The sequence below is a fragment of the Indicator indicator genome, chromosome 21 (assembly GCF_027791375.1).
Source record: "Indicator indicator isolate 239-I01 chromosome 21, UM_Iind_1.1, whole genome shotgun sequence".
Taxonomy (NCBI): domain Eukaryota; kingdom Metazoa; phylum Chordata; class Aves; order Piciformes; family Indicatoridae; genus Indicator; species Indicator indicator.
Genome location: NC_072030.1, coordinates 7,362,890 through 7,477,352, shown reverse-complemented (window position 1 = coordinate 7,477,352; position 114,463 = coordinate 7,362,890). Strand labels below are relative to the sequence as shown.

The 114,463-nt window shown below is 39.5% G+C and overlaps 1 protein-coding gene across 1 annotated transcript; it reads right to left on the bottom strand.

The window, feature by feature from the left end:
* Nucleotides 1–52,036: 52,036 nt before the first annotated feature.
* Nucleotides 52,037–101,555, bottom strand: HIPK3 (homeodomain interacting protein kinase 3). Its single transcript, XM_054390292.1, has 15 exons — nt 100,462–101,555; nt 69,292–69,415; nt 66,821–66,940; nt 64,905–64,991; nt 63,903–64,087; nt 62,994–63,153; nt 62,265–62,388; nt 59,080–59,201; nt 58,791–58,915; nt 58,530–58,691; nt 57,319–57,615; nt 56,349–56,489; nt 54,576–54,811; nt 54,182–54,309; nt 52,037–52,560 (listed from the first exon to the last, which is right to left on the bottom strand). The coding sequence occupies exons 1-15, from the start codon at nt 101,553–101,555 to the stop codon at nt 52,084–52,086; spliced, it is 3,582 nt and encodes a 1,193-aa protein (XP_054246267.1). The 3' UTR covers nt 52,037–52,083.
* Between the last annotated feature and the right edge of the window lie 12,908 nt (nt 101,556–114,463).

The following is a 114,463-nucleotide window of genomic DNA, read 5'->3' as shown; positions in this document are numbered from 1 at the left end:
TTACTTGAGAATCGGTAGAGAGATATCAACAGCTACAGATCTGTATCAAATACTGTGCAAAGCAAGAGTGTATCACGGGGAAAGGGCAGACATGGGGAAATTCGTCCTCTATGTATATCAACAGCTGAAAACACCTTATGAAAGAAGATGACCAATTCAAATCAACACGGAAGTTGTAATGACAACTCCACATAGCATGCATTCTGCACTAAGTCATAGGAATGTTTGTGCACCTTCCCCCCTCACAGTACCTTCCCTTTGAGTACCAAGGGAAACACACCAGCATCAAAGCTCTGCATCAAGAACAACCTTTTAGCTATGAATTGAAAAATACAAGGTTGTAATGAAAAAGTAATACTCTTACGTTCATGCCCTGCCTTCATTGCTTAGCCAGCTCAGATGTAAGCATCTGGGTTTCAGGAGAGCAGAGCAGGGCTTGCAAATACTTCACGGCTGTCACCAGTATTGCTTCAAGAGCTGACAGACTGGTGTGACTTGTACCGAGTGCCAGCCTTGCCTGGGGGTGAAACGTGTCTCCTTCCCATGCAGGCAGCTCTGCTGGGATGCTCTAATCGTGTCCAGCAAGTAGGGATGGAGGTGAAGAACATGAAAACTGAATTCTTGTGGTTGTGGGATAAAAGAAAACAAAACCATTTTAAAATCACATGATTTTAAAGCAAATTACCTTTTTGGAGGACTAATTTTTTCTTTTCTCAAGGGGGGGCAAACTGATATGCTTAGACTCTTTGGGAGCTAAGCACAGCAAACATGAACTCAGTTTTCACACTAGCAGTTACAAGCCCACAATAGTACAGCTTTCTTGTTATATGCAAGCTACTCCTACTACAAGCTACTCCTTTAATAAAGCTTTCAGACTTTAAGCTCACCCTGCAAAAATCAAATACAGGGGGAGACTGAAGAGAATCCCTGCTAAAAACAATGTAGATTATTCTACAAGGAAAAAGAAATATAAAAATATTATTTCCAAAACTTTTTAAAAGAAACAACGTGCTTTGAAAAGGTTGAACTGTGCACCAAATTACATATGATATATTTTCACATGGTGGTTGGCTGATTGTGAATGTTCCCTTGAGCCAAAAAGCTTTCTGCTCACCAAACCAAGCACGTCGTCAAGGTAATTTTTTTGCACATAACATTTCAGGCTGTAACCTGCAAGCAGAGAAGACCCTCTGGACTATGCTGTGCTGGCACTAGGACAGCAACTCACTTAAGCCACCACTGTGGCAACAGCTTCTGCCACCTCATTTGAAACTCCATCCCCCCTCAAAGAGAGGACACCTGTATTGGAGCCTCAGCAGAGGTCTGAGCTAGGACACCTAAACACCAGCATGTAGGTGCATGTTCCTTTGGCACAGCTGGTGCTAGAGCCTCCAGCAGAGTGATGGTAACAAGCAGGTTGGTGGCACAAGCACCATTAGTCATTAATACTGCTAATTGAGCACATGGGGGTTACTCCACTGAGTGCTGCTTGTTTTACAGACCAGCAAGTCTGGGAGAAGAGAGGGCTGCATGTTATAGACCAAAACAGTTTCAGAGAAGACAATTAAATCCAGAAACTGGTGATTATCACAGCATCAGCTCCACCTGGTATGTACAAACACTAGAGGCATCAGCTGGGGAAGAGTACTTTATATGGCTGTAGCTCAGCAGTGCACAACCCAAATACCTAACACTGTCCAGACAATCCAAAAACTTCTTAATGTCAACCTTTTTCATCCATTTCAGAGCTTTGCAGTTACAGTTACTAGATGCAACATACATGCAAGTGCCATGGCCTGGGGAGGATGAGCTCTCTGTGCTTCCCAGTGACTATTTCAGGCCAAGACCTGAAGGGCAGACAGGAAGGCTCTGCCCTGGGGCACCCCTTTGCTCACCTCAAGGGGAAATGGGGGACATCATATATTGAATCAATATCTGATTGACTTTTGATTGGAAAAATTTCTGGTCACACTGAAGAGAGTGTTTGAAAACACCACTCAATATTTGAAGTAGAATAAATAATATAGCTGTTATCTAAAATGGAACAAAAAAATAAGTCCAAATTCTATCCTCTCCAAATTTTGCACCAAATAACAAATGTTTATCCATCTTAGTATATAATGCAATTTCTGAACACAATGCACAAAGGTTAAATCAGTGAATGTATAAGATCCACTTCCATGGCACATCTTCCTTTGGAGGATCCTCTTAATGTCAACGAAGGAGACTACAAACATTAGCTCTTGATGAGAAGGAGTCCACACACAATGGATGTTTTTTTCTTACATCAGAAAAACTCTATTCCTGAGCAGGCTTGACAGCACTGAAGGCAGGGCACAGCAGAGACAGCTGCTTTCTAGGGCATTGGTGTTTTGTTGTTGGGTTTTTTCCCTCCTCTCTCCACTTAAACACACAAAAGCTAAGAAGAAAGCTCTATACAAATCATCTTAATTTGCTCTTTCTTAGGTACTAAATTTTCAGAATTTATCATTTTAAATGAAATCCTTTAAAAAAACCCCAACAACTGAATTTTACTTTTTAATTCAACATTGCTCTTTGATCCCTACTTTTTACAAATGGAGGAACATCTCTCAAGTGGAGGGAAATCACTTTCCTATGAAGGAAACTTTCCTTTTCCAGGGAAGTGTAGAAGACCTTCCTGAGGTCAAGTCAGGACAATGGAGCAGCAGCTAGATTCTTCCAAACAACAAATCAGCTTGCAACTTTGCTACAACCTGCATTCACAGGACATTCAACATGAAGTACATTACACATTACAATTAAAAAGTACATCTTAATAAACTGTGCGTATCAACTAGGTAATTAATTCTTACGCTCCTTGTCTGCTCTGCAGTAGATGAGGGCTTGGTGCAGGCTAGAAACTATCATGCAAATGTTTAAAATTTATTTCCATTTTCTATTACTTCCACTGTGCTTTGCACAGCTCATTAGCCTTTATTTTCAGGATCTCTTCTTTGCTGCATAAAAGTGGCAATAGCTCAAGTTAATAGCGATGCGTTGACTCATTTCACTTCGTTACCTCCTGGAAATCACTGCAGGTACTTGTCTGACAGGACTCCAGCCCTACCAGTAATTAAAAAAAAAATATCAGCCATCCCCCCTGACAAAGTACAAGAGGCTAAAATCACAAAGAGGGAGTCCAGTCCCTGTTGGTGAAAAGGTTGAAAACTGCCTAGTTAAATCTAACTTTTCAGTCATTAATTAAAATCCCAAAGAAATGTATTATGAATGCATATGTATGACATCTGCTCCTGAATCTGAAAAACACACAGCAGCATTGGCAGACTGTGGAGTTCCCAAGAATGCTGGAGAAATACCTCAGCTCCCAGCCCAGCTCCATGCTCCCCAGTAGCACACTCAGACCATCACCAGGACACAAGTGCCTGCATCTGCTGCTCACTTATTTCCCTGCAAAATTGATGGGCAACTCTTCCATCATTCAGGAAGCCTCATCCCTCAGATGGCAAGCTCTGTCCCATGCAGGCTGTACTCCTGCACTTCTCTTGATTTGTTTTACATTCTAGACTTGCTCAGTATTTAATTTACAGGCATCAACATACAAGTACAATCATCAAACACAGCAAATCCAAAGCTCACAAAGACTCAAACACAAGGATAGAGCAGGCAGATGTCCTTACAGTCTTCCGTAAGGCATTTGTTGCCTAAACGTGAAAAATGTCACTACTGATCAGTGATGTGTATTTAAAAAGTTAATTCTTTTCCCTAAGATAAAGTTATTAACATTTTCTGTCATGTAATCATACAACACCTTCCTTCTGAAATGACAGGAGAATTAAAAAAATAATAACAATAATAATACCCCCCCAAAAAATAAAGTCGGATCACTGCTACAGGCACAATCGTACTTTTAGTAATAGCTGAAGTCACTTTTAATTGTCAAACCAGTAAATATTTAATGGTTACCAAAGGGAACAGCTGGTTTCTCAAAAACAAGATGCACTGCCTGGAACAAAGGGTGTTACTAGAAAGAAAAGAGGCTATTTCCAGATGGTGCCTGACCAGCACTGCACAAGTTGGTAGATCTCCTAATTTAAATCTCTAAAGTACTACAGAAAGGTTTGGGGCTCGTGATAGAAAACCATTAAAACATTCCCTCTGAAAAGTTTAAAACAAGCCAAACAAGATATATTTTTTTCTTCCATAGCAGTCTGGTTTGCTTGGCTGTCTTCTGCTGTGCTTTAGTTCATGGGTCTCATGTGTTCCATCATTGCACCTTATGGAACGGTAAAAATGGCTCTGGTAGGAAAGTTATTGAAAGTGTTTCCCCTTAGATCCCAAGCTGAAAGTCTTCTTTCCAATTTCTAATTTAACTCAGAACTAAACCACAAAAAAAGCCTGGCTCTGTGACCCACTTTGGGTGCTGCTACAATACTTCTTGTCACTTGATTGCTGCTCTTTCATAAGATTTTGTTCTCTAAAAATTTCTGGAAGCTATTTCCAGAAACAGTCCCTAACCAAACCAGACTCTGATTTCTTTCCAACCACTCAGTTAATCTTTAGAGACATGCATGGTCACTTTTAAGAAAAAGAGAAAGGCAATGCCCTATTTGGACAAGCTTTTTCTTTGTCTGAACATGCAAACATTTGGCATTTCTGCAAGTATAACTGAATAGGTGGATTTTAAAGCTCTCAGGCTAATCAGGGTTTTAGGAGCATTAGTACTACACACTGTCAAACACATGAACTATACAGCATTTAATCTGCTCTCTGCTGGTATTGCTGTTGAAATGAGATCATTCCAGTGAGATGGGGAAATCTGGGGGAACCTAATGAACACAGAGTATTTTTAAAAAAATGAAAGTAAGGTATATGAAAAGGTATGAAGGAAGAAGGTGCTAAAACTGTCAGGATGTGCAGTCATTCATTACTCTCATTATCAATTAAGAGTTGCTATGGTATCAGACTATTGGCATTAAGATCAGAGTACCTCATTCCACAAAACAGAAATCCTGACTCTCTGAGGCTTTGCTCCAGGTAAGATCAGAAGCATGAGGTGAAAGTTTCTTCCCACAACCGTTCTGACAGGTGACTTATTGCACAGATCAGGGCAGCATTTACACAAATTCCTTAAGTCAGATTTATGCCACTTCCAGGGACTTTTTCAACACATGCTCTTCCTCACCATCAAGATTTACTGGCCTGGATGCCATGAAAATGGGGATCTGTGTGCACAAACACAGCTACAGATGGAACATGCCATATTTATCAGAAGTATTTTTCATTCAAAGATAGCTGCTCTTCTTTCATCAATCAGGACATTACAGTAAACTGATGACTTCATGGATGAACCACCATTAAACAGAACTAAAATTGTGCATATAGTAAAGACTTAAAGTGTGATTACTGAACATATGGGGAAAGAAAAGAAAATCAGAAGAAGCTCACACTTGCACAAGTGTATTATTTTTTTATGATGTCCATTTGGCTCAGATATGTGTCCCTTGTGATTTTAAAAATTCACTCCACAAATGCCACTGCTTTGCCACCTTCTCTTCTATTCTCCCCTGCAAGCCCCAAAAGCTACATTAGCACAGGCTGTGAGACCCACCCTGCTCACAAACAGCTCTCAAAACTACACCTACTGCAGCTGTGTCTGCTTTCCTGCCCCTTTGTAACGCTCTAAGAGCCACGAGAAGGAGACTGGCTAACCTGCAAAGCAAAGGCAAGCCAGCATACAGAGTTAATGCAGAATTAGAGCTTCTTTGGGCAAAAGTTTGTCAAGCAAAAAGTCTTTCTGCACAACACCAAACGGGCTACCTTGAAACAGCAAAGGAAAGTAGCTGTAAGGGAAAAATTAAAAAAAAAAAAAAATTCATCACCAGGAGACGTTCTGGCTTCACATTTATTTATGCCCAATGTTAGTTCAGACCCAAGCAGCAGCAACAGATCCCCAATGAATGACCCAAAATGTTCATTTGCATCTGTGTAATGAGAGTATAACAAGAACACCACTCTCAAAGCAGTCCCTCAGCCTGCTGGTGATTCCTTTGGCCCCAGGAGAGGGACATGAGTGACCTTGGTGCCTCAGCTACAAAGCAGGTGCTATTTTGAATTACCTTACACTGAAGGCAGATGCTTCATTTGTAGGAGTGAGCAGAACTGAGATTGTAAATTCCAGTCACAGCCAAAAGGTTTGTCTTGTTGACTTGCACATTAATTTCTTTTTCATGGTTTTACTAAAACTGATTCAAATCTTAAATAAAGACTAAGAATTCATTTCATTCTTCACTGGCTACTGCTTTTTCATTAACAGGTGATGCCTAAAATAGTACAACGGATGTATCCAGAATTCTAATTAAAAAGCTAAACTGTAACAATTTTCTGCACAAATCAAAAACCTGTCATCTCAGAAACTGTAATTTCAAAGTAATAAATAGACTTCAGCCATATTCCCTTTCTGCAAGCCACCAGACAACGTTTCTCATCCAAAAGCTTCTTTTATTGCAGTGATTATTTAAAATTCTGCCTAGACATATTAAAATGTTAACAGCAACAAAAATAAATTTTGACAACAAAACATGGTAGATTGCATGACTTACTAGCATCAATCACAGGATCTCAGTTTGCAGCTATCACAATAAGGCTGCATTGCTATGAAAAATGGATTGTTGGCAGAATGAAATTTAGCTTGAAGCTAAAAAAATTAATACTATGCCTTTATCCCCGCAATAAAGAAACAAGGCTATACCACAGCACTGGATTGAAAGGGAACCTAAACTATAGGTGAGCCAGGATATGTTTAAGCTCTGGCTTCCTGTGCATGAATAGTTGTATTTTGTCATGAAAGCACAATTTTCTTATCACCCGACTACGGTTTTGCACAGCAGGAGAGGAAAAAGAAAAAGACCAGGAGCTTATCCAAGCTGCCAATTCAATTTGTTTATGAGGACTATTTCAATCGAAATATGGCCTTTCTTCCTACTCCACTTTGTTTTTTTAATTATATAAATACATTCCAACCTGTTGTAAACATAGTAAATCTAATCCCCCATGCCCTGAACCTACTGCTGTCACTTGCATTTTTATAAAGCAAGCACAAAGCTCATTTAAACTCAAGTCACTTAATACCCTCTCGTCACAGGAGAGGACAAAGTGCTAGCATTATATTTTGACTCCTGTTTTAAAGCCCATTCTTTCTACAGCAGTTCTATAAATCAGCTTTAATGCAAACAAGAATAAACACTTATCTTCTGATCTGACAGCACTGTGAACTTGCTTTGCACAGCTGCAAACAGCTGCAAGAGCAGCAGGGCAGGGATGCATCAGACCCACTGCAACTGTACGTGCTTCAGCAATTCACTGCATCTCAAACCCACTGAGCGAGGGGGAGGAGCTGCCCTTGAAAATTTGTGGTATTGTTTAAAACCCAAGAAATAATAATGTTAACTTTAAAAAAAAATATTGATTTATCTTAGTCACCAGGCTAATGAGGCACAGGAACTCTAGATGAGAAATCTGAGATCAGCAGTACAAGCAGTCAGGCCAGATGTAAAAGCCATAGAAAGCTGTACATGGATCCAACTACAGGCAAGTTATACATCCTGAATTCCACCAAGAAATATAGTTATTTTTATCTATTTCTTAAGTTCCTGGCTGTAGCTTTTTTTTTTTTCCCCTGTAAGCTACTTTTTAATCGCCTTCACTCTCCAGGTATCATCATCCATCATATAGATCCAAACAACTTAAGAATCAGTAACAAAGTGTAATATATCTATATATGCAAGTAATATAGACAGAAGAAAAACAGCCCATATTTAAAATCCTATACTCAGCAGATCAACACACAGTATCTAGAAAAGGTATTGAGTAGATTACAGACAGCAGATTAAAATAGGAGACTGCTTCCCTGCTTAGGCCAGCTCAGGAAATCTAATTTACCAAGAACAACGTAATGGATACAGTGTAATTACTGTAACTGTCAACATCAAAGTCTTTGAAATCCCTTGGCACTATCATATGTAAAAAGAAATCTTCAGAAACTATTTAATTGTAGATGCACATTAGTCATGCTGTCGCACTGTGCCTAGCATCGCACAACATGCCTAGAGGTATGCATTTTGGATACTCAAGAAATTCCATAGCAATCTAAGTGAAAAACACATTTGGGAGGCAACAAATACCATCCCGTGAATCCCCGCAGTGTGGTGAAGGGCTCTATGATTAAAAATAAATTAACATGTGCAGTCTTCTGTAAGAGTTCAGGCATTCTGCACTGCAATGCTTCAAGCTCTGAGCTGACTTGCAGCCAAATCATGCTTGCTGTGGGAATTTAGAAGAACAGTCACCAGTGATTTAACTGCAACTTCCCTCAGACCACCAAAACTAGTCCTTGTTGGCCTGCAGTTTCTTCAAATGTGGTCTCTCTAACCAAGGCTTGGATGCAGACTAAATTCCAGACCCAGTCACCAAAACAGAGCAACCTGATTTCCTGAGTTGCACAACCCTAGCAACATCTGCTGATGCTGCAATGGTTTGAGGAAGCTCATCACTTGACAGACAAGCCATTCCTACAAAGACTGTGGAACTAGTGTCCCCAAAGTATGATTCCAAATACATGCCTTTCAGCTATTTGGCCTAAAGCATATTAGTTGCTGAACACAGCAATTAATCTCTAAGAAAATAAAGATATAAATGGAGGAGCAAAGAACGAAGACAATTGCACTCCTATGAGATTTCTTCTCACCATCCCTCTACAATGAGGTCACTAAACAGTAATTTAGAATTTTATGCATGTACACAGCATTAAAGATTTATATGGTAGCTTGGTCTCCAGCTTCAGAAATACATAAATATATTAACACAACATGAAGGATTCTCAGAGATTTATCATAGTTGTAGGGGCTTTGAAAGTGGGTTTTTTTTGGATTTTTCCCCCTCTCACAAGCCTCACAATGCCCAGATGAAGAGTTGCAATCCCAGTTACTATCAAGAGGGCTGAATCCCTCTGATACTACAGAGGCAGAGAGCAACCAAACTCGCAAGGAAAATTCCTCCATGCCACGATTTAAGGCCAGGAAAGAAATACTGAAATACACTATCTGTGGAAGAGAGTTGTAATGATGACACCTGGAATGCACCAAGAAGCAAAGCAATGGCATGGGAAAGGGAGCACCCAGCAGCATGAGCAGGGGACGGAGCACCCACCACCCAAAGAAAAGGCAAAGTGTCTGGGGGATTTCTGGCAGCATAAAAGAGGCATGAAACTAGAAAGCTTTGCTAATTGTTTTAGGCTAATGCAACTGACTGAAATCAATTGTGTTTTGAAACATGGCTCACTGATTCGAAAAGTGCAGCAATAGCAGTTATGTGCACATAAATCATATAGTCTTCAAAAGAGAGGCTCAGTTTGCAAGCTACTCATCAGCTGAAGTGCCTGAAAATAATCTTATAAACACCTAAAAAGGACATGGCACTTAGAAGATGTCAGGTACACAACAATCAACATGGTTCATGCAGAACATGGATATTTGTCCTCTGTGATTTCCCCTTTCAAAAATAATAAATTAAAAATATTTTTTCAATAGCATTTTTACATTGTGCTGTTCTTTTCAAAGTTTAATAATTTTTCTCACCCTAAAAAAAAAAAATCCTGAGTACATCCCTATTTTGTGTAGATAATGGAGCATTATTATGTAAGGTGAAATTTAAAACTGAAGTGATACCAGTTTGTGAAAATAAATATATTTGATTTGCAAGCATATGCTGGACTAAAATTGTGCTGAATTTAAAATAAGGCCAGAAAAAAACAGGCTGTGATTCTAAACCAGCTGAAGATAATGGAGAATAATTTTACTCTGTTTTATTTGAAATAGTTCCATAAACAGCAAGTTTTAATTATTCAATCTATTGAAGCCATTTGTTTTTTAAAAAATAATAAATAAATAAAGCACAAGGAAACATTTCCAAAATAAGCATTTTAAATTATAATTTTTAAATAAAACATTCTTTTTGGTTTAGGCAAGCTTAGAGAGTAAGTAATGTTAATATAAATAACATGAAGATTTGGTTAAGCATTTTGTTGCATGTCAATCTGAAACACTTGTGAGAGGGTTGATTATCTCAAAATGGAGATGTTACGGAAGTTCATCTGAAGCAAAATCCTTTTTTTTTTCCCCTTGTTTGGCCAGAGCGAAAACAAGAGGGCCCATTACTCTTCTAAAGCACTTGGATTAGATTGTTTGCTGACTCAAAAAATGCCATATATTCACATTAGGTAAAGACAATTAAAATAATCCATCTCCAAGTGGAGAACCGCATTTTGCTGTAAATAGTATTTATTGAAAGGTTGAATGTTGGACTGTTGTTGCTGTAGGCTCTTATCTGTAGCACCAGGAATATGGAAGTGAAGTATGAGCAGTGGAACAAAAGGCCATACACACCTGTCGTACCTGCAGCCAGTGTCAAACATCCTAGATTAAAAACATTTGGCATTTGTAACCAGAGCCTTGCTCTGCCCTTGCCTCAGACCTCAGCATCATCCCTGTGCTCCAGAGACCTGCACAGCAACATCTCCTGGAAGACTTCTCACTTCTGTTCTCAGCTGACAGGATGCACGGCTGCCCTGAGAGCTTGGCCATTAAAGCACTCTCTGTCCTACAACACCATACAGAGTAGTCCTCCTTAAATATTTGTCTGCCACAGGAAGAGAAGATAAGGGCTTGTGATTGGTGTCTCAAGTCAGGCCATGGACCCAACAGAATTAGAAGAAACCAGACCATGTCCAACATACTGCAGAGCCAGATGTAAAAAACAGCAGTGAAATTGAAACAGTGATAATAAAGAGCATCAGATATTGTTAACAGATAAGAGATAATTAGGTTAACTCCCTATTAAATTTGAAATTTTGAGCATTATCTTAACATACACACACCCCACACCCCCCCAAATTGCATCAGTCCAAGTTTAACAAAGGCACTGCTAACCACAGACACCCAAAAACATGATGTATGTATTGCTATGTAACTACCACATAGGACAGTGCAGCAGGCACAGCTTTGGGACCATCCACTTCAAGTCCCCAAGCCTGCCAGCACTCTTTCATGCCCATGGCTGAGTTCCCTCTAGCAGCTGCCCCCCAGGTTCCGGGCTAGTGAACATGCCCTCCTGCTCCTCGCCTGACTACACTTGACTGTGCCCATTAACTGCAACACAAACAAGCCCAACCTTTGACTCTCTCACAGTGACAGCTTCTAGCAAACAATGTGGAAATCAGCTAATGGTTATAAATTGAGATTTAAAGGCAGCTTGTTGATACCTAAATAGACTCACGGAAGGGCAATACATATTTCTATATATAATCTCTCTGACTCATATGCTCATTTTGGATACAAATCTATTAAGGAACCGTGAACTATCAAAACCAACATGTTTGTACACTGGAAATAAACACAAATCATTCATAGAAAAAGGCTAGGGTGAGAGAAAACAAGTATTTTCTTCTGACAAATGGAATAAAGTTGCTGCATTTCCAATTAAACCAAGAACAACCTTTCCTGCACTCAGAGGGGCAAGATTTTACTAAGTATTCACCCAGAACTAATGTCACAGTGCTAATTCCCAGTGGCTGACCATTAAAATACCATAGCATTAAAAGATAGGCCATAAAAATACATATTTTCATAAATTCTTGAAATAGATGAAGAATTGACTCACAGGATTTCACTCAAGGGAAGAAGAGTTACAAGTAGAAGACTGATAGAACAGGCTTTCTTCTAAAATGGCCAAGTCCATACAAGATTGTATCACTCCTGCTCCTTAGTTTGAATCTGGTGATCACCCCACGTTCCAAACTGGATTAAGCAGCCATGGCCAAGCTTACCATGCAACAGAGCAAGTGGGGTGACAATTCCCCTGCTTCAACTATTCCTGCACTAATTTAACAGGGTAATTATTTTACCTAGAACCACAAGAAGAAAAAAAAAACAGCATATGCTTTACATTACAAGGGGAAAGTCCTTTTGCATACCCAGTCTGAAACATTCTCATGAAAGACCCCGAAGAGACCAGACACTCCTGTTTATAAACCCTCTAGCCATCAGCTCTGTAAATTCTGCCTGGAGTTTAACAGAGTTTATCCAGGTTTTCTGTGGTACACTCTCATTTTTCTGCTCTCCAGTGCAAATCTTGATTAATGTTAAAACCAATACTGTGCCAAGAGTGAAGTCACGGCGAGCTGACTTGCATGACTTTGGAGAGAGATGGTTTGGTATTCTTTTCCTCTGGCTCTACTAAGTAACCCAGCCTCCACAAAGCATCTGCTTCACACTGCAGTGACCATTTTTCTCCTGCTAGTTCATGCTGCAAAACAAATTTCTCCTCTAGGACAGATGCTTCCCCAGCCTGAAATGCTACACATGTTCCCAAAGTACCAGCAGAAGCCCTTTAGCAAGCTGCCACACTGGCCAAAATCTATGGGTCCTGAACCTCCCAGCAGGCATAGATCACCTTAGAGCCTGAAGTGAAAAAAGGGAGGAAAATCACGCCACGTCAATAAAACCAATACTTAGTTTTATTTCAGATCTGATTGACACAAGCTGCTGTCTTGAACCCAGCAGAAAATTCATCCTTTACTAAACCCACATCATTTCTTTCAGGGGTAGAAGAACAGAGTGTGGCACACGGTAAGAACACAGAGATCAGAGCATCACTGCTTCTACAGAACATCTCACATAAGAGTCCTACAGAATGAGTGCACCAAAATGACAGGAAAATGAACTTCAAGAGGCAGGAGCTCAATTTTGGGCTGAATCAAGACAGAGAAAATTTACAGTTCAAGCCTCCAGGCACTTAGAAGGTCAAACACATTCGTATTTATCATCTCCCTGCTTACCCACTGAAAGCTACGTGTTGCTTTTATTGGTGTAAGAGCAAAGTGATACTCTTAAATTTGCTTCTAAATGAAAGTACACATTTTTTTGTAACTTATTTCAAAAGAATATAAAATGCACACATTTCTTCCATGTATTATTACTATGAATCCACAGACAATTGCAGATTGATAGGTCCTGAGAAAAATATCTCAAATTCCTCAAAAAAAAAAAAGTACATAACAACTGAATTTTTATTTTAATTATTAAAATATTGTTCTTTCTTTTCAGTTTACCAAGCATAATGCATGCCAACTCATTAGGTAGAAGTAGGCTTGTTTTCCCATTATCATCAATGGTTCCCCATGATTCCTTAGCAAATTAAAAGTAATTCAAAAATTATCTGCCACTTGTACTGCGAAAACAACACAAGGAAGTAGCAAATACTGTTTTTCTAGAGAGAAGTCATTTCATTTTGGACGCACTGACTGATTGTTGTACACATGCAAATGCCAAAGCACAAATACATCTTAATGATACTTCACATTTTTGGTTTTCTTAAAACCTGAAGAAACTTAAGGACAAAGTAATTCATACAACTCTGAGGAGAAGTGATTATACAAACCTGGACTGTCAGCATCACAAGACCGTTCCCTCTGCCTTTTGCTTCTAGTATCAGTTCATCACTGCAACTCTGCGGTGGGGTGCACTTATTTTTTTACAGTGCCAGGTGGAGTTTTCACTCTACTACCAGTTCAAACAAATAATGGTGAAATTGAATCTTTTATGTCCTCAGACCAAAGACCCAGAGATGCTCAAATGTCATTAAAGTGTAGTAGTACCACCCACATTTCAGTCAGACAACTTGAAACCCTCAGTCATGGTCGTAAACACACCTTGGTGCAGAGATGGTACATTTAATGCTTGATAAATATACAAAAATACATGTTATTCCTTTAAATATTAATTATTTACCTTTTTAATTAGTAGTCATATCAATATATAAAATCTTTAGAAATGGTGATCTGACTTGAGGGACAACCATGCATTCTCTTTTACTCTCTGACTGCAATCACACAGAGCAGGTCTCTTCCCCCTCAGCTAGAGAAGAGAGGATTAAAACTCCTAAGATCTCTATGATGGTAACACCCAGGAGTTTATCCTAATTCTTCTGCCTTCAAGAGAGTAACAAAAGACTTCATGCCACTATCTCTTTGCATGTACTCCAGCCTGCTCCTCCAGCATGACTCTCAGGAGCCTGGAGAAATCAGAGCTTTGTCTTTCAGTAGCTGTATCTCATTGGAAGGAGAATGGAAAGATCACAAAGGGCTTTCTGAGCAGGACAGAGAAACTGAAGCTTTGTGGGGCTAAAAGGTAGTAGATGCCCTTCTCTACCAGGGACGTCCTCACTCCCAAGGCCACTGCTATCCTTTGCATAGCAGCTGTGCTAAATGCCAGGAAAAAAAAAAAGGACCTGTGGTTCCAAAGTGCACATGGGGTTTGTGTCTATTTATCATAGACCAAGAAAGGACACAGCATAAGGAGTAAACGCTAAACACACGGAACATGCTGGAAATGTGACCCACACCCACTGCTGACCTCCTGTCCAAACTTTTAAATATTCTCCCTCCCTTCACAATATCTGGCACACTCCCATTAATTCTTTTCAGATAGCTCTTTCTACAGGGCACAGCATCAAATGTGAAAAGAGCTGAGCTTTATCAGCCATGCTACACTGTCACCTTACAGACCCTGCAAGGTCACAGCACAGCAGATACATTTGCTGTGCTGTGGCCAGTTTAATGCAGCTCAACATGAGGCTTCAGAATGGGATGATTTAAAGATGATTTTATTTTAAAGACAAAACTAGTTTCACTCACTCAGCCCCTCTAAGCCCCACCCCGACACACAAAAGGCTCCACAAGGAGCACCAGCCACAGCAAGACCTGGACCAAATTCCCCACTGCAACACTGGGGAAAAGCCCCATCACATTCCCAACCTCTCCCAGACTTGCAGCCCAGTGCTTGACTTGGGTGTGCTTTTCAGAGCTGGCTCCAGCCTTCTCTTCATCTTTCTGCAATTATGCCTCAAAGAAGAGCTCAGTGTTTCCCTGTTTACCATTCATCCTAGATGTAGGATGTCTAGATGTAGGCTTCTCCTAACCACGGTGTCCTGATGTGTGTTTAGATCTGACATGCTTTCTCTGCCATTTTCTCCATTCCTTCTGTATCCAGACATCCCCACTTGCTCTCTGTGCACACCAATCTCATCATTCCCACCAAACCTCTGTGCAGCAGAGTACCATGAAAAGGTGTTCTCTGTGTTTTAGGATTTTAATTCTGACATCCATTAAACAGCATTCCATAACACATTTTGCTTCAGATCACTTAATACTTTTTCTACCATAAAACCTGAAAAAGCAAGGAGATGCCAAACAAGCAGAAGCTTTCTAGTAGGTGTTCTTATCTACAGCAGTAGTTTCTATATCATCATAAAGAACTCCTTTTTAGCCCTTAAGTGACATGAAAACACACATTATGCAATATTCCATCTTTACTAATGGTATGACATACTTTAGTAATTATCCTGTCACCAAGATCAGCATGAATGAGGACTGACAGCATAACTCAAGTGAACAACCTGTTGGAGAAGGATGAAGTGATAATAGCTTTAGAAATGGATTGCCAATTAGGTCAAAACAAAATGGACTGCAGATTTTCCTCAATTATCACTCATTTAATGGCCTGCTAGAATTACAGGCCATACAAAGGCAGGTTTATTGTGAAAAGATGCTGCCTTGGAGAATGGCGTGAGATTATTCCTGGACATTATAACCTGCCATTTTGAGGAGGCTGCCATCCTGTCTCCCAAGGCTCTACAGCTCAGACAACTTAATAAGACCATTCTCCTCACTGAAAGAAAAAGGATCTTTAATCTTGTCTGGCAGCTTCAAAACAATTATATAGTTTGAAAACAGATACTTTGATTAGAGTAAAATTAATGGCAATATAAAGTAAAATTGTTAGTACATGAGATTAGCTTCTCTCAGAGATGCATCTGATGCTACCTGACAATGATTTTCGTTTATTGGAAGCCTAAAGGAGAGGAAACTGTTCAGTGATAAAACAATCCTCCCAGCTTTAGTGCACAGAAGACTACAAAGCAATAGATTTAGTTTAGGTGTTCCAAAAATACGTTTTTCAAATAAATACAATGAAACCATATTGTCATCTTCATACAGACCCAAACACTGCATAGTTCCATTTAAGGCAGGTGAAAAACTGAGTGACACTTCAATATTGTAATAGAATTTATTCCATAATTAGTACCTAAGTGTTTCTTTACTTTTTACACATCCTGTAATGGCATTTCACAAAGAAAATAGAGAAATGATGAACGCAATATTTATGCTGCATGCAAAATGAAGCAGAGGTTATTTTAATGAAGTATTCATCTATATGCACTCACAAGCTGATCATTTCATACCCTGAATAAACTACCATTACAAAATCCTGTTATTTAATGATGCATTACCTACTCTATTTTATAAAGACACCTGCCTCAGGGAAGCTGAGACACAGCTGGTAAGGTAACATCTCAAGGGTCTCACAACAAGTTAGAGAACACATACAACATCAAAGTCAGAAGCCTTCACTCAAAGTCCTGGATTTGAGAACACCGTGTTCTTCCTTTCTATTATTTTTACTGACATAACACAAAGATTTTGCACAATTGTGCTGAGTATCACATTTAATCAAACACTGAAACGTGATACTATAAATGTTACTCAAACTGGAAAGTCAAGCACTCCGAAATTAGAAACTGTTCCTCCAAAACAGCCTTTGATTGCACCCAGACATGCCTCCCAATCCTTGCCTTATTGAGCAGAGGAACTGGATAGCAACCAGGAATTAAGATGTTTGTTCACTGTCTTTTTAATATCCTCTTCATACCATTTATTTCCCATACTTGCTATGTACACCATTTCTTGTTTCATGTTTATCACTGAGGATGCTGTCCTTAGCAGAAGTCTGTTCCCCAAATAAAAATAAAAGATGAGATTCACTTCTCTGATGAAGATATTCTCTGCAAGATAATGTTTTCTCATTTATCTCTGTCAGAGGTTTTATATATGGAATGTACACCAAACTGTAAGCAGAACACGTACAAACACCAAACCTTAGCAAGATAAGACACATGGACTGGTACCTGAACTCAATCACAATTTATCCAGATCTGTATGTCTGTATGTCAGTAAAGCTTTATCAAAGACTTATCACAGTCCCAACACAAATAATCTTAGGATCTGCATTTTAAAAATAAACAAACAACCCCCCCAAAAAAAAGTCTTAAATGTGTCAGTATGGAGAGCAATGTACTCTACAGCCATTTCCAGTGGAGTTGGTGCTAGGTGGAAAGGTGTAATAATTTCTGCTGAATGAGGAAAAAATCAGCTATTGATTGCAAGGGGTTAAAAAAGTTGAATCAAGTCATTAAAAAATCAGTAGGATTTTTATTTTCTTTTCTTCCTGTTGAATGTAACAAGTATCTCATTTAGCAGAAATATCCATGGTTAAGAGATGATTTCTCTGCAGAAGAAAATCAGACAAAAGTCACATTCTGAACAAATGCTTTTCATTTACAGAAGGGGTTTTGATGTGCCTCTGATTATATATATTTCTGGCTTGACTCTACTTTCAGAGAGATCTGTGCTTTTCTAGAGCTGTCTAACTTGATATGTATGCTTTTTTTTTTTTTTTTTTGGTACCATTCAGCATTAAATCAGGAGGAATGACTGTTATCCTTTTCTTCAAAAGACTGTATAAAGAAAGCAGTACTTTTGTTTAAGTTATACTCCAAAGTGCTTATCAAGTAGTTTGCTTATAATGCAAGCCAATAGCGTATTTGTTACCTTTACATTAAATGTAGAGTTACCTCTGATTCACACACTGAAACCAAGAGAGCCAGGAGCAGGCTCAAAGCTTCAGTGAAATACGTATTAATCACTTACACTAGGTCAAACTGGTCAGATTTTTACCTAAATCAGGGTAATGATGTAACAGTCATATCATGCCAAGGAAAGATCTATCCACTTTAATATTGTTTCCTAATCTCTTAAGCATGTACATATTCTTCATGGAAACAAGTGCATGAAGTTTTCTTGCTATTATTTGCCACATAAATACTTTTGTTGTTTGTGGTCAGCTTGCTTGGAAGGCAGTATTTTAACAAAGAACTTGTGATTGCTCTTTGGAATAAATTTAAATGCTCAGAAAAAGAATAGCAATTCCATTGGAGTAAACCCTGACTGTAGTACTCAAGTGGCACCAGCACCATCCCCAGTGCGTTATGGTCCCTTTCTACTCTCAGAACAGAACAGAAGAACTGCCACCAAAAGCAGGCAGAGGCTGTGCCCAGCTAAAGGAGCTTTCATGAGCCAGCACAGAGGAAATGCGCACAGGACAGGCAGGCCAGAAGGAGATGGGCAGTATGTGGATGGCATGTGCCAGCAGAAGTGTGAGAAAAGAACTGATGTGGTGGGATCATAAAAGTGAAAATTATGCATCCACACATTTTACACAAATTGTTTCCAAGTACAAGTGAAAGCGCTGCCTCATTTATGCAATGTGACAGCAGAGCCCTAAAACCAACTTTACTGGGTGGACAACAATGAAATATAAAGACTGAGACTCAAATTGGCAAGCTGAAAAAGGGCTGCAGTGCTCTCTGACATCAGGCAATAGATTTGTTCTTAAGGAAAAGGATCAAATGAATGCAACTCAAAAAAGAAGTTGACAGAGCATGTGAGAAAGACTAGGTATTTCTTTAAGACTGTCTCAGAGGGAAGTAGACATTTTCACAAAATAGATAAATGTAATACAAAATTATATAAAATAAAAATATTTAAATAGTCGTCATAGAAATAATCACAATGTGCACAGATTCCACATTTCTTCTAAAAACAAGGCTGTTCAAGGCAGTGCCCTGGGTTGCATTTTGACAGAGCAAGAAGATATTCACCTGAATGTTACCACAGTGCATGTGCTCCAATTACATCCCACTTAGAAAGATGGGTTTGAACAGATGTCTTAGAAACTCACTTACCTACATCTAAGTCACAGAATGCTTCAGTACTGCAACAGCCTCTGCCAAAATACCTCACCATGCTGCTAATCAAAATTCATAAATCAAAATTCTGATCTCTTTTTTACTAACAGACTTTAATTAAGCATGTAGTAGTTAAATCAGAGATCAAAGACGCTTTCTTTTTGTGTATCCTGTATATTCAGCACCCAAGGGAATCATGTGAGGGATCTCTGCAACTCTGAAATGGAGTCAGGACGCCGGGGCTCAACTTTTGACAATAATTCATTGTGTGAGCCCCTGGAAGGTATTTAACGTCTCTGTGCTTTTGTGCCCCACTTGCAGTAAGTGTAAAAAGTGATCAGCTGAGGCAGTAGTCTCATTTGAGTTAATTTAACATTTAGAGAAATTCAGTGAAATTCTTGAACAAAGGGATAAAAAGTAGAATAGGAAATGCTGATGCCATTTCCCTTCCTAAGAAGACTGCAAGGGGGTTGGCATACATCATTGTAGAAAAGCTTTACCTCAAAGGGTAGAAGAGTGAGCTATTTCAGATATGGTAAGAGTGGGTTTGTATTACTTTTATGGTGACTCTGCCAGCGAGGCTAACTGCCTTGTGAATCAGAAACCTTTCCATTGAGGGCTGTGACAGTGCAACACACTGAACGAGAAAGAGGTAAAAAAGAAATCCTAAGACTGTAAAATAAGAAAACTCTGGTATGTAAAAATTCACTGACACAGAACTTAGATCATGTTTCCATTACTCTAGAGGGTTTCTGCTCACCAGAATGGCCCAGATGATCAGTTACTACCGCAAATACTTCCATGTAGTTCCCTGGAGAACACCTCATGGTAATAAATAAGGCAAAAAGTCCCAACGTATCGTATATGAAATTCAATCACATCACTCATAGTTTTAGAGCTGCTGCTATAAATCCATTGCTAACAGTCAAAGCTTCCATCAGCCAAAAAGAATCTGCCCAAAGCATCTGGAATTTGCAGAAGGCTACAGGAGGTCTATAGTAATGAGGATAGCAACCTAGGCCTTTTCTCTTGGAGTTGTTGCTCAGAGCACTTGCATCCTCAAAAAAAAAAAAAAAATTTAAACCGCGTCTTTGAAGTGGTCTCACTGAGTCTCAGTCAGCCGTACTGGTTTTTAACCAAAGGGCATAGAAACTGCAACACACAAAAATTTAAAAAACAGTATTTATTTAGACCCTTGATGCTGGGACCAAGGCAACAGCATTCATTGCTGTGGGTGGAACAAAATAATAATTTCACATTGAAAGGCACGGAAAGACTCGTTTTACAGCATGCAAGATCTATGCAAAACCATGATGATTTATTTTATGGCTTTAAATAATTAAATCTTAAATAACTAAATAAACTAACAGATTCTAGATTTCCTTTCCAAAGCAACTCTGAGACGGCTTTGGATTCACTGCAATTGTAATAAGAATTGCTGATGCCACTGACAAGAGATTAGTCAAGATTCCTGTTAAGAAGATGCAGTTCTTCCTGTGTCTCTCCAATTCCATGGCTAAAAAAATGTTTTTATTGAATAAGCTGTTCTGGGCACAGAGGTCTGAGTTTTCTCTTCTTCCAGCACAAGCAAGCCTTACAGAAGGCAATGAAAAAATAATTAATTATGAGTCTTGGCCCCATTAATTGTTGGTGCAGCAGGAGTCTCCTGTTCAGACAGCAAAGGAACCGTAACTTGTATGGATGTACCTTCAACTATTCAGCCATAATGCTTGTAAGACATTATTTCAAAGTGGTAAGGGAGTGAAACCAGTGATCAAGTCTCTTGTAACTTAAAGCTTGTACAGAAGTAGCCCATGAATTAATGGAAGGTTTACAATACCACTGAAGGGTTTTTTTGGCTGCCCTTCTAGGTGTCTCGCTTGGTAAATATTGTCTGGAAATTACTGATTGTACGTACATCATAAAAAAGCTATCTCAGGTAATACATCACATTTATAGTTCTCTATTCTGTGGAGGAAAAAATACTACAGCAATAAAAGACATTAAATACAAAAAGGTTTGCTAACATACCAAGGGTGGCTGGTAAATGGGAGGTTACCCAATAGGCAACAAGCAAGCAGGTTGGTAGATATTTCACTAAAGCTACACAAGCAACTCTATTATGAAAAGATTTCTTCAGTATTTCCCAAAGGACTTATAGCTCCTTTTGTGTCCCCAGGCTAGTACATAATCATCACCCAGTCAGAAAATCTGCATTATATGGTGCACTGGCATGTATCCACAGTGGGATGGATAAACTTGTGTTAGTCATACCACAGAAAATGCACCTGTCAGGGAAAAGTAAGTTGTGAGAGGACTCAGGAGCAATAAATAAAATGATTCATTCTTCTAAACCTCTCTACATTATCAAAATTACTATTACAGGCAACAAATGCAGAGGCAGCATTAGGTAATACCCTTCCAGATACTACAGTACCTTTCTCATCATAAGCTGGCAGCAGAAGAAACTCTGAAGTTTTTTGTCCAGAGCAATGAATTTGTCAGGCTATCCAAACAGAAATATATCAGCAGCTCCATGTCTGTCTTTACAGCTGTGCTTTCTAACACCAGATCTCTTTCCATTTGGTTCCCTTTCCATTACATTCAAATTATTTACACACACACTTACCCCCATCTCTATACTTCCTATGTCATGATGTGTTTACAGGACTGATTCATGGGCTGCGCCTATCACGTGTGCTTGCCACCTAACTCCTGGCTTAGTCTCCAGAAAATGCACTGCTTCTGTCAGTTCATAAAGTATGAGAACAACTAGCCTAGGAGATGGTTCTTCAGATGGCAAATGATTTTTCGTAAAGCTAATCCCCCCAAAAAGCACCAGACAGGACACAATAATATTTTTTGTACCTAGACAAAGCTTAGGGCATGATCACACTGAAAAGAAATACAAATATGTTTACAATAAAATACAGAAAAAGGCCAAGAAATTCAACAGCTAAGCTATTCTGCAGTACAATCAGTATTTAAGTAGAAGCAAAAATCCTGTGCTAAGATTATAGCAGACTATTCTTAAAGGCTGGTGTTCAGCTTAATTGTGAAGGTCCAAGCTGCATATATTTTTCCTGTCCATTTACACCACTGAGTTTTATAAAATTTGCATAAACCATTTAGAACACAGAATTTCTTATGAGTTTCTTGCTCTTCCACAACTACACTATCACTTACATGCCATACTGTTCCATCAGATTGCATCAGATTTTCCTGTTATTTATTTTGCTTATGACACCATCTGAAAACTTTAGCATCTAAGAGTGTAAATGCAAATATACTAACTGGAATTAGCTATGTGCTATGAGTGATGTGAAGTGATCAAATTATTATTTCCTTTGCCAATAAGCATTTTCCCGTAGTACCTGCTACATTCTCTACAATGCTCTGACAGTAACCAAATCTGAATCTGACTACAGTCTTTAGAAAATTTCATAGAAACAAAGTGAGGATCAATTACCACTTTTTGCATACACTAGAGGAGGAAGCTTGAGGTTCTGTACTGATTCACTTCCAGAAAACGTCAACTCAAATTCTCACAACTGCAGGTAAAAAAGGTTTTCCACCGCTAGGGAAGGGCAGACAAGTACATCCAAGCTCTAAGCAAGCTGTCAAATCTATGTCCCTCGTCCCTACCCTCACATTAAATGGCCAGCAAATATTGTGGAAAAGTAAATTACCTGGCAAAAATGTAATTTTGGGTTGAGTGAAACAGTTAACAAGTTCAATCAGTCATTTCAGGGAACATTTTGTTGAGTGTATTGAAAGTTCCAGTGTTTCTCTCTGCCACCACTTTAGCTGAATTTTCCTGCTGCTCCCAGTTCATCTAAGAACACATCTTCTTGGAACAAGCAAATAACAAGTGACAGGCGTGACTCAGCCCACTCTAACTAAAAAACCAGAAGCATTACAGTAGCTATTGACAGATTGAAGGGGGAAATGTGGGAAAATAGAGTTACAGTGATGGTCTCAGCTTAAGAGTCCTAGGGATATTTACTTGGTCAGCAGGTTGACTGATAGTCAGGTCTAATTCACAGTAGGACTATAGCAACAGAGGGGTAAGTTTCTAAGAGACATAGAATGACAAGGCTATGTCAAGAATTTTGCACTGTGCCTGACTGCAGTATAATTAGCCCTGGCCAGCAATAACATCATCAACTGTCACCGGCAAATAGCCCTGTATTACTTCTAATGTGAAACTGGAACCTTTCAGATATACACAATGAAAAACACCTGATGCCTCTTAAGTGTCGATGTTGTCCAAAGTATTATGCTGTCCTTTCAAAATAAGTCCAGCTGGAGGAATTCTTGGTGCGGCTTGAAAAGCATATCCTGACTAGGCTCCAGGATTGCACATGCATGATCAGCATCACCTCACACTTTTCTGTTGTTTACTGGAGTTCTTCTGATAATTCAATTGATTCAAGAATTACAACTGACATATTTTATCTCATCGTTTGCCTTCTGAGGCAAGCCAAAACTGGAAGCAAGGTACCAGGGGGAGATTACTGCGGTGCCCCTGGGCAGAGAAGCCTGCAGGGAGCAAACCCCTCAATACCACTAAGGACAGTATCAGGAGAGAAAGAGCTATGGAAGACAGGAAAAATGAAAATGCAAACCTTTGATCAGGTCAGGTCTGCGGCAGATTTTGACCAAGAGGGCCACTGCTCTGCAGGAGAGGATGGCTAAGCTACCAGAGCAGGCCTAGACAAGCTGTGCAAGATACCTTTCACTGCTGCCACTGGAAACGGCTTCAGAAAACTGCAACACACACACATCCCCCCCCAGGAAAAAAAAAAAATCAACCCCAAAAACCCACAGGTGCTTCACTCACACTATGAAGTCAGTTGTGCGTTGTACATAAAACCAACATTTTGGAGACCTCTTAGTCTGGAAGTGGCTGTGGGCTGAATCCTGTGAGCAGCCGCACAAAACACCGGAGCTGTGCAGAGCCCATTTACTGCAAAGCATTTTGCTGCAAGGCAAGCCACAACCTCTACCTGCTCCTAGAATCAGGCAGTGAAGGAAGGAAAGGTTTCTTCAGCTATCAGGTTAGCTGCAGAACTGGATTTATTGCTCTGGTTTGTTTGTAGCCTCCTCGTTAAAGGATTTCAAACCCACTAAACTGAAATTAAGAACCATGCAAGTAAATCTTAAATTCTCTTCTCTGATGTAGGATTTCAACATTGTCTTCTCAGAATGAAGCAAACCATAAACAGACATATTTGCTAATAATGTCACAAATTGCTAAGGAGAGCTTCTTATCCTTGCAGTGATCTAATGATTTTAAGTTTCATATAATATGTCATCTTACTTTGCAGGTGACCTCCAATTCTACAAAGGCTTTCAGGTGTGTTGTTATAAATTTAAGTCTGAAATGAACTGACCTGCTTAATTAGGATGTCTGCAGAGGTAATGAAAAAAGCAATGCTTCAGGTATTTTCCTGCAAAAGGCCTGTGATTTCTCACAGCTAAAAGAGAGATCTCTAAACTCAAATCACAATTTATAATGCTATTTAAAAATCTTCTGCACCACTTGCCTACCTCTACAGAGCCAGTTTCCCATCCATTTAGTGGAATCCTTGTTGGTTTTTTTTTTTATTTTCTTGCTATCTTTCTCAAAATTCTTCATTCTCTCTCCACACTTTGGAGGACAAAATGTATCTGGCAATCTTAGGTCTTCACAAAATGGTGGATTCAGTTTTGCTGCAGACCAGCACCTGTGGTGGCTGGTGGTTCGACTGGAGAAGGCGTGATGTTCGCTTGAATAGTGCAGGGGCTACCTCCTGGCAGGGGAAGAAGAAATGAGTAGGTGGTCCATATGTTTCTGAGCAATCTTTACTTTAGTTCTTTCTCGCTGGCAGGTGCAATTTTCTGCAGAGGGCACCATCTTGAACAAAAGCTTCTGTTATTAATGTGCTAACTATCTTTTCCACCTCTATTTCCTGCTATCTACTGGTTTACTAAGCCTTTGCAGCTGATAACAGGCTCCAGTACCCTGTAGGGTCTTCTGAGATCATTGATCACATGATAAAGTTTCTCCTTCCTGAAGAGGTTTTGTAAATCATTGCCTCAGACTCTGTGCAATGTTGCAGCAGAGTTACAGTGTAGGTTTGTTACCCTTGCAATGTGGATAAAATAGGAAGGAGTACAGCTGGTTTTCATTCCAGTGCTTTTTAAAAATACTAGTGTTAAAAGGTCATTATTAGCATGGTGAAGGGCTCCTCTGAAGCACGCCACTGTAGATAGAGGAATTGTGAGACTGGGGACACCTGTCTCCACCTGTTAGTCAATAACTGGAATACAGGCCAGGAGCAGTGTTCTACCACTCCAAACCTCAGAACAAACCAGAATGTGTACTATGTAATATCTGCAAATTGCATGTTTCTCCACAGCACGTTCTGCAGGTGAAGAGCTGTCCTCATCAGCACTAGTACCACCGCTGCAAGCACTGTGGGTAACATTCAGGGTCTTGTTTCAGTACTAAACCAAATCAATCTAATCTGAGCATAGCAAACTGCCACTTCAGAATTGTTCACTCTGGACTAGACACTTAAGTGTTATTTAATTTATTTTTTTTTTGCATACCAATAGGCTTTCAGAAATAGCTGACGAAAGCTAGTCATGCACCAGGAAGCTTGATAGGTCAGGGGCAGCCAAAATCACAGCTGCATTTGTGTTGCTAACTCTAGTCACTCAAGCCACAAAACCACAGGAGGCACATCTCCCAAGCAGGGAAGGACAGCGTTTCTGTTCCTCTGTTTATTGCACCAGGGGCTGAGTCATCACAGCCTCAACAAATATTCTGTAATTAGAGTTGTTCATTTTAACAATACTGAAGAGCTTTGGAGAAATAGCTGCAAATATTTATAACCATTTCAAGACTGAAGTACTTCTGCCACACTGCATCCTGCCAGGTAACCTCCTTGGCAACTCATTCACAGGAGTGAAAATTTACCTTTAAAAGGAGAGCCTACACTATTTATCATGATGCAGAACCGAATGAAGGCTTAAAATGAAGGAAAGGCAAGAAATACCCCACCACTGGTATACTGTACTGGAATACACGAGTTCAGCTCCCAGATCTCGTCTACAGCTTTGATCTTGTCAAAGTCAATGTGGTGGGCAGTGCAGCATCAGAGGTGCATTGGTGGGGACTCCAAGAGCTCAAATTGCTGAATTATTTCCATAATGCCCTATTTTCACTTCCTTCTCCATTTGCTAATCTGGGAATACTCAAGAGGAGGCTTTATATATAGATGATTCTTAACTCAAACTTGGAGATACAGGGATGTGGGTTTTCAGTAAAACAGATTATGTTTTCTTAAGAAAACAAAAATAGGCAGGAAATTTGCTTTTTTTCCTCTCCAAAATTACTGTAGCTCTTTCTTTGAGAAAGAGAAGCATTCAGATGCTTTTGTGAAGGGGTGTGAAATACAGAAAAGGAGCTATCTTACTGTTAGAAATGTGTCATTTACTGTCCCTGTGACTATACAGCTAAATCTACTCCTTACAAGCCTTTGAGAAACAACAGTTCACTCATTCTGAAGACCTGTTAGAACCTGGCTATGTTGTCAAAACTCCTCCTTCTCAACACACATTCAAAATTGGGCCCTAGATTTCTCAGGCTAGACATTGAGAGAAAGAGAAACCTGCAAATTCTTTGCATTAGCATCATGAACAAATTCTCTTGTGTTCACTCTTTGCATTCAAAAGCACAAGGCCTGTCTCGCCTGCCTTGTCCCAAGAGATCTTTCTATAGTTCATTGTCCACATCAGAAAACATCTTCCAAATGCTACAGCTGAGGCAGGGGTCTCGCAGATAATGACTGTCATTTCAAAGCCCTATTTCATTCTGAGTGCTTGATCCTTTTTTACTGAAATAGATACAAGTTTTCAAGGGCTTAAGAAACAAGGAAAGAGACTGCACAATTACAGACTGTTCTACAAACATTCAGAAGGCAACCTTACCCTATTTCTAGACTTCTGCACCCTCTTTTGCAACATCATTGCTATGTCAGTCCATTACTCTGGCTATACACTAATGGAACAACAGTGACAGCTATTCATGCCCCCAAATGGTTCTCAAGTCTGCACATTGTACATTAAGGTAATAACATTTGTTCCTTCCAAATACATGATCATAAAGGGGAAGGTGAATCACACAAGGATAGAAATGGGTAATATAGTTATAATGCATTAATACTTCACTTTACAGCCCTAGTGGTCAGGCCACTACAAATTTCATAAGAAACAGACATAATAAGCAATCTACGAAACAAATAAACCTATTTAACTGTAAAACAATTCTAATTTACTTCCACACATAACACATGAAATAAATTACACTAATTTTACATTAAATAAAATAGTAATTTCTAGGAGACAAATAAGGAAAACCTTTAAGACAGAGCTAGTGAAATTGTTTTTCTCCATAATTTTAAATGTTGTCTGGTAATACTATACAAGCAGGAAAAAAAAATAATTATCCAAGTGACTATTAAAAACTCCTTACCTTGGCTATAATTAGTGAAGTTTAGTGTGAGCTGTAAATTGTACTGGTTACATTTGCAATTAATTCCAATCATCCCACCACTTAATTATCAACATATATTGTTTAATAATTGCTTGCTTATTTCATTTCTGTAAAAGGAAATTCTGCTAAAGAAGACAATAGTTAGTAAATGCTGATATGTCATTGGAGCAGATTGGAGGACCAAACTGGAGTGCTGTCAACAGCAATTTGATAAGAACAGTAACATGGAGACTTTTTCTATCTTCATCAGCAATATTTAGCAGTTTACAGTAAATTAACAGCAAACGAATTCTGCTCTTGATACAGAAACTCTTCATGCTAGGCACACTTTAGCTGGTGAGAAGTTGCATGGAAGGTGCTTCCCATGTCTCACCCCACCTGCTCACTCCACCCACCAAACCCATCAAGATAGTGCCATGAGAAACGAGCAGCTGAGTGGTTCAAAGAAACCAGTGCAAAAACGAGTATCGGATGTTAAGACAAAAAATTACCAAACGTGTGTCAAGTTCAGAGTTCCTAATGCAATAAACCATTAAAAATGGTAACATTATCAATGTACACCTTGAGGCATCACTGCAGACTACTCCTATCATAAATGACACTAATAACAGTGTGTAGACTGAAGGTGAGAAAAATCAACAGCACAACAAAATCAGGAAGACATTTCATAGCTGTATTTAGAAATGAACTAATTAAAATGCAAAAATATAACGATCAGTGTTACACTACCCATGATTTTCCATTTTGATATCAATACGAGTTTATTATATGGCACTTATAGTCCAAATATCTGCCATAGTAATTTGATATAATTGGTTTTTTCTGATAATTTCATTAAAGTACTTTCAACACTGTAATAAGATGCTGACTCCATTTCACTGCTAGTCACAATCTTGCTCACTATCAAGATTCAACTATGCTCATGCAGTCTGAAAGCCCTACTGCAGCAGAACTGAATATGTTTCCTGAGGATAAGCAGCAGCCTACCTTCATGTCATGTTTCACAATATCTATTCAGAATTCAGGAGACTCCCAAGAATCAGAAAAAATATTTTATGGAATAAATTTGGAGAGGTTTGATTAAAAAAGTATTAGCTTGGCAGAACAGAGGGCATTTTTAACAAACTTCCCTCTATCATCTCTTCTTGATGTTTGCACAATGATAACTGGAAAATAAACCAAAGCCACTGTGTTTAGTTCCCATGATCTCATAGTACAGTTTCAACATCTATGGAAAAGGTTAATTAAAAAATGTCCCATGCAGTTCCCTAAAATGAAAAGGTGGGAGACAGACGTTTTCTCACTTGCAAATGCTGTCATCACCAAAGAAATCATCACTGGGAAAAGGGAACAAAAACCAGTTTTGTGGTGCCAAGTGTAAGATGTTTGCATTTTACTGCTGAACACCTGATGTAGAAAATCTGTTAGGTGAATGGCACAAAATACCCATAGAGTCATTTGGGAATATGAGCAGAAGAGAAAACTACTCCAAATCAAACTCAAAGAGCGAGAGGGCTTTGCACCACCAACAGACTGAACAGGACACAGAAACATTACAAGCTGTTGGGGAAGGGCTGTCTTTTAATGTGCTGTTTCTACAACGATTAGTGGTAAGAAGCCCACATTTAGAGAGATTTATAAAACATAAATATAAATAAATGAATTGGTCAGTAATGATTCTATAACTACCATGACTGGCTCCGTGCATTCATGATTTCAAGAACCTCCCTTTGCTCACCTTGTGAAGCAAAGGCCATCACCCAAGAATGATGATGGTGGTGGAGACATACAGAAAAAGCTGAGCAGGTGGGAAATGTCTCCTCCAGCAAAATTGTGACTGTTCCCACATTCCTGTTACATCAATTCCATTACTAAGTGTCAAGGAAAGAAGCATTACCAAGCACAGGGAACTACTGGGTAAACATCCACATCCCTTCTGTGGCAGTGCACTAGTTAAAGCACACACGTGTGTGTGACACCTTTGGTATGAAACACTGCAGCATCTGCAGCATACCAGTGCTCGTTGCATGCACAGGAACATCTTAGATCCTCAAAGCAACACCAGTTCTGGCTCTGTGTGTGCATGCTGCATATGCTGCAGCTGGCGTGCAGGGAGCTGTGGCTGGAAGGCTTTCTCAGTTCTTACAAGTTCTGCAAAATAAGTTGGTGAAATGACAAACTGCAGCGATTATTTCCAGGTATTCTGCCCAGTTCTCACTGGTTAAATCCCAATGCCATTGTGTGGAGGAAATAAAAGGCAGTTTGGTTGGAAGACAAAGCCCAGCAAAGCAAAGAGCAGTACAAGGGTGAATATCCTGTTATCATGGAGAAATCCTATAGGCAGTTCAACATAATATCCTGAATCTTGTGGAGGGGTAACCCTTTTGGCATCCACTGGCCAGCCTGGGAGAACAGCCTTGCTTCTCTCTGCAGAATGAAAGGCAGACAGGCATCCATGCAGAGAGAGAGAGGAGGAAACACTGCCATATGCCTAGCTGCTGCACAGTCACCCACAGGGACAAGAGCAATCATGGCATAATTAACCTGTGTGAAGCAGTGTGGGTGACTCTGAAGTCAAATGCACGTCACGAGTGAATAAAAATGTGAGGAAATAGAGACCAGAAAAGCAGTGGTTTCGATTTTTGTCATATATTCTGAAAGAGTGGTGATTATCAATCTATTAACATCTAAGTCGAGGAGCTGGGCACCTTATTTCAGATCAAATATTCATGAAAACCACAATTTTAAAGCTATCACCTTCAGATAAACAGATACTGGCCTTATAGAAACACAGGAAAAAAGGAGTGACATAGAAAAATATATACATTCATACACAAGCAATACATTTACATGCAATTATATGCATTTACTTAATATGCCATTCTGTCAGAGTTACAGAAACATTCACTGCCACATGGAAGAGCAAAAAATACAGGTAGGCCAACGCATGGGGCAAAGCTTGTTCTCATTATAAAAGGCATTTGTGCACCATCTCAAGGGCCCTAGGTCAGAGACAGAGGAGCATCAGTCTTTGCTCACAGGCAGTACTGATTAGCCTGAGCATGTTGTATCAACTCTACTTAACTACTGCAAAAAGATATTTTGTGCCAACTACTTTTCTTTCTTCAGTATTAGCAACAGGAAGGGCTGGTACTTTTGGGATCTGACACTATATGTATGGATGCTTTGGGCTGACCAAAAGCTACTAAAGGAATAACCTGCAATACATAACCTTGTGAACAAGATCAGAGAAGGCAGTGCCTGCACAGATGACAAAACAGACACGAAACTAATACAGTGCTTGGAACAATTCATCACAAGTGCCTCAGGGCAGATTTACAAATGATGCATGGAAGTGCCTGGTAAGACTTGCAGGAGCTGCCAGCTATCAGAGTGCCTAACACTAACTTGAGAAGGCACGGGTCCCTTGAAAAGGCAGAGCAACTTCTGTGCCTGGATCCCTTCAGTGATCTTGCCGGCTCCCACCTGCAGCTGTGGGCACCAAAACGCCTTCACAGCTCTGACCAGTCAGCACTCTGGTACCGACTGTCACACTGAAAATTCCTGGACTCTGCTCCCCAGCCTACCTAGGGCACTTTTAAAACTGAGCCTTAGAGAACCTTGGGTACTTCTGAGTAGTTTTATTCTTTGGCAAAAGAACAAATGTGAGAATAGGATATTGTAAAATCTGAGCTTATTGCCCATGAAAGGTCTGATGTAATTCTTAGCTGCAATGTTATTTCCACTAATGAGCAGTATTACTCCACTATCTGAAACATCTTATAGCAGAACACAGGGAGTAACATATGGGTTGGCACATCAGTTTGTCACATCAAAAGAATTACAGGGACATTTCAGTAAATCTTTTTAGAAGAATGATTTCTTCCTGGCATGCTCCCTTTTCTCTCTTGTAGTCATGGAAGCACCTCCACAAATCCTGACCTAGCTACCAGGCAGGGATGGTAGCCAGGTCTTAATTTCATTCCAGGAGGCAGCACCTGGGATGAATGAGGGATAGAAGCTTCCAAGGGCCTGACTTGCTATTTACTTTGAAGCATTTTGTGCAAGCTCCAAATGGAACATACTGCTATTTTTGCACCACAGTCTATGCTAATTTCATCTTATCATAAAATCTTAAATCACACTTTGTTATAATGTGAATCACTGATCTGAAAACTACACATTGGTATGTGTCTTCTTTTTTCCCCTCTCTCCAAAGAAAAGGCTGAGCATCTGCATCACCATTTGACACTTGATATATTAACTGCAAGATATCTTGGAAGACAGAACATAATTTTTTTTCTTTAAAAATGTGAAGTGGGGCTTCTTCTTTTTGGGTTTGGTTTGGTGGTTTTTTTGTGTTTGTTTTGGGGGGGGGGGCGGTGCTGGTTTGTTGGGGTTTTTTTGTCAACAGCATTGTGGAAAACTGATGAAAAGCTTCAATTACTGCCACAGTGGTAAATAAATGACCTAGAGCTGCAAATGAGTATTCAGCAGGATTATATGTACATGGAATAAAAGAGGACTATTCCATGTATACATGTGTTTGTGTAAACAAGATCGTGTGCTGACAGGAGTTTTGTTTCAAATAAGAAATGCCTGGAGAAATAGGTCAGACCTTTTAAGAGCTAATTTGTATTTCTTGATACCTTTTGTTGGCTGAATGAATCAACAACTGTGCTTATAATGTCTTTCCAGTTGCACTTACAGCAGTTGGTTCCATGGAACTGATGGCAGATGTTGTCCTCACTCTCTGTGCCTAAGCCCAGAAACGGCTCCCAGCTCCCTACACAGCAGCACAGCAAAACTCAGGTTTGCTTACCCTGGTCAGGTCCAGGATCCTCCTGCCACAATAAAGCATGAATTGTTGGGGAAGGTGATCTCCTAGCACAGTAATCCTAGCTCTCCCCCACACCCTCAGAAGTCCCATTTTCTCACCCTGCTCTCCCACTGCCCATGACCCTGAGCCACTCAGCCCCACAGTGTACCCCAGAACCCCCAATCCCTCCCCTGTGTTCAGACGGCAGCTCCCCACCTGCCCCTTGAGACAGCTGGCTCCAACACACACTTCTGCTGATTGGAAGCATTGGGAAACAGCAGATAATGGCAGAGTTTTTTTTATCAGCTTCTCTCCATCTCTGCAGGCAGAGATTCCTACGGAAGCAGGAAGAACCTGAGACAGCAGACAGCTCTGTCTCTGGCAAACCTGATGGAAACTGGCCAGGGGATGCAACAGTTACTGAGGAGGGCTGGATGTTTGTCAGTCTTTCAAATGGACTGACTAAAGAAAGGAAGTTAAAATCCATTGCTTTAGCTTTTGTTTCCCTAGGAAAGTAAGCAAAATATTACAAAGTGTTAGCTAGTTTCTCACATGTTCGTTTCCTGTCATACTGGAAATTGATGCATTTACAAAATGCCACAGAAGTCAGTAAGATTTTTCATTAAAGATTTCTGCTTGCACCATCAATTAGTGAACCGACTAAGGGAAGGTAACACAACACAGTTGTGTTAACATAAAGATAATTGCTTTAGGCAGGCTTCGCAATATATCCCCAGTGGTTTGGGTATGTCAGACTTCAGGGTCAGTGCTCCCACCCCTTTTCGATGGGTTTTGTGACAACAACTAAGCAGCAGAATCCAAATGTAACTCAAGAACAAAACGTTACATTTGTTTTGATCACATTAAAGTCAGAAGGAGCTATTAAAAGAAATTGTAGCAGATGACTGGGTCCCAAAGAACCACAGGCAATAAATTCACGTGGCAGTTTTGTTTCATAACTTAAGTCCTACTTATTCTTTCTTTGTCTATTCTAATTACTCCCTGATACAGAATTAATGTAGAAATCAAATTAAATGCTCAGGAAAGTGTACAAATCAGCTGGCCTGAAAAACAACTATTAAAAACAATTAGGTAAATATGTCAGTTTAGAAAGGCATAACATGTTTCTGCCTGACAGAATGTACAAACACAATGCCAAAATGATGCCAAGAAAGGCACAGCCTGTCGGGGTCTTGTGAATGCATTTGATATTACCATGTTGGTGGCTAGGTCTTGGTGGCCCACTGCCCTCAGGCCCACAGCTGCTTGCAGGTGGCACTGAGGAGAAATACACCCAGATCCACATTGCCTCCATTCTCCAAAAGCTCCCAAAGCAGTGCTATTACACTGAGATGGCTAACACTGTAAACTTGTAGTGGTGACATAGCACTGGGACTACACAGATTGTCTAAAGTGGGTCCACCAAAGTTACTATAAAGTGGAGATGAAAAACAAATGTTTTACACTGAGGCTAAACCAGCAAAATCAGTCATGGGTGGAGAAAAAAGTCACGGTAAAATGGATAGGTGCCTTCTCTCGTGTGGATTTACAAGAGAACTATCCTATAATAACTGTTTCACAATAAATACCTACAGAAAAGAAATTACTTTCAAATCAGCAGGACCTACGAAGGTATTACTAACCTAGCATTGGTGATACTCCTACGATTCATGCCATTTGGGGAGCAAAATGGGCAATAACATGGATTTTAAGGGTTCATTGAATGTAAACACCCCTGACAATGCAGTGAACACAAACACCAGTTGAAGTAAATTAATTCTTTAACGGTGATGATATGAATAAGTGTGTGTAATTTTCTCTCCTAGTAGTCAGGAGAGAACAGAACAAGCAGACAACAGAACCAGTGGCAGAGCACTGAAAGAGGCTGCCCAGAGAGGGTGTGGAGTCTCCTTCCCTGGGGACACTCAAAACCTGCCTGGTTGTGACCTGTGTGATTTACTCTGGGTGATCCTGTGCTAGCAGGGTGGTTGGACTAGATGATCTGCAGAGGTCCCTTCCAACCCCTGCCATTCTGTGATGCTGTGCTTCGATGAACACTGTCAGTATATATCCTAAGATAAAAAAAAAAAAAAACCTGCATTTAATCTAAGTTTTCCAAATCCTATTACCATCTCAGTTATAAGAAACCATTTGTACTAGACATGGAAATTATCAAAGGTACAGTGGTAATATTTGAAAAATACGGTTTCCCTAAGGAGATTGTGGCACCAGCTAAGATGGCAATCCTTCAATTGTTTACAAGAATAAATGCCAATGCTATCATTGAGAGGAGTATTGATATAACAAAAGGCTTGTAAGTGTTACTCTGATGGGAACAGTCTTGCTTCAGACAGTAATAGAGCAATAAAAGAGCATTTCTGTTCATATGTTTAAGTAGCATTGAAGAGAAAGAATACAATATGTCTGATATTAAAAGGACTGTAAAAGAGGAAGGTGCTCTGCAATTTCTAAATATTTTTTCCAAAAGTATACATTCAGTGTACGCTGGAACAGCCAGATATACCCACAGATGCTGAAAAGCTAGGTGCTAATTACTCAAATCTAGGATATTCTGTTTGTCCATAAGGGAACAAAGGAAATGCCAGTCTGAAACAGAGAATCTGTCCTGTCTCCATCAGTCGGTGCAGCCAGTACTACCAGAGAGGGCACCAGACCTACATTTAAAGGGTCCTTAAAGTACCCTATTGTGGCAGTGAGTCCTACAGCGAGAGGGAAGCAGCACTGACTGGGTTTGAATTAGACTTCTTTTTTTTCTCAGTTGCTGATTGTCCCCTTATTCCCAGTGCTAAGAGACAAAGCAAACAAAGAACAGTATTTATCTTTGTTCTGTAATATTGTGGCATTTCAACAGGGTAAATGGGAACTGTCAAATAGGGATTTTGATATTGATGACGATGATGGACTGGGTTAGGAGAGAAAGGATTTGATTAATAACAGACAAAAAGAGGATGGAATAATTAATGCCAAGGAATTAATCTTTATGGACAATGAATCACTTTAATTTTATATTTCTCTTAGGCTACAAATTTGATTTAATATTCTTAGATTTCAATGAGGCATTTGACTTTGTATCTCACATTTCGATGAATAAAATATAAAATTAATGTGGTGCATATGCAATAGTTTTTAAATGATTAAACTGAGCAGCAGTGCTTCTAAGAGACTCCCACAGGGACTGATCCTCAGCCTTGCATTCAACATTTTTTATCAGTAGTCTAGAGGAAGTCAAAACTATTTCTGATAAAAATTCTTAGATGATGATTGGGAAGTTGATGAACAATGAAGCAGGCAGGCAGATGCAGTCCAGTAACAGATTACACACCTGGAAATAAAGACTATAGACCAATTTCACAGGATAAGACTGTCTGTGGAGAGGAGCAATGATGAAGAGTTCTGTCTAGTAAGCAGACTGCAGTTTCCACAAGCAGAAGCAGCATTGTAGCTTCAGGGGCTGTTAATCTTGTTTCTCTCGATTACACCAAAGTCTGAAGAGCAGACTTACTCTAAAAAAAAATAATAAATCTTGGAAGCAGAGGTGAAAAATCAAATCAGTGGAAACTCCTACAGGAGTAATCTTAATTCAGATATTACATATGGAGAGATCAGCACTACAACAAAAAATTATATTACATCTGGCACTGATGCCAATGTCTATTCCCGATGAACCAAGAATACCAGATCAGCTCTCCAGGCTGCAGTTCCAGAGGGACATCAGAGTGGAAAGACATCAAAGAGGACTCACAAGAATGATGAAAGATGGCAAAAACATGCCCTTGATTGAACCACCCAAGAACTCAAAGCAAAAAGCATGACTTGATCACAGTTTACTTGTAGCTATGCATGGAATAAAGATTTTAGAGCTCTTTGGTTTGGTAGACAGCATGCCTAGAAAATGCAATGGGACAAATTCAGTTTTGAAATTACATTCCCAAACATGATAGTAATGCCTTTCCCCAATAATTGTGATGAACTGCCTAAGCCCCTCAAAATTTTCATTTTAGTCTTAATTAATAGTCTTCTAAAGGATACTCAGAACTGACACATTTGTACAAGTCACAAAGAGGAATCTAATTGCACACCTTATGCAGAAGACAAATTCAATGTCAGTGACTACTTTGTGATCTAAATGCCTAAAAATCTTTTACCAGTACAATTTTTCCAGTGGTCTATACTCCTTATGGCCCATCACTATCCTTCTCCAACTTCTGCTACTCATTTGGATGTGAGATGATCAGAGGAAAAGCTCCCATGTGCTCAGGAACAACCCGAGCTGGTCAACAAGATCTTTGTATGTGGCTTCTCAGTACAATGTAAACATGTCTCAGAGCTCTTGACAGACGACAATTTGGTGAAATAACTCCATAGTCTCACATTAATTATATGACAGGACTCCACAAGCATTTTAGAGGTGTTTCACTAGCAAAATAAAGGTAGCTACAGAAAATACTGGTTTCTTTTAAATAACAGTAGACCCATGAACAGCACCCCAGGAAATATTTAATCATCACTCCCACTTATTCACTTAGCAAAAGACCTGTAGGCAAATTAAAGTCCAAGCTCTAATTCTCCAATAAGTCAAACTTTTGTTTTTACATAACAATGAATTTTGGCTACCAAACCTGGTACAAGGGAATAACACTGGTAAATTCAGCAGGATGCAGCTTTGAAAACATCTTTGTCATTGAGCACTCTGAGGAAAAACGTGGCAGTTTCAAGTATGTTCAAGTATGGACTGTCAACAATGGACAATCTTTTTTCACGTCTGCTTTTATCAGACTACCTAATTCAGCAGCTAGATCCAGTGGAAAAAAAAAATTAAAAGGGTTTGAGACCTTTAGAGTGAGCGAGCATCAAGAAATGCAACCAAGCTTAGCTGAAAATACTGAAATGCTACAACACTCAAGCCTGTGTTGGTCATTCAGCCAAGATGTTTTACCACAAGACCAGTGAAGTATTGTTAAAATTACAGTATCATGGAAGGCCAGAACAGACTATACTAAATAAAACAAAAAAGCAAGAGTTTTAAAGATTTCTTAAAATTATCACTAAACATTTCAGCTTGAAGACCTTGCATTGAAGACATTCTACAATGATAGAAAACTGCAAAAGTGCATCCCTTTCTCAACTAGCCATGACCCCTATGAAAAGCCAGTTTTCCTTCACTGATACATTCATCTGCCAAAGCCACTCATCAGATTAAAAGGACACAAAGAGAGAACGAGGCAAGCCTGCAATGGTTACTTCTAAATCATCTCTGCAGAACTTCAGAGAGGAAGGACATCTCATAATTGAAGTACTTTTTGTTGTTTTCAAAACAAAGAACAATTATTTTCGAACAAACTGTTCCCAAGGATAAACTTCCATTTTTCAACTTTTCTCACACCATTTTTATATTGGTTGCCAACATATTTTTCTAGCCTGAGTTATTTCATTGTTTAAGAAATACCACAGAAAATGAATACATCTTTGTTTTCTATCCCTTTGGAATCTGTCTTTTTCAACATTTTAATTTCCATGCATTTTAATGTTTAGCCTTTCTTTTGACTTACTAACACCTAGGAAATCTGCCAGTTAGCACTAGAAGTTACACATATTTATGTAACCATCTTGTGTTATCCTAGCTAGCAACTATATCAGGTTTAATTTACAAAACCCATACCTCTCAAACACAGGGCAACAATTTATTTAAAGGCTTTTTAGTTATTTTCAGCTAAAGACACTGCAGTGAGATCATCATATCACTAAACTGCAGAGTGATGCAGGATAGTTCTGCTGCTTTTTATTACCTGGTATACAAATGGATTTTAATTTATATTGGCTTGCTTCAGGATTTTTTTTATCACCACCTGTCCACATGAGCACTTAGGAAAATACATGATCAGTAGGTACAGTGTGTACAAGGACTTTCCTAGAGAGCAACCAAAACCACTGCATTCAACATATAAAGGCTTTTTAGTCACAATAAGGAAAATGCACACTGAAGGCAATTCAGGAGAAATTTCATAAGAAGAGTTGCTTTACCAACAGATCCATCAAACCTGATAATAATACCTGAAAACTGGAGAACATGCCTGGACACTTTCATTCTCTGGTTACAGTTTTTTTATCTTTTCCTTTAATTTCTTCCATGTACTCCTGTTCAAAGTCAGTAGAGAACAACTAGGGTACTTCCCTTAACATTCCAGCACTAGTATATTGTTAACAGGTGACAAAATGCTATCAGGAAGGCAGTGTCTAACCCATGGCCCACAGAATTAGCAGCAATATGCAGATTAGTTCATAAATGCAGTAGTTCCTTCCTTGGACTCAGTAGAAGGAAGTTCAAACAGTAACTAACCACTGAAATGCTCATTCTTTTAAAATGAAATGTTGATGTGCTTGGACATTGAAGACTAAAATCATATGCAAATATCATCAGTATTTACTTCACCAGAAAAACCATCCCCACATGACTAAGAAAACACCCATAAACAAAAAATTACTCACAATCCCCTTCCTCTCATTCATCAGCCTGACCTCAAGCAAGTGTCAAAGATTTCTGAAAATAGTGTAGTGGAGATTAGGAGGATGCAACATATCCAGTTTCTAGTGGGTAGCTGAGCATGACTGAAAAGAAGCTTTAGGAGTTCCTCCCTGACAACCGGTCTCACAGCCACTTAGCATTCCTGACAGGAAAACATGGAAGCCCTTCAACCTCATCTGAGATACCAGGTGCTTATCTTAACCTACAGAGAATAGTTTCGTTGAAGTTCTTTCAGCACATAAAAATTCAAAGAATCCTGTATCCATATGAATACTAAAAACAGATTATTTATCACCAGCTAATGTAGGGAATAATGAAGATCTAGGAAAGTAGTGAAAGTAAGTAACTCATGACTGGTGGATCTATATCAAGGATATCCATCAAAACATCAAATCCTCCCAAAGAGGCACCTTCTTTGCACGCTCCTGGAGGCCTAAGCTTTCAACCCATGCTGTAGAGTCTTGTTTTGAATAAAACGAGTCAGAACATGAACTCTTCACTATTTTTTCACAGGGTATCAGAGATATCTGCACATATTTTGTTCTGTTGAGATAATCAGACAGAACATCACAAGAGCAGTGTGAACAGCCTGAAACTATTGATTTCCTAAAATACTGGACTTGTAATTCTGGAAGGCAACCACACCACAAGAGCTGTAGAGTGACATTTTCTACATCCTTACCAATTTCCTTGATGTGGAGCTGGATCCCGGGAAGAATTTGCACCTCAATATGCTCACAGCTCGCACATCTGCAGCAGCTCCTCTGGCAGTGGACTTGTACGCCACCCAGAACACTGACCCTGTATGCTTCCAGATGTGTCAGTTCTGCTGCTTTTTATGGATTTTCAGGAGCTCAGAGGTGTTGAGTCAGTGCTCAGGCAGCTGGCATCCATTGGCAGCCACGGTCCACTGGAGGTGGGACTGGCAATTTAGCAGCTGGCTTGCAGCACTCTCCAAGATGTTCAATCAAAGCTCCAGCTGCGAGAAGCAGCCACTGTGCTGGAGGTGTCATTATTGTTTTTAAAATCATTGTTAATTAAGGTGAAATCTCACTGTGCTGCTCTTTAGCAAACACTGGAAGAAATGGACCTTTCCTTGACAAATTTAGCACTCAAACAGGATGCACAAACAAGTATAAAGGATAATGGAAAACGTAAAAGATGTATTTTAACATTTCTTAAAACTTCATTTCAAGGGCCCCCACTGCAGCCCTTCTCATAAGCCAATTAAGTTCATGGGCAACACAACAGTGAGCAATGTGCCTTTCCCACCACTTCATCCAAACAGTAGTGCCCTGTGTATTTACTGGCTGAGAGATGGTCAGCCAGCAGAAACTGCCTCTAACTTCTTCCCCAAAGGAAAATGGTTGTTCATGGTTAATGCCTCTGGTTCATGAGGGAGCTTTAATTGGCTGGAGTCAACCCAAAACCACATGTTCCCTCATCCACTTTCTGGTTCATTACTTTTTCCTCTCTTGACAGAAACATCCAGTTTGACTGAATTTTTGAACTTTTCATCCTGTAATCCATCAGAAGTCACAGTTCTGTACTTCTGACTATGGTGGACCACATAATTTTATTTTCAATCTGAATCCAAGAACTAGTCCTGGGGATGACATGATGTGGAAATTATTAACTCTGCATGTCACTGAGGAGTTTTGTATGCATCCTGCTAAATAAGCATAAAATACTTATTAAATTAAAAATAAAGCTTCTCATCTGCTGTTTGAAACCTAACCATCCTGTACTCAATGGTTAAAGTGTCCCAAGGCACTGAACCCCTAACACAGAGATAACCAATCTCTCTACTCCTAATGCCTGGCTGCCCTACACCTTGTCTTGCCTATATCTCTTTTCAGGGAAATCTTTTCACTTCGGGTTGATTTTTCTTTTTCAGTTGAGGTCAAAGGAACTATTGTAACCACAGTTATTTAAAATCATCTCAGGGATCAGGAAACTCTTGAGTCATCTTCTGAAGTACCAGCACCAGAATAGAACTTCCCTCTTTACCCTCCATGCCCTGAGTTTCCTGGTCCTTTCACAAAGTGGGGTCATATGTTGCACATAAACCCAGCAGAAGAACCCAGCATTTATCTGTGAGTGTGTACAGATGTACAGACATAATTTTCCTTCAGACACAAATACTCTCCAGTGGAGAAAGTTGTCGTAACAACAGTCCATGACAAATGCTCTTCCCAGAGCTGAATGCCTCACACACTGTTACTTGGACTTCATGGCAGCAGACCTGCTCAATGATCCACAGACATTACAGAAATAAGCACAGAAATCATAGAAGCCCATTTGCTTAACAGAAACCTATATGCAAACTGTTCTGTATAAACATATAGAAATTAACCTTCTTAGACACAACAAATTATTGTTTTGATTGAAAATCTGACTATGCTGCATGTTCTGCCCCTGCCTTCAATGGGAGACAGAATTTCATGTGCTCTACCTCCCTTGAAGACAGAGTTTTTGATTTGAGGTTGATATCCAATGTGTGCACCCCAGCGATTGTAACTATCACTAAACACGGCACAGGAGTAATAAAGTTTAATTTTAGCTGTAATGCTCAAAGCTATCAACCCAATCATTTAAAATACCCAGGTAATGCCTATCACTGATGGTACTTCCAACTACCATGTGTGCTATGCACACCATTGCTGTAGACTTTGGCTTGGCACTTCTGTATCTTGTCACCTCTTTTTATTCAAGCTGTAGACTATGAGATAACTACCCAATGTACCTTCTAACTCTGTTAGATTTCCTCACTTAAAAGTGAGATAATGACAGTGTCATAAATACACACAGGAACAAAGAGATTAATACTTTTCATTCTACTCTTGGATGTAGAGATCAAGTGTGAAGAGGTGTCTTGTGGTATTGTCACACATACCTCAGCTTTTAAAATTAATCTGGGAGAGGCTGGCTACCTCCAAGTGAAGATACATGTCACAGTTTAGATGTGGTGCAAAAATTTTTGTGAAATCCAGTCTGAATGGATCCAGTCTGAATGGATCCATTGACTGAATTGACAAGCAGAGGTAAAAAAAAAAAAATCAACCACTCCTCTGATCATGTGTCAGTAAATCAAACCACAGCATTTACATGTTCAGAACAAGTAATGAAGTATGAAGCAGTGTTCCACCAACCTACACCCTGCAAATGAGAAGTCTTACTATACTACAGCTATAAAACTGTCATCAATTGAATACGATTACTGGACACTCACGTTAACAGCTTTGAAACATGGATTCACATCCCTACTCTCTTCTTAAAATCATGGGATTACTCTAGCCATACATCAGTTTTAGCCTCTTTCAATTATTTTAGCATAGCCTTAAAATTATATTTGGCACCTATATCTGGCACATACAATAACTGCCAGCAACAGTAGTAATTTCTGCATTGAGGTCACCGAGTATATTGACTGCACAGAATGCTGTCTGACTCAAAGTCAAGGGAAATAGGAAAATTACAATGCAGAAATTGTTGGGGATCTCGGCTGCCTTTGAGATCCAGCCCTCAGACCTCGGCAGAGCTCGCCCTCTCAATCCCTCCTTGTCCTCACCTCCGCGCCACACACAGAATCATTAGAGATGATCCTTAGGTTTCACAAAAGCCCTGCCTGTCTCTCTGTCTCTGCAAGGAGCAGGACCTGATCCAGCAAGCCTGTCCCACAGGAAAAGCCGCTATCTGTGCGTTCGCCGGGAAGAGCAGGGCGCTGATCGCAGCGCAGGCTGCCTGCAAGGAACGGCAGCACAGCCCAGCACCCGCTGCTCACAGAGCAGCCTCTGTCGAAAGCGCGGGTAAAAAGGGATGCAGGAGACAATGAGGGTGAACCTGGCTCTGTCACCGCTCGCAGCGTCACCCGGCGCAGGGCAGATTTCACGGTGACAATCGCTGGCTTTGGAAAGCAGGGCTGAGGCACACCAAATCCTCTGCCACGGCAGCAGGTGAGGCTGTTGTGCAGGCGGCGGGGAAGCCCGAGCCTTGCCTCACAGCCGCCCCCACCACCCACCCATACGCGCTTTCTGGGCGGGCAGGGCGGTGACAGCCTTACTCCTTCACGGCCCCGCTCCACCACAGCCCCGCTTGACGACAGCCCCACTTCGCGACCGCCCGGCTCCGAGACAGCCCCGCTCCGCGACAGCGGTGCTTGACGAAAGCTTTGCTCCGTGACACCGGCTCTCCCCGCCGCGGGCCCGCCGCAGCCACCCGCCTCCGCGCCCGCTCCACGGTACTTACCCGGCTGAGCCCAGGCGCAGGGCAGTAGGGCCACCATCAGCCCCATCAGAAGGACAGCCCCGGCCAGGCCTGCTCCGCCGCCCGCCGGCTGGGCTCTCCGCGGGGGCGCGGGACTGGGCGCTCCACCGGGCCCTGGAGAGGGTCGCGCCCCGCTCCGTCCGCTGCCCGCCGCCCGCCGCCACATTCCCGCGCCTTGCACGGCCCCGCCGCTGCTCAGCGGGCAGCGCTGTCCATCGCCTCACCGCGCCGGGCTCTAGAGCAGCGGCTATGCAGGGAGGCGGCGACGGCGGCGGCAGAGGAGGAACGGGGGGCACCGCATGCTGCCAGCGGCTTTAGCCGGGTGCCCGCCGCGACCGGAGGACGCGGGGCCGATGCCCCTCAGCGACGGCAGCACGGCCCCTCCGGCTCCGGCGCGGAAAGCGGTGCGGAAGACAGCTTCATCCACAAAGGGCTCACGTCGCAGCCAGTCCCGGCCCCGCTCCCCGCCCTCCGAGTGCGGGGAGGCGGGGAGCGGAGGCGGCGCTGCCGGGGCCGCGGGGACCCCCCTCCGCCGCCCCGCGGGGCGCCCGACCCCCTGCACCCGCCCGCTCCGCTAGGACCGGTACCCGGGAGTGGCCCCGCGACCGCAGAGAGGGGCCCGGTCGGGCCGGGGCGCGCGAGCGCTGTCCAGGGCGGCCCCGGAGAGGGGGACGGGCGCTGGGGTCAGCCACCGCCCTCCGCCTTCGAGGGCGCATTGAACGAGCATGAGCTCTTGGCCTCATCCAGTCCCTCAGTCTCTGAAGCAGTTGTGCCCAGCGCACAAGAATAAAAGTCGTCCTCTGCTCACCTCAGTCACTGCCAGCTGCTGTACCTGTGGGTCTCCAGGCCAGTGTATCTCCACGGATAGCCCTCATTAACTAGGGTACCAGCAAACACCTCTTCTCAGGAAGCAGTCCAAGCCTTGACACAGGACAGAGCACCACCAGCAGCAGTTCTGCTGGTCCAGAAACAGCTCAGAGAATAAACAAACTAGAGCATGCTGCAGGGATTGGCCAAATTGACAGCTACATCCATGGTCCACCAGTGTGTAAACACAGGAAAGGTTGTCTCCAGCCACCGCTCTCCTGCACTTGGTCACTTTCATCCTGCTCTCAACTGTGCTCAGAACTCCAGGTTGGAAGGGGAGCTTCAAAGAACAAAGGTTTGCCTCAGCAGTGCTTAAAGGTACACAAAAAGATTAACCAGCACATAAAATGTCTCATGAACGGCAGAAGGAGTCCTGCAAGAGACAGAAGCCACCTCAGTCACAGTCAGACCAAACATCATGGCAATTCATTTAGTGATTTCTGTAATTAGTACTTTCAGCAGAGGTAATGCGAATTCCTTATTCTAGTATAATCTCTTTCCTGGCACTGCTTCCTCGAGTTCTTTTAGTTCCCAGATCATGGCTGTGGGCCACAGACAGTGAGAGTGGGAGGAGCAAAGTGAAAGTGGGCTCAGGACAGAACATGCTCCAAGGACTCAGAGATGATTCTGTAAGGGTTAAATCACTATGTGCAAGAAAGCTGCCCTGGCTACCCATCAGTTCCAGAAGGAAGAAGTCATCTTTCTGATAAATTCTTAAAAGTCAGGTTTGAGGTAGAACAAACCCATGCTTGAGCTAGCCACAGGTTAACATCCTGCTGCCCAGCTACTCACAGCATCCCCAGAGTCACAATGACCTATAATTACACATTTATCTGACTGGTTTAGCACACACTGAGTGTCACCAACACAATTATTCAGCCACTGATATCCCATTTGTGCCATTTTACTCACATTTCCCCTCAAATCGCTAATTCATTCCATGCAAAATTAGCTTCTATATAATGACTACTAATGATTGCCCACAGAGAAAAGATGGCAGTTGCATGATCACTGTAGTAAAATAGATCGCTTACTCAGCACTTGCTGTATTTAGAGCCGTCAGATCCGGTGCAGGGCCCTCTGCTGGTACCTTGCTACCTTACATGAGTCCTGTGACAAACCCCTTTCAGCATTTTCACACTTGTACACGTTTTATCGTAACACAACCTTTGTAACAGATCCATCAACCTATCATTATTTTGATAGCACTTTTTCTCAACAGAGCACTTAACCATTACAGTCTTAATTTTCCATTATACAGTATATATGTGTGCCCATGCATTATAAAGTACTGTCATCTTTTTTTTTTTTTCCCTAGCAGATTTAGTTATTTCAATATTTGAAATACATGTGTATTGGTTTAAGGTGACTGGCCCCACTAGGAGGGACGGGGCTACCAACCCGCACAGGGGCACAGAGCAACAGAACAAACTGGAACATATATTCTTCACCATGGTTACATCATGCTTACTGTATGACAGGAAAGGAGCTCGCTGGGGTGTATGTAGTATATTGTATAGTTTGTAAAGTTTCCTGTTCTGGGGTTTTTGTGTTTCTTCCCCAGTTTCCAGACTGGGGTTCATCCCTTTCGTTCTGGTTTTGGTTTGCATGTGGTGGCAGTGGTTTTCGTGGGTTTGTCTGCTGTGCACACTGCTACCTTTTCTCCTGTTTTGTTTTCCCTTTGTGTAATCTGACATCCCTGCAACAGAGTAGTAAAATATCCTTATCTCAACTGACATTTCAGCTTTCCTAGGTCCTTTCCTTCTTGCCCACACAAGAAGGGGGGAAATGAGAAACCCCTCTGTTGAAATTGGTCTGCTGGGGCTCAGCTGCTGGCTAAGTCAAAACCAGGACAATACATTTTTTCCAGAATGGAGAAGATCTTTTATAGCAAGTTAAAAATCACTGAAGTTTGGCCAAGTAACTGTAGTTAACAACTTCCTGCACTTACCTTTCCCAATCCTATTTGTTTTCTTTGTCCAGAAAGGTAATTTCAGCCTCTGGGAGGTGTCTGTGCATTTACAATTGGTGCCCAAATTTGTTTTCCTACAAAGTGTTCTCCCTCCCCCAGTGTGCTCTGTACACCTGGCTGAATGTCAGGTACTTTTTTGCCATCACGCTGGTATATTGTCCATGTGTTCCCTTCTGTGATTATACATGTGGAACGAGGAGGTGAAGTGTACCTACTTCCAACCTGTTTTCCTCTCAGCTATGGAATTCTTAGTGCTAGAAAGCAGTCTATCATTAGTCCAGTAGTCATATTCTAGAAAAGATATGTCATTATGTATAAGATATCTAGATGCTATATGCCAGTGAAGATCTACTCTAGCTGGCTAAAGGGATGTATTGAACATCTCTATAGGATCAGTATATATCTAACTAGAGAAGAGCACTACTCTACCATGCTATGTGACAATAAACCATACACAGAGACTGGAATTCATTCACATTTGCATGAATTCTCCTACCTTTGCCCCAGAGCAATAGGTTGTCATTATCTGTATGCCCTTGGCTGAAACTATGAGTAAAACCTAGATCTAAAATTGCCTTGCTTGCAGTAGACATGCCACAGTCAGAGTCTTGCTTGTCTTTATGAAGGAAGTCATAGACGAGAATCTCATCGAGAGATGAGAAGAAATGAGTGTCCATTCATCAACCTCTCCAGCAGGCTGCAGGGCACGGTCTCTACGTGTGACAGACAGCTGGCATTTTTTGATGAATAAACAGGACAAATTTATGAACATCTCCACACAGGAGTGAAGTCCAATCTCCAGGCAACTCTACCAAGAGGATGTAAATGCTGCTGAACTGCTTTGTGAGCAACACCAAACAGGAGCTTCTCTGTTGTTTCCCAGGGACCGATCATCTGACCATCTCTCCAGCTGAAAACCTAAGCTAATTCATTGAGAAAACATCACGTCATCCTGAAGCCATTTGTCTCACTACAGATCTGTAGCATGTGACAGCCCCATTGACTCTGAAAGCTTTTCCCTGAATGAATCTACCACCATAACTGCAGTATAGAAGTGCTCTTTGCATGTAGTGGCAGGGAAAATACTCACCAAACTCTGAACCAGTGTCAGTCATCCCAAAGGCATGAAAGGATGATTACATACTCATGATTGCCAGTCCTAGTCCTGTCCTTCCACAGGATGGGAAAGAGAAGAGGGGACAGTGCAAAAAGGAAGCAGCTTTCACAGAAACAGAGGTGTCTGTAGAATGTGGATGGATGCCTTTTCCTGTGGCCTAAGGTTCAGTGCTGCAGGAAATGCTCTGCAGACAGGAGGACCAACTTGCACCGAAGACTGAGCAGCTGTGAATGATCAGTAACAGCAGCACCTCATACTTCACAAAGTAAAGCTTGCTGTCAATTCTGAAATATTTTGGTATTCAAAATGTATTTTGAAAGACTGAAATAACAGTGCATTTCCTTTATGACAGCACTTGAAACACCGTGTTAAGCACAGAAATCATGCTACATCATAAATGCCCCATAGCCTGCTTCACAAAAGCTTCCAAACCACTAGATTTCAGTGAGCACTAACTCCACGAGCAGAATGAGCACATTTGGCTGACCACAACACTGGCAAATGCGCCTTCCACGGATGTCTAGTCCACAGCAGGCTGGCCATCTGGAGCCACTGACCGTGTGGGGCCATCTGTAGCAGCAGGAGCACCTTCCTGCTGGCCAAGCAGCAGCTGCCACAGGCTTGGTACAAACTTCAGCAGCCCCGATCTATCTTCTGGTATCTAGGCCAGATAACCTTTTTCTAAGGTTGGAAAAAGTAGGACATCCAGAACAAAGAGCCTTCAAGGTTTGGCTACACTAAAGCAGAATCTCAAGATCCTCCTAAGCAAACCTTGAACGTTAATAAAATTTAGACTTTCATAGAATCCTAGAATGGCTCAGGTTGTAAGGGGCCTTAGAGATCATCTACTCCAACCTCCCTGCCATCAGCAGGGATGTCTCTCAACCAGACGCAGCTACTCAAGGCCTCATCCAACTTGGCCTTGAACACCCCCAGTGAGGAGGCATCTGCAACCTCCCTGGGGCAACCTATGCCAGAATCTCGCCACTCTCATACTGATCTTCCTAAGATCCAGTCTAAACCTACTCTTCCTCAGCTTAAAACCATTCTCTCTTGTCCAATTGCTATACACCCTTATGAAAAGTCCCTCTTCAGCCTCCCTGTAGGACCGCTTCAGGTATTTCAGAAAGAAAAGCAGCTTAGGCAAATGATTACACCAGAATTTTAAAGCGGTCCCTGCAAATTTTCATTACCTTCATCCTAATCCAGCCTTGATGTAGCACAGCAAAAAAAAAAAAACACAAAAAAACCCAAAAAAACAAAAGCCACCAAGTCATCTGCTGCAATATATATTTTAATTCAAAGTGAATCTCGACAGTAATACACCATAAATTCTTATTTTGACACTCACCAAAATAGTCACCTGGAAAACCCGCTTTTTGTGACAAAGTACAGAAGGCTTGGTCACATTTAAATCACTGAGAACTAGAAAGAAATACTATCGCAAACTGTAAGAGACATTACATCCATAAAAAATTTTCCCAGTCCTCATATTGTAATATTGCACAGTGCAATTGCTACATGGCCAACTAGTGTAGCAGAGAAATCCAAAGCAAAAAAAAAAAAAAACAACCAACAAACAAACAAACAACAAAACCCCAACCCAAAACCCAACCAAAAACCAACAAAACCAAAAGCCACAAGTCTACAAATTGTTAAACAGTAACAGTTCAAACTCATTAATCAAGTCTGTATCACTGGGTATTTCTAGAACAAGTCTTCCTACAGCTTGCAGTGTGATTTAACTTTTACTTAACACAAACCAAGTTAATTAGCAGTAAAAACTTAAAAATTTAAAAATTAAAACCACCAACAAACAAACAAAAAGTTAATACAGTAGCATATTTGACCAATAAAACACCCTGAAGTAAAGTTAAAAACTGAGCACGAGAAATTCAATATAAAAATCCTGCAAATTAAAGTAATATGCAGATAAACAGTTCCATAGTCATGCAGTGTTTTATTTAAAAAAGGCATTAAAATGGCAAGGTGTATAACTGCTCCTCAGAGGATGACTTTTCTCACACAGAAAAGGCCCTCGCCCTGAAAACATTTTCATTTTCTTCTTTTTATTTTCTTTTCTTTTTTTCCTGCAGATGGGCCCTGGACACTTGCAGTGCCAAGAGTCCCTTTTCTCCAAGTGTATTGCAGGATGGGGGCAACATCACACAGTATATTGAATTTAACCTGTGACAGGATCCCAAATATTTCATTCTTGGAAATGCAGACATTTCTAGAATTACAATAAAGAGCAGCAGATCTAATTTGGGGCACATTTACAGCAACTTTTTCCTGCATAAGGTAAGATATTGTTGTGATATGCAGAGAACCGTGTCAATTTAACAAGCACGTTAGCTTAAAACCTTAAGCACAGTAAAAAGAAAGTACAGTAAATACGTTAGACCAATGAAAATCCCCATGGCCCCAGAAAAAAAATGCAGTATTTTTTGTTATCACAATACAAAATTTATTTACCCCATTTGCATTGGTGATTCTTGGTGTGTCCATTGCCAGCAATGGAGCAAGCACCAAAAAAACCATCACTTCCCAACACAAGGGAGTGAACAGAAAACTATCTGCTGGACCATATAGAACAAGTCTGAAGTGATAAGGTGGATATCCAATTTGAGCATTTTCTTGACTCCCTATATTTAGGCTTTATACACGTGTTGATAAGATCCCAAATTTATCAGGATAGTCCTAGTTCCTAATGCATGCTTTATATACACACATTTGTACAAAATGCATAGAGTTGATTACTAAAAACACTGAAACATTTGGGAAAAGTTAGGTTTCTTAATTTTCAGTGTGATTAAAAATGTACTGCTGGTATTTTTATTATTTTTCCTTTTTTATGATCTAATACTCTTGTATTTTAGTTATTACTTAAAAAATAAATCAAATGTAGGCACATTTATTTCATTCAGACATTCATTAAATAAAACACTGCTTGTGTTAGTGGACTAAAGGAAAAGATTACCAGTTATTAGCTTATTGATAAATTCAAATGCTTTGCACTCTAATTCCAGTCAACATTACAAGGATTGTATTCCAGATTTTGTTTTTAAAAAAAAGTTGTCAAGCCTGCAAGATGCAGCTTCTTACATGTCTATGCAATGCCAATATGAAAACATTAAAAAAAAGAATTAAGTTACATCAATACATCCACTTATATGCGGTGATGAGCTCAAAGTTAATGGAGATAAAATACTGATGCAAATAACACACCCCAAAAAACCCATATGCAATCATCTTCCATCATTTACAGTATAGTAGTTACAACACTTCAAACAAAAACAAAATTAAGAAAAATAAAAACAACCAAAAAAAAAAGCAACCAAAAAAAACCCCCAAAACAAACCCAAAACCCAGCTTCTATGTCACGTAATTAGACTTGTACAGAAATTAGAAGGCTAAGAAAGAACTAGTTAATCACCTAATTTCACAGCTATCTGAAGTGGCAATCATTATATAGCAGCTTATCTATGATACATTCAAGATAAATGGTACAATTTATTACTTGCCCATAAGCTAAAACACAGCCTCAGCTTAATACCTTCTGTAAATCCCATCTCTACACTACAGTATACTTGAGGTCTATGAAGAAGTAGCTACCTTTTATAGGAAATGGATGATTAAGTCTTTGGTGCTGCAAAAGCAACTTCATTTGAACAAAACAAAAAAATTAAAAGACACACTTCCTAAGGAAAAAAGAAAAAAATAATGCCAAAAGCATGTAATTGACGTCCCTGACGGAATGTATTAAATAAGCAAACACCCGCAACAGGCTAAAACAAATACAAGCATGTAAAAGGACTAAAATCTCTCCCATGCATAAATGAAAGATTGCACACAAAGAACTCACATCTCTTCAAGCTTCAATAGTAATTATTATGCTACTAGTTATTAAATACTGCATGGCTTGCTCAAGCTAAGATGAAACCACACCATGGATCAACGAGCACCTGGCTTTTTCTTTCATTAGCTAGTCAGTCATGTCTACCCCACCTCTAAACATTTGATTATATCCAATTAGACAAACACTTTGAAAAATAAACTACTTAGATTGTATTGCAGTTCTGTTTACCAGTATGAAATACTGTGTTGTGTGTCACTACTCAATAGCTACTGCATCAACTTTTCTTAAAACACTACTAAAAGTCTTGTCTTGAAGCTAGATCATTCGGGGGCGAGGGGGATAAAATAAAAGGCAGCAAAATTGGGCTACAGCAAAAACCATGCTGCCTTCAATAAGGAAAACACACCCAATACTAAAATCATACCACACAAAACCCCAAATGAGCATTACACTATCAAAAAAAATCAGCAGATCTGAATTTTTAAGTGCTGCAGTCCTCAACATTTATATATAAGTAATAACATTAACAACCTCAAATATTTAAGGCACTATGTGTGGGAACATACAATGCAGCTGAGATTATTAGGACAACAACATTTAAGAGCAATGTTTAGGCCTTTTTTTTTTCCTCCCATGCAAAAGACACATGCAAAATGTGAAGAACAACAGCTCAACTTTCAGATAAGTGACTCAACATTTAAACACCAAAATACGCAACACAAACAAGTTACTTCTACACTGTACTGCTGACACATGTGCATCTGTTGCTCTAGTTCTGTACACTGAATGGCTTCCCAAATGTGGACGTGTCTTGCACTAGTTAGAAGGCAATTTTATAAAAAATAGCAGGAGCAAAACCAGATTTCTGCTCCCATAAGTCACCTGTCTAAAGTTACTATATAAGAAGACAACATGACCAAAGACAAGTTATACCAAATGTGCAAAACACATTAAAAGTGAGTTTGTTTTTTGTTTGTTTTTTTAAAGCTCAGAGTTGTTTAAATTGCACCCAAGTCTACATGATTCAAAAAAATAATTTTCCTGTTGTGCCATGGCTAATATTTAATAAATACCATGTTTCTTCTTAAATCAAACTTCTGCATCATTGAGCTTCCTCAATATACTGGATTTGAGTTCTCACATAAATGGATACTGGCTGAGTTTTGTCGGACTCAGTGGAAATCCTGTGTAAGCAGGCGATGCTGTGATGTACGAGTGTGGTGGAAAAATTGGTTTGTACTGAGTCTGATGAATGGTTGGGGAAGGTAGGAGACGGGGATTTATGCCAACTGGAACTTGGTGCACTATACCACTGGGATGAGATATACTGTACGTTGGATGCTGCAGCAAGGGTCTTGAGGTACATGGTGAGGCAAGGAGGTGGGCGACAGGTGCAGCAGTACTAAGGGGTGCTGACGTCGGGTAGGGAAGGATAGCAGGTTGCCCTCCAAGGTGGGTACTGCCAGAGAGGTGCGTGTGCACCGTAGTGTGGCTTGGGCTTCCCTGTGGAAGGGAGAAAGCGTGACCAGCCACGCTGGCTGGGATGTAAGCCTGCTGCCTCCGAGGAGCATAGTTTCCGTTCCACTCCTGCGGCCCAGATCCAAAGTGCTGAACCTGTCCACACAGAGAAATTAGCAGGTCTTAATATTTCTGAGTATAAACAGAGTTTGAAAAATGGAATAATGCACTAAAACTAGTCAGCTTAAAACCAAGAGAAATATAAAGACGGGAATAACAAAATGCTTAAACAAAACAAACAAACAAACAAAAAAAAATAGCAATTTTGATAGTAGCACAGACAGGAAATCTGACAGTAAGAGATGGTAAACAGAACACAGCTTACTTTAATGCTCTTGCAAGAAAAAAAATAGAATTAAAAAAAAAAGATCAAATGCCATGCTGGGCTGTTTTAACAGAAATACCATGTATCACATGAGCAAGGTGCTTATTCCACTCTACTCAGCACTGGCTTGGCATCAATTGGAAGTGCTGCATTCAGTTTGGGCACCATAATGAGGCACAAAGAGGACAAATAGGAGAGAAATTTTAGAGGAGAGCAGGAAAAATAATAAACGGATTGAAAATATCTGAGACAACTAGGCAAACAGAAATCTAGGGCTATGATCACAGGCAGATGTGGCAACCACTAACAGTTATAAAGAGAAAGACTAAAAATCAATTACTCCTATTAAATGATGCAGACTTCAAACTACCCAAAGGACATCCACCGAAGGAGGAAGGATCAGTATAAATTTTTATGAGAACAACATTCAAAGCTTTCCGCCAAGAGGCTGAGGAGCTGCAGTCATTGAAGGGATTAAAAATTAATACTATGCTGATCATATTAAGGTTTGCTTAGAATTAATTAAACCAATCCTTTTGCATAATCATGCAGAAGGGGAGATTGTGTCAGCCACCCAAATGCTTTTTTCAATCTATACTATTCAAGTCATTTTTGGTAAAGCCTCTTATCTACATATAGCATGCTTGCGTTTACTCTTTAACTTACAATTTAGTATCCACAGTCACTGTGCAAGACTTACACAAATAGGTACTGCTCTTACATTTCAAACCCTCACAGTGTACCTCCAGATACCTAAGCTCAATGCGGCTACAGCTCAAAATTAATTAATTAGAAGGGGCTTAAACTTGCTACATGCCAACTTCAGTTCTCAGCCACCGCAGACACATTTACTATGTTGCGGGATAACAATAACTGCAGCTTTCAAATTAACTTGGGGTGTCTCCCAACATTAGATTGAACCACAATCTCACCCTCTTCCCCACCCTGCTTCGCAGCAGGGGTAAGAAACAGTTGGGTTTACTAAGCTCTGTCCCATCTCTGGATACTTAAACTACAAGCATTTGCTGAAACACAGCTGTAGTTTTTAACTGCACACTAGGAGCATTTGGATGTAGGGGAAAAAAATATGCTAACAGATTATTCAATTTTGTCTCATGCTTTGATTTTTGTGTAGGCATTGAAAATTTTCCCAGAGTGGCTTCTCTATCATTTTAAAAAATAGTCAGTTGCTTTAAGAAGATGACCAAGTGAAAGATATTTATGACTTGCTCAGTAAGCTGAAATCCACTTTTAAACATTCGAACACCTCTGTAGTCAAGCTGCTGCAAAGCTGCAGTTGCCAGTGACAACAATTGAAATAGTGAGCATTCAGCACATTTGGAAACTCAAGTCAGAAAAAAATACTTCATAGGTGAGAGTAAGCAGACATACCTGACTGAAGTTGATATGCTGCTGATGGAATGCTGATGTCAGTTTTTGCTGACGGTTTCCTACAACAGAAGACTGGTTTATTCTTCCCAGGACAGACCGACCCTTCTTCAGTGGCTGGCTCATAGCATCTTTCAAGATACAAATGAACAATGTTATGTTTTTGTTGTCACTGTTCTAACAGAAGTTAGACAAAATTTCATTTATTTCACCACATAAGGAGAAATAACAAAATAATACACTAATTAGGGTAAAAAAAAAAAAAGTGGAAGTGTTTATTACACATCAGCAGATGTGTGAGCAGGCCAAACCCTTCATATACTTCAACTGAATAAATATTCAAATGTCTATTCTTATCTATTGCTATAGAAAGGAAAAAACACCTGAACTAACTTACCTGTATTCACCATATGTTCATTAAGCTGTAACCTGTTCTCAAGTCTCATCGGTGGCACCACCACTGTGCAAACAGCTGATTTGGTTTCAGGATTAACTGATGCTCCTGCTTCCTTATTATTATTGGTATTAGCTACAAAACCATTTTCCACAAATGGGCTGTCATGTCCTGAAGAGTCTGAAGTTGGGGAACCATCCACTGTATCACATCCACTTTCCTGTTCATCATCTGACATACTATCAAAAAATAAAAATATTGCATTGAAGCAAAAACATTTTCATCCTACAGATGAATTTTATTAAAATACTATGTTAAATTTATAGAGGTGGAACTACTCAAGGGTAGGTAGTAACATTACATTTTAATTACACAAGCACAGACATTCAAATGGCAGGTCAATATTCAAACTCATTCTACTCAAACTGCTAAGTTCAGAGAAAGGACATAGGCATCTAAGCTGAATTAGAAGTTAACTCAACTTGCACTCACTTTTAATTTTTTTTTATATAATCTTGCCTTTATAGTCCACCTTTATAGGGTAAATAAAGGGTTGAAGAAGATTATTTTTCTTCCAGAATGAAAACAAAGCTCTCCTGATGCTGATGACACTAGCCAAGAGAACATACTGATCTAGTTTCCTTCTAGAAATCAGCCAAATACCCAGAGCCTGCAAAAAGCCATCCCTGCGGCCAGCGAGAGTCAGGATGGCATAGAGATTGCTGAGGAAGCAATCTGCACAGTGGCAGGCAGCTCCCTCTCATCTGCATATCAACCACCAGCAGTTATGCTAAACCTTATCTGCTGGAAAAAAAGGTCTCTCTGAAGCTCCTCTGGAGAGCACTACCTGTGTGTGACCGATGGATTCTTCTAAATGCGTTTAGACGAAAGAGGCAAATGTGAGTTTCTCTTTACAGGGTGGCTATGTGGGCACTGGTGGTCTGTGAAATCCCTGCTGGTCAAACGGGGCAAACTCATTCATTCAACCACTCCTTTTAGCAAAGCAGCTGGAAGGGGAAAAGAGTTGGAAGGACCAACTCATAATAATGGCCTTTGCTAACATTTATTGAAGCTCTGTGCTTGTGCCAGAAGAAGGGCTAAGAAGATGATTAAGTGTCAGCTGCCAGGAGTGAGACCAGAGTCCAAGCAGTGGAAATAGAACCAAATACCTTTTAGGCAGCAAGTAGTAAACAGCCTGGGAAAGGACATTAATTTACAATGAGGTATTCTTCCAGAAAAGATATTAACCTCATTTATGTATTATTCATCACACAAGCTAAAGGTACCATCACAGACCCCTCACTAACAGCAACAAAAAAGAAATTAACAGAACACCAAAAGGATGCCAAAGTTGCTCATGCACAGGTCGTTTTTTGGTTTTGGGGCATTTTTACCCTCCTTATTTTTTTGAGGGGAGAGGACTTTGTTTATGGAAACAGGATCATTTATAGATATATAAATTATCATTTGAAAGCATCAAGCCAGGCAGGCCAGAATTTAAAACTGCCTGGCAGTTCTATTTCCTTGTCAATACATGCATATAGAATCTTCAATTAATTTTAACAAATTTATATAGTCTATATAGTGTTCAGAAAATTTCTGATGTTAAGAATAAGAGAAGAACAATCTATGCTAGGCCCATATATTAAAATTTTTAAACACAGCATTTCAGCTCACCAGCTGCCAACATAATGAACCTCCCGTATTTTTTAGTAGAAACAGAATATGCTGGGGACTAGGATCTTTGTTTTTATTGAAAGGAGCACAACTACTTACCTGTTGGATCTCTTGCAAGGAGATGGACTAGACTGTCCTGAGGAGCTAGTACTCAGAGTGCTATCAGGACTGCTAAGAGAACACACACGGTCAATGTTCAGGGTGTTCTGGCAGGCTTCACAGTCAAGGCTACCTTTACACCTGCCACACAAAAAGAAAGTGAGCAAACACCACCTCTAACTTGTTCTTCCCACACACTACTGCCTTAGGTATCATTATGGAATAAAAAGGCCCCTTAAACGTAAATTGATATCCAATTCCTTATTTCATTTACATCCAAAACAGATTTCAAATCTTTTCAGTGTTCCTTTAAAAATTCTAAACATGCGTTTTCTGAAAACTACTAAATAATCTTTCTACTGGACGAATACTAAAACAATCAGATAAAAGGTTTATGCTGCAACAGTTCAGAGCCCTGAAACATTTAACAAAATTCAGATTTAAAATACAAGTTCCTCTTGTTCAGAAACATTACAAGTAAAAAGTGAAATAAACATTACACTTTCAAGGTTTCATTTAAAACGATACCTGCTTCTTTGATAGCTTTGTGAAAGGAAACACCTTTGGGGGACCATACTCTGCACCTGCTCTTATACCCAAACACACTTCATACTGATAGAGAATTTTTTTTTTTACCTGTATGTATGTAATACTATCTACTGGATGCTAGAATTGATTATACACAGAGTCAGATGACTACCCTTCAACAAATAAATAGGGTATGACAGTATGAAGAAATAGACCTTAAGGTATTCTGGTTTGAAAATGTCTCACATACATAGATTAATGACATAAATTTCTGAAATTATTCTTCACTTTCAAATAATAGACTGCTATAGAGTTAACTTCTTAGCAAAATGCAGTTAGAAGAACATTGTCTTTTTTTAACTCAGACTCATTAAATACAGTGGCTATGACAAGACAACTCCAGTTCACTAACACCTTAGTAAGGGGAACCATGGATTCTTACTCTCTGAGTGAATGTGTTCGCCCTACGTCGTCTTCATCCGTGTCACTGCTGATGGTGATCACGCTGACTGCTGGGCTGGGGGAACTGGTGATGAAGATAGCCTGGCGCTGTTTGGTTGAAAGAGATGAATCAGGGTCCAGCCTGACCGATGCTTCACAACAGTTACTTTCCTGTCCTTCTGAGTTATGATTGTCCTGTGCTTCTATACAACTTATTCTCTTTACAGCCTTCAGGTTAAGTATCTTTGGAGATATAAAGGCTGAATTTTGGATATTGGTATTTTGTAACACATTGCTCCTGTGAAGAAAACACACCATTTGACACTGAGTGAATCTCTATAAAGAGACCTGAGAACTACTATTTTCAACAGAAAACAAAGCAAGCAGTGTAGGCTAACCCACCAATTTTCTACACTAATACAGAGACAAACATAAAACCAGTAATCAATCATAAATACCTGGCATAGATGATTTCAGAATTTGTCAAAAAAGCCCAAACTACTTAATAGCCAAGACCAAAATTTGCAACAATGCTGAGAACAATACATTGAAAATGCCATTTTCTTATAAATTAAACAAAATAAATTAAAATACCACTTGGGTGAAAAGTAAGCAAACAAAACCTGTCCAGATTTCTTCCAAAGATTCTTTCTGAAAACAAAAGCTGGTACCTTCCAGGTGAAATCCTGCTTAATGCAAGACTGTTGACATTGTCTTTTGTAACCCACACTTTCTCCTTTACTCAGTATCCCATACCTCTGCAAATACACCATTATGGCAGTGGGGCATATTTCCTTCAGAAAGCAGCTATGCCAGTGAAAGAATAGCCTTAAGATGATTGCAAGGCACACTGCTACCCTGTTATACAGTATCTCTTTGAGTTGTCTAAACCTGGTATGTCCTCAAGCACTTAACCTCAAGGAATGTTTCATTAGGAGCTTCCTCAATATATACTCACACTTTCCCAAAGGCTGTAAAGACAACTTTGATATTGTGATAAGCACATACAAATCAACAGGAACTAAAACCTCTCACTATTGCAAGTCTTTTTTCATCTAGTCTGTAATACCAAAATAACTTTGAAAACTCAGGGCAGAAAGGCAGATTTTCCCAAAGACCATTTAAATATGATTGTTGCTAACAAAAATACCCTTCTTCAGCCTGTTCCTCTGCTCACTGAACAGCAACTACAGTTAGAAATATTCCACCAACCTGTTCTGACACAGTTTGTTCCTCTTGGTAGCTGCAGGCTGAGGCCACACAACATGTGCAATGCCCACACTAATTGGCTGAGGGGCAGACAAGGTTATCTGATGTGTTAAAAGAGGCTGTGGTATCATTGAATTGTAATGGGTGCCCTGGGTAATCATCTTCCTGAGGAGAAATAAAGCAAGTTTAAATTGCAAGTCATTTGCATCAGCATCCATATGAATCAAAGCCGTTAAGGTATTGAACAGAAATATGTGGACTTACCCCCAGTCTCCAAGCCTCTGTGGGCCAGCCACAGGATCAGAGGCCAGAGATGTAGCAGGAGCTGCCACCGGTGCTACTTGCTGCCATGCAGGAACCAGTATCTGATGGGTGGGATTCGACCACGTCTGTCATGAAGCAGAGAAGATTTCATGCCACGGAGAACTAATGAATTTACATTAGCTGCTTGTAGTTCAGCACAAAACAGGAGAGAGACTGCAACAGAGCTCTACAGGACAAAAAATAATTACTCACAATAAACCAAGATTTTTTTATTTTAAAATAAGCCAACCTGAGAAAGGAGTCCTGCTTGGATCTGTAGGGGCTGAATTGCGTGGGCTTGGGTCATCAATGGAACTGCATTGTCCACTCTCAGGGAGAAACTGGTAGGCTTACTATGGTTTGTAGGAATTCCTATAAGGGGAAAAGCACATACCCAAGCTTTAAGCAAAACACTGATCTTGCACATATTTTCTGAGCAAAACACAAACATACAGGATAATTTCATATATTTTACTGTATTTCATTGATGTATTTATGATCTGATTCTGTAATTCAGAATTGCAAGCCAAATCAACATCAAAGGTTTTTCTGCCTTTACTTAGCTGCACAAATATTGATGATATAATTCCCAGAAATAACTGTCAATAGCTACTATTTTGAAACAGACTGCTAGGAAGTGGAATGACTCTGGCAGAACGTTCTGCAAAGCTAAGCATTTACTCTATCGCAAATCACATTAAAAGTATTTGAACGAAGCAGACAAAAGTAAGCAGAATTGAATTTCAAAGCTTCTCACAACAGATTCCTGCACATCTCATACTCTGTGTTTCCAGCTAGCTGAAAGTCATTCCTCTTAGCTTTCATAGCTGGCAATGCCCCATAACTCTATTCCTTTCATCAAAATAATTCCAACAGTGCTATACTTGGCATATTACCACATGAGCATAATAAGAAAAAGATGTGTGACATGCTCTGTATAGATCTTGTTACTGTCAAGGGAAACTAACAGAGCAATGCCACAATGTTTACTACTAATTTTTGACATAATGATGTCCAACTAAAATGAAAGAAGATTGTTTTTTTCAACAGATATTGCAACTGAACAGCTACACCACAAGAAAATACTGAGTAGGGAAATATCCTGATCTTCTGACTGCACTTTGTGTCTTGTTTTAGCCAAAGACTAAGCAACGGGTGCTCATAAGTAGCTACTAAGGAACTACTAAACTAAAGATTAAAAGTGGATTTGTTGTTTGGGGTTTTTTTAATCCTTACAATAAAGGATGAAGGAAAGCCTTCATCTGATGTAATACTGTCATGTCATAACACCATACCATGTTATAACAATGCAGTCCAAAGCTTTTAATTCTGAAATGCTGTTGACTAATTTTTTCCACACAGCCAGCTAGAACAGCAACATTACTCTGCCAGAAGTAGCAAGACTTTACACTTCAAATACTCGACAGAGCAGCCAAGCACAGAAATCTTGAAGCAGTGCCAGATATCATTAATATCCCTTTCCCTCTGTGCCAGCAACTCAACTTGTCACCTATGTGATGAAGACAATATATTCCCTTCATTCAAGCTGCAGCAGAATTTAAATTTGAAACTTTATCATCATACTAAGAACACAGGATACAGATCATAGGTAAAGCACTTGCCTTCACTAATTTCATTTCTACAATCACTTTGTTCATCTGGGTATAGTGAAAAGAGTAGGGTTTTTAATTATAGATATTATACTTAATTGTAAATAAAATATGTCATTACGAATATTTTTAATTGTGTAAAGCACCTACACAATTTAAATAAGAAATTACTTAGCCATACCAAGTGCTCAGAAGGTAACCTCTAAGAAGCTCATACAGCCTCTGTAACTCTGCACAGTGAATACTTGGAGCTTTCATGAGTTTCCAGAACCTAAGATAGATGCAGCAGCCACAAATAACATTGCTGATAAAGTTCATTGTATCTGTCTTTGTCTAAAGAGATAAAGACTTCCTGGACTCTTAAGTTTAGGTTAAAAGTATTTTAGGTGTTGTCTTTTTTCCCCAGAGTAAATCTAGTGTGATTTCTAGAAGGTCAAAATTCAGAGGGAGAACTACGGAGGAGTTTGAAAATCATTCTTAAAAGCCCCTTCCTATAAACTCTGTTATTTCAAGATCTGGTCTCAACATGAAGCTGATTATCACCAAGCCAAGAGAAATTGCCTCTTAGGCAATGAATAATATAATCAAGCTAACATAATAAGTGAACAGTAAAAACCACCTCTCCCTGTCCATAAATGACTATTACCAGGATAAGAAAGGCTGGGTTTCATCAGCTCCTCCCTGATCAGCCCATTATAAACAGAAAAAAGCACACGATTTGCTTGATAGGCTCTGAGATGTAAATGCAGTTTTAAGGACTCCTCAAAAAAAAAAAAACCAACTACATTTCCATGATGTAAATGTATTTGTGTAAGGAAACTGCATTACTCTGGGTTCTTCTAGAGATGCATATGCTTATTTGGTCATTTTCTACACTGCAGAAAGATTTCTCTGCTAGCATTTCCACCTTGCAGCCTTCCAAATGTTTCTGAGAGTGGAACTCCCAGCCAATTAACTCTTTCAATAAATACAAAAATTGTGTGTTTATATCAATCTTATCCTTTGTAATACAGGAGAGTTTAGCCAAGCTGCCCTTTCCTCCTCACATCATAATGCAATTAAAAATAGCAATGTTTTGGTTGTGTGTTTTTCAGCCATCAGAAAGCTGCAGCAGCTCTATCTAGTTTCCTGGCTCATCATAACCATAGGAGAGTAAATGTGATGCTGTTTACATAGGCAGCCACATCCTTAAAAGAAGCCCCAAGTTTCCAATCGTTTTCTTAATCACAGAATGCCAATAAAAAACCCCAGCTGTATTATCCAGATTTATCACAAGGAGTGTTATATTTTCTTATCCTTAATCCTAGGATATCCTAGGGATATCGTTGGGGAAAAATAACAGCAACAACAACAAAAAAATCCCACAACCAAATCAACAAAAGAAAAAACCCAACACACACACAACCACCAAAGGAAGGAATATAAAACCATACCACCAGAAAAATCCACCACAACACTGATATTCCCTTCATCTCCTTTATTTCCTCTCAAACATTATTTCCAAACAGCCTCACTTCATGCTTCAGCTTTCACCTTGTGTCCCTCTATTTTATCCAGTATCTATACATATACAGAGATAACCCTGTGTGGGGTATATGAAGATGGGCTCTAGATAGCTTAAATCATTTTCTGCAGATGCTGATTTGCTACTCCTTTCAGAAAGGTGCAATGTAGCTGCATCTATCCTGTACATGTTATTTTTTAAATGATATAATTAAGTTCTTTTAACTATGCAGCTTAAGTGGATATAATGAAAGACTCACATGCTGCTAACAGACATTAATGCTCACATGTCGGGAACAGTAACGATTAGAGTTAAACATACCTTGAATAGCTGGAGGACATATAATCAATGCCTGTTGGAAAACATCACTGCAACCAAACTGAGCAGTTCCTGCCTGCAGTGGAATCCCTTGGTGCAAAATTGAATGGGCAGATGCAGTTAATGCCTACAGAAACAGATTCAATACAGGCAACATTATAAGTGAATCTAAATCTCTCACACATTTGTGAAACAGCTTGCACATAACAAACAACTAAAACAACGTAGAAAGATCAACATTTCAAATACATGTCAGAGGAAGTGATCCAGTTTGGCCACTGGAGGGCATTACAACACAGCACTGATGTGCTGCAGCCCTCCCAGTGAGTAACTTCATTCTGAAAGTACTGAATTCAATGGTTTAAGAAAACGTGAGGACTAAAATGAGAGTAAAGGCAGAAGATGTTGTCATTTAAGAGATACGCTTTCTTCAACTGTTAAATTAGTGAAACTGCATGACCTGAATTTACAATAATCACAGAATATTAGAGGTTGGAAGGGACCTCCAGAGTCCAACCTCCCTGCCAAACCCAGGATCATCTAGGGTAGTCCACACAGGAATGCACCCAGGACAGTTTTGAAAGTCTCCAGAGAAAGAGAGTTCACAACCTCTGTGGACAAACCTAAATAAAGAAAAAAAAAAAAAAAAACGAAAACAAAACAAACAAAAAAACCCCAAACAAACACCAAAAACCCCACCAACCAAAACCCAACCAACAAACAAAAGTTTACCTGACTTCTTACTGGACCAATTTTGGTAAAGCCTGCAGTCAAATTAGCTGCACTGCCTGAGGCAACAGGTCTCATAAGTGACGTTTTATTGCGATTAGTTAACTCGTAAGAATTTGACCTGCATTTGCAAATATCCATGATATGAAAACAGGACTTCACTCTATCAAAACCAAAGGGAAAAAAAAAAAGTAGTTTTAATTAGAATTTCTTGTTTTCGTAAAACAAATCCCCAGAAAAATGAACAAAAAGCCCACAATTCCCAGTTTCACAGAATGGCATCACCCAGGAAATAGGACAAAAAAGGACTACTGCTATTACTATGTTCACATCAAGCCTTTGCAATGCATATTTTAAAATGAAGAACACTGCTACTTCCTGCTCCTTACAGCTAGCACCATTTTCTAACAACTGTGTACAAGCAGGAAGGATACTAAAGTACATGGATGGAAAGATCTTTCTTTCAGCCTGCACTTCAAGGAATCCACTGTCAAATACACAATGCCAGAACTGCAAGAAAAACTTCAATGTATTCTACATTAACCAACACATGAAAGATGGTATTGGAGATGCTCATCTCTAGAGGAAATGCCTATCTTACTGCTGATAGGAAACTATCATTTTCACCCCCAAAATCAAGCCAAACTTCCTGCAGTGTTGGGAGTTTTAACAACTAGGCATAAAAATGATAGCTTCGAAATCTACTGCTCTAAGTGGTACTTTTCCATCTTTTCAGAAAAAAAAACGTATTCAGGTTCCTTGACCAAGCAAGATGAATCTCATTCTGCAAGCACTCAAAAGAATTCTCTATGACATTACAAAGACTGTTTTCCTTGATAGCAGAAGCAGCAACACTTATATATATCAAACATTACAACAGAGAGATAGAAGTGTTTTGTGTGTGTTACGTACTGGTTGCTATGAGAAAAATCAAGGAGGTGCTTCATGGTGACAAAAGAATGGTTAAGGGTCTCAGCTGGAGTGATTCTTAAATCAGCGTCAATGAGCAACATTTTCTTCAACAGACTGACAAACTCCCTCCTATCTGCTTTCTCTGCCAACAGGTCACTTCCTTCCAAGTCCATCACCATGTTCACCTGGCATTGAACAAAACAGTTGGAAGACATGTGCATTAATTTAGCTCCTTTTATTGCTTTCTACTATCAATAGCCAATGATTTTATCAAGCGGGGCACAGTGAATTTGCTAGTTTATCCCAGTACACTTGGCTTGGAATTAGTGTTATTTTCTGCACGCACACTATTCCCTTGCACTCTCCCTAGCTAAAACCCCTGCAAAGGCTTTATTCCTGTCTGGGACTTGTGATTCAAGACATAAATTTTGGCATAAGGATCTTTATATGGTCTAACTTCAGTTACAGAGACATCTTCAAAGAAACAATTTCAAACGTGTATTAATCCCAATCTTGCATAAAGATTCTTTTTTGAGGTTATGCAAAAGAACAAAAAAATTCCCATTGTTATTGACTAGAGAGTTATAAAGCTAAAGAAAAGTGAGGAAACTCACCTGTGCTTTAAAAAAAAAATACTTGGAATTATATTGTCAAAATAGCAGAATTATACTGGAAATCATATAGTTAAGATAGCAAGATCCACATGTGTTCTTTTTTTACCCAAATGGCAGATAAGGTAGAAGAGAAAGTATACATTATACATAAAATTAAAGAGTTTCCCTCACCACAGGGACAAATACCCTTGTTTAACACAAGCAATGACAGAGAAGATCTTTATACAAAGGGTTGACATAGCCAGACATTGCCCTCAGAGCAACATAGACAGGGAAGAATGCACATGACTGATATACAATAAACAATATTCCAAAAAAGCCAGTAAAATGTTTTAAAATCACCACTCATTCATTCCATTTTGCAAAGGAAGAAAGTTTTAATACTCACATGCACTATATCATCCAAACTGTTGAAAATATACTTTCTGGCCTCTTTAGACTTCATACCTGTCTCTGCCTCATGCTCTTCCAATGTCTCAAAAAAGAAAAGGAAAGTTGAGATTAGAATTTGACAACAAAGATAATTTGTAACAATGAAGGAACTTTACAGATTGATTCACCTACAAAAAAAAAAAAGAAAACTTTGGGGTTGTTTGTTTTTTAATCAATTCAGGTGTATATTTGTGTTCTGATTTACTGACTAATTCCATTTTCTGAATCAAAATCCAAAAAACTACTAAATTTCACGTCTGGCTGATCACAGTACTGGGTTACAGTAAATGGTTTGCAGGCTGAAAGCCTGCAAAAAAATTGTTTAATGAAACTCTCTCATGTGTTTGTGTTTTTACATATCCCAGGTTTTCTATAATTTGTATCTTACTCATTTCCACAAACTCAGACCCTTAACTCCAAACGGAATCATGATCACAATTGTAAAATACATTTTGAACTCCCCTGGCAGACGCTGTTCAATTTCTCTTAGCTTTCTCTTTTATTTTTAAACTTGTATTCCTTCACATACACAACATTTGGTGCAAGTATTTTAAATATTGAAGTACAAAAATAAATCCCAGAGAATGAACACTATCACCCCCATCAGCAACCTATGAGCTGGAATGCCACTTTCTGCTACAATTTTCCTCTTTCAACACAGGTATCACTACTGGGTTGGTGTTGCAAGAGGCAAGGCAGGATTGCAGGTGAGGAAATAAAGTTAACATAGGGATTGCAGAAAAGTTTCCAAAATCAGCTTGGACAAAAACTACGAGTAATGACCAATGGTCCATAGTAAAACTCTTTTCTTCCCCCAAAACAGCATATAGTCTGATACATGAGAATTGACCTCTGCAAGGCAAGCTTCTGAGGGTGGGCTGTTTGCATCAAGAACTTGTGTGTGTTCTCTGATACAGGGAAGTCCGAAGCAAACTGTCACCTACTGATGAGCTGCCTGAAAACCCAGAATACGGGAATATCAGGATGGTGTGATGGGAAAATCCTGACACCACCTGCCCCCACAGCAGCTCCACAGCCCAGCGTGCACTCGGATTTACCAACTCAGTGGGCAGGGTTACGCAACTTGTGCTTTGAGCTCGTCAGCTGTTTGTTACTGCTCAAGTTTTATGTCAACTGTAACTGCTTCCCGACTCCCCAGGGGGGTGAAGCTGCACCATGAAGCAATAGAATTAAAAAAAAAAAAAAAAATGTATACACACACATATTTGCATAGGAAATTAAAGCTCTGTTTATGGCCAGCGTGCAATAACGCATCTTACAGATACAAATTGAGAAGACCATAGAAGTACATCTTCAAAAAAATACTTCATCTGTTTTAATTGTATTGCAGCTTTCAGGGAATGAGCTGTACACAGACATGTTGTTTCATACTCTCTTTCTCTCCTAGGAACTTCTGATGCTGATTCCAGTTTTGAACAAATTTTGACAGAGAAATTTGGGCCTTACAGACAAATTATTTGAAGTGAAAAGTAGTACCTGATAAGAAGGAAAGAAAAAATAAAAGAAACAAACAAAACAAAACCTAAAAACAACCCAACAAAGAAACTCACAATTTATTCTCTGGAGAGAAGAGGCTTAATTGGAGTTCTCCACCTCACAACTGTGCACTGGCCATTGCACAGCCTGGCAGCTGCACCAAACCTGCCTCTGGCCTAGCCAGTGGGAGAAAATGTGGGCATGAGCTTGAAGCACTGCCTTTGGGGGACAGGAGAAACGGGAGGGATACAGAGTGGGAACTGACAAACACAGGAGCAGCAGAAGGGAGATGATGGTATTGCAGTGAATCTTGGCCCCTTTGGTTTCTCTGCTCACAAAATAACATGCTGTTTTCTGCTACGTTTTACTGTTTACCTTTAATCTCCAACTAGAATATGGTGCATCCGTTTCTCTACAGAAAAATCTTGCAGTTTTTGTTCCCATGCTTAATAACTGCTCTCCTGGCAACCCTTGAGTCTGTGAAATGTAACGAATCTGAGAAAGAAAAAAACAAAAACATGGGGAATAATTTATCTCTGATTCTCAAAATCCGAGACAGTTAAAAACTTGCCACTTCATTTGGAATATGGCAAAATCAACCACCGTCAGAGCACTACAGTTTACAAAGGAGAGGAACCAAACCCTGGGTGCTTGACACTGCTCTCTCTCAGAGAAAGCCATACATAAACAAACCTCTGAAGTGACCTATTTAAGCAAGCTCTTAAAGTTGGGTCACAGAAATGAGGAGCTGGGGAGAGCAGCTGTTATTACCTTCTCAATCCATTCCAATCCTAAATGTAATTTCATCCTAAACAGGAAAATTAACAGAAATGCTTGCCTACAGAAGTCAGATTTTTTTTTTGGCATACTCTTACTATACAGCTCTATAAAAATCCTTCCCCTCTGATGGATCTTACTGATGCTTATAAATATTTGAAGGGTGAGTGTCAGGAGAATGGGGCCAGTCTTTTTTTAGTGGTGCCCAGTAACAGGACAAGAGGCAACAGGCGCAAACTTGAACGTTGGAAAGTCAATCCAAGTATCAGGAAGAACTTTACTTTGAGAGTGATGGAACATTGGAACAGGCTGTCCAGAGAGGTGGTGGAGCCTCCAAACCCACCATGAGTGCATCACTCAAAGCCCACCTGGATGCTGTCCTGTGCGATCTGCTCTAGGTGATCCTGCTTTGGCAGGGAGGTTGGACTAGATGATCTCCATCAGCCCGTTCCAACCTCTATCATTCCATGATTCCAGTGTATCAGTTTTTTACATCTGACACACCTGCATTTTCCACTTGGAAAGGGAGTGTGTGTACAATGCTTAGGCTCCCAGCAAAATATGCTGTCCTCATCTGAGAAAATCCACTACTGGCTGTGATGGCAGTGGATTAGATTTATGCCTGAAATGGTCAAATGCTCTTTTTCACTGAAACTATCATCACATATTTGTTTCAGATGATTTACTATATATTTTGCTTTACCTTAAATATAATTGATGATCAAAGTATTAACACAAAATAGTTAAGATTCAAGGCTTCAAGAGGAATCTGTTAAAACCGCACTTTCTGATGTACTTTAACTAACACGGCATGTTAGCTCACTGCACAAGGCAGGAGTTATGTCAGAAGTAACATTTCTTAAAAATTTAAAAATCCTTCCACAAAGATGAGTTGGCATAATAATTAAAACTGAGGTTGTTGCAAGTTAGGATGGAGGGAATAGAGATTCCAGCAGCCAGGGCTGAAGGTCCAAGAGGAGTGAAGGCTGAAGGGAGTTGGGCAGGGTCCCACACCACACATGTCCACACAGGAGCTGCTGGTGTGGGCCAGGCCCTGGAAAAGGTAGAGCAGTTGGGTAATAAGAGAGAATGGAAGAAAGAAAGTAATCAAAAGGAGAGAGAACAGTGAAATAACAGTCAGAAACTGGGAGATGAGCTAAATTCAGTGGAAGACAGAGGACTTGAGAGCTAGAAGCACCTGAGAAGAGAAAAGCTGATGGGCAGTTTTTCTGAGAGGAAATATGCACAGGAGGCTTCTGCTGAAATACCAGTGACGAACTGAAGCAGGGAGGAAATAAACACAATGCTGCCAACTTTTGGTGTAATTCCCTGCATCTGGGAGTAAAGGGAATCCCACTCTGACCAGAACTCTTTCTAGATCTTTTAAATATTTTCTAAATATCCTATATTAGAAGTTAAGGGGGGAAAGGCAATGCATTTCTTTAAAAATTTAGCAGTTAAGCACCTGTGCCTGGTTTTAGTGAGTATTAAAGCTCAGAAGACATGGCTATTTTCCACTGAGAAGTACAGCTGTTGCTGCGTATAATCACAAATGAATAAAACAATTTAAGAGCTTCCTTTCAAGGGCTAGCACGTTGGTTGCCACATGCCAGGGAGACAGAGGGAAATGCAGCACAAAGCCCTTGCCTGTTCGGTTACTCAGTGACACATACCACAGGGCAGGAGGAAAAGAATTTCCTTGGGAACCATCTCCTACAACTGCTGTACTGATGTACACTGATGAAAACCCTGAATCAGACTTCTTTTAAAGTTAAGTTTTGTAGACCTGCTTGAGCACAATGAAAAAGCTGACTGAAGTATTTCCAGCAAATAAGTAAATGGACACGTTGAACTTTAATTCAGAAAAGCAGCATAACACACAGAGTTTGGTCTAGACACAGGATTTATGCTTCTAAGAAAATCAGTAAGACTACATTAAAAGCACTGAACAGACTTGAAGAAATACTACTTAACAGAGGATGCTATTAATATTTGAAATGTGGATTTAACAACCTGAAATTCTTAAGTTGCAGAAAGCGTGCATATGCTCGTGAAATTTATTCTACTACCTGGTCATATTCCAGTGCTCCTGGGTACAGTGGCCATCCAAGAAACAGCTCTGCAATCACACACCCTAACGACCACATGTCTATGGCTTCACAAAACGGCAATCCCAGTATGATCTCTGGTGCTCTGCAAATTAAACATGGTTACTGAATTTTTATCCCCAAGGAAAAAGGTAATACAACAATCCAACATGACAACAACCAACCAAACAAACAAAAAATCCACCCAAATCTGTTATTTGAAAACACAAGCTAATTATTTCAAACATGGGAAATTGTGTTTTGCTTTGTCTAGATAACCCATGGTAATATTATGCAGCATTTTTTGCTGCACATACCAGTTTGCCATGTACACCAAATAACTGATACACCTTAAAACCACAATGTCACCAATTCAACATTTTTGCCTTTCCTACGACATGTCCCGAATGACCAATGTCACATGCCTGTTAATTGTATTCTAAGAACACAACACAGTCATTTATCTCAAAAACAAACAAACAAAAGGTTTCATCTGAAAATATACTTGCACACTTCTTAACTGGACAGTACACTTAAAGCTATTTAAAATAATCAATTTAATTACATAACTACAAATCCCTTAATGCACTCAAATGAGTTGAATGTGATCAATTTTTAAATTACTTCAGTGAAACCATTGCATTTGCTAAAGAGACCAGGTCTTACTTTTCACCTAAACCAAATGTGAATTATTTAACCAACAGCATTTGTGTTTATTTCCTTACTCAAGAACCAGAAAAATTGCTATTGACACAGCTGCTAAAGGGCTTTTAACGTTTCTGTTTGTGTGGAACAATACCCAAGTATTTATTTCACGGATATCCATTTTAATTGCCTTTGTTCTTTTTAAACCTTCCCACCCAGTTCATTCAAGCTATTAACAAAAGGGAAAAGAATTAAAACATATCTGAATGGTATTACAGAAACAAGCATAGAGACATAAGGTATTATTTAAAGCATCACACTATAAAGTGATTTACTATTAAACCAGACAATCTGTTGTTAGCCTAACACACCACAGAACAGTAGGAAGGTGGTTAAAGCTGACAGGGTAACTCCCATTGCAGCTGGGCAGAACAGCAGCATCCAGCCACCCAGGTAACACGCTGATGAGGAAAATTGCAATTTCTCACCTATATAACAGCTTACAAATCCTACACTTTAACACATGCTGGCGGATCATATGGATGGTCTACATAGGAAACAGGATCTCTAATTCCCACGTCTCGTTTATCTTCTCCTTCCACATTTACTTCTATCAAAATATTCTTTAATTCACTAAAATGTAGTGGATTGATAACAAATTCCTACTTTCACGCTACATTGGGACAAGGAAGCTATTTTGTAGTATACAGCAGACCAGGAGCTGAGGCATCTCCATCCCTTTTCACAAGCAGTATTCAGCAGAAGCCATACACAGACATACTGCAAGCTCAAAGAATGCATATTCAGAGCCAGTAAAGGACTCATGCCAAATGCATATTCACTGCCAGTAAAGGACTCACACCACTCTGCCCCATCCCTGACCCCTAAACCACCCTGGCTTCTGCTACAGGCAAAATCTGAGACTTTCCACAGATAAAGTCTATGGGACAGGATATTCTGTTAAACATTTATACACTTTCCATTCATGCCAGCACTTCATTTCTTCCCATCCTTGTCACAAACCGTTTCAGATGCAATGATATAAAAGATAAATCTTGTCACACTGGTTGGTGAAACTAGAGAAGCTCAGTTTTCCACTGCCTTCAAAGATTTTATTACAATAAATTTCTAAGGATCAAACTAAATGTATTTCTGCAATGTGGGATCATGACACTGCAGTAAGTATTAGGTAGTTTTGTTACTTGAGAAATAAATATATTATATCTAGATGCCACAGGACTAGAAATAGCCTTAAGAAACGTCTGCCTTCAGCTGCTGGCTGGGTGCCAGCCTGCATAAAGTTGTTACAGATCTCCGTTAAAACACGCTTCCTTTTGTTGTATTGTGTTACAGCCCTGAATAGTTAATGAATATACACGCAGCCTATGGATAGAGGGGCTTTAACAAATGCTTCTGCTAAAATAAGCTCTTTAAAACCTCTTACATTTACTCAACGGTTAATATGTGCACTGTATAAAAATAGCCACAGTCGGTCAGTCTGTCACTCGTCTCTTTTGAGGGACAGGACTGCCAATGAAAGAAGGATAAGGGTAAACAGGATGACAAAAAAAAACCCTCAGTATTTACTGTATTCCACAATATAGTAATCTGTTGTTTTTTTTTTTTTTTTTTGTGAATACCAAGTAGTTCTATGATGCAAACAAAAGTGCTAATGTCTAAGGAAAAGCGACATATTTAAGGAGAGGCAAGCCTGGTGCTCCTCACTTCCCAGCACCTTCCAGAAAGGAAGAGGAGATAAATGTGTTCCCAAACAGGGCTACCCACACCTCACTACTGTACAGTAAGAAATAATTTTCAGGCTAGTTTGAAGTGAGGAAGATGAAGAGCTGCTACTACACAGAAGTGTCCAATTCACTGTTTCTCATCTCCTACTATGGCCTCATACTGGTCCTTAAAATGGAGCAACTATCCCATGGCAGACAAAGTTGCAGAAGAATTTGTCCTGGCTTTAATTATGTTTAGATTGGGTTTAACCAGCTCAAATATTTTTGATAAAGAGTTTGTTAGTGTATGTTCAAAAACATTTTTATTTTCTTCTGTCTTCCAGTTAAAATCTATATGGATAAGCGAGAGGAAAGTGCTAAAAGGGAGCCATTCTTCAATTTTTATTTTTTTAAGATGATGCATAGGGTTTTTGTGGAAGAAATATTTTCAAATACAGCTTACAAATGAAGATTTTCCCTTTCCTAATTACAACACATAAAATTAAGTTGTAGGAACTCCAGATGTTCCACACAGTCACTTTAACATGAGATTACCCCCCCAAAAATACAACCTAGTACTTCTGTCTCCAAACAACACATACACTACTGCTTGCTATCTACTGCAGATGACAAGATGCTCAGTAAACCAGAAGCTACAGTCCTCCCCAACTTTGTAAGTAGTATCTGTTTTCCCGTCCCAAGACATCCAGAAGTACATCAGAATCTTCTACACTTCTTAAGGATAGCAAATCTTACTTAGATGTACTTAAATGAAATTAAAAGCAAGATTTTTGAGGGACAGTTTCTATTTCCTTCTTATCAATGTTAATTCCTTATCACTATTAATGAAAGATTTAAAAGATGACAGAAATGCAACACTATTACACTGGAAAAATTCACTTTATTAAGTAACAATTCCTATATTAAAACATCTGAAACTCTCCTTTATCATTTGACACAGCACTCTTGAAGCAGATGTTGCAATTCAAAATATCTAAAAAGATGAAAGGAGCAAACGAGTATTTGCTTCAGCAGCTTGCCTGGAGAGTCATATTTCTATTTACTGTATCACATACCTTGGTTATACCATATTATTCTAAAGGGGGTTGTATGCTTATGAGGAAGTAAAGTACAGATTTTGTTGTGTTAACTTGCTTAAAAAGCAGAACATTTCATAGAATACTTTTGCTTCTGCATGTTAGCCTGCTTAGAACAAAGCAATAGAGCAAGCAGACTTGGAGAAAAATTAAATAATTCTTTGAGGAAGGGTTAAAAAACAACCAAACAAGCAAAAACTACAAAAAAAAATCAAAGCTTTAACATAATAACAGGAAAAAGTCTTCCAACTTTTACTCTGGGTATCAATGAATAAAGAGCAAGAATTAAACACACAAAAAAAATGTCATGAGAAAAACTATGGGAAGTCAAACCATTGCAAACGATCACTACCTAGAACTCTTTGATCAGAAATCCAAGTTAGAACAAAAGTTAAATGAAAAGGCTAAGCCCCAACAGTTAATGCCCATAATATCAAATTAAGAATAGCACAGAACAATAAAAACTGTGTCTGCCTGGAACTCCTAACCTCATGAAAAATTCAGCTGAGTGCACAAATAATCTCTCAAATATGTTCCCACTGAAGGTTCTATAGCATTGCACATACCCCCTCACATATAAAGGAAAGGAGATTAAAGACAGCAATTTTTATTTCTATTTCTCTTGTTGGCAGTATGAAAGGGTCAGTGTATCTACAGTCTACCACATGCCATTGTTTTATTTATTGACCACCAGGTTGCCACTCTCCAGATGAGAGAGGAGTATATAAATAGCCATTCTACCCTCATGTCTTTCAACACATCCATGTGATTTCTCTCCAAGACCAAAAACTTTAGCCACCACCTATACCAACTATGTCAGAAGCTGAAGGTAACAGTGCCATATGAGGAACACAGCACTACCTCCTCTCCTCTGGCACTATTGCCTACTCTAAAGATGCTGGATACTGGGAGTGCTGGTATATTCTTGGCAGTGTCACCTCTTCATTGTAGGTTTTGCAGTAAAATTCCTTCTAAACAGGCAGACAAGCCTTATTAACCCATTTTGACTTTGCAGTTTAAAACACATTGAATTAGAATTCTAATACTGTTTCTCCATACTTTTTGGGCTCTATATTCATATAGTTGAAGGTAAACGCTGACAGCATTTCTAATGAGCATGCAACAGAAAATTTACAGTCTTCTCATATAACATTACTACCCCGATTACCACTGTATCTGCTCAGGATAAGGCATGCTGCCATCATTATCCAAAGAAGTCATTAAAAGGGTAGGATGCTTATCTTTTTCTATTAATAATTTGTTCAAGGCCATCCTATGGATCAAAAGCACTCGTAAACTAATCCAATTTGTAAGAGTTATAGTCAGAAGGGATTACAAATCTGAGATTAACACTTCTCCCCCAGAACTATCATTACCAGCATAACACAGGCATGTACTTTATGAAAGAAATAACTAGATATGGCTTGTGAAATGTGCAGTTCTTCTAAAGAAAGTTTTGAGAAAAAGATCAGATGCAGTGAAGAAGTGAATGATTTAATGACAAAATCTGTGGATGATGAAGGATATAAAGAACAGTTGTTTCTGCCATGCATTCGTGATGCATTTGAGAAGGAATTTCAAACATGTAATTAGATCAACACAATGACAGAATATAGAGCATAGATGGGGTATAGCAAACCATAGTACAAATTAATGCATATTATTTATTCATTAATAAATTACCCATAAGAATTAAGAGGTAATAAATTAACCAACTTTCCAATGTGAAAAAAATCTAGACAACTTTACAGATTAGGCAAGAAAAATATTTTACAATTGGGAGCAAAAATAATCAGGGTATCAGTATTTATTTTTAAAGGACAAAGACATATGAAAATTTATTATGCCTTACATAAAACTAGTGATATTCCCTCACCTTGAATAGTGTGTGTTCACTTTTGAATTCTGTGTTCAGTTTTGGTCACCCCCATCTGAAAAAGGATACAGCAAATAGAAAAGACGCAGAGAAGGACAATGTAAGTTAAAGACTTGAAGAGGTTTAGGTACAAGAAGAAACCCTGGTTGGAACTATAAAGCTTCAAGAAAGAATGATCAGAAACATTACTCAAATTATATATGAAATAATAAAGAGATGTAGCCAGGTGTTCCTAATGTCCTGCCTTACTATAGAGGATCAAGGAATTCCCCACCTGCTTTGAGATTAAAGACTGATGTAAATAAAAAAGTGGGGTTTGTCAAAAGCCAGAATTCAGTTAAGTCTTTGAACCATGGGCCTCTGCTGAGGTAAAAAGAATACATTAAGAGTATTTAAGAATGGATCAACAGAAGAAACATCCACAATAGCTCTAGATTAAGCAGTAAGGTTTGTATCAGTGTACAATGAAAACAGGCAGCAACTGTGTAGAGCTGGAAGAAACTTGCATCAGAAGACACAAAAGTGCAGCCTTCTGCTGTGGTAAATTTTCTGTAGCAACACAATACCAGAATAAATGGGGCACAGATCCGGTAAGATCTCCGTCTCATTTCCTATGTATTACAATTACTATTGTTGCACAAAGATAAGAGGTACTCAAGTAAATCCCTTGATCCAAACTAAAAAGTCTCTACAATATTCTCCATGGTCTGAACAATTTTTATTAGTAATATCATTTTGTTAGAGTAAGAATTATGTCAATGAAATATACAGAAGGCCTTAAAAAGTCACATTACAGATAGGAGGTTCACTTGAATGATGTTTTTAAGAACACTTTCATAGTTGATTGTCCCTTGCTTTTAAGACCACTGAGATGTTAGAACATAGATTAGTAGTGTCATGTGTTAGTGTAAATTTAGTCTTTGAAATGTAAGTATGACACACTATGCCAGCCAACAAGCCTTCCTCCCTGTCTTCTGAAAGGCTTGTTGCTGTAAATCAATAATGCAAAACTGCACTAGAGATGTACATTCACAATCCTGGCTTTTCTTGTCCAGTTTTCTAGTAGTCTTTTAACTCTGCTACGATCAGGCATTATGAAGTACAAAACTAGCAAATCCTGATTTTGGATTGTGTTTGTTTTAAACTCTAAGAAGGTCAGAGGATTTACACTGAAAGCAAAACCTAAGTGCTCAGAAACAGCCTCTGGGAATATTAGATAAGCTGGATAGAGGCATCTGTGTCTTTGAGGTGGCAGGAAAGAATCAACAGTGCCACGCTGCGATTTAGAGCTATCTATCCACCATCTATCACAAAATACAGGGAGAACAAATATGTTCAAGAAGATATGAGAAGTTATCCCCATAGTTTCATTCCTCCTTTGAAGGAGTCTGGTGCACTATCAGACCCTCCAGTGGCAAGTGATAGTGAAGACAGGAGCAAGTGAATCACCGTATCTCCTGTAAACTTCTAAGGCCACAGAAGGGCTCTGGTGGTATCCACAGTGCTGCACAAAAGCAGTTCTCATTTCCTGGTAGAAAAAAATTCATTTTATTATAATAAAGCATTTTCATAAACCTATGCAACAGTCAGTGGCTAGAAAAGACTTATTTAACATCACAGCCTTCCACTGCTACAACGAACAAGACTGGCATACAGCTGTCAATTTAACTTTGAACCCTGATCTGACCTCGAGGAAGAGATAGGACCTAAATATAGGGAGTATCCCAAAAATGTAACTACTTACAAAAAAAAAAACCCCAATCACTGTAAAAAGAGTTAATTTGAACACAGGGCTCACAACTGAAAGGGAGAGAAAAGGAAAACAAATCAGACAGATAACAAACCTTAGGTAATCTCATCAAATAAAAGGAAGTTACAAACAAACTATCCTAGTGGTCTTTCCTGATGCTAAAAAAAAAAAAAATATTCTGTTTTGAAAGAGCTACCCCAAATGTTAACCTAATACATCTTCTCTTACCACTGACAAGAAGCATAAAGATAATAAATAGTTATTCCTTCATTTTTTCAGCTGAGAGTAACAACGTAAGAAGTGATTTCAACAGATTCTTTCTGCTTATTCACTGTCTCTTGAGAAATGAAATACTGACTTTACTAAAAACCAGAAGTTCATGCTTCTGCCTTTTTGAATTACTTGAAAATTAAGTAAAGCAGGTACTGATGTCATAATACAATAAGAAAATTGTGTACAAATGCCTTATTGCTAAATACAGTCTGCAATTTATTTACAATTCGGACAGCAAAGTGTCAATATTTGAAGCATCAGATGAGATTACTTACCAATAACTGAATTTTAACGTCCTTTGTGTACCTGTGCTTTGATGTACTACTTTCAACAACCACCTGGCAGTGCTTTACCCTTGAAGGAGCTGAAGTTTCAAGAGCTGGTTGCATGGACATTGCCTCTTTGCTCAGCTGCACACCTGCGGTGGGGAGCACACTCTACCTGACGTCGCCCTGCGCTCTGCTGACAGCATCAAGGTGCAGAACAAGGCACGCCGCTTGGATGGCACACTGCAACCACCTGTGACAAGCAAGTCCTTTCTCAAACAGGGCATTGCCCTCATCTCCTGCCCTCCTAGGGAGTACATAGGTATATGTGTAGCCTCCCAAATCCTGCCTCAGAGTGCAAGGCAGGATCTGGCTGTAACAGGCTGTTAGAGATCCATATGTATGCACACAGGTGTTGAAATGTTTGGTTTGAACATCTCCTACTAGAATGACCTAGACACACTTTCTTCTGCAGCTTTGCGAGCAACTTGCCAAGCTGCAATACTGGCACCTAAAGCATGTAATTTAATGAGATGGTCTTTACTTTACTATACAGCATGTTGTTCCTGTATGCTACAACCACCTCCGTGATTTTTTTCCTCTCTTCTTTTCATTCTTTTTATTGGGGCAGGGGAGAAGGAGGGGTGGGAAAGGAAGAGAAGCAACATCCAGAAAATGAAAACATCCAAACTCTCGTGTCAAAACAAAAACCCACACTGAGCTGGTGAAGTGTGCAGATTGTGTTTTAAGAAAACCTAGTTTGAAATTATCCTGTTTGAAATTCAGACAGAAGATAGGACAAGGACAGGTAACTGTGAAAGCAGTTGGCAACCACAAACTGGCCTCCATCCAAAAAGAATGGGCAACCACGTGCAGTTGAGGAAAGGTTCAAACACTAGCAATAATTTCCAGTTCTGAACAAGCAAGAAGAAAAATAAAAACAGCACAGTGTGGGAGGTTTCAAGGCCTCACAAATCAGAGATGACAAATCCTAATTCCTCCTGTCCCTTGCTTTGTTATCGTTGATTTTGTCGGAATATCAAGTTCTAACCCTTTAAGTGTCTGCACGGACATGTAGCACCCAAACACACCAGCTAAAGGACAAATACAGAGTTCCTACAAAAGGGCAATAAGCATGACAGCATTTGCTTGCAGCATTCTCATGAAGAATAGCAAGACCTCGTAAGTAAGCTTTGTGTGAAGGCTTGTTGTGCTTTCACCCCTGATGATGACACTCCTACTTCTGGACTGAGGCTACAAAGTCATTGTGGTGCTAAAAAAAAAAACAAAACCAAAACAAACAAGTAGCCTGGTCCTAAAAATTCTATCAAGGGTTCATGCCAAACAGAAAGGTATCAGCATGAGGGTCTCTTTCATTTGTTTATATTTAAATGGATTCTCCCTTTGCCATAGTTCAGGTAAAACACCAAAGAGCTCAAGGATATGGTTGTTAGGTCAAGAAAGATGTGAATCATAACTCGGTACTTTATTTTAACTAGCCATTAGCAACATTTATTTTAAAACACTTCTACATTCAATTCTACTGCTAGATTCATAACCAACAGACAGATATCTGGCACAATGTTTTACTGGGATCTGTTACTTCCATACAACAATACAGAAAAATACGTCCAACATACAGTACACAACCTTAATTTTGATTTGCATACTTCTGTAGTAATTTATGATGCACTAGTAAGTGAACTGATTGGCTGACCTGGTGAGTTTTCCCCAGACAAATTTCTATCATCAGACACCTGGTGTAAATACATCACCAGAACAAGTGACACCCTTACCTTCAGTTTAGTGATCCCACTTACATAATCAGGAGGAAATACTGAATAGCCTAAGCCCTGGGGCACTATGGAAAATCATCTGGCAATGTTCACACAAAATATGTTAGAAAATTTAAAAGGTTGTTTTGCTTTTTTCCTCCCTGACAATTAAACCTATGGACTGCTAGCAAAGAAAATTACAGTCTATTTTGGTAGGCTAGACTGTAAGACTTCAGCCTTCCAGTATGTCACATCACCTGCTTGCTACTGCTCTGCAGTCTACTGAAAGAATCCAAATGCAACAGTCCCTTCATGTGTCTCACCCCAGCCTTGAGCCCCACCAGTACTGGTCAGATGGGTTGTCCTCTTTTTGTTCTCCTTAGACACTTTTTCCTCTCTGCTTTTTTTTCCTATTTTTAATTCCTTGGTATCCCTTTTTAATTTATTTGTCCTTTCCTTTTGAAAGGAGAGCCTGTCTATTCTTAGATAAGTTTTAGATCCTAAAATAAACTGTTTAGCTATGTATCTATTACATCCAGACTGATGTCATATCAGACCCTGACAACATGCTGCAACAGGAATGCAACTACAGCAAAGAACCTCAGCATTTCTGCAAGCTCTGCTTTGCAAAGCCTTTTAAAGTAACATTACAGACAAAAAATGGAACACCCTACCCAAATACTCAAACATAAGGTGAGGACTTTTTCCATTTATTCTTCTCATCACATTAAAATGTTGACATCCTTTCTAAAGGAGTTCTTGCCTAATTTTCAATACTAAAAAAAAAAAAAAATTCTCTACTACCAGACTAAAGAGGAAATCAGGGTAACCAGATTACACTGGGAATCCTTTCTAATGTAACAGGATGTTATAATTTTGCTGTCAGAGCAAATAAAAGTTAAGAACAGGTAGTGCAGTTTAAAGAAAAGAGATAATAATGGGATCTAGATAATAACTGGATAATGATGGGAGCCTTTCATCTCAGTAAGCCCTTGGAGTCCAGTCCAGGACACCAACAATGGTGAGCAGCTCATTATTTATGGCTAAAAATCTCATTCTGTTCCTGATGTACACAGACACCCATGTTAGGAAAAGGCACACTTGTTAAGAGTATCAACAGAAGCCGCAAGGATCAAATAGAGAGGGAACTTTCCCCTCATTTACAGAAATGCTGCTCCTCAAACAGGATGATAGCACATCAATTGCTCAGTGACTTGAGCTAGTGCTGTATAACAATTTTTATCACCAGGTGAAAAAAGAAAGGTAAGCTGCCTTTACTGCTTGCTCTTCAAAATGTACACATTAAAACGCATAGAATTTCACAAGACTTTGAAAGACACCCTGATGGCAAAGTGTGAGGAGCAATAAACATTTCCTGAACTTTAAAAAAATAAAAGCAGTAGCTATGTCAAGAACATAATTGTGCTTTCATCTGAACTATTAGATACATTAATATAATATCAACAAAGATTACAAAGCACTTTCAATATGTCCTAAAACTGAGAGTTTATATATATGTACCAAATCAAATTCATAATCCATCTAAGTAACATACCATGTCAGGGAGATACTCTGGTTTTGAGGTTCAAACGACTTGCACCAAAATAGAAAACCAAAACATACCAACTAAACATTTATTCAAAATGCCAACGACTAACAAAAAGGGCAAAAATAAAACCATTGGGAAGTCTGACAGTGTTGCATGTGATACAACCTTTGGCCAAACTCTGAACACTGCCCTAAAGGCTAATGTATTATGAGAGTCTATACAGTAGGAATATTTACTGGGAACCCCTGCTCTGTGAAAAGGTGAAAGCTTAAATTCAGTTAACAAATCTCCTCTGAGAAGCTATTTGTGATTTCCTTAGAGATGTGGAGAATTCACAGTTGTTTTGTTTCCAGGAAAAAAAAAAAAAGTCCCCAAATAAAAGTGTCACCTTTTCTTAGTCTCAGAAATTACTTTTAGATTATATTGTCATACCACAAAACTTTCAAAGGCCAGCCCTGGGTTATGTCATTGCTTTTTAGTAAGGCTCTGAATACCAACCTTGGTGTGCCTTCACCAACAGAGTTATTATTTCCTTTCATTAAGAATTCTGGGATTTTTACATTGTGCTTTGCACTTTTAGGAAGAAGTCAATCTAAAAATACAAGAGTGACTCGCTTATGTTAAAATTGGCAGGAAAAATAAAATAAAATCTCTTCTTGAAATAAATAAAACCACTGCTGCTCCTTTTCAGCAATGTCCCTTGTTTGCTATCTGCAATCTAAACAGTCCCTACACATATGTGGAAATTTGTGATTTTCTTCTATATTCATGAAGTTCCTGCAGTTCTTTTTGGTTACTAACATCAGCCAAAGATCAGACAGGATTGTTACCGTCAGCTCAGTGGGATTTTTGTGTAACAAGAATTTCCTCAGAGTCAGTTTGCCTGAATGCTTTCCTTGTGAAATCCAAACTTACAGATTGACAGCAGTGAAGAGTCAACTTTTTGTTGACTAAACATGAATAAGAAATCTTATTACCCATAAAGAGGGCAGCACAAACTACCACAAGCAGATCAATACACTTAAATCCTTGGCAGTAATCTCACTGCCAAGACAGACCTACAAATTTGTTTAGAATTACCCAGGAAGAACTGCTGTCAGCCAGCCTTGAAAAAGCTCTACAGACAACATATACATTAATGATGCTGCTGGGACATGAGCAGCAAAATTAACCATTACCATACAATTGCTGAGATGCTGGAATATTGGGAGCCTTATACAGAAATAACCTCTTGAGAATAAATAGTTAGGAACAGCATCAGATCTACATGAAAATAGAAGAGGCTTAGAGAGGCTAGTAACATAACCTTATGAGGAAAAGAGTCCATTAGAGCATAATGATAAATAAGAATATTTTCATAAGTCATTTGAGCACTAGACTAGATGACAGTGACAAACTTTTTTTCATTATTGCTTTCTGGCTCTGATGCTGCAAATGCCTTTCGGCAAATCAACTTGTACTATAATTTAAGATTACAAAGCATAAGTAACTAAAAATAACCTACTGGGAAAGTCATAAAATACAGCAGACATTAAAAAAATCCCCAAAGCTGCATTTTTTGAAAGAAATTTTAATCTGAAGATAAAAATCACTATGGTCTACAAAAAGCATGTCAGCGATTTATGTCTTGGTACAGTACTGGGATTACCTACACACAGAAAGCTGCTTTAGTGAAGGAGAGAGGCTCTTTACCTGCTCTTCAACACCTCAAGCAACTGTCTTCTGAAATAAAAGGCAAGATAGTCCTGAGTCAAAACAGAGATCATTACATTCCGCTACCATTTTATGTTCTCCAAGGATGGTCAATGTTAGAGTGCTCACTTGAGGGCTTACCAAGCATGCATAGCAATGAACTGCCTGACGATTACTAAGTATTCTCCCAAAGGTGCTTGCAAGTCTCCGCAATCAGTGATCATACACATTTCTGAAAATTATAATTGTAACAGCAGAGCACATTTATGGACCTGCTGCAGTTAAATGTGATATAAACAGGTCACATATGATTTATAAAACTACAGGTGTGGAGGCTTCCCAAAGACGCCTTTTTTACCACTTTAAACAGGACAAAAAAAGGCAAACTGTCAACTGCAAGTCCCTGATCTTGGCTTACATTCACATGCAGTCCATATCGACTGTGGCAGACGACCACTTGCTTCCATTATCTTTCCTGTCTCCGAGTAGCATGGTGAGCTATCAGGAACACTAACCAACCAACCTAATGAGCATCAGATCTTATCTGCCAAGATCAGGGTTGTTCAGCTTTGGTTGATTAGTTTCATCAGGGGGAAAGAAAAAATCCACAACGTACCAAAACCCTACGTTTGGCCTCAAATATCTGAAACAAAATGATTGTGCTCAAATGTTTTTACATCTAGAAGATTTAAAGATTCTATAGCAGCATCTTCTAATAAAGAATGGCACAGCAATGATAACAAGGCATGCTGTTACCAGCAATGCCAACTTCAACAGAGCTATGGAAAACAGGCTTTGTTCTACAGAATAAGCACATACCTCACCATGTTGTGTATTTCTTATCCCCCACTGGTGCCAGTATACCCACTGAAATGAGAGACAAGTGAAATCATAGTTTCTTTGTTTTACTGTTCAGAGTAGAAAAAAAAATATAATGTATGTTAAAAATCAATGAACTGACAGATAGAAGTTACAACAGGAGTTAAATGGAAGCAAGTTACCTTGCATCCAAAAAGCTATCTTCTCCTTTCTAGTTGATTTGCACCTTTGCTTAACTGTCAAACCACTGTCTGTACCCCCAGGAAGGGAAGAGGATGGGAGCTGAACTGTGTCCTGGGGAACTCTATGATGAAAACTGAGACTTGGGGACACCTGCTTACCAGGCAGATAAAGTACAGAGCACTGGCTTCATAAACTTCTCTGAATCATCAGTGTGGCTCAATGCAAGCTTGCTCTGATTTAAACCCTGTGTATAAATGCATGTGTAATTACAATTATCACAATCTTCGGCATTTTTGAAATAGTACACAGGAACGGGCAAAAGCTAGCTGACAATACTTACATGTATCAACACGGCTTTAGGTAAGAATGCTCTGAAATAAATACCATCCAAAGTCACTGCATGTGCTACCACTTCAATAAGCAGTTCTTGCTGTGTCATAACAGTGTCAAAACCCAAAAATTACAAAAATATCATGGCAATGTTTACAAGTGGCATGATTACTTTAAAGGTAATTATTTAGCTAGAACTCATGACTTGTATTTCCCTATGAAAGGCTCTCTACTTAACTGGATTAACACACTATTGATAGCTAAATTCCACTGCCAGAGGCTACTGTCAAGTCATCATTTCCAGAACAAACCTATAAGCTATTTCCTTTATCCTGTGTGTGACTATTACAACAAGCTCATCATGAATTTGCTCCCAAAGTGATCTGAAAAAAACTGCTGCAAAGAACATTCAAGAGATGCATGACACAGGATTACCTGTTCTAGTGAAATTAGACGGCACATCAGTCACAGGTTGGAAGGCATTTCGCAGCCAATCAAGAAATTACCATCTAATTATTTTTTTTATTTTTAAATTTAAACATGATTCGGGTTTGATGCTGTGAAAATTAACTGTTGCCTAGAACTCATCTCCCAGGCGCTTTCTAGGGAGAGCAAACTGAGCTCTGTATTCTCGGCATACGTTTCTCATTCAAATGTTTTTCAAAGCAACACTCACAGATATGTACATCCACCTTCCCACCCACGTCTGAACACACATGTGATGTCAGATCTCTGTTAATACATGCAGAAGTTAGCTACAGAGGACAGAAGTAACCTACCTCCAAATAACAGTTTTTGCACAAACATGCATTCGGGGCAATGCTACTGGAAAACACACCCTGTCCTTCACTGTTCACCTTTGTAGAGCCCTCTCTCACTCTTCCATTTCTGCAGGAGTGTAAAGTGGAGGCAGAGCAAGGAAGAACTCCTGACTCCTCCAGTTTCATGTAATCACCCAGAGCTATGTCAATACAAGCACAGGCCTTTTTTTTTGTTGTTGTTATCTCGTTCCCATTTGTAGCATCTAACTAGAATCAGAAAGAAGCAAACTTAGAAGTGGACTCATAGTTTGTTCCTACAGTGCTTTACACAAACCAGAATTGATTTTAAAGTTAGGTTTAGGAACAGAAACAACAACTACAAAAATTCCAACTGGTTCCAAACTGGGGAATTTTGAAGTCTAACATCCTTCCTCCTCTTTCAGCAACACCCTTTGTTTCCTGATGGTAATAACACTGGGTGGGAGGCAGAGCACAGCCTTAACAAAAAAGCCCCAAAAAATCATTAAGAAGGGCCAAAAGAGAATAACCAAAAAGGTTAAAGTTCACAAGGAACACCATCCAAAGTAAACATTTTCATTAAGGACAGGACAGGCTGACGTACTAGGTGCAGACAAAGGACTCAGAAAACATATTACAGTTCCCTCATTCCATACCAGTAAAAAGTACTGTACCACTGTACTCAAAGAGAGCTGCTTGGAAAATTTCATGAGACCATCTTTCCAACACAATTTACCCAATTTTCGTGGGCTTTTGCCTGCCTCAGCAACATCAGCAGCCAATGACCAGATTCCAAAGCATCGGACACACACACAATAAAATTGTCTGTTGTACCAGTGGGCAGCTCCTCATCAGGACCTCTTTATACAACAAATACAAAACCTATTTCATAAAACTTAACTGGATTGTGGAACTCAACTGCTGGATTTGGCCATGCTAGAAGTGAATGTAACAAAAAATCTACCTCTAATGGGCTACAAGACACAAAAGATCCAACCTAAGCCCAGACTGCCAGCAGCTAGGAGGATGTGCCAGGGACTATCAATATAAATGTACCTTCTTTGCTGCTTTGTATTGCTTAGGCTTTTGCTATTGCTTTGCTTCGGCTCACTATCAAAGAGTGGACACTGACTGGATCTTTGATCATTTAGAGCTGGGTGTATATTCTTCAGAAGGTTATTAGAAGCTCACGTGTGCATTCTGCAGCCCTTTGCCTCATCCCACCTTTTACTAAATGGGTTATGTTTGACATAAGAGAAATGAGATTAAGCAAAGCAAAAGTCCCCCTTTACAAAGACATTGTACTGACATCTAGGTCTACTTGAAATACATTTGTTGATTCACAGGATGTATGTCTAATAGTTCAGTTTTTAAAACGTACCAAAAACATTACACCTAAGCATGCATTTGCCAGTTGTGCAAATTTCTTAAGTCAGGTTTCACAGCATGACATAGTTTTCACACTTTGTTTAGGGAAGTCACAATGTGTGAGCCCAATGTAGAAAAAAGACTATAGCTAGTGAAAAGCCAACACTGGATATTTAGTATGACTATTAATGAAAAGCACAAAAATTAAAATATTTTCTTTCAAATCCAGCTAAAATTAAAGGTAAAGTGTCATAAAATATAAAAAGACATTGTCTTTAACCACATCACAGGTTAATACCAAGGGAAATGGGTATTAATCCCTTTTAGATAGCAGTTCTTTAGTAACACATAACAGTCCATTCAATTCAAGGGAAAAAATAAAAACAAACACCTGTAAATACAATAAACGCAATAGATTTAGGAAGGAGAAAAGAAAGGTGTTCTGACTTGCAAAAGAAAATATTTTTAGTTGCACATACAGCTTTTCCAACAACTCCCTTTTTTGCATTCCTCCCTCTTTTGCACAGTAAAATTTCTACCATGCTGTGTCTCCTCGAGCTGCCACGGAGCGTGGGAAGGGTCCAATTGCGTAAGATGTTATTAAGGCAGCAAAGCTGGCTACTTAGCTGAAGATACTTAAATACCCAAAATAATTACACAGATTAGCCAAAGACTCTCAGACCAGAGAGTTGCCTACCTACAGTGTATTAAGGAGGTGCTCAAACACACTCTCCCAAAGTGCATTCTGTGTTAGGCATCTGTGCCCCAAGGGATGATGGTATTTACCAGGAGGCAAAGTAGGACTTACCACTATTCACAGTACACCCATGTGCTTCCAAGTGATGGAAGGATTCCCCAGCCATAGAATTAATTATGGTATATCAATAATGCAAATATGCCCCCTCAAAAGAAGTTAATTTACAGGCATTAACTATTTTTAACTTCAACAGGGACTTGAACTCCTAAGGATAGCTAGCAGTACTGGTATCTCTTAAAGAAGGATGCTGCAGTTAGAGGACAGTGCCTGGCAGAAATATGCAAAGAATCCCAGGTGGCAGTCCTTCAGGTGTCAAGCACCAGAGTGTATTTTTAACAACCTGGGCTTATTTTAATTTATCAGATACTTTCTCATAGGCTCAGACCTACAGAAGTTTGGCAGAGAATAGTACATACTAGTTAAAGCAAGTAAGAAATTATTTGTTTCAAGGAAGAGTTTAAAAAAATTATCAGAAAATCCAAACTGCACACCAGGACAAAAATTAAACTCAGCAATGCACTGCTTTGAGAATACAATCCTAGAAGTAAAGGTATATACAGCTACACTTATCTTGACATGATTCCAAGCACACACTTCTCTTCCCATTCCTCAACACATTTCTGGGTGGGGACACCTTTTGCTTTGAGGGGGTTTTCTACTCTTTGTTTGTTTTGGTTGTTGGGTGGAGGACTTCTTGTTTGCATTTTTGTTTGTTAGGACAGGGAGTGTTTATGGGTGTTTTGTCTTTTTTTTTTTTTTTTTTTAAATAAAGTTCCCTGCCCTGTCTGTGCAGTTTTCTGTTCTTGCAATGGCAGTGCCAGTCATGAGAAATGAGCATTGAGCAATGAGCTGGAGAGAGAACTAAGAACACAGACTCTTGGTAAACATTAGGAAATTTCCATTTTATAGATGAGGAAGCTTTTCACACATTTCTTCACAGTTCTTTGTGCCAGATTCTGCTGAAGAAGAGAAACTGCTGTTATGCCACACAAATGTGAACACGCTAATAAACAATCACTGGACTTAATTATGCTTTGTTGTTGCTGTATTTTTTTTTAGATTTGCACTACTTCTCTCTCCAGATAAGAATGAACAACCCTCAATCTCTATTGGGCCTTCTATAACACGCAAGTGCAATGAGCATTTTATTTAGCTAGTCAAGAGCTAGGCACACTGAGTGGACTGATGAATGCTGCAAAACAGCAAAAGTAACAGGCAACTTCCTTTTCATCTTGCAATTGGAATCTTCTCTCTGCCTCGCAGCCACTGTTCCTACTGCTGATACCGGAAGAAAAATTAGGCTATATCACTATAGCATAAGAACTAAAGAATGAATCAACACAGATGATGCCATTAAGCTTCCACTAAACTACAGGATAGTTATACTTTTCAATTTGCTATTGCTCACTAGCCTGTGTACAGCCTTTCATTTTTCCTTTCACCTCAAACCCTGTAAGGCAGTCGCTTGACAAAATGTTACACTTGTCTCGCAAGAGAGAGTTCTTTCTTAAGGCACTGCCCCAGAAAAACACTAAGATTAAGATAAGGACAAAACCTGTGAGAATACCTTTATAAGCATCTAAAGCAAAGCTGAGGTCAAAGCACAGCAGCAAGGAGAAACAAGTTGTTGCATCCAACTTTATGCACGCTTGGGATACAAAACCAATGCAATTCATAAACAGCAAAGACTGGGAGCATGCATGTGTGTAATACCTGGCAGGGGATGGAGAAACAAAACCACATCACCAGATGTGGCACCCTTTCACTTCATTGGAGCAATTAGAAATTAACACACTAGCCTTCTAAAAGGTGCATGTTCTGTTGTGTAGTCTCTGGCTACCCAAATGGCATGCATTAGCCCCACTGCTGCAAAATGGCACTGGAAGCAACTCGGGGGTCTAGCCCCATATCAGCCATCCAGTGCAGGTTTCTGGTTCCTCTTCCTCACGCCCTGGCACTGCACCAGTTCCCATTTGCTTCTGTGCCAAGCACATGGACTTGGCTCACCAGGAGACTTCCTGAAGATGTCCGAGGAGCTGTTCCCTGGTTCACCCATGGGCATGGCACCAGTTGACTTCACTGCCTCCTGCCCAGGCACAGGATCACCACTGCTCCCCAGCACTCGCCCCTGTGATGACTCAGCTCCCCCAAAGCACCAGCCTGGCACCCACCACCAGAACCATGTGGAAATCCCAAACAAGCATCATGCACAAACCCAGAAAGGGCAGGTCTCCTGGGTCAGGAGGGGGAATAGCACTAATTATAAAGTCATTAGCTTTTAGGGGAAGCTTAATTCCACAAGTGAGGGAGAGGAGTTGCTGAGGTTACTGTTCCGCATTTGGTATTCCTAATTCATACAACAATGCCTTCTGTGAAATGCTTGAAGTTGCTGCAGATTATTTATCTTAGGGGAATAGGAGCAGTTAACTAAATGATGCTAGGGGTATTACCCCAGCACTATTTCATACAAGCCTGCAAGAGTCAGCCTGTGGTCGCACGTATCCTCCACACATAGAATGAAAATGCTGAAGTTTCACAAAATAACTACAAAACAGGAAACCACAACCTGTGTTATGGCCACAACCTCCCACTGAACCAGTAAATCTGCATCAAATATCAGACTGCGTTTTGGGGCTTCCCTTTTCATTTTACACTAGATACCTTTACATTAAAATAGGAACAGAAAAAGTAATTTGATATCATTTGTATACAGGCTAATAATGATAGTACAGATAGAAAAATAAAGACAAAGGTGTTTTTCATATGTAAATGCCTAGAATCACAGCCAACATAACCTCAGAAGAACCAGAAATGAAGTGAAATAAAATTAGTGCTAATTAGGTTTAGGCAATCCTGGAGTCGTTCTTTCAGGCAAGCAACTGCATGGCTACAAAATGACTATGTTAAAAGGTATGTGGCACCACTCCACAAGCTACCATCCCTGTGGGACAGTAATTCAGAGGGCACTAACGACACACTAACTACTGATTATTCTTCTGTGTAATGCCCTACAGTGGTGTAGTTTTTTTCCCTTGTTAAATACCTGACAGTCTCCTAACTTTCTGGGTAGGCTTTTAAAAGCTAAACAACTGCTGCTTACATTAAACACTATGTTACACAGGAAAGTTACACAGAGCAAGAGGACACTAGGTTCCTAAGAGGTGTTGCTCATGAAAAAACAGGTCTCTGTCAGCTCACTGAGAGAAGAGACTCATACAGTTTATCTACTGGGAAGGCAAAGACACCAGTAAAAAAAACAGCAAGAAATAAACTTCAGTATCAGTTAAGCAACTGACTTCTGTTAGTGCCTCTCTCTACAGACATAGCTCAACATCACATGGACCGCAACTTTAACTACAGAGCCTTCCCAGCTACTTTGCACACACAGGAAAGCTTTTGATTTAAGAATACTTTTAGTGGAACTTGTTGACATAATTCAAGGCTAGATGGAAACCGAAGCAGAGTCAGAAGCTGTACTGTATAATCTACAAATTATACCCTACTGTTCTACTTTCTAGGGCTTGTTACCAAAAATGCTGAGGCCGTCTGCTTCTCTTCTAAAGTTCTGGACTTTGCTCCAGTCCAAAACTGGCTGCATGTCCACACAGCACTGTGCCCAGTGTTACCGTCCCATGATGGGAATAGTGAGTACAGACACCACCCTGCAACTCCTTGTGCTACCACGAGAACCAAAGGAGCAGCTGGAGTGCTCTCCAGCCTTGCAGTCACCCCCTGATAGCGGCCAACACAGAATTTATCCATCAGGAAGTTCTCTAGAGAAGCCAAAGACCTATGGTAGAGCATCTGGATTGACCATAAGGCAAGGTTCAAATCTGATGAACTACAGCCACTTTACTGAACACAGAAATTTGGCCACATCAAAGATGCAGAACATGCTTTGAATGCACCTCAGAAACAACTCTTACGGTGAGGGAAACACTGATGAAAATTTCAAGATATTAAAAACACTCTTAAAATACATATAGACAAAGAGTCTATGTAAGGGAAAAAAACCACACTAGGTCTTGAGCTAAAACACTACTGGATGGCAAGAAGTGAAAGATTAATTATCAAGAGTGAGAAAATTAACAGCTAAAAAATGTAAATATTACTGGGGTTAGCCACTCAGCACAACGTTCAGTGCTGTGAGCGCAAAGCACACTTCTGACAGCCGACCTTTGGCAACTATCATTAAGTGCTACTAGCAATTTGTGACCTACAGCATACCCTCACTGCCCAAACCAATTTTAAAAAGGCTATTTTCCAGTTGATAAAACTCCAGTGATATGCAGTTTTAAAGCTTCAATTGTTAGTTGTGTTCTATATGTTTTTATATATACGCACAACAAATACTGATATTGTTGCTCAAGGAACAGCTCTTTTTCCAAGATTACCTCTATTTACTACACTTGAAACAGTAAAGCACGCTCCTGTTAAAGATGTAATATCTGGGGGTTTAATATTTTGAACTTAGAATTGAATGACAGCCTATAAGGGTAAGTAGCTGTAGCTCTCCAAAATACCCTATAAGGTATGCAAGATACAAAATTCAGCTACAGTTCAATTCTGAATGAAGGGAACCATGTAAGGAGCTATGTTGTGAGAGATTGCTGTGCTGGCCTGGGACAACAGAAACATCCTCAGCATTGTGAGGGTGACAAAACACTGGAAGGGGTTGCCCAGAGAGGTTGTGGAGTCTCCTTCTCTGGAGACATTCAAAACCCACCTGGACGTGTTCCTGTGTAACCTACTCTAGGTGTTCCTCCTCTAGCAGCGGGGGTCACACTGGATGACCTTTCAAGGTCCCTCCCAATCCCTAACACTCTGCAATTCACAAAGGGGGAAATGGCAACGTTTACTATAGTCCTTAGAGCCCAGAATAGAATTCCACAAACATTTGACGTTTCGCATCAAGCAAGCTTCCTGTGCAAGCAAACTACACCTCAGTTGCACAAAAAAAGGACACCAATGGCAAACTGCTCTGTTCCACTGCTTTAGCAAGGTTTAAACATGGTAGGTCCAGTGCAGCCTACACCATGAAGGCAACGGTGAAAAATTCCACAGAGCACTCGACCCAAGTTTGAGATTGGCCTTTTAGAAGGACAAGAAAATTAGTGAACCCAAATGTAGTCTGGATTTACTGTCGTTTAAGTGGGTCTTCACTAAGAATTGTCAATGCAGTTAGTTTTCTATTACTTATCAGGCTAATGGTCAGATGACACTGTTAAGACACAGGACCTGAAGTCCACTTGCAGTCATGCCATGCCATACAACAAGCTGGACAACATCACACAGATAGAAGACAACATTTTCTACTGTCCATCTTCTATGGAGGCTTAGTACTACTAGCTTGCATTTCTGCCCACTTTCTACTAGTGTGTGGGACAGAAAGCTTTGGCATTGCCCCTTCTCCCACATACTCTACACCTACACCTGCAGGGAGATTCAGAATTTTATTAAATGCTTCATAGAAATAAAAAATTTTTACTTTTCTCCTTACCAGCACAATCTTCTCTGCATAAAGACACACAAGTACTACTGGTTGAAATTCTATTATGCCTGGCCTTTAATCAGTTGTTGCTGTCCAATACCAACAAACCAAGATTTTTAAGCACAATGACACTTGTCATGTTCTCAAGGTAACATCATAGTTTAAAATGCAACTGCTTGAAAACCTTATCTGTGAAATGCTTTTGCTTTTCTTTCCCCAGCCTGTTGATCCAATTTCACTTGTTAGAAGTTATTTTTTTAAGACTCCAAACAAAAATCCCTCCAGAGTGTTAGCTAGCACTGTAAGATCAAGGACTTTCAAACATACAGTATAACATTTGACAATACGAACATCTCGGGCAACACATTTTCATACAACTTTCCAGTTTACTTATTTTTGTGTCAGTCACTTCTACCACTTTCCAATTAATTCTGAATACAAGAAAGGGTCTTGTCACTGGTTTGGATTTTTCAATCATGATAGTATTTTATTGCTGGATTTGGTCTGAACCAGCATGAGCGTTAAACATTTTAAAGATGCCCATGTATTTGCACTTGTTCAACCTTTTTGATTTTCAGACCAACTGAAGCAGTTTGCCTTCTATGGCTAATGAGATGAGCCCCAACTGTGGTACATCCTCTTCTTTTCACATGCTGTGTCAGCAGAGAAGCAGCTCAGCCAATCTTTGTGTAGTCAACCACACAGAATTCTTCCTCTATACGTCTGCTTCATCTTCTTCACTTGTGCTGGGTGCTGTGAGCTGATGCAGAAGGCAGCCTCCCCCCACAAAACAGCTCTGCTTCAAAGACAAGGATGCCAGACAGAAGAGACAGGGGCTTTGCTTTCAACCACATTGATTTAGATCTAGTTCTACCTGCTCTTGCTATGGAAACACAAAGCCATATTTTCAAAACAGGCACAGTGGGTGCAGTTAGACACAGTATTTACAAATACAGCATTGTAACTCCTACTGGTATTTTCTGCAATTGAGATATCCAATACATAGCTGCTCCCCAGCACGTTACTTATAACAAACTTAAGCCTTTCAATGCCAAAGAACTGAAATACAGGAAGAACCACACACACTCAACTGACTACCACCCTCCCTGCCACCCCCTCCCCCCCCCAAAAAAAAAAAATCTAACCTTATATTCTGCTTCTACAACCTGAATAATAAGGTATTAAAGCCCACATTATGTTGACTGGAAAATAAGATAGTTACAACTGTATTTGTTATAAAATAGCCATATAAACATGAAAATATGATGAGCTGAGATTGCTGATCCTGGAGGATACTTGTAATGGTTTTCTTTAAGTCCTGCTAATCATAGAATCATAGAAACAGAAATTTAAAATAGGAAGTCAATTAAACAATTAAACACTATGCAAGGAGTGCAAACAAAACCTTGCCAAAACCAGTAGCTTGTGCATGTGAGCAACAAAAGCTTATCTTGACATTAAGTTCTGTTTGCTCTGATATGAAAAGAAATCAGCAATCGCAACTCTGCTACTTTAAAGAGGGAGGGGGAAATGTGTTAAGTGTCCAAGTTGACTTGTAAAAGCAATTCCTTACATTATCATGACTCTTTTCTTATATATACTACTGACAGTAACCATGCTTACAAGAACAGCAGCTGACTTTGAACATGCTGACCTTGAGCAAGCAAATGACCTTAGCACCATGTACTTCTGGCTTATTTCATTGCAACAGCGACACAGCCTCACCATCTATAGTAGTCTAAAGCCTCTGGCCACCACCCCTGACTATTTTAAGATATCCCAATACACTTCAGTGATGCACAGTTCAAAGTGATAGAATAACATCTGCTAGCATGTTGAAGTGCAAGTTGTTTACAGAGGCATTTTTAGCTTGTTCCTGTGCTGCGCTTCCCTGACAAAGCTCAGAGATTTGCTTCCCATTTAAACCTCTAAACCCCCCAAAATAAAAACTAATTTAAAAACTGAACGTGAGTATTAGGGAATGTGAAGAGGGAAAACTCAAGAAATCCCACTCTAGATAAAGCTAATTTAGAAACTGAAGTATGTGACAGCAATGGGTGGACTTGAAAAAAAGAGTGGCTTCCTGATGTCAGTTTTGCACCACTTCTCTCTATGGTCATCCCTATAAAGAAAAATCTATTAAGATAGGTTTCTATTTGTATATAAGTTTTAAACTGATATTTTAAACATATGTAAGTGTGTGTTGATCTGCTACTAGGAGAAGATAGTGGACGAGTTACTCAGACACAATGTGTTACTCACCAAGTCATAGTAACCCATCCTGCCCACAGTCATAAGCTACAAAAAGAAAATGTTCAAATTTAACAAAAACACTCCAGGAAGGAACTGCCAGCCTGTGTTCCCTGGGATCTCTGGAGTGACAAGGATTACATCTAATCACATTACAAAGGTCATTGAGAAAACAAGCCTCTCCAGGAATTTACAGCCTTGAGAATGCATTCTTTCAAAATTAAAAAAACACTTTAGAACACATGAAATATGTTCCATAAACTTGAGGGAGAAAAAACAGCATAAACTCTTGGTGGTTTATTCCAAAACTAAGCACAAAGCTGAAAAAGTCATAAACAAAAAAAAACCTGTTCTGGTGCAACAGTGCTTTCTACAACCCAGCTCACAGGCAGTAATGAAGCTGCAGAGCTCAACTGCTTTCTTCTTTTTCCAAAACCCTTTAAAGCAGAGATCACACTAGATCATACTGTTTTTCTGAGCTGCAGAAGACCTATCTAGGTGAGTGAAAGCAACATTAGGACCACAGTACACAATGATTATCACTCTTCCTCGATCTTCTTGGAGCCTTTATGGGAGAGGAGGGTAAGAAGACGAGAGGGGGAAAAACCTGCTCTCGTCCAACAGGAACACATCCAACCGTGATTTTTCCATCTCTCTGAGCTCCACCACACCACCAGTGACATTTGGCATTTTGTCTGGAACAAGTCTGTTGATTAGCAACCACCCTTAGTTGGAAGGCTGGAGGGAGGATATCACTGTCTGATTCAGGAACACGTTGACTCCACTGAGCGCATCTACTCACATCACTTGCTTCTCCTGATGAGCACACTGCTGAATAACGAGGATCATATTTTACTGCTGAGCAGAAAAGCACTTCCAAGCTATGAGTGCCTCTTCATAACCAGACACCTTCCATTCTGCCAGCATCACTCAATTTGTCCATCAGTCTACCACAAGTTCAGCTGGTGCCTCATTGTGACTGGGATCAATTATATTGCTTCCCATTCTTTTCACTCCCCCAAACTAAGCAGCATCTTGCACACAGACTGCTGGATGCCACGAGGAGCATCCTTCCATCAGAAAATTGACTGCTTGTTCTTGAAAGGTAGATTTTCATCTGTACTCTAAGAGCACTACAATCTGACACAGCACAAATGAAGCAGATGTTTTCTTGGGAGGCAGCAGCCAAAAAACAGGAACTGTAACCATTAAGGCAGCTACAGAGGCAACTGGAGCAGCAACTGCTCAACGCCTTTTGAAGGCTGCACATAAGGAGCACATAGTAAAGTAGTTCAATCACTCCTACACCTCCAATGGCTACTGTTAAATCCTCAATATTAGAAGAATTTTAGGAATTACAGGGGTTTTAAGGTTTACTGAAGCCTCACTTTGAAAATTCTGTCTTTTAGGAAGATATCCGTTTTTATCATTTGAGGTTAACAGATAAAACAGATAACAGATCAACAGATAAAACTGCAGATCCTCTGAATACAATTTTACCTGCTCTGACCAACAGCTGAACAGTGCAGATAGCATTGTTGTCACTTGGATATTAGCCAACAAGTAAATCTCAACTCTTGTGCTGCATATAATTACTTTAAAAAGGGGGAATTATACACAGGTGTCAACACAAGTTTCTCTGGAAAAAACTCCTATGGGAAGAGCCACAAGAAAGAAGAGGTCTGCTGGGAAAAAAGACCTGAAGAGTTGTCTCTGAGCGCAAATGTTGAGAAGGCCATTGTTACGTGGCAACAAACAGGAAAGGAACCCAAAGCAGATGGGCAGGACTACCATGACCAGTTCAGATAACTTGACTCTTCTTGGAGGTTACTACTCCTTGGAAGCTGCCATATTGAAGCCATCCTTCTCACACCCAAATACATCCAACCTCAGGTAAAAGGCAAAGGAAAACAACTTGCAGAAGGAAATACCATGCCCTGGGATATCTTCCTGCCTCACCAGATAACCAGAAGACACCAGACTTAGAAATAAAAGTGTTTATTCCCCTCCTCCCCAGCCTGCACCATGAGATAAGGGGAAAAGAAGTTTTTGATTTTGGATGCAACACTCCTAATTTTGTGATATAGGGCACAGCTGACTATAGGGACAGTAACATACTTAGCATATCATGTCCATATATGACAAAAGCTTGATTACCTACACTGTACGTAAGGAGTTTTTCTTTTCAAAATGTATACACTGCCTAGCTATTTACCTAATTAGATCACTCATAAAAGGTCAAGAGTCTTAATGTGTGAGGCCAGCAGCAAAGACTTCAAATACCAGATCTCTCTAGCCACAGCTATTAAAATCCAGACCACCATTAAAAAAAAATGTAAGCACAGACACTGTCTTTCAGGGAAAGACTATTCATAATAACATTATGTCTTTAAAATAAATGAAAAATAATAATCTGTGGCTTAAGACAGTGCATTGTGGTTAGTCTTTATTCATATCCATACTCTAACGTCTAGCAATATATAATAATTAGGAGTTTCCGAAAGGTAATGAAATGCTAAGAAGTGTTTTTATACTCATTTAAACCAGTTTCTTACTTGTGTTTTAGCTTTGTCAAGCAAAAAAAACACAAACCAGGAATACATCACATCATCATCGGTCTCCATTTTTTTCCATCTGTACCTCCTTTTAAAATGCAATTAGTCCATTACCATTTTCTAATCTCTCCCCATTGCACTGTAATGTCCCCATAGCCATCATTATGTCACCTCTTCTTCTGCTATAGACTAAGGTAAGTCAGCCCATTATCCACTCACCCGGCTGTGTTACATTTCTCGCCTTATGTCCTAACCCTCTTACAATTATTTTTCCAATTCATTACTCATTTCCTCTTACTGATGTGAAATACTGACACAACCACTCAAAATAAACACTAACATCAGACTTCGTGGCATTCTCCATTCTCACAATAATTATTTCATGAGGGGTCCATGAATGAAGTAAAAAGATGGTGACAGGATTGGGGAAAAAGAGGGAAAAATAAACACAACCCACCAATCTTTTCTCTTTATTCACTTCTGCAAAACTTCCCTGTGGTTTCTCTTGAGCGTTTAATGGCACCTCTACAGACACCAGTGGGCACACGCTTTCCACAGAGAGAGTTCAAATCCTATTCTTGAAAATGACCATGGCAGGAGTCAGCAGTGCTGCTTCCTCTCTCCTCCCCAGGCCCGCTCCTTCCCTGCCTCACGCCAGCATGGGCACTCTCGCAGACATGGGGTGAGCGGAATGAGGAACAAGGATGGGGTTAGCATCACCCCTGGAACAGGAGAGCAGAGCACTTCAGAGCTGAGAAGCAGTATCCCAGTGTTGCAAGAACGCAGAAAGGTCGGACCAGATGATCCTTGGGGTCCTTTTCAACCTGGCATTCTGTGATTCTCTGTGTGGATGCAGCCCTGCTTCCTCTCAGCCTATGTTGTTGTTTAAGGGTATTTCAACTTAATCCTTTTCTAAGGCCCCAGATCCTAAAATAATAACTTTAAAACCAAGATGATTCCACTTAACTTTAAATTCTTGAGCCTGGTTAAGTGCTTTTGTGCACCAGAAGAGGCCAGGTTCACATCACCTTTACATAGGATATATACATGTAAGTGTCAAAGTAGTATACTGTGCCTGTCACTTGGGGAACCAAAGTCTCCTGCTCTGCCATCTCTGCCCATGCAATGATGCCCACAGGTAGGAGTTACAGGTAAAGCTCACAACAATACACACACAGGGCAGCACAGAAAGGATTTTCCTAGGCTGCACACAAGAACACAGATGGGATCATGCTAATAAAGAGGTGCTATAGGGAACAAGCATTTTCAAAACACCATTGCCAATTTGAATGTTAATTGGATTAATTGAGCTTGAAGCGTTAAAGAATCAATTTAAATTAATGTTTTATTGCTAAATAACCTAAACAAACACATGGCAGCTGCCAATTTTCTTTAAAAGATGTGTTTTACCATGTCATAGGCAAACAAGTCAAACCTGCACTATCACTCCCACCCTCTTTTAATACAAGAACCCCAAACTTTTAAGAACAGTTGTATTTCATCAGGTAGCTCCTTATCTGATTGACAAGAAGTGCAATCTTTTGCAAAATAAATTCTCTGAAGGCCCTTCTAATTCCTTTTTAATATTTTCCTCTTCAATTTTCTCTGGCATCATCTATTTTGAGACCTTTTGAATCAAATCTCTATTTCTTGATATTATTTACACTAGTCAAGTGCTTCCAAAGCAGTAAAAACAGGCTTTGAGAAACTACATGCCAAGCTATACAAAGTTAATTTGAATCACTCGACCAGTAGAAAGCCATGCATCCATGAGGAAATCCAGCATGCTAAAAACTTATTCAGAAGTGAACTTTCTGCTGAAAACGATTGTGCTGTATAGTATCTCTTCTTTAAAATCAGTTTCAAACTTCTCAAGCAATTTTTCACTTAAATGCAACACCAAAACTACTCAGTAGGTCCTAGCCTTTTTTTTTTTTTCCCCTTTTGGATATCCTTTTTACTTTCAAAAAGAAAAAAAAAGGCTGCCTTAAATGTTGTTTTATAGAAGGATTATAAAACTATACAAAATAAAAGCATATGACCTTTGCTTAACAGCCTGAGTATTTACAAGGCACTGAAGTACAAATTAGTAACTAGGGGATTTTAGGTGCACATTAATGTGTGTCCATATGAATATCATTCAGCATCACTGAGCCAAGACAAGCATATACACCCATGAGTTTAGTTTTAGAGGAGAGGGGTAGAAAAGTGATTTGAATGTATATCTACAACAACTCCCTCTTACACCTCAGTACATGCAGTGCAATACCAGTATCTGGATATGGCACACAAGGTGCCAAGGAGTTGCACATTGATCTTGCCAGCACACAGACCTGCTCCATGTGCAAAGTAGAATCCACTGAAGTAAATGACAGCTAAAATGCATATGTAGGCAACTGAATAAGCACAATAACACTATGCCTAATAGAAAAAAAACAGATGAGAGCAAAGTACTAGAAGACCACCCAGCCTGGTCTCTCCCTGTCAATTCTTGGGGAGGCAAGGAAGAGAAATGGCGATAATCCACAATAATCTGCATTTGCTTCAATAAATAAAAAAGCCAAACTATGTAAGGAAGTATTCTAAGACCTCACATCTTGGGTAGCTACTGAACTACAAATTTGTACAGAACAGCTGATGTTAAGACATTCGCACTTGTCTAGAACCTCACAAAACTCACATTGCCTTTTCATGACTTGCACAACATGAAAGGCCTGATGATACAGTATCTTGAGTAGTATACAGCTACAACACCAAAATTAACTCTCACATTATTTAATTTCTTCTCTCCTGCATATTTTTTTATAATGTGGCTATGCATCAATCCATATGGTTTCCTGATTTAGTTTTCTGGTGACAAACTTTAAAACCTTTAGCTGCAATTTGTAATTAAGTAATGGGGAAATGCAGATGAGATAAAAATGGATAAGAATATTTCATAGGAGCACGGTATATTAAATGTTCTTGTTTACAAGCTGCAGTCAAATACTAGATTCTTTTGGCATGAACTCCAATCACTAATTTCATCAAACCTAGAACTGCAGTGCACAAGTATTCACTTCCAACATGAATAGCTGCATTTTATTACATGTTTTAATATTTTCTTCAAACGACTCATTCTCCTAGTTTATTTGTTTGTTACTGAATTTGCAGAGACAAGCAACATCCAGGATAAACTGTTGCCCATGCTGCAAAGCAGAACTGGAAAAGGTCTTCAATCCTGCAAGTTCATCTTGAGGAAAACAAAGGTCCTCAAATGCTAAATACTAAAAGCTTTGAATTGTCTCACAGATTGGGTAACCATATAAAGAAAAGATTAAAAAACAACACCAGAAATACATCTCCATTTTTCGGGCCAATGCAGAATGCAACCATGTACTAAAATCACTTTCAAATCACAGTATCACCTTAAGCATTAAAGTATCCTAACACTAACTGCAGAAATTTACTGAAGTCCATAGCTGCTGAAGGCACACAATTAGAATTGACTTTCTAAGAACTAGGCAAAATATTTACTAGTGCTGCAGTAAAACAGAGGCATTTACATAATCTTTGGCATCAGGATATAAAAATATGGCAGTTCTAGTACACTGTCCAGCTGCTTACAGGAGAAAAAAAAAAAAAACAAAACCACAAAACAAGTTAGGAAGGCAGAAAAGGCATCCTAATCAACCAAGTGAGCACTATTTTTTGTTTCTATTTTGCTTTTAAAAAGCCTCATCAGAGGCTTCAACAGTAAGTGATGACTTCAGAGTACAACGCAAACCATACTTCTAGGAAAAAAAATGCTATAAAAGCATTCAAAACAACTATTCACATGTAAAATAGTATCCAACCACTTCATCTCAATATGGCCTTCATTCTTAGACAGTTCTTACATTCTCCAATTATCTAGAAGAGTAATTAAGTCATTAAGTAATTAATAAATGGTAAAATTTGTTCCATTACAAGTTACAAAGTAAAAGACACCTACCTGTAATACCGAGATTGTAAATAGGTTGAACAAATAGTCTTTGATACATGGCTGGCAGACCCAAAATCTATTACTTTAACCCGGTAAGGCTGCCGAACAGGATCCACCAACATAATGTTCTCTGGTTTGAGGTCAGCATGGATTAAACCCAGACTTTTTAGTTTTTTCAGTGCAGTGGCCACCTGTTGCAGAATAGGCCGTATTACTTTCAGTTGCAGAGGGCTGAATTTGTTTTGTTTCAGGAAGTCATACAAATTCTGTTCCAGCATCTCAAAAACAAGACAAGTATGGTTACGATGCTGAAAGCATTCGTAGGCTCTCACAAAGTTAAATTCATCAGCATTTTCAGTACTCAGTCTCGCTAATATGCTCACTTCTATTTGTCCTTGGCGTGCATATGAAGGATGATTCTTCAAGATTTTGATTGCCACAATCTCATTTGTCCCCCTTTTCCAGCACTTCACTACTTGTCCAAAGGTCCCTCGCCCAAGGAAATCAAGAACCTCGTAAGTGTTTTTCACGGAGCACAATACCTCATGCTGTACTAACTGGTAATCTCCATCTCCACTTGTACCACTTTGTTTTGAAGTTGCAGCTGTTGTCACAACTGTCATTGGGTTTCCTACGTTGGTTTGTAACATTGCAGGCAGGATGGACAGGTCATCAACAATCTGCATTGTGCCGTTTTGATTATCCAACTCTTCACTCTTACGCTTCAATCCACATCGCTGGGATCCTTCCACAATATCTGATTGGCTTCCTTGGGCCCCAGTCTGCGGTGCCTCTAACTGAGCTTGCTGCGCCCGCGCCGCTAATGCTTTTGTAGCACCTGCAGTATTTTTTAAAGCAACAGCATTTGACTGCAACAAAAAGTTCTGTCCTCGAGGTCTGTCAAATGGGTTTTTAGTCTGAAAGTACGTACTAACCCTGTGGGGAGAAATTCCAAAGTTTTTACCATTCACATAGATTTGCGGGTAGGTTCTTTCGTGGTACACACAACTGCTTGGTTCTAGTTTGAGTTTCTTCACACTACAAAAGGCACTTGACTGGGTTTGATAAACATATGGTGGATAAACCAAGACTTGTGAGGCCATACCTACAGAAGAAGAGAAAAAGAAAAGGTGAGTGAGAATCAATCCTGCATCCACATTCTTGAGCTCTGCAGCAGCTTTCTCTTCTAGAAGAATCAGGACACTGGTAGATTTTCAAAATGAACCAGTCTAAAGCCATTGTGTATTTAGTTTTAGGTCCAATAGCAAGGCCTTCATGCCTTACCAGAGCTTACACTTCAGCACATGAGGTTACAGCATTAAGTGCTTTCGCTGGTTACACAGGACAGGTCTGAGCTAGTCTGCAGCAGGCTATTACTCATTTTTCAAGTAACAGAACTACTTCTGTGCTATTAAAAATTTGCTTTCATTTGAAAATCCACAGTATATCTATGTACAAAAGTATCCTGGTGTTCAGTAACCTAAGTCAAACGTTTAGCAGGGATGGTGTAAAGTAACTTACATGCTCTGAATTGTGAGCCAAGGCTACCTCGTTGGACGAGTATGCAACCTACTCATTGTAAGCACCGTTGGGCTTCTAAGAACAAACTGCCAAAGCTCAAAGAATTTAACCGTAATGAAAGTGAAAGTGGTTGAGTCATGTGATGAGGCCCAAAATACCTTAGAGGCATGTTCACAGAACTAAATGCAGCTTTCTGGGTAAATGACACAACTGGTCTGTAACTGGTACAGTAACCTAATCCAGTCACCAAAGGCAGGTGCTTTCTCCAAGTTACATTCTGTCCCACTGCAGGAGTTGGGCACCATTTTTTTTCCTCCCCTTCAATTCAGATTCAGAAACCTAACATTAGCTTCATCTTTTCAAATATCCTAGTTTATAAGGTGGACCACAGAAAACCTGCATTCTAAAGTAACCTGTTGAATTGACTCGTGTTTTACAGACCTCCAAAATACTTCCCTGAATTTTCTGAAAGCAGGGATGATAACTGTAGGTAAAGAACTTACAAAGAGAAACTTCTCATGGAAAACTTACTTTCAATTGAATGAGAAAGGGGGAAAAAAAATTCCTGTATGTATTTTCTATATTCTCTATATACTTTTCATATATATATTTTTTTTTCTGCCAACCAAATTACTTCCTTGCTAAGAGAGAAGTAAAACAATAAAAGACTAGGGACAACTTTAACTTTTGATTTCCCAGTAAGGCTGAGACCAAAATTTCAGCCTGACTGACTCCACCTTCTTAGAGATCAGCAAATTTTGAAAGGCTATGCCTTTAGAGTCTCTCAGACAGAATGCTCACACCTCTGAAACTGGTAACCAAGAATAGGTTTGCAGAAGAGCAGGCAATTTGCCAGGCTAGGAAGCCCCCGAGCACAGCAGCCCATTTTGCACAGCCCCTACGATGGCACAGGATTAATCCCACAGCCTCCCCAAAGTCACTCTGACTCGAGACACTAGCTCTGTGGAATGCAGAGCCATAAGACCATTCAGGGTCACTCTCCACAACATCCCTCCCTTTCCCAGACATGAAGTGCAATGTTCCAGAGAGTGTCAGAGCGAACAGGACAACAGCAACAGTACCCCGCCCACACCTAAGATGAGGACTCTCAATTCCACTTTAAAATGCACAGACCCTGCCTCTCCTGGATGTTGTGCCTTCCAGCTCTCATCTCTGCACTGACCCTGCTGTGCTCCTTTCCAGACCCATCAAACATCAGCCTTAAACTTTCATGTCATGCAATGCTAGACACGAAAAAAAAAATTCAGTGGATGAACCCCAGTGTAAATGACTACAAGGTTTCAGGGAAGTTACAGTTTATACCAGTCCAACCAGATTTCAGAGACAAATTTGATACAGTAATACTTTAATTAAATCACTTTTTCATACCAAGCGCATGAAGATTCTGGCAATACATATTTAAATTGCAGATTAGTCACATAAAACTTGAGCCAGACACTGCAATAACTGATCAAATGAAAACTAACCAAACGTACAGCATAATTATTCTGAAGCTGTAATTTGATTTAGGGAAATCAGCATTTAAACTTCATAAGAGTGATTAAAATAATCGTACCATCACCTCAGTTTAGCATCCTATAATGTTTCTTGCCTCAGCAGTAGAAGAAAACTTGAAAGTCTTTTTCTTTCCAAAGCTGTTTATACAGAGCCAGATCAGATAAAGCTGGACATCACTGGCAGTCAGGCTCTCTAACCACCAAATGATACGGGACTGCCACTGGACTCCTGCTCCACACGAAAGCCTTAAGACTAACTCTCAACCTCAAAATACAGGCAAAAATTCTCCAAGTTCTTGAGTCCTCTCCTACGTAACACACTCTGTTATAAAAGTGCCTGGCACACAGCACAGACATCACTGGCTATGGGACATACCCTGTCTGCTATGCTAATTCTACGTGTATGAATCACTTACCCTGATCATATTACTCCAAATTCAACCCTCACTGACTGCCCCAAAGCACACCTACAACCAAACCTACTTGGAGCTTCCAGTGCCACCTGCACAGCTCAGGACAACTCTGCCATGTACTCATAGGCAGTGCTAAGCTGGCATTTCAGACAAACACACTCTCTACTACACATCAAGGAACATGGAATGAAATGCACCAGAACAGCACCTAACTACTCAGTACTACCAACTGCTGGACATCTTTGCTATGAGAAGGTTTTATTAGCAGGTTTTCTGGTAAAAGGAAATAATATACAGCACACGTTTTCCCCCACCACAGACTGGATCTTTCTTTTCCCCACCTTGTCACAAATTACTTCACTGAGCTTATACATCTTTCTCCACACTTCTTATCAAGACTACTCTTGCTTTATCATACAAACTGAAGCTTGTCAGACTGTACCTACATTAACAAGTCCAGCAGCACAAAAAAGGAAGGGATGTGTAGAGCAAAGCAGCCAGTGCTAAAGAAAAACCTCATTCTGTGCTCATTTTGAAAGAGCACTTGAGCTTGAATATTCAGGAGCACCTGGTGCACATTTTCCAGCTAACTTTCATTTAAAATAAATCCTAAATGTGTGCACTACAAGACCACTCCAGGACACAAACCAAAGCACAGTAAATAAAGCCATCAGAAAAAACAGGTGATGCACCACGGGCAGCCTCCAGCTTTAGACTCAGTTTTCAGTTTGAATCTCAGCAAAGTTTGTCCATTCCTTCTTCACACTTTTTAAAACCCTACTTTTTCACCAAGTGTGAAAGGACCATCCTAACTTCACTCCAGGGAAGTGATCACTCAGGCAGGGCACACAGGAACATGTTCCAGAGTTCTCCAGCTTGCTTTGCCCTGCTACCAAGCTTGCTGCATCCCACCTCGTGTACCAGGTGCCTGTGAATACTGCAAGGGATAATGAGAAAGAAAGCCTGTTTCAAGACAACCACCAACTATTACCACCTCTAGACAAGCTCCCTTTGAAGAAAATGAGCCTTCTCAGCTCTAAGTTTGAAGCAGAACTGGGAAGTCTGCACTTGACTTACTAAACGTGAAATTATGTAACTCCGATGAAAATTCACACGTTAATACTGTTAAAAAGACAGTCTAAATAAGTAAATCCATTGTTTCTTCACTTAAATATGTTCTCAAAGTAACGATGATAAACAGGAGGCATTTCACAGTTTGCTCTCCCCAGTGAAGCCTCACTCTACAGAAACCAGAGAACTGCACAGATGTTGTTCTGTGAAATGGAGCACCTCTGGGTAACATCTTGCTAATATTCACCTCACTCTAACAATACTCTTGACTCAATTCTTAAAAATACATCACCAGCCTTCTTAACCAGTCCTCCTGGAAAATTCCTAAACATGACTGATGTGGTAGACTTGTAACAGTCTCGAGGCTGTTCCAGGCCTGACCACCATTAATAATTAACTATACACTGACATTTCCTCATGGCCGAGTAAGGCAGGGGGTGCAGCAGACTAACTAGTTAGTAAGACCACTGCAGCAGAGGTGAAGAGAAATTGCTACACTACACCCTTGATTCTTCAGCAAAACAAATGGCCCCTAAACAACTCTGCCCCAAAAAGTGCAATCACTATATTGCTGTGGCTGTGATAAAATCCTGGGCAGGGGAAGCCCAGTCAGTGGCAGCCACTTAATACTATAGTTATAATTTAACTCATAAAAACTTGTTTTCCAACTTCTTTCCAGCCTCCAGCAGTGAGAGCCGGTTCCAACACACTGCACCCTTCTTCCAGTGCAACTGGGCACAAGGGAGGCTTTCTAAAGGCTTGGTGATCTCCAGCAAATGCACAATTTGAGCAGTAGCACTTATGGAGTGTTTTACTTATGAATCCCTCTGGAAAAAAAAAATTGTAAAAACTCTTTCATTTTTCCCAGATTTGGGGGGGGGGGGGGGAGGGAGAGGAATCATCCTTTTATATTAGGTGCAACCCAACTTTTCAAGTGGTTTAGCAAATATAAAGGTGAATTAGTTGCCATCTCTTTTCCCCCAGAAGAAACCTTATTACTGGTAGTAGCAGCACCTCTATGTTATTGTTTATTTTAGATATGTAGCTGAACAAGCTGTACTGATATGAACTGTTCACCCTAAGGAATTCCCTTACTCCAGCTGTATGATTCATAACAAAGCACTGGCAATTGAGGCTTCTTGCAGTTTCTAAAAGAGAAAAGTTATCTAGAGAAAGTACAAAGAGTTAAGAGATACAAGCCCAGAGAATCTCAACTGCTGACACCTCAAAAACAGTTCTGCAAACAGATTTCTGACCCATGGAATGGAAGGAGCAGAGCAAAGGAGAAAGCACTATGGTATTTCAAGCAACATCTGCCATATGAACTGTTTCCTTGCACAACTACAGAGGAAATTCTGGACAAGAACTGCACAGGCACACATACACTCTACCACAGAGAACAGCAAAATGCAGAGGCACCTTTGCAGAAGCAGTTCTGACACCACCTGAGCAAAGAAACCAACACTCAGTTCTAGGGGCACCAACTGGAGACCCAGAAGTTAAATGACAAGAGCAATGATTATGATCTTTGATTAAAACGTGCAAGATATTTCAGAGCTTTGGAATTTTGGCTCATCATACACACAAGAAAACTAAGCTGAGCCGAGCTGATGGCAGCCTTTGCCTGACATGAAACCTTAGCCCTGCACAGATCAGTGGCCAAGGTTGAGACTGGAAGGACAGAGACCAGTTCCAAGCTTGGAGAATGCCTTGGTGAGAAGTAAATAATAAAAACAATCCGGTTTTGCAGATATAAAACGTAGTTACTCTTCACCGAAGTAAAATGCTGCAGGGCACATTTTAGATCTGTGCAACATCTGAGAATTTTTTTAATTGGCCACTACCAGTGTTGCAGCAGTATGAGAAATTGCAAGCGTAAGTTTGCGTGATAGGAACTAGTCTCAACTGCACCATTGTCTCAATCCTTGGAAACAGCACTGACGCCATAGACTGAACGCAAACGTGTTTTACATAAAATATCAGAGCAAACTCCTGTGACTCAACACTGTCATTTGAGCCAGTAGCAGTGCTGAAGAACACAATCACTATATTCATATTTTCCACAAATATCAAACACTAAATCTCGTGATGCCAATATGACTGCAATCATAGTTAAAAAGACAAATAGAATACTTCAAGTATTTTTTTTTTCTGGGCAAGAAGCTGTTACATAACTGAAAAGAAAGCACAAGCAGCACGGTAGGGGCTATCAGCCCCAAATGACAGCATGCCCTCCTAGTCAGAATGTGCCACCATCAACACAAATGGTGCATTTCAATCAGCCAGCCTAATCCCTTCTTTTAAAAGCCCAATTCTTTTTGATCCTGAAAACAGTAGGCACACTAAAATGAAAGTCCCGAACTGTGGTGTTTAGAAAAGCCCACATCTTTGGGTACAGTGCAGCATTGCCAGATGTGTTCAAAATACTGTGACTGTTTGTCACTCTTCAATGCAGTAAGAGTGATCAAGGGAAGTACAGAGGCAGGACATACAGCCATGCTTCTCCCATTGTTGTATTTCCAAAAGATTTTGCCACCTTTCCTAAAGTACAAATTAAATTTCATAGAGGAGTCTAGCTCAAATTGTCTTTTGGGAAACACCTGTTCAAATTACCCCAATTTTTTTTTTTGTTGTTAAATGCAAACAATCTATCTGAAAAAGAATGTATGCCATCTTCCCTTCTTATTTACAGCCATTATATTTCTATTTCACTGCTTAATTTTGCATTTTTAGTCTGCTGGGCTTTTGTTAGAATTAGAAGCAAACCAATATGGCTAAGAAACGTATTTCAAAGATTCATTTTAGAATAGCTCTAGACACACCAAATGCAGCTCCTATCATAATATAAATCTAGATGGCTATTTTCCTCATTCCTACTTCAACTTCAGAGTGGCTGGCATGCCAGAACATCTGCATGCCCGTGAAAGGGTCCCACTTACATAAAGTTGATTCTTCATCAAGCCCTCTAAACTACTCGAGGTGGAGGAGGCTCATTCAAAAATTAATCGCCCTCTTATTATAAAAGATTTTCAGCTGGAGAAGATGAAAAAGCAGAGAGCAGTACAGCAATGCAAAATTACCGTTCCCCTCACACGCCTTGCACATTACATTTTCAGCAGCACACACACAAATAACCTGTCGAGCTCATCAAGTCTGACACGCGATGCAAAAATTTGCAAATCAGGGTCTACTGTACCAAGAGAACACAATTCTGAAAGTGTATAAAACTGTTCCCTACACAGAATTACCCAGCAGTAAGTAGCAACTGAGTTAAAACTTTCCCCAAATATATGAAAAATCATAAGCACTCTTCCAATTGTACCAACAGGAACTCAGTTATCAAGTATTTACTGAGCTGCCACAACAGCAGGCCTAAATCATATTCAGTGCCTTCTGCAAAGAAAAAAAATTACAGTAAATAAGAACCTTAGCCTTTTTCTTCTTTTAAATCTGACTTAACTGTAAAACAATTAAATCTAATCCAGAACATTTCTCTTGGTACATCTTTTTCCTCCACAGTCTGCAGGTCAGCCACTTCACCTATACCCAGTAATAACTTTCAGACATATACTGACCAAGGTATATACACACACAAACACATATATACATCCACCCAACGACTATGTTTGAAAGGGTTTTTTTATATATACACACAATGAAAACTCTTCAGAGTTCTAGTATAATTTTTTTTCAGAATACAAATTAAATATTTTGCTTTTATAAAACGAGTAGGTTTTTTTCATTTTAAGCAACATCACGAAGACAACTAAAAACAGCTGTATAAATTAGACATGGCATATGTAGAACAATAAAGAAAGAATGGAAGGAAAATAGGTGTTTAACATTTTATTCAGATTTCTGAAGAGGAGGAGGAAGCAGCATTTGCTACAGGCAAAAATCTGTGCATTAGAAATGCATATTCTCTCACATAAAGCTCAGCTTTATGCCTCCTAATGAATCAGTAACTGTAATAGCCCATATTACAATGTTCCCCAAAGCCATCAGTCCAAGAAATTTCTCCTTCTCCTACAACTAGGAATTTTTTAATTTAACTATACAGAAATATATGAAAAAGAAAGGCAAGACTACATGCACCATATCACCCCACTAGCTGGAGCATAACACTGATAAATGTGCAACAGTCTTTCCTCTGTTGTGTTCCTATTTTTAATAATCTTGCACTTGTAGCATAAATAAACTTTTAACATTCACGCATTTTAGCCTTTAAAACAAAGTTTGGACATCTCTTCAACTGAGTTTTAAAAAACACATTTAGTCTCAAAGAGCACTTACAACAAATTGCTCCCAAAAGAAAAACTCCTATGATGTCCTCTGGCAGAGGACACAGTCAAAGGAAGAAATTAGTTCACAGAACCATTTCAAAAGCCATAAAGAAAAGCATGGGGAAAAAAGCCTCTAGAATCTCATGAAACCAATCAATTCCTTTTAGGCTTAATACTTTGTGATTCAAAAAATTAATCGGTAAGTTGATATTAATAGATAAGGAAAGAGAAGACAAAGAGCTTTTTTCTTCTCTTAAGAACAAAGTCTGTCATTCCAAAGGGCTTCACAAGATCCCAAATACCAAAATCCTCCATATTAAATAAATTCAAGTGCTGAAAAATAAAGACCTTGTGAGGACCTCTTCTACTTCTATAAATAGATTAAATATTCAAAAACAAATTGTAGAAAAAGCTTCTGAACTAGAACTGAGAGAGTGTAGACAAGAAAGCAATGCTAGAATTTTTTTAATGGGGAATAAAAAAGAAAACAGAATTTCTGAAAGGAAAAGGATAGGAAGTAGCAGCTGACCAAAGTTTCTAGGAAAACAGAGGAAGGAAGAGGTTACAAGGCAATGATGCACTTGAACAGCTTTGGAGTCAAAAAGGCAAAGATACATTACAAGAAACAAATTAAAAGCCTTCTGGAAATTGTGCAAGTTCCACCAATTGTGTACAAATACAGGCAAAATCTGCACCATACGGAAGAGAGAAAAAACGAGTACATCTTACTCAACCTAGTAGAATAAGGTAAAGGTTAACACACCATTTTTTGTAAACACTGGCAGAGAACCAAAACAAAGCAATAAACAACAGAGACTGTGGAAAAACAAGTGAATGTTTTCATTGTGGTTTCATATCTACATACGAAAATGTAAATTGCTTTGTAAAGATAAAGTACTAAGGTTTCAGATAAAATTGTGCAAATAGTTAATTTTTATGAATACCTGATGCTAACAAGTTACTCTTATCTTCCCTTCCAGAAGGAGCTCAAATTGCCAGTAAAAAAAGTTTATTTGCTTTCCTTGTAATAATCTTTGTATTGATTATCAATACCATAGTTTGTTTTCCCTCTGTGCTTTTACATTTACATGACAACCTTCTCATTCAGCCTTTGAACACAAGCTAACTCCCTTCTGTGGGCAGCCACTTTTTCAGGGAAAGGTTCAGATGTCAGTTCATATCCAAAGATCCTAGACATTAGGCCTGGAGGGATCTGGTCACACTAATAAAAGCAGCAAACATCCTTGCAATGAAGACCCTCCAGCCTCACACAAAGTACAGCTGCACCAGTTATCACAATCCCAGCTGAAGTTGTTCTATTGGCAGTTTTCCTGCTCAGGGACCAGTTTTGCTATCTTATTTTACAACACTTCGAGACAAGGTGAGCAAGAGGAAAGAAGACCCACTTCAATCTCACAGTTCAGCTTCTAACTAAGAACCAAGTGGAAACAAAGTAAACTCCTAAAATAACCCAGAGTAAATTTTCCCAGGTACTGGATGGCTACTTGCCCTAAGGCAATGCAACAGCCAGGTTTCATCTTTGTGATAATAACCTTGTCTCACCCAGCAATTTAAGTTCCTGACAAACTCATGTCTTGGTAGTTAAGTATTCCAGTCACATAAAAACAGCTGCAGACAGTACAGTGTAGGAACCTCAGGGTGGACAGCTTCCAGGACAGGGAAGGGTAGGAAACAGTGAGGTTGGTGGATTAGAGAATGGATTCTGACAGGTGGAGAAAGTGGCCATGAGCATCTCCAACCTGCAGCCACACCTTCCTCTTTTAACCATTGTGCTTCACATGTATTAGGACAAACAAGTAGTTACTCTGGTGCCATACATATTCAGCAGTTAATGCTTATACAAATACGAAGGGCTTCTCACTTGACAATTGCTGACTTCTTACATGAAAAGCATTAATCATACTTAATTTGTAACATGCTTTTTAAAACAGTAGAATAGTTTTCTAGAACTGTTACGTTATTTTAGCAAGAATGGAAAGACTCCCATGAGTTTAAGATTATTGCTTTTAAAAACAGGGTTTTTTTTGATGAGAGTGTCACTCATAACGTAATCCTCCACACATAAGAATCTGATTAATTTTTACATATTGAGAGAGTGATGTGGCTTTTATTACACTAAAAAGATAAAGCTATTTCTTACATCTATTTTGTCTTCAGACATTTCACTGGATCTTATTTTATTGAAATTTTTGGAACTTGAACTTAACGTTCTTCCAGGATTCATCTTGATATACCCAAATAACATAGCACACAGAGCTGGAGAAAAGGCCTACTTCCAAAAAGGTATATTTTTCTAATTATTCCTGAAAAAGCAAACTGAAAAAAGACTACAAAAAGTTTACATAATGCTGGTACTATTAAATATGTAAAGTTAATAACACAGGAAGACATATTTCAAAATTAAACTGATTCAAATTCACTGAATAAGAAAAATAATCAAAACTAAACCTCTTCATTTTACTTTCTTAAAAAACATTCCAGTATTTGGCTGCTCTTCTATTTTCAAACAAAATTTCTGTTAGAGATTAATCCCATTTACCCAGAAAGTTACCCACTCAAAGTTGAAGTCGAACATTAAGACATTATATGACAAAGTGGCATAACGTCAAAAAATACAAAACTATACAAAGAGGATTATCCCCAAACTGCACATAAAAACAAGATACACACCAATTCTTCCCATGTTTCTCAATATTCACTATACTGAAATAAAGCAAATAGAGAATTGAGAAAAGAAAGAAAGAGGACCTGCTCTAGAGGAAATACTATGCAATCAGTCACAGACCAAAACTTGCTTTCACAACTACATGTTGTTCCTCTGCTCATCTGTCACTCAAAAGTTAGTGCCTCTGAAAAGAGAGAGAGCTTCAATTTCTCTAGCAATCTGCAAAAGAGATAGAGGCTCTAAATTAGAAAGGTCTGTAGAAGGAGACGGGGGAAGCCAAGAACAGGTAACAGGATTTTCCAGGCTTTATGTTTCATTATAGGTTATTTCAGGTCAAATAGAAGCTGTTCACTGCCGGTAGAAGTCAGGTAACTCATTGCTAACCCATTTCATAACACTAACTATGGAAAGTTGCTTTAAATATAGTTGCCATCATCATTTAAAGTGCACTGCACACTCATCAGCCTTCTCTAGCATGCTCAGTGCTCACCCTTGTTAATTTCTTCATATTTGGTTTCACATACAATCCAACCAGAGTTCCAAATAACAGTTTCAGATACCTAAAGATCTAACTTGTACTTTACCCAAAGAATTAGCTTTTCTCCTAAGACCTGCACTGAAAGTAACACATTATTTTCTGCTCCATCTCAGATTTTTCAATCAAGAGATCTGAAGAACAATAACTTCAGTGACTTAGGAACAAAGACATTAACTTAGTAAAAGCTTGCTAGCGTCAAGCTAAACTCTTACTTTACTTATTTTCAAAGGCAAGAAAATGTACTAGTTAGACCAGATAAAAATAAGTATTGAACCAGCTGTGAGTTTACATCACCCATCTACAGGAGCTTTATAGTTTCAGTGAAGAAGCGCTAAGGATGTTTTCTTCATCAAATTAATCCTACGCCAAGATTTCCAAAATTCTCCTGCAACTGTACTGTGACATCACCATGGAATTGAAGAAACTCAGAAAACACAAAAAGGTACAAATAAGCTTTTCTGAGGTATGAAAGATGGGTATTATTTTACAAATTTCAACAGTGAATGCGTAACAGAGGAGCACTGGTATCGCCACGAGGACATCCTACTACCACATTTCCTCTTCCCTCAATTGAGTATCACTAGTGGACTATCAGGCCCCACTTCTGTTAGTCAACAGACCAGTATATCTCAGCTGTAATGCTTCTGCACATGGAATGAAATAATTAGATATTCAGTGAAGCTAAGGCTTGTCTAATAAGAAAACATAAAGCAGAGATATTCTCTGTTGTTTTGCAAAGCTGTGCACAGAAAGCCACGCTGCCTACAATAACTATTCTGTATCTGCATAGCAGCTGTATGCCACAGCACATCACAGACCTCACACTGCAACAAGAAAAATTTAGCTCATCTGAAAGTTTTCCTTCTGTATCTAACATTCCTCTTGAATACATGTTCAGCCTCAAATGACAGCACTGTGCCCATTACCAATGCTTTTCTTCCCACACACGCATAAGAAAGTCAACTACAAAATTCCTGCTTCAAAATGCACTGTTCTGTCAAAAGGATCTTTGTTGCTATAATCAGCAAATTGGCAGACTGGAAAATACAAGAAAGCAAGTGGATATATATTGTCAAAAACAAAACTATTCTAAAAATAGGAAGAATAAAAGCCCTTAAAAATAGTACAGAAAGGTATATCTCTAAACATGCAAGCTGGGAAAAGCAGTCTGACATTCCTACATGCTTAGGTTGGGATTTTCACAAGAATTAAGCAGAGTTAATTCTGTCCTACCCAGGAGCTGTTAAGCTAACACTGCCTCTAGAACTGCCACTCGGCCTCCCATCCCCTTTAACCAACACAACCAATCCAACAGATGCTTTCTGAAAAATCCTCTCTAAAATAACATTTGTTTTGAAGCAACTGTTAGAGATTAAAGCTCAGAACAATAAAAGCAGCATACACAAATCCTAGTATTTCTATCAGTTGTGTCAAGTTCTAGAAGATAAGTTGAATGCTCAGTCTTCCTCCCCACACCCTGTCTTTGTCTCTGACATCTCATAATGCCGGAGCCAGTCTCATTTCCATGTTTCTGTAGGTAGTTGTTTGAAAGATAGGAGGGAGGAAACATGTCAACACAGAAAAACATGTTAAAAAAAGAAAAGAAAAATCATAGGCACTGGCAAAGACCCCAGGTCAGGGACAGCTTCTCGAAATTTTTTTTTAATGTAACTTTATTCCAGATGATGGTATCTCTGATTACAAAGCATGCTCAAACCTGGACAGCCACACACTACCACTCGAATTAGAGCATCTAGCCAAGTGTATCTACGAAAAAATAATTTACAAGCACAACCGATGCCACACCCTGAGCAAGCAGTAGAACTCGCACTACAACAGAATCCCTGGCAACAAATGCATTAAAAGAAAACTCCAATTCCTGTTTTGCATGATTACAAACATCACCTCACCGTGCGTTACCATAAATGGTTCGTGGAAGCACAGATAAAGCAGCCACCACTCGTATCAGTATCAGTTTTCTC

Bases quoted from the DNA above. Each gene is read 5' to 3' on its own strand.
- HIPK3 (XM_054390292.1), bottom strand. From the start codon at position 101,555: ATGGCCTCACAAGTCTTGGTTTATCCACCATATGTTTATCAAACCCAG. The intron at 58,692-58,790 runs GTAAGTCCACAT...ATTTCTCCTCAG, and splicing joins CAGAGGCTTGGAGACTGGGG to GAAGATGATTACCCAGGGCA. The intron at 56,490-57,318 runs GTAAGAATCCAT...TTTGTGTGGCAG, and splicing joins CGAACACATTCACTCAGAGA to GTGTAAAGGTAGCCTTGACT.